General features: G+C 42.2%; 2 long non-coding RNA genes across 3 annotated transcripts; one reads left to right on the top strand and one right to left on the bottom strand.

Annotated features, from left to right (window-relative positions):
* Nucleotides 1–32,688: 32,688 nt before the first annotated feature.
* On the bottom strand, nucleotides 32,689–56,277 carry LOC142831303 (uncharacterized). Its single transcript, XR_012907026.2, has 4 exons — nucleotides 56,147–56,277; nucleotides 49,240–49,395; nucleotides 34,554–34,672; nucleotides 32,689–34,053 (listed from the first exon to the last, which is right to left on the bottom strand). It is a non-coding gene; the product is annotated as an uncharacterized LOC142831303 (long non-coding RNA).
* A 32,141-nt stretch (nucleotides 56,278–88,418) lies between these two features.
* On the top strand, nucleotides 88,419–140,600 carry LOC112546101 (uncharacterized). 2 transcript variants are annotated; one of them, XR_012907028.2, is made up of 3 exons: nucleotides 88,419–88,579; nucleotides 137,766–137,910; nucleotides 139,782–140,600. It is a non-coding gene; the product is annotated as an uncharacterized LOC112546101 (long non-coding RNA). The 2 variants fall into 2 exon arrangements; XR_003089732.3 differs by lacking the exon at nucleotides 88,419–88,579 and adding an exon at nucleotides 132,965–133,051.
* Nucleotides 140,601–144,179: the final 3,579 nt, after the last annotated feature.

The raw sequence follows: 144,179 nt of genomic DNA, 5'->3' as shown, positions 1-144,179 counted from the left end.
CTTATTTGCTTAAAATATCTCTTTTCTCATGACACAAACATAATCTACCAGCAAGCATCTCTCTCTCATGACACAAACAAAATTTATATTCTCCACCAATAGGCTGTTAATCCAAATTAATGTATTTCCAGCTATTAATAACTGCCCAGTTACATCAACACATCTATTATCAAGAACAAAAATGTTTTCCTTCATGATGTAGGACCCTATGTACCACTGGCACAAACAGATCCAGCAGGATATTTAATAATTAACCAAAAAACCGAGAAGAGTGTTTGGCACATTGTGCAGTCAATGATTGCCCAGAATAATTACATAAAATAAGTTTAGTAGTCACAGCCCATGTAACATAGGCCCATATCACAAAAACTCAGTGGCCCAAATCCAGCAAAGAATTTGAAAACATACTTAACTTTAAACATGTCAATGAAGTCAAGTTGGCTACTCGCATGATTAAAGCCAAGAATGGGCTTAATTACTTGCTGGATCAGGGCCTAATTGCAACACTGTCGGAGGCACCGATAATAGAGGTTGTGTCTCTTGTTCTGAAATAACACACACTGAAAAGCTATCATGGGCAAATTTGCTATTCATGTCTCATGGATGAGACACGGTCCTCAAAGATGTCAACACAGCACATTACAAAAGCTCTGAATTCACAGAGGAAAGGAAAGAAAAAAACAAATTAGCTAATAGATTTCTTATAAATCTGGTGAGTCAATTAACACGGACCACAATAATAATCTGCCAATTAGTGTAAGATAAAAATAAAATGAATTTTCCCATTCAATAACAACTTAGGAAGGTCCTAATGCTCAGATGGAACTGAATTCTAAATTATGCTTGATCCATTATTCAAGTCTCAGTACATTTTTCAGAAAGAGAGAAAAAAAGTGAGAGAGAAGAAAACAAAGGAGAAAACTATATATATGATTCTGAATTTGTGAGATGGAAGTAACAAAAACAACTGTCTGAAGCCTGAGGGGCTGCCGTCATACCAAAGAAAAATCTAATTGAAAATGCAAATGTTAGTATTCTCCTCCTCACAGGGCAGATGGACAGTTTTAAACAATATCAGCACCTGGAAGATACAAGTATTAGTCCACAGATAGAAAGTGAGGGAATCGCCAAATTGTGACTGTGGCGTATTACAAATTGACAGACACATCATGGATAATTGCCCTATTTATGCCCATCTTGGAGGTGTCACAGCCATGCACGAAGCTACTTCCTCTGCTCTGGATGGGATAAGAGACTTTATCTCTTTACCAATCAGCTGTTTGGCAGCACAGCGGGGCAGTCTGGATGCTCTGTGGTCAACAACGGAAGCCTCTGTCGACCGCTCCGGTAAACCTCATTTCACGAGGCATAACGGAGCGGTCGACAAAGGCTTCTGTTGCCGACTGCAGACCGTCCAGACTGCCCCGCTGTGCCACCAAACAACTGATCGGCACAGCGCGGCAGCCATTTTGATGTAAATTGCCACTTTATTTTCCTATGTCTACTAAACTCATCTACATGGCTCTGTCGACGGAGCCATGTAGTCTAGACATACCCTTAGCGACTAAATAAATAGAATCATGAGCTTTTATGGGCAAAACCCACTTCATCAGATGAATTGTAGTGGAAATAAGGGAAACATATATATATAAATACAAAACAACAGACGTTCCTGTCAATTATAGCACCCGTGTTAATGAGGCTAATTAAATAAGCTGAATGTGTCCCATTCATAGCTTTGATGTGGAACTGCAGATGATAATAGCAGGAGAAATTAGCTTTGCAATGAGGCAACCAGTTAATGTCTTTGTTTAGGCCCAGGGTAACAGTGTCAAATCTGTAGATAAATTCCAGTTCTGCAGACTCTCCCTGTAACTAGGGAGTGAAATTCCTTTGTAGGAGAATGGATGCTTTCAAATCTATGATGGAATGACCCGTGTTAACATGTTATTTTAAACTGTATTTGTTTAGAAAAAAGTTTGTTTGCTCCCCGCAAGTTAGGTTAATTCACATGGTGTTATTTAGATAGTATAGAGGCCCATATGTGCATCCATAATGCTTTGGTTCATTCCAGGATGAGATGCCTGTGAGGGACATATGTCTGACAATATCTAGCCATGATGTTTTTGTTCTTCTAGGGGTGGCAGGGACTTTTTCTTCCTGCTTTTATGGAGTCAAATTTGAAAATTGTTCTCTCAGGGGATTTGGCAGGCATTCAGAGAAGCTGAGCACACCATCTTAAAGAGCCTGGAGCTATCTTAGAGAACAGGATCTGTTCAGTTAGGAAGTGGCTCTCTTCACTTGACTTGAATTCTTATATTTTTAATTAGACATGTTTCATCTGAATGGTGTCAGTCTTCTTCCCCCAGGACATCAAAAACACAAAGGAATATTTCTGTGCGCTGGTGAGTTGACAAACTGTTCAGGAAGTGGAGAGTAAGCCCTGCAGGTAAGAAGATGAACTATTTTCCTCTTGGTTGGTTCCTCTCCAGTTACTATGTCTCACGCCACACTCATTGAAATCAGCCCCCATCCTATGCACCCTTACATTCCTTTTCACTGTCTTGGAATGCCTGGTTTCCACCACACTCCACTCCCTATCACAGCTGTAATTATGACACCTGGACCTACACAGGGTTGTGAGACTTTACCCTACCCCTACTAACCAGTTGCTCTGGCCCCAGGTGTAGGCTATCACATCCCTGATCTTAATGGCAGGCCTTATTATTTGCCCCGCTCTAGTCATCAGAGAGACATGAATTCAGATCTTCTGAAGCACAGGCCTTTAACTAACTGAGCTAATAGAGTGACTCCATGAGGCAGCAGCAGCAGTACATTGTCAGCCTTAGGGAACGAGACACTAGAGAGAAGCAGAGAATACACTTTGTAAGGGAGGTACACGTTCACATTTAATATACATAAGACATGGAGGAAAAGGATACAGGGGAAATATCTCCATGGCTGGGTGCTGTGGGAGGCCTATATAGCTTCTGGGACAGAATACATGGTAAATGTGGCTTCTAGTTTCTATAAATAAGATGCTACATGGATAATATTTATCTCCTATTAGTATAATAGAAATATATAAACATTTGTAGTCATAATCAACACAAGGAGTGTGAATTCAGCTGGTTGGAAAAGGCTGTTATTAAATTGTCATTTAAACTAAATAATTTACTACATTATACTGAATACACTTGAGCAGAAAACATTCATAACTTTAATGAATCACATAATTAAATGCATAGTGCTGTTTAGAAATAAAATCACGGTTACAGACGCATGAGAATGAAAACTAAAATAAAGTTGTCAGACTTGCAGGGAAACATCTCTGGGTCTTCATTGGTAAAATCATCTCTCTTAATTTTTCCCCCATGTTGTCCTCAAACATAAGTCATTAAAAATAATGAAACCAGACTTGAGTGCTTTGCTGCCCTGCTGTCATTTGCTGGGTGAAAATATATATTTCTAAAAGTCCAGGCAAGCTCCTGTAGAAGCTGAGGTGCAATAACCAATGAAAATAGGAACTGTGGAAAACTGGGAAATATTTGTACGATTTCTTATTACTATCAGATGCTCCTCAGTGCGCTATTACCTTGTCTGGAGGCATAGAGTTAGATCTGAAGACTTGTTAAATCAGGCTGGAAGTGTAAAACAAGGATCTAGATAATGGAGGACCCCAACCCTGTTGATAAGGCTATTTGCAAAGCTGAGATACTGGAAATCAAAAGACCCTGATTGTTAAAAACTCTCCCCATGCAAGGAAGGAGAGAGGAAGTTGTTAGAGACTGCCTGGTGCCAGGAGAATATCTTGTAGGCTGTCTGACACTGATTAAAAGACTGAGATCTATAGCAAAGACGTTTTAAGTTGGAAAGAAGGGAGAATGGAGGAGCGTCATAGCTAAATCAGGCCTATCCTCAAGGAGACTGAGAGGACTGCCAAGAACAGGTGAGACAATATGCATATAGGTCTCTGTTGTTTTAAATCCACGTCTACACACACAGTGTACATTTTGCCAAACTAAATCAGACTTTATTGTGAAGAATCTGCTTCCATGTCACGGCATATTACTAACAACCAACTCCAAAAAAGTGAAACTCTGGCACAGACAAAGCCCAATGAGATAATGAGGTATTCAAGCCCTTTTCTACACTAGGGGGTTACTTTGAAATAACTTCCCTTATTTCAAAATAACAAGCAGAGTGTCCACACTATCAAGTCTGTTATTTCAAAATAACGGGCTGGTTATTTTGAAATAGTAACACTTGCTTTCCATGAGGAATAACGCTTATTTTGAAACAGTTATTTTAAAATAGCCGTAGTGTGGTTGCTCCACTGCTGCTATTTCAAAATAACTACTTCCCAGAATCATTCAAAACAATTACTCCCCAGTGCTTCCTGGGGCTCTAAGTCAAGGTAGTGCTCCCATAGTAAGGGAGCCTGCCTCGGATTAATTTTGTGGCTTCCCCACAGTGCGGACACACCATTTTGAAATTATTATTTTGGGAGCTGTTATTTCAAAATACTTACCTACTGTAGACATGCCCAGAAGTGGTAACCTACCCCAGGATCCTAAGAAGGATATCACATAAAATAACCTGCTAGCCAGTTCTCACAAAAAAAGAAAAAAAATCACCCACAGTTATAATTTCCAATTGTGCAAAGAATTGTTTCAATAACCCATGGAGGATTCTGAAAATGAAACAATGAGATGAAAAATACTTTCAACTGTGTTCCAAATCCAAACTTTTCCTCTATTTTTCTATAAACAATGTAATTCTATCACTCAAAATATACACCAAAACAGAATAGATACAAACCCCTGAACATAAAATAGGTTCCAGAGAAACCCAACAAAAAATCTAAATCAGATAGTCTCACACCTAATTTCCTCAAGAAAACAGCCTGTTTGCTATCATTACAGAAGAGTTTTTCCTACTTTCCATACTGTTGCTCCTTTGGCTCAGGTTCACACAGAATCAAGTAGCCGCGTGTACCCGCTATAATATTCAAAGAGTTAATCAACAGCGTAGACTTATTTCCTACCTATCCTTAGTTGAGAAGGGGTTACCTCAGGTCAATTGGTCAATGTTAGGAGGAACATGGTGCTCTTTTCTCTATGGGGGAAATAACTGAAGCTGAGGCCTGTTCAGAGGAATCACTGATACCTTAGGGCCAACAAGAGAGCATTCCCTTAGCAAAGGGATAGGGGAAAGTACCCTCCTCAGTTTTGTATTTGTAAATTGGTTTATTTTTGTTTGCAGGACGAGCACTCTTTGTGTCTTCCCCGAGGCCTACCTTGAAAATAAATGCAGAGGGGGAAGACCAACAATGATCAGCAGGGAACTGATGTGCTCCATGCCCCACCACTCCCAGAAGAGGAAGTAAGGAGGAATCTTGCGGTGTTCCAAATGTCTTCCATTTTGCATATGTCCAGAACCATCGTGTTTCTCAGATTGGTCAGTTTGTCGGGCATCCTATGCTATGCAGATGTGTCATTAACTTTTAGCTCCACCATCTGCCATGTTGAGCAGAGATCTAAGAAATGTGTGTTATGTACAAAAAAAATTGAATTTGCATTTTTACAGAAAATGCTTAGTTTTTACATTGTGAAAAAAACCATTCTCATTATTCCAGGAGTGTCTGACCTTATTACACAGGAAGGCTACATAAAATTCAGCACAACTTTGCGTAGGCCAAGTAGATATCACGTGTTCATAACATTTCAGCTGACAGCCCAAATCCTGTTGCCTGGAGCTGACAGGGGGGGGGGGGGGAGAGGAGGAGGGAGAGGAGGTGCATCTACACTGTACGAGTCAATTTTGAAATAGTTTATTTCGAGATTTGGTGCTGTCTAGACTTATTTTGAAAGAAATTGCTATTCCAAAATATCCCTTTCTCCTCATGGAATGATGTTTACTGAGATATCAGAATAGCAAGCCTGTTATATTTCAAAATAATGGGCACGCTCAAAAGACACGGAATAGCTATTTCGGGATACCTCCAGTATCCACGGTATCCTAATTTAGTGCTGCAGTGAAGACGTAGTCTAGGAGTTTTATATTTTGTGCATTTAAAAAAATTCTGCAAATGCAGCATACAGACCTAGAAGGATTTGGTATGGAAGAAATACAAATTGCAATTCTCTAAATTTTGCTGTATTATAATGATGGTACTGGTAGGCTCCAAACTTGCTTAAAAATTGTAGATATATCTATTAAAACATTGTGTTCAAGGGAGGCATATATATAGGTAGTTATGTGTGTAGATGTTGCTATGATAGCTAAAGTTCAGCATTTCATTTTAACTGTAGAAAAACACAGATTTTTGTTTGTTTTTAATTGGAGCATGTGGAGGGGGATATCACAGAAAGCTAGGATTCCTGAGGGGCAGTAGTCACTTCACATAAGGGGCATGAATGTTTCTCTGTAACATTCCTAGTGTTTCCACAGGACTTTGATTTTGAACATGGTGCTAGATGTCCACATTTCCCTTATAGCTATGTGGAGGTAGAGAAAGCAAATTAAACAAACAAACAAACAACATTTATCCAGAAATCAGTGGATCCACATAAAACACGATTAAAAAAATGGAATTTGCATTTTTACAGAAAATGCTTAGTTTTTACATTGTGAAAAAAACCCTAAATTGTACTGAAAGTACCATTCTCATTATTCCAGGAGTGTCTGACCTTATTACACAGGAAGGCTACATAAAATTCAGCACAACTTTGCGTGGGCCATGTATTTGCATTTTAGTTATTTCATATAGAACTTCTCTTTGAACTTTGGCAGAAAACCCAATGTGTTAGCTTCAGGCAACTCCAATAGAACTTCTCTGGAGGAATCAGTTCCTCATCAGTATTTGCCAGGGGGAAAAAAAAATCTGGAACCTACAGGTACTACCTGAGGAAGTAAGCACCGCCTTAGAAAACTCCACCCAAAAATTCAAGAGATGTGAAAACCTGATCTGACACCCTCAAAGAACAGGGTTCAGGACTAACATCCTGGCATTGATGAGGAAACACAGTAAATACTTTAAAGGTATTTTCAGGTTATTTTGAAAGTGTTTGTGTACCTATACTATATATTTAAGTTTGTCTTTGTGTTTGTTTGTTCAAAAACTCCTCCTAAATGGGAAGAGCTAGGACTACCAAATTCAGTATGCAGCTTCCTCTGATCATAACTTAAAGCAATGTAAGGGTTTGGTTGTGCCAGGAAAATGTGATGTACTTGGAATGGGATTGTTTCTCATAAAACCATACAAAAAAGAGACACAATAACCCGGCAGGTGAATCGGGCTGGCTGGGGGCACCCCCCACAATCCAGTACCTCCAAGGTGCCCTCTAGGGACGATGTGGGGGAGTTTATGACACCCCCCTCCCCCTGATTCATATGGGGACAATGCTGGCTGCAGGGAACAACAGGAAAGTGCAGTTTGCTGCATTCCTCACTCTGGCTGAGGTGCACAGGGAGCAAAGGAACCTGGACCTGTCCCAGCAGGGAGGCATGCACCCTTCCCCCAGAGATGCATGCTGGAGTTGCAGCAGCCATGGAGAGGTACTTCTCACCTGGTCCCAAGCTGCTGTGGTGAGAGAGGCGTGTAGTTGTCCTCTCTCCCCAGGGCAGCTTGCGTACTGAATTTCTCATCCCGTCCCACGCCAGAGAAATGATTCAAATGAACACGTACATTTTCATTTTATTTTCAAAATCCAAAAATTAATTGAGTTAAGGACCTGAGCAGGGTAAATATTCTAATTAGTTTATAATTAAACTTTAATATGATAAAGAAATGCTAAGGTACGGTGGTTATAGAGCTCCAGTACTCCAGGTATCCGAGAAGACTAGGATGTATGGCAGCGGGGAGCTTAATAAAATGGAGGAGTTTCATGGTCATGGATTTCTCCAAATGCTGCTTAAAGCCTGGCTCTTTGTGTTTATCTCCTCCCATTACCAACACTATTCAGCTGTCAGGGCTACCACAGAGATTGCAGTAGCAGTAGGGTTGTCAGATGGTCTAACCAAAAATACTGACCCTCCCCCAAAAAACAGGAAAAAAATTCTGTTGAGAAGGGGGAGACCAAAAAAAAAAGACCCCTGACAGCAGTTATTAAGCAAAAAAATTAAAAAATTAAAAATCAGCATGGCCCCTTTAAGAAGAGGCATTTTTTTCTGGCAGCCATTTTGTTTTTCTTTCCAGCCTCAAGACAAGCCCCTGTGGAACCAGGTAAGGGGGGAGCATCGGGGGGCCTGGCAGATGGAGTGGGGGGGGGGGCGGTTGCTGAGTATGCCATAGGGTTGCCAGGTGTCCATTTTAGATGCCCGCTCTTTTCTGAATTTTTTTATGGACAAGAGGCAAAAATATCAGACTGTCCAGGTCGATACCGGACACCTGGAAACCGTAAGTAGCAGCAGCAGTGGCTGGAATTCCACCCCTTTAAATTGCTGCTGGAGCACTAAGTGCTCTAGTTATAGCTATAGGAAGAGGATGACTTAAAGTGACACTTCTCTGTAATCATGGAGACTCTTGTACCTCCAACGTACTTCTAAAAAATTCACCATGTGATAAATCTTCGACAATGTCCCCGAGAAACAAACTCTCACTCCCTAAAAATATTAGGAGCAGACAGAGATTTATCTTCACATTCAATATTCAACAGGAAAAATGTGAAGAAAAATGTGTATCTGCTGTTCTTTTGTCACTGGTTATAATGACTCATCCAAACACAGTTTTATGGGGAAAAAAAGTTGTAAGGATTAAAACTATTGCCAGTATTTTTTTGATATTCTGCAGAGAAATTGAATTTTGGTACCATTCTGTGTTGCAGGGGAAAATCTGCATTTCTTAATCCATGTACAGCACCTGGGCTCATTCATAATTAACCCCAAATAAATTTTTATTTTGCTTGCCTGGACTGTATTTCATTTTTACTACAATCTCTCTCTCATTTGACTGTATCTCTAAGGTTTATGAGCTTCTACAGCACTATCAGTGATCATTCCAGTAAATGTGGTTTTTTTTAAACTTTCATTCCACTAATTGAAGTGAAACAGAAAGTTTGAATTAAAATCTGACAAGTGAGTTGTAATGCAATTGTTCACAGTCAAAGTCTGAACATTCACAGCCACTCTGCACTGTGTCTGAAGCACAATTTATAAGGCTTTTGGCATCATTTAATTCTTCTCTCTTTGCTTTGGCTATACCTGCGGATTGCTACTATTTCTAAGATGACTATAATTAGACAGTTATTGAGACAGAACAGACTTCTCCACTGATATGTTCAGCAGCTGAATAATTTTTTTAAATGCATCTCAGCTGACAAAAAGTATTTTCACAAAATATAACTCTTATGCCTAAAGATAAATAGGACTAGCAAAAGCATCCAAAAGAGTGCTATTCACTAGCTCTCAAAGTATGGCAATGCCGCCTAAAATGTCACCTACATCTGTGTTCAAATCAGCAAGATTGGACCCATAGTTAATACCCATGTATTATGAGCCAATTTTCCTAGGAGGCATTGGAATTTCTTTGGCCCTACATGTCTCTTATGCTTACGTACTGTAGTCAGAGTGTATTAATATCAAGGAATCTGTTCAATGAGTTTCTCCTTCAGAAGGGCCACAGAAAAACTCAGCTGAACAGAGCCTCTATCAAAGCAAATGTATGCTGCATAAACAAGATGCTGGAAAGATTTGTTAACATGCACCTAAAGTCTTCAAAATGAAACAGTCTGTGAATTCACATTAATAAAATATCAAGCCTGTGTAATATATATGAAATTAAGCATCCACTTCAAAAATAGTGGAATCTTTAACAAATCTGGCAATAATTCTTACAAGAGACAAATTATTGCAATTCACGCAAGTGCTGACTATTGTGCTCAGTTCCGGGTCCAATCATGCTGCTGTGAACATAGACAGAAGTAGGTTGCATTTTAGGAGGTATTACAGTATTTTGAGAGTGAGTGAGTATGGGGAAGAAGGTAAAGGTGGCTCTCAGTCACCTTTCTGCCTAACTCCTTCGGGCTGAACCAGCCTCTGGAAAAAATTAAAGCAACCGCAGATCAGAGAGTTAATACTGAAAAGTTAATACACCTAATGCGGCTCCTAATGGGACCAAGTGACAGTTTTGTCATTAATATTTCAAAGTAAGCAGGACGGAGCCCAGTAGTTAACATATATATTTGTATTTTATGAAATACATAAAAATATGATGCCAGCAGGGTTGTTTTTTTGGTCTTGCATTGATTTAGTAAGCAGGACAGATTCCATATCAAGAATACATAAACCCTTGGATTCAGGGCTCTATTGTACTTAATTGGCATATGACATTGCTATTTTAATAAACTATTTTTAGAATGGTATGTGTATTTCCCTTCTCAAAGTTAATTTAATTGCCATGGGAATTACTGAAATGCTTCAAGGCTGCATTCAGGTCACGTTTTCAAACTTTCTCTACAACCAGTCATGATGAACACCTTCTACACACACAGACTCTCTCTCTTTCTTTCTTTCTCTCTCTTAACGAAAGATGACATTCCCACATAAACACACCCACACAATCAAATATGGTGAGAGTTACCAATCCTGAATTATTCTGATAGAAATTGGACCTCAAGTCCTCGTCCTGTGGTGATCATATCCCAACTCTACTAAAGTGCATGAGGTTTCCAAAGATTTCATTGTACCTTCTGATCAATTTCAGTCAGACATGAGGAGAATTATATTAGACATTGGTCACATGCTCTAAAGCTGTGGCTTTTAAAACTACGGGTCATGACCCAGTACTGGGTTGGGGACTGTCAGACACTGGGTCTCGTTGCTTCAGGGGGATCAGGTGATCAGTGGAGGTGCTGTCTGTCCTGGCACCTCAGACTACGCTGTGCCCTTGAAGTGTCCGACAAGAGGCCTAGCTCCTGGAGTGGGGGAGTGGGAGTGCACAGGGCTGCACCCACTGCCCCTGCCTGCACTAGCGCCGCACTCCAACTGGCTGGAAACCAGCTACTTCTGGGGCGCAGCATAGTCTGAGGCACCAGGACAGACAGCACCCCCACTGATCACCTGAGAGGCAGAAAGCTGTCTTAGCACCCCCCTTGCACTGCTGACTGGGAGCTGCTCAGAGTAAGCTCCTTCTGCCCCAGCCCTGACATCCCCAAAGCTGGAACCCCCTTCTGAACTCCAAAGCTCTCATCCTCAGCCCAACCCCAAGCCCGTACTCCAATCAAAATTATGTTGGGTCGCGGGTATCAACAATTCTTTTTCAACGGGGTCATGCGAAATAAAGTTTGAAAGCCACTGCACTAAAGGTTCCCAAGGATGACTTGGATTTGGTTTGCCAACGCTTAAGAACACCTCATTCCCTCTCCAACGTTCAGTGAACATTGGCATATTGCCTACCACAGATAGGGCCACAGTCTTTGCAGTGCTACATACATAACCCTCCAATAGGAAGCAAGTCTTTGGACAGCTCTGATAGTAACCTACCAGATGACACTTATTTATTACGGCTGAAGCATTTTAGGCTTTTCTTGTATTCAAGATGCACATCTTTAAGTGTGATCGTGGGACTGTATGGACCTCTCTTCAGGAGAGGGCCTGGTTAAACTCTAGGATCTGACGTGCACTTCAAAGGACTCTTTGAAATGAGGTGCTAGACCAGGCATTCTCATACTTCATTGCACTGTGACTCCCTGCTGACAACAAAAATGAGTCTGTGACCCCAGGAGGAGGGACTGAAGCCTGAGTCTGTCTGAGCCCCAGGGCCCAAGGAAGGGAGGGCTAAAGCCAAAACTCCCCGGCATTGGGGTCCAAAACTAAAACCCAAGGGTGACAGCCCCAGGCACAGGGCCTTGGAATTGGGCTCCACCACCCAGGAGTGAAGCAAGTACTGGGGTTTCTACTATCAGGTCTCCAGGGACATAGCTGGCCTGCCCACAAGCCTGCATTGGCTATGTGGAGCTGGGGAGGACAAACACTAAAGTAAACAACAATAAAAAAATATCAAATTTCCTAATATTCACACACGACAATGTATTCAAATCTATTAAGTTTTCATTCACTGCTTTTGGATTGTTTTAAATTGCATGGTTATTAATGTTTACTGTCTCCTGAAATGGAGCAACTACAGAAGCATGTCTATAAATTATTTACTTTCTAATTATCAGAGGCTTATTAACATTTGCCTGAAAGAATAAGCTGGATCTTCACTCTGAGGCTGTTAGACTTTTGGGGGCTGAATCTCCTCTCACTTTGTTGGCATTATTTCCAGTTTAGAAAGATGCAAATGAGATGAGCCACTCTGGCCTCAACCAAGAACACTTCTCTCCCTCTCCCATTCCTAGAGCCCTTAAAGGGGTAGACTCTGGCCACAGTGCCTGTACCAGCTCCAAGCCTGCCAGCCCAGAGCCAGCAGACACTGCCCTTGACACAGTGGCCCCAAAACATGAGCCAGCAAGCAACTGACAGCCAGCCCTCCACTGCTCCCCAGGAGCAGTCTGCCAGCTCCGAGTAGCCTGCCAGGTCCCAGAGAAAGTAGGCACCCTCTCGGTCCAGGGCGGAGATCATGGACCTAATTCAGGTTTGTGGGGATGCCTCCAATGTCCATGATCTCCACACTAGATGGAGGAACGTGGCCATCTATGGCAGGATAGCTGCCAGCCTGGCCACATGTGAACCCAAGAGCAGGTTCTCATGAAAATCAAGGAGCTGCGGCAGGCGTATGCCAGGGCCATAGGGGGCAGCTCCCAACCAGGGGCAGACTCCTGCCCTGATTTTGACACCCTGGACCGCATCCTGGGGGGCAGGATTGTCCATGCTCCCCAGGTGGTCATCAATCCTGGGGCAGAGGGCCCTGACCACAGCATGGAGGAGGAGGACGAGGAGGAGGAGGAGGAGAGCCAGAAGCCGCAGGAGAGCCAGAAGCCGCAGGAGAGCGGAGGGACCATGCCGTGCACCCAGGACCACCGAGCTGTCCCAGCAGGCCTGTTGCCGGTGTCGTCCGAGGCCGGAGAGGCATCAACATGTGAGTGCCATCACTGTCCCCTTATGCGGGGGGAAGTGGGTAATGGGACGGAAACCAGGGACTGCATATGTGGGCCTTGCTGTCCACGGATCACGCAGCAACCCTTGCACGTGTAAGCTCTGATGGTGCAGGGCACGGTCATCCTCGTCTTGCAGAGGGGGCTGGGCTTCACCCACTGTGTCTCCAGGGATAACTGAGCCGCAGGAGAGCAGAGGGACCATGCTGTGCACCCAGGACCACTGAGCTGTCCCAGCAGGCCTGAGGTTTCACGAGGCATAAGGGATCGGTCGGCTGGGGAAGGGTCTAGACTGTGCCACATCAGCTGATCGTTGGCACAGCATGGCAGCTATGTTTATTTTAACGAAGCGGGGATTATTTAAATTCCCTGCTTCTTTGCCTGTGCTGGGTAAACTAGTTTACATGGCTCCATCGATGGAGCCATGTAGTCTAGACATACCCAGAATGAGTACGAAGAGAGATGCATTAGCACAGGAGAGATGGAGAAAAATCAGCCATATTTTTCATACTGAAAGAGGATTTGGTCATGTCCTCATGTGGTTAACTTGGGTTTCCTTCCCACCCCCCAGATATAAGTATTGCAATAAGTAGTGACTATGGGACCAATTCTAAGCTCTGTGAAATCAGTGGATATCTTTCCATTGACTTCAATGACTCCTGGATAGAGTGCATGTTAACATTGTAGGTGGGGCACAATCCCTCACATTAATTGTAGGTATCTTTTAAATGTCACTCAAGGCTCTGTTGTGCCTGCTGAATCCGTTCAGTTCAGCGCTGTTACTATTATTTTGGTGTCCCTGCACTTGCACTACAATGTATGAGGCAATAGAGTCGCAGCTCTGGCATGACTCTTTTCACTTAGAAGAGCTCTTTTGGTAAGTTAACCTCAGGAGGGTGGAAAAAGGGATGTGTCCTGAAAGGAAATTTGTTATGCTCTGATTTGATTTTCTAATTCTTCTCATACAGGGCAGAGGTCCAGGTGCCTCAAAGAACTGCTACTTGTTTTAGGAATTATTTCTGGCTATGGTCTAATGAAGACAACAGGCATATTCTCCAAGAAGGAAAAAGGAGGATGAAAAGAATTCAGGGTCAACCATGACAATCGTTTCTCTTCTTGAAAACGGTATAAAGGTCTGGATTAGAGTACTGGAGTCAATCAGGCCTACAATCAGTTTTCTGCTCAGAAGAATTTCAGTATCAAAAATATTCAGTAGTAGGCAGTTAGCATTCCCAGAAGCAGAGAGAGTCAAAAGAGGCAGATGGAAGGAGAGGCATGTGCATCAGAGACCAATCAAGGAAAATGCAGAAATATGTCCTCTGAGTCTGAAAAGCTGAAACTGACCATGAGGGAGTTCCCACTGAAAAATGTTAAGGGCTAAACCTAGGGCATTAAAAGAGAGAGGGAGAGAAAGAGAGAGAGAGAGAGAGAGAGACAATGTGAAGATGACATTCATGAAGAGATAATGAGAGAGGGAAGGTTCAAACCAGAAAAAGAAAGTGCAAGGGATACTTGCTCCTGCTGAAGGTGCTTAAATAATACAGCAATCAGTGTTAATGAGGGTACGGCTACACTGTGGTGTTTTTTTCAGAGAAGGTATGCAAATTGCACTCGTATTTGCATACTTTTTTTCCGTTTTTTTCCCCCGGAAGAGGATTTTCCAATATTTGGCTCGTCTACTCGGGTCCAAATGTCAGAAAAAAACCCTCTTTCGGAAGCCCCCTGTACATCTCGTTTAGCATCATAGTACAGGTTGAACCTTTCTAGTCTTTAGTCTGGCACTTTCTGGTCTGCAACATCTGTGATCCAGCATGATTTTAATTAGCTGGATGTCCACTTACCATGGGTATGGCCAAGTTTCCCATGATCCCATAAAGTTTGTTTATAGCCACCAATCCTGGCTCTCAGTGCTCTGTAATTTAGCTCTAATTTACCCCTAACTATCTTCTAACAGCCCCTCAAGCAGTGGAAATGTTGGTGATGCTGCTAGACAATATTGACCTCCTATGGTCCAAAAAATTTTATGGTTCAGCACTGGTCAGGCCTTGAGAATGCTGGACTAGAGAGGTTCAACCTGTAAATGCAACTTAAAAAAAACGATTACAATATTCCTGTATTGTACCAAAAACTCCGGGGCAAGCACAACAAATATATGATCCAATGCTGTGTATTTATGCTTTTCAGGGCTTTTGTTTAAAAAGAAAGAGGGGAAGAAAAGAGGGGAAGAGACACTATTTATACATTGTAAGACTTTAAAAGGAAAGTCATTAGCGATAATAATTTATGTAGCACCCCTATGGCATGGATAGTTAAATAGTGCTGATATCTCTGGGTATGTCTACACTACCCTCCTAGTTCGAACTAGGAGGGTAATGTATGCATACCGCACTTGCTAATGAAGCCCGGGATTTGAATTTCCCGGGCTTCATTAGCATAAGCGGGGAGCCGCCATTTTTAAATCCCCGCTGCTTCGAACCCCGTGTAGCGCGGCTACACGGGGCTCGAACTAGGTAGTTCGGACTAGGGTGCCTATTCCGAACTACCGGTACACCTCGTTTCACGAGGAGTACCGGTAGTTCGGAATAGGACCCTAGTCCGAACTACCTAGTTCGAGCCCCGTGTAGCCGCGCTACACGGGGTTCGAAGCAGCGGGGATTTAAAAATGGCGGCTCCCCGCTTATGCTAATGAAGCCCGGGAAATTCAAATCCCGGGCTTCATTAGCAAGTGCGGTATGCATACATTACCCCGCTAGTTCGAACTAGCGGGGTAGTGTAGACATACCCTCTGTGGTGGTAGAAGCTATCAGTAATTCTGAATCCATTGCCCCATTACTTTTAATAATGCTGACAATAGCTTTTAAAAATGATTCTTAACGTGTAATTAAATACAATCAAAATAGTTCTCACAGTCTGTCATTTTAAAATATGCTGTTTTTGTTAGAGGGCCTAGTTCAGCAAGGTACTTCAGCATGTGCTTAATGTTAATCTGTACCAGTGAGAGCCAGTAGCATGATATGAAGCATTAAGCAGTACCACTGAAGTCAATGAGACTTTTGGCATGCTTCAAATTGGCATGTGCATCAGTGTGTTCTTGGTTCAGGGCCCTAGACTGGAAGGTCTTTGGAGCATGGTCTGCGTTTACATTACATATTTACAGTGCTTAGTACAATGGGTCCTGGTCTCTACCCATTACAATAAAAGTGCAATAAAATAAACAAGATAATAAGGATAAGGTTTTCTTTGGGGAGCAGGAAATCATATTTCAGACCAATGAATAGTCAATCTCTTTAATTTCAACGCAATTAAAGCAAATCATAGAATAATTTATTACACAATATTCATCATTTCTACAGCTTTCACAAGACAGTTATTCATGGTGGGCATACTGAGAAATGTCATATAGGCAAATCCAGCTCATAAGAATCAATTATTATGGTAATACAAATCTAATAAGTCTGGAGAATTCTCACTTGACATGTCTTTTGATAGAGGTGGAGATACAGTGGAGCAGCCAAAAAACAAATTTATGATTATGATACTAGAAGTTTAATTAAACACTAGAAGGTAACTTCAATTTTAAAGTATCATTTTTTATTATTGGCATATAAGAAATAATATATCATAAGGAACAGACATCATTTCTATGTTCCTATTATTCACCAAGGATAATTCTTATATTGGCAAGGTTTCTACTGGTTAAGGAAGGGCACTGCCAGTTTCCTGGGATCTATTACCTGCTCTACCACTAGGCATCCACACAATCTGAGGAAAGTAATTTAGGAATTATTCAAAACTCATTGAAGTCAATCAAAAGAGTCCCAGTTGGTTTGGGATGGTGCACTTAATATCGCAATGTCTCAGTTAACCATACTGTAAAATGTCTGTAATAATCTAATCTTAATTAGTTAATATTACAGTGGTGTTCCAAAAACTAATTAATTAGTGTTCTTAATATGCTTTGAGATTTTCAAATGAATATTATTATGTAATTGAAAAATACATTTAGTATTATAGTAGACTCAGAGAATGTCCACTGTTGGTAAAATTACCATATTATAAACATTAAGTTCCAACAATGATCCTGTGAAGATTTATAAAAGTGCATCACTTTAAATGCGAGTGGTTCCCATTGAGTTCAGTGGTGTTACTCACATGCTTAATTTTAAGCATATGTGCAAGCATTTGCAAGACTTCTGCCAGTATGTATAATTCTGCCAACAGAGGAATCTTAAAAAAAGGGTATGCACATGGAATGGGAGAGAAGAGTCAGATGCAGGGTGGTTCAGAGGAAGAGAAACAGTAGGAAGGAGTGGGTGGGGTTTGAAGTGGCAGGAATGGGAGAAGACATAATGTAACTGCAGTCTAATCCTGAGCAAGAGAAAGAGAGGCTTCTGTAAGAGAGCAGATTCAGAGGCAGCATCAGCTGAAGGGGTCCAGGTCTCTTTGAGAGCCCTGATATAAAGAGGTTGTGGCTGGCTGTGAGTTTTCCTAGGGTGCGTTTACACTGCACCGTTATTTCAAGATAACTACTATTATTTTGAAATCACAATGTGAGCATCTACCCAGCCATTCCGTTATTGAGAAAAAATTCAAAATAACAGATGGCTTATTCTGCAATCTGTAAACCTCATTCTGCAAGGAATAACGCCTATTCCAAAATAGCTATTTCAAAATAAGGCACTTGTAGATGCTCCACTGATGCTATTTTGAAATAGAATGGCCCTGATGAGGGACTAAGTTATTCCTCTCCAGTGCCTCCTGGGGCTTTAAATCAAGATAACACATCTACATTAGGGAAGCCTGCCTCAGACTAATTTTGAGGCTTCCCTGCAGTGTAGACATGCTATTTCAAAACAAGTTATTTTGGAATAACTATTCTGGAATAGCTTATTTCGAAATAAGCATGCAGTGTAGACGTATCCTTAGGGTGTGTGTAGACTACAGGGGTTTTTTTTGTTTTTTTTTTTTTTTAAAAAGTGGCCTTTTTTCGAAAAAACTTCCCCTGCATCTAGACTGCTCCCGCGTTCTTTCAAAAGTAAATCGAAAGAACACAGTAGTTTTTTCAACCACAGAAAACCTCATTTTACGGGGAAGAACACCTTTTTTCCGAAAGTGCTCTTTCCAAAAAAGGCTCTAGGTAATGCAAACTGTGCTTTTTCGAAAGAGAGCATCCAGACTGCCTGGGTGCTCTCTTTCGAAAAAGCGGCTTGCTTTTTCGAAAGTACTAGTTGCAGTCTAGATGCTCTTTTTCGAAAGAGACTTTTTTGAAAGTATCTTTTGAAAACGCCTCTTTCGAAAGAGGCTTGCAGTCTAGACGTAGCCTTAGAGACTGACATTCCAAAGACAGCAAGAGAAGGGGGAGGGAGGAAAAGGGTGATAGGCATGAGGTTATGACTGATGTTATGACAGGGACTGAGGTGATAATGGGTTGAGTGTGAGAGGAGAAGAGAGTAGGGATGATGGGAGGGCCAGGGTTGGGGCAAACAACACCAGAGATGAGAGGAAGTTCAGGGGAAGGTATGTATGTGGGATCTGGATTTATGCTGGTGGGAGGAATGAGGAGACCACGGTGCAGAAGGAAGAGGAATATGGAGAGCTAATGGGGACTGTAGAGGGGTGCCATGAAAATAAAAGTGGAAATGGAGCTGATAAGGAGAAAGAAGAAGGATGCTACAAAAGTGTGTGGTCAGAGTCATGGGGGAGCAGTGAATGGACAAGTTTCCAAAAAGGAGCAGTTCGTGAAAAATACTATGAAGGTAACAGTTCAGCAGAACCTCTGCTAAGGTGTAGAGCCGGAGTGGGCAATTATTTTTAATGGGAGGGCCACTCCAAGATTTTGGCAAGTGGTCAAGGGCTGCATTTCTACTGAGGGGGGTTGAGGTATGGGACAGAGGTTGGGTGCAGAAGGGAGCTTGGGATAGGAGACTGGGGTACAGGAGGGGGTGTGGAGTCTGAAAGGGAGATTGGGTGAAGGAGGGGGATGTGATCTGGGGCAGAGGCTTGGGCTGCAGGGTCCAAGAGGAAGTATGGGTGCAGGAGAGGATTCTAGCCTGAGGGAGGGTCTCTAGGAGGGGGTGCAGGGTCTGGGAGGGAGTTGTGACCTAGGGGAAAGAGGTACAGAGAGTTTGGGTGGTGGTGGTCTGGGGCAGGTAGTTGGAGGGGGGAGAGGGTGAGGTGACAGAAGCAGGCTCTGGCTGGGAGGCGTTTACCTAGGCAGCTCCCAGTCAGCAGCCTTTGCAAGCTACTCTACATGGCTCTGCTCCGGCCAAGATGAAGAAATGGAGGGTGGGGGGGGGGGAGGAGAGAGGAGGATTCATTGGCTATCCCTGCTGCCAGCAAAACATCTCAGCTCCTATTGGTTGGAAACTAGCCAATGAGAGCTGAGACATTTTGCTGAGGAGCGGGACAGAACACAGAGTCTCCCTTCTCACTCCCAGAATAGAGCATCCGCTTTTAAAGTGGCTGCCACTACCACTGCGCTGTGCGTAAGGGTCCCAGTGAGGCAGCCGCAGGCCAGATCCAGAGGCTTAGTGGGCCGAATCTGGCCCGCTGAGAACCTTTTGCCCACCCCGGGTGTAGAGTGTTCTTCCCTAAAGGGTGGGGGAGAGGATTCTTAGAATACTAGGACTGGGAGGGACCTCCATAGGTCACCCCTGCCCTCATGGCAGGACCCAGTACCATCTAGACCATCCCTGATAGACATTTATCTAACCTGCTCTTGAATATCTCCAGAGATGAGGATTCCACAACCTCCCTAGGCAACTTATTTCAGTGTTTCCTGACAGGAACTTTTTCCAATGTCCAACCTAAACCTCCCTTGCTGCAGTTTAAGCCCAGTGCTTCTTGTTCTATCCTCAGAAACCAGGAAGAACAAATTTTCTCCCTCTTCCTCCTCTCCCTTTTAGTTACCTGAAGGTGGCTGGATCTATCACTAAGAGTGTACGGGTGAGGAGCCAATGGCAGAGCTTAGAGCAGAACCCCAGCTAGGCAGCTCCAGCATATTGCTCCATTTCTTGACAGCTTTTATTTTTTCCCATTTCACGATTGTACAGTAGTTGTCTGAAACAATTGCCCCCCTCCCCATTGCATCAAATACTGTTACACTCACAGCAAGCTCACTGAGCAACAGATTGTCCGAGGCGAGTACAGCACAAGCATGCTAATGTAATAAATATGACACAAAGCAGCCTCATCGTCTCCTTCCACAGAGGGGACAGTAATTTTCTGCTAAAAAAAAAATATTTTACTCCTCTACAGTCAGGAGACAATAGCCATTCAGGAAGAATGCAGAAATAAAATGTTTAGCAATCAGTAGCTTATGGCCCTTGATGCATGTCACATATGGAAAGCACTGGTGGTGATTTATAGTAAAGAGACACAACTGTTGGGATTTTGTGGTTCCCAGAGAGTCAGGTGCTGGGCATAATCAAGGGTCTTCGATACTTCAATTCAATTCAACAAGACTTTATTCAATGTGCACAAAGGGAGAGCCCCTGGTACTAAAAGCAGCCAGAGCCCCTCAAGCAAGGAGCCCCTCCCCTTGCTGTTTTATAGCACATGGCAGTTACATAACAGGTTACATAACACAAACTTCTAAACCAATCAGATTCAACCTTTCCATATATGGCTTTGTTTGTCACATTGCTTTTACTTCTCCACTCCACATGTTGAGTTCGCCCTCCCCCCCCCCCCTTGGCCTTTTCTAGGCTGTTCCTAGGGTGGTGAGCCACAGCATGCTTCTTTATGCATACCTACTTTCCAAACCACATTTTGTTTAAAATGAACACATGCATACCCTTCACAACAAAAGAGAAGATTCAAGATGACAGTGAAGACTGGCCGTGCTACTGGACATTCTCATTGTGACTAAATTTGTTTTTGTTTTCAACAATGCAATGGAAGGTTGAACTGCAGAAAACCCTTGCTTTCCTGCCCTATTGTTCTGGCTGGCCAAGCTCTCTCAAAAGAATGGGTTCAATGCAGATCCAATCAGCTCTATTAAAAAAAAAACCCACTATTTTTTGTGTGGCCTTTCTGGAATGGTGAGCTGGATTTGTTCATGTGATTTCAATAACATTAGTGAAAGGCTGACAGGGGAGTATCTGGCACCATTATTTCTGTGGCTGCACAAACAAGGATGAGTCATCAAAATAGGACAAGTAGGCTGGTTAAAAATTAATAGGGAAAAGATGGCCAGATGAAGAGCTTGCCCTCAGCTGTGCTTTGGATTGAGAGGCGAGTGAGAACGGCAAAGTTTCCCAAGGCTTGCATTTCCAGGCAAGCAGCACAGTTCTTAGTGCGTCAGGAAAGAGAGTTGTCTATGGCACTTATATAGTCCCCAACAACAGCACTGCATCGGAGCACCTCACACTCTTTCATATGAGTAGTCCTGTGGAACCTTAGGCACTAACAATTATATAGATCATGAGCTTTTGTGGGTAAAACCCACTTCATCAGGTGAGCTGGAGTGAAAATGACAGACTACAAGGAATATATTCTATTACACACACACACACACACACACACACACACACACACACACACACTATACCTTGGATTCTGTTATTTCCACTCCAACTCACTTGATGAAGTGGGTTTTACCCACAAAAGCTCATGATTCTATTTGTTAATTTCTAAGGAGCCACAGGACTACTTGTTTTTAAAGTTACAGACTAACATGGCTCTCGCTCTGAATCTTTAATATATCTGTAGCAGTTCCATTATCCCCATTTCACAGGTGGGGAACTGAGGAACTGGGAGAGATCCATTGACTTGCCTAAGGTTACAATAGAAGCTTGTGATGGGCTTGGTTCTTCAGCTGATGTTATGCCAATATTTAAAAGGGGGAAAATGGGATGACCCAGCATTTTATAGATGGGTAAGTCTGACATCAGTGCTAGGGAAAATTCCTGAGTAGCTGATACAGTACTTAATTAATGAAGAATTAATGGAGGATAATTGTATGAATTCCAATCAATATGGGGTTTATAGCAAATAGATCCCATGGGACTAATTTGATATCTTTTCTCTGACGAGATTATAAATGTAGGTATTAATTTTGATGTAATATACTCAGATTTCTTTTAGGCAGCTGATATTTTAATTAAACTTGAACTGTATAATATTAATATGGCACACTTTAAATGGATTAAATGCTAGCTGGTAGGTGTCAAAATGCAATGATAAATAAAGAATTGCTGAGTAAGCATGTTTCTTGTGGGAGCCAGGTCTTGGCACTATACCTTTTAATGTTGTTTTTTATCCGTGACCCTCAAAAAAGCAGTAAAATTGTTATGGATAAAGTTTGCAGATGATACAAAAATTGGCAGTGGTAAAATTCAGAGAATAAGCACTTTGACTTTTACATCTCATCTCCTTTTCCTGAGTCCACCTTCCATTTGGCTATTTAGGAGGGGCTGCTGGGACTCTAAGTCTAAAATTGCTATTCAGAAGTGAATACATCACATAGCAAAAGTGCAAACATCCATCAAACACTACTGAGCAGATACAGATCAGTGAAACATACAGTATGACATGCAATGAGAAACAAATGTGCTACTATTGCAAAAATTCCTCCATCATGTAATTCTTAACAAAATACCCACTGGAGTTTTTCTGCACATTCAGGACCAGACTCTGAACTATTTATAGTAAGTATCATATATTAATATATCAGTGGTTACATCAAACCCATGGGATGAAACTTGTTATTCTGCAATGCACTTAAGCATGAGATTAACTTTAAGCATTCTCTTCTCACTGTATTTTATAGTACTTTGTGACTGGGCTCTGATTCACTGAAGCACTCACTTAAGCACACATTTTGCTGAATTTTGAACTTAGAGTCTGATCAAAAGCCTCTCCATGGACTTCGGTGTATTTTAGATCAGGATCTAGGGGCAGCGAGATCTTCAGACAAGGTAAAGACATCAGAATTAGACCCTTGTTTTTTGCCCATTTGGGTGAAAGGCAGTCCTGCCCTTCAGCTGAAATTTCTGGGGTCTCAAGGTAAAACAAAATAAATTGTGGTTTTTATGTATATCCGTTTCTAAGGTTAGTCCAGTAATAGTTTAGGCACTAAAATATTTCACTGAGTCTTGACCTTTATAATGTTTAAATAAAGAGGAAAACTAAAGTCACCTTAAACTTTCTTGGTGAACTCTGTGTGGCGCGTTAGTCTATTTTTCCGTTACTGAAACTGCTTTTTTGTCTCACCAAGGCAGGAGGGTCCCTTGTCTTCATGGAGAGACTCTATGTGAGAGTTCCAATACTGGTAAATTGTTTCACATCTCTGTTCATGCTGCAGTAAGCCAGGCTGCCTTTTGTTATTTAGACATGGCCAGTTCTGTGATTTGGCACATAGGAAGCCAGTATCTCACATTCCTGGGGTCACAGGGAGCTAATTACCTCCCCCCGGCTCAGAGAGTTACTTCATTAAGCCTAAGGCCTGATTTAAAATACGCCACCTGCAGCAGTCCAAGCATGATCTCCTCATACAGCTCACCCCAGCCTTTCTGCACATCCCCCATCCCTTGTGCTGGCTTGATGATTGCTGAAGACTGTGAAGATATGGCCCTCTGTCATTTAATGCATTTTGTCAGTTAACAGATTGTATAGAACATGTTTCCTATTCTTGCAATTCACACCCCACATGGTTGGCAACTTCATCATTGTTCCTATTCCGAAAACATCCTACCTATCAACTACCATGATTCCACTCTGATTACCACAAACATACGCAATCTCAGACGTGTTCTATTACCCCACTTCCCTCCATCTGTTGACCAAACCCCATGTTCTGTAGAGAACCCACCTTGATTGTGAACCAATCCACCCCAACAACAATCCCCTGCCACGTATACACATAATTTTTGTTCTTTCCAGTAAGCAGCTCCCTCAGCAAATATACAGTCTGTTCCATCTTTTAAAAAATGGTTTTCATTGCTATTCTGGGGGGAGCGGAAGCTAGATATGACTGGGCTCCATTTAAACTTCTGTGTCACAGATTCTTGGCTCTTCATTGAACGGAATGATTGCACACATTTGTCATCCAACTCCCAGAAGCGGATTTAATTGCCTAAGACGACACATTGCAGGGCTTTCTAAATGTCAGAACCTCTCTATTGTCAGTAACTCTATTCACTATCCCACCCCACAAACACCTTATCCTCACCTTCTCTAACTGCAGGCTCAGTCAATAAAAAAAATTGTTCTTCAAGACAATGGGCCAAACGCCTCCCAAGTTAATCTGAGATGAGTGGGTTTACACCATTGCTGAACTCATACCTATAGATGTTTGGTGAATAGTAGAATACCAAACACTGGCAGATCATTGATTAATTCTTCCAATGATCATCATATTTAGAGACCTGTTGTACAATACCAGGAAGAAAGTCAACACCTATTTTATTTAAAGCATCTTCAAGTGTACGCTACCGGATTCACCGTTTTTCCTTATTTTTCGCTCAAAGACTGAGCTAGTGTCCTTGCATTCATACAGTGGCAAGAAAATTTTAGATTCTAACTAGGACAAAATGAAAGATCAGGCCGCTGGCTCTCTGCAGCTTATGTTGGTCAGAGGAATTGTCTTTCGAAGAAACATTTAATAAAGTCCAGGAACAATGCCTTCTAGGACATTTCAGCAGCAGGATCCACTGAAGTGATGGCTGCCAAAGGAAACCACTTATTGAAATCTTAACTGAGGAAGGGTAGTCATTGAAACAGACAATAGAGAGCAATACTCAGAGGCTGTGTCTACACTGGGCCACTTATTCCGGAAAATCAGCCGCTTTTCCGGAATAAGCTGCGAGCTGTCTACACTGGCCCTTGAATTTCCAGAAAAGCAACGATGCTCTACTGTACAAAATGAGCCGCTATTCCGGAAAAACTATTTTGCTCCTGCTTGGGCATAAGTCCTTATTCCAGAACACTGTTCTGGAAAAGGGCCAGTGTAGACAGCCCAGTAGTCTTTTCCGGAAAAAAGCCCCGATCGCGAAAATGGCCACAGACGCTTTTCCAGAAAAAGGGCTTTTCCAGAAAAGCAGCCTGCCAATGTAGACGCTCCTTTTCCAGAAAAACTGAAAACAGAATAGTATTCCGTTTTAAGCATTTACGGAAATTCATGCCAGTGTAGACACAGCCAGAGGGTGGCAGAGTCTCAGAAATATTGGTGGAGTTGACGTCTGTAAAAAGACAAAAACTAGAAATTCAAATTAAATTACAGCGCCTCAATGGTAAAACGACATCATCTGATCATAAGTTCCTTGGGGGAAAGCCTTGTCTCTCTTATGTGTCTCAATATGATTTGTACCAAAGAGCTGGTCAGAGACTGATTGTAAGGGATGGTAGGCAGAACCAAGAAGTCCATGCCAACCCGGCCAGAAGCAGAGCAATAGGACAGGAACCCTAACTATAAAAGGCAGGTTCTGCAGCTCAGTGGGCTGTTGTTTCTGAGGGAGAGAAATGCTTCTACCCGCTGTTGGAGAAGGAGACTGCAGAAGATGTCTTCTGTCCTGAGAATTCACCAGAGCTGCCAAGTATGCTCAATGCTGAGGAGTTGCTAAGACTGCCACTGGTGGTGTATCCTGGGGAAATGGAAGATGACACCAGGTCCAGGTACACATGGAAAAGAGGGGAGGGAAGTAGCCCAGGGACAGCTGACTTTAGTGTGTCTGCTTCCTGAATCCAGGTAAGCGTGTTGTATTCAGTGCGTGAATCAGTATTCCCGACTGATTTAGGGGTGGAACACTCCACCACAGGTAAGGCCCTAGATTGGCACTTTTTGGTGTGAGGTGTGGCTGGGATCCTAGACCCTGACACTCCACCCTTTTGGGTGGCAACCTCCCTAGTTTAGAGAGGTAGGTCTATGCTTGTCTACTATCTGTGAGAGCTAGGCAGAGAAGTCCTCCAAGTGGCTTAGAGTGATTGCAAGGAAGCAATCAGAGAGGCTAATGGAATGGCCAGTCAGATGCCAGGAGGGCAATATGAAAGGAGCTGTAGAAGAACGTACTAGTCAGTTGCTGCTTGGAGCTGGAGAAGAAAAGATTCTGTGCATGGCTGGAAGAACAGCAGGGCTATAAACAGTTTGCTAGCAAAGACCAGGAGAGCACTGAAGGAGCTCCTGGCTGGTTGTGGGGACAGAGTCCATGGAGGGTTACAGGAAGACCGAGTCTCCAGGAAGAAAGCCCTGGGGATATGGCCCCATATCTGTGATGGGAATACTTAGAGACTAAGTTCAGGGAGAGCTAAAGAGACACGACCAGAAAGCCATTGACATAGGTCCTAGTGGACTGTATACCCTGGGATGATTATCTTTGATAGTGTGTGTGACTCAACCAGAAGGCTAAGTTGCTGAACAATTATCCTGAGAACCACTGAGAGGGGACACAAGAACTGAAAGAACACAGATGCACGCAACCAGAGAGGACGCTCTTGGGAAGTGGATGCTGACCCCACTTCAAGAGATAATAAAGTATTAATAGATGTTACCAACCAGTATGAATAGTGTCTGCTAGAAATAGTTATAAGCAAAGCTATTATAAATAATTATAAACAAGCCCAGGACCTGCTGGATTGCAATATAATCCATCTGTTAAAACCTATATTAAATATTTACTAATCTTTATTAACTGTTTATTAGTGATTGTATCATTGTGGTCTGCTGCTTCATTGGCCTAGAGACTTGATTCCTATAATGGATGATGAGATATTTTGATGTGGTCTCTGAGAAAATGCTGTAGGCTAACAAATGGACCAGCCCTCTGCTCACTTCCCTTGGAGAAGGCAGATTGGCCGACAAGTGACAAATTAGCTGATCTGACTGGGGACAGGTGAAAAAATTAGCCATCCAACGTGACCATAAAAGACAAGGGCAGGAAGAGGATTGTGTTACCTGAGCCCAGTATGCTTTGAGCTCCCAGGGGAGAGCAATCTCTATTCTTCTCTGGCTCAGTGGAAAAGGGCAAGAAACCACTGCAAATACTTAGCGGTGCAGGACTATAGTGGACATGTCAGTGAGGATATAAATACAGAACATCTAGATGCCACTCACTTAGGAGTCTGAGATGTTTCTAGGTAGCAGACGGTATGGTGCATGCTCCAGTATAGGAATTTTCTCCATCTCTTGTGTGCATGCCTTTCCACTTTAAATATGAAGCAAGCAGAGAAAAGAGTATCAATATATAGTCCAAAGATTGGGCATTCAACTGGGGAAGTGGGAGCCTTGTTCAAGTACCTTCCTAACACGTGGAGAGGAAAACTCAACTGGATCTCCCATATTCTGGGTGAGTACCCTAAAGGTGATTTTGAGGGGGTGTCTTTTTTGCTCCTTGTGCCTTTTTGTGTAGAGTCAGGTTTGGGTGTTTGAGCATCTCTACCAGACTGGGACTGGTGGGAAAAATAGGCAGAAGAACACCCAGCTTCCCTGGTTTGAGGATTCACTGGGCTTTAAATGTGAGATTGGTGTGCAGGGCCTAGAGTGATGCAGCAATGTGCATGCCCAGAAGCAGAATGTTAGTAAAAGCTTCGGTTGTAAATGAGTTCAGCACCTATAGGAGTAGGCATCAGTCACGCAGCAATTTGGGGGATTGCAGTGATATCAAATATAGGGATTGTGGCACTTACATTTTAGGGTTTACAAGCCTAACTTCCTTCAGGCATCTAGCCCAAGATATCTCCAGGGGGGTTAACATTACTCTTGAAGATTTTAATTGTAATGTATAATAAGGATAATACTATGAACTTTAGGCCAAAATTCAATATTATAATTTTGGTTCTAAACTAAACTGGTCCTAAACGAAACTGGATCAACTGATATGTGTAAATAACTTCCATGGAATGGGATCTCCTTCAAATGAAGTAACTAACACAATCTCGGGGTGCATCTACAGAGCAGGGATTAAATCAAAATAAGCTACACAAATTGAGCTACATCAGTTGTGTAGCTTATTTCAAAATTGGAAGCATCCACACAGTACTTATTTTGAATTAGAGTACTCTTCCTCCGATTTCCTTTACTCCTCATACAATGAGGGTTACAAGAGTCGGAGTAAGAAGTCCTCCAGCTTGACAGTATTCCAACATTATTTTGAAATAACTGCCTGCTGTGTAGATGCGGACAAAGTTATTTTGAAATAATGTTGCTGTGTAGACGTACCCTCAAGGGCTACGTCTACACTGCAGGCTTCTTGCGCAAGATGTTTTTTGTGGAAGAGATCTTCCACAAAAACTTCTTGCTCAAGAGTGCATCCACACTGCAAAAGTGCATCGGAAATAGGGTTGCCAGATACTTTTACAAAAAATACTGAACATGGCGGGAAAAAAGTTGGTCGAGCAAGATAACCAAAAAAACAAAACAACTGCACAAAAAAAGTCACTGCTCCTATAAATCCCTAACTCCCCGCTCCCTTCGCCCCCACCAGATGCAGCATTGGAGGAATGCCCCAAGCAGCCTTCCGCCTAAGAAAAACAGAATATTTCTGTGTTTTTTACCGGACTGCGGCTGCAAATACCGGACTGTCCGGGCCAATACCAGACACCTGGCAACCCTAATCAGAACAGCGATAGGCTGTTTTTGCACAAAAAAATCCTGCCCATCCACGCACACCTTTTTGCATAATAACTCTTGTGCAAGAAGGAGTTATTCCTTGTAGAAAGAGGAATACCTATACCGCAAAAACCCCTCGGTTCTGTCAATTCACTGTACATTTTCTTACGCAAAAAGCACACTTGAAGTGTAGATGTCCCACAAGCTTTTGTGCAAAGATGACTGGTTTTGTGCAAAAACTCTGCAGTGTAAAAGTAGCATCAGGGAAAAATGCAGGGTACAGAAATAATCGGACAATCACACTAACGGGCAATGTGCACACAATGAAAATGGTCATTCTCCTCACAACTGCTTTGTGGCATGCCGAGCATGCCATCTGTTGCACACAGCCTGTCCCTCACACAAGCAAATTCTATAATTAAACTCATTGGGACTGGAAAAATTCCAATAAAAGTTGGCTGCTATCACCCTTCCATATGAACAGGGAGGCCCAGGAACTCTGCTATACAAAAGTAGTATTGAATTGAATTTCACTGTTTGTTTGTAAGTGAATGATAGGAATCTGAGTTACACACACACCCATACATCTCCTCCTTCCCAGGCACTATATTAGGATGGTATAAGCCACATAACAAACGATGTCATGTATTATAATAGACCAAAGACTTTGCAATTGTTAGTGAACACCTCTACTCCTTGATGATAGAGCCTGCAAAATTAAATTCTAAAAGAGTTATAATACATGTGCTGAATTTGGGGGCTACCTTGAAGGGTAATTCATGATCCTAAATGGTTATATAAAGTACAGTAATAATGCAAAACAATAAATATCCTTTTTGTATGTGGAGAGTCACCTAACCCTGTGCAAGTGAAATATAACGAGAAGCCAAGAAGTACTAGTTAGGATAGTGGTAGAAATGTAGCCGTGTTAGTCTGGTGCAGCTGAAACAAAATACAGGACTATGTAGCACTTTAAAGACTAACAAGATGGTTTAATAGGTGATGAGCTTTCGTAGGCCAGACCCACTTCCTCAGATCAAATAGTGGAAGAAAATTGTCACAGCCATATATACCAAAGGATACATTTAAAAAAATGAACACATATGAAAAGGACAAATCAAATTTCAGAACAGAAGGGGGATGGATGGGAGGGGGAAGGGGGGAGTAAATGTCTGTGAGCTAATGATATTAGAGGTGGTAATTGGGGAAACTATCTTTGTAATGGGTAAGATAATTAGCGTCTTTATTCAAGTTTGCCTGTTTTTTGTACTAGTTAGGGGCATTCTACAAACCTGCTGCTTTCCCCAAAACCGTGCCTGTTCTAAAAATAGAATTTTTACTTTTGCTATGTCCAACATGGGCTCCTCTAGCTAGTCTGAGCTCACTAACTTCCAGAAAAGGATCACCTGGCTTATCCCAGGATATGAGCTTCAGAAATTCATACACTGAGATGCTGGTCCAATTTTTGAAAGGCCATAATGAATGCAACACAATTCTTAAGAATAGAACATAATAAAATTCCAAATAAGACACAGAGGAAGTCAGAAACCTTTTATTCCTCTTAGTCCTAGAGTTTTAACATATAATTATATCAATTTATCATATAGCTAGAAGACTTACCCAGCATTGCCCGGATCCTTCAGGGCAGGTTTGAATGGGGGGAGGGGAGCAGGAGCCAAGGCAGGAACCTTGGGGGCATGGAGAGCTCAGGGCAGAAGGCTGAAGGCGTAGGAGTTAGAATGGGAGTGTGAGGAGGCGCTTGGGGCTGGGGATGTGATGGAGTGTAAGAGTGAGGGCAATTCAGGGCAGAAGTTGGAGGTGCAGGAATTAGGGCAGGGGATTGGGAGGAAGGGTAGCTTGGGGGAAGGAGGCTCAGAACAGGGGATGGGGGTAGCTACCAACTTCTCCCCGGGAGTGGTCCAAAGCATAAGACGGGGGCTCCCTGCCCACTGGCTGGTCCCTGGTATGGGGGCAAAGGCTGCACACCCCACCCTCTTGTTTCTCCCTGGGCCAGCCAGGGACAGGGGCCTATGCACTGTCCCCGGGGTGGGATGAGCTGCACACTCTGACCTCCAGCTTTTCCCCAGGCTGGCTAAGGGTGGGAGGACATGCACAATGCTCACTGGCTTGTCGCTGGGGGGCTGGGCTGGGGGAGGACTGAGGCACACAGGGAGCCACGTAGGCTAGTCCTATTGGTGCTCCCCCATCCTGGCCTGGGGGAGCAAAGGAGAGAGTCTTGCCAGAAGCACCACCAGGGTCAGCCTGCATCGGTTAGGGGCAGGCACACTGTGCAGCCCAGTTGTACTGAGAGCAGGCTGTGACGCCTCTGATATGGTGGGGCTTTCTGCCCGCCCAATCCAGCAGAGCCTACTCAACCCCATCCAGTGTGGCCTACTCATCCCCTTCCAGTCAGTTTCTCTCTCCTTCCCCATACTGCAAGTTCCTCCCCCGCAACGCAGTCTGGCAGGGCTTTCTCCTCTCCCCCACCCCCATCTGGCGGGGGCATTTTCTCTCATCCCCATTCCAGTGATGTGGAATGGGCCACAGGTGGGGTGGTCACTTACTCATTCTGGTGGCTGGCAAGATGTGGCTGTCCCTAGTGGCACTCTGCAGGACAGTGTCCCTCCCAACAGACCATTCCCTTTCTATGTTATGGAAAACAAGTCGATTCCAGGCACTTCCCATTTTCCTGGCAAACCAAACTCTGACCGTTCTTTACGTTAGGTGACGAGGAAGTCGCATACCAAATTTGGCAGCCCTAGCTCTTACTGTTTAGGAGGAGTTCTTGAACAAACAGACTCACAGATGGACAGACAAAGAGATGTACATTTCTAAGATAGATAAATAGATATATAAAGTCTGTGGTATATATAAAACTAATTAATTTATATAACTTATAGTTTCATTTTTAAACGTGGGTTTGCAGACAATTTAGAAAAGAACTTGAATAAAAAAATGAATACCTTTTAAAAATGTATCAACAGACAACCAATTTTCATAGAGTCATAGAATCCTAGAACATTAGGACTGGAAGGGACCTCGAGAGATCATTGAGTCCAGTCCCCTGCCCTCATGGCAGGACCAAATACTGTCTAGACCATCCATGATAGACATTTATCTAACCTACTCTTAAATATCTCCAGAGATGGGGATTCCACAACCTCCCTGCAATTTATTCCAGTGTTTGACCACCCTGACAGTTAAGAACTTTTTCCTAATGTCCAACCTAAACCTCCCTTGCTGCAGTTTAAGCCCATTGCTTTTTGTTCTATCCTCAGAGGCCAAGATGAACAAGTTTTCTCCCTCCTCCTTATGACACCCTTTTAGATACCTGAAAACTGCTATCATGTCCCCCCCCCCAATCTTCTCTTTTCTAAACTAAACAAACCCAATTCTTTCAGCCTTCCTTCATAGGTCATGTTCTCTAGACCTTTAATCATTCTTGTTGCTCTTCTCTGGACCCTCTCCAATTTCTCCACATCTTCCTTGAAATGTGGTGCCCAGAACTGGACACAATACTCCAACTGAGGCCTAACCAGTGCAGAGTAGAGTGGAAGAATGACTTCTCGTGTCTTGATCACAACACACCTGTCAATGCATCCCAGAATCACATTTGCTTTTTTTGCAACAGTATCACACTGCTGACTCTCATTCAGCTTGTGGTCCACTATAACCCCTAGATCCCTTTCTGCCGTACTCCTTCCTAGATCCTTTCTGCCGTACTCCTTCCTTTACTGCAAACAATGTAATGGTATAATTTAAGGACTACTGGTAATGTTAACATAAAATCTGAATGATTATACATTTCTACACCTCTCAGTGGATCTATAGTACTCAAGATATTTAATATTGCATGTTTTGGCTTTCCAAGAATACCCCATCTTTCACTTAAAATTCCAAAGGTCCTGCACCTTATGTCACTATTTACCCTGGTGCAAACGGAATATAAAATGGTGTAAAACACTGACATTGTTATTTAGTGTTTTACATTTACCTGTTGTGAGTGGCTATTCATGATTCAGGGAGCAGAAAAATTAGATATAGTGAAGAAATTAATTAAATACATAAGAAATAGCAATGCATTGTTGTTGTTATTGTTTCATTTCTTTCCCACTTCTTAAGAACTCCAATTCAAAATGCCAATATTTGTAACATTTGGCCTTAAACATCATCTGTGACCCATAGGAACTCATCAAGGATAAAAGTCTGCTGAAGACATATGGTGGCTTGAAGAAATGTGTATTCACCGTTTTTATTAATGGGATTAAAATGGCATCTGTACCACAGCTTCAAAATGGTGCCTGGGGCTCTACTGTCCCTATCTATGCTGAGTCAGTCTTTACACTTGTTCTATGTTATTAAACACCATAAATTTCATTAATGAAAGGTGTTAAAGACTGAAGTTATGTCTTGCAGAAGTATGGAAGGGTCAGTCAGAACCTTGAAGTATTTTCAGTTTCTTAAACCTTTGTGTTTAATGTACTAGAAGCTTAAAGAATAGATTTTTAAAAAATTAATGGGGGAACATGGGGATTGCTTCAGTTTTTGTCACATTAGAGTCAATTTGTTAATGGATAGAACATCTGATCCATATTCCTGTATCATTCCAAATGTCAAACATTCTGCCATGCTCAGTTTGGCACAGTATGAATTAAAAGAATAGATTATATATTTTAAAGAGCATCCAGAGTCTTATATCACTACACAGCATGAATATGAGAAGAGATGTTCAAAAACATGAATGGAACTCAGGCTGTTTGATCGGATAGATCCCTGTTATTAGGCAGAGACACAGAGATTAATATGATGCTGTCAGGAGAATTGTAATCTGGCCCATTAGAGTCATTACAAAATGATTCCACTTAATAGGGACTTTCATGGTGACGCTCTATCAGTCATTAATGTGTTGCTATTCACACGCTACTAGCAATAAAATACATCTCTCAGTCTCAGAAGTATTGAAAAGCTTTGGTTTATCTGCATCCTAATCTTTAATATTATTAAAACTTTGGGCTTTGTTCAAGTTACTGCGGTCAAAGTTCCAGGACCCTACATTTACACTCACACTGGGTTTTAGCAGCAACAGTATGAAGTGTGTGATTTTGTGAAATACATTTCTAGGCTATTAACAAAGATTTGAAAATACATTGGTACACACGGGAGTCACCTAACACTCCCTAGTAATCCCTCTCTGTTGCCAATGGAGATGGTCTCTCAGCTACTTTATCTCAGAGAAGATATTTATAAGACACTGTCCGGTTCAGGGCCTTGTCCTTGGCTTTTGTAATTTTGCAGCATAGAAGCAAAGCTATTAATGATGGCAAAAGGCATTAAAAAGGCAATGGTCTGGATATCTTGGAATGTCACCTGATGTGCTAAAGATACCACTGAGTCCACCTTTTCTGTCAGCATGGCCCTTCTTTAGCTGGTCTTGCTGAGCGCGGCTCACCTGCCTCTTCCAGCCATACCCAACTGCAGAATGACACAACCATGGAGATCAGCTCTGGGAAGACTTGCCCAAGCATCCACCTCCCTTGGAGTAAAACCAGAAAATTATATTGAACTTCACCTCCTCCCTCACTGCAGTGGAAGGTATGCATGACTTCCACCTTCCCTCAGTTAGAAGTTAGTGTGACAGAACCAGTCCTGCTGATTGGCACACACTCATGGAAGGAAGGTATGCTGGGAAAAAGAGGCTGCATGGAGGGTGACAGTGAGCCTCAGAGGCAAAACACGATCTGTCAGAAGTGCAGGGCACTTGGGGCACCCGAGAGCTTTGCCACAGTACATCAACTGGGTTATATTATAAACAAGGAATGCATTTTTAAACTACCAAAAGGTGAATTTTAAGTGGTTAAAGGATTAACAAACAGGAAAAAAACCAAACAAACAGATTACTAAGAAAATAATACAAAGCATGCAAACCTAGCTCAATTTACTAAGGAAACTAGTTACAAATAATAATTACTTACCCTGGATATTGCTTTGAGTAGAGTTCTTCACAGGCCAGGTATCTTTTTAGCTTGGGTCCACAAGTTCTTCCCATCTCCTTCCATTCCAGTCCCTTGTTTTCAGGTGTTTTCAAGTATTTCTATGGATGGTGAAGCAGAGGAGAAACAAACTAAAGCACCTTCTTATATAGAATTTCCATAAGGCTTGATTCTCCCCCCTACCAGTGGAACAGTTCAGCAGTCCAAGATGCAGGTTAGTACCATGTGATCAGATCACCTGACTCTGTAGTATCACTGCCTCAATGTGTCAATAACCACATGGAATGTCTTAAAGGAAGGCCAAGCCTTTTCACAGTCCATTCTCCTGGCTGATGGGCCATCAGCCCCTGTCTGGCTTTTCCACTGTAGTGTCTGAAGAGTTAATGATGGGTATCACCCACAATAACAAAGTTGGAATACAAATACACGTTCAGTAGTTCTAGCTTCAGATAAAAAATGATACATGGCACAAATTGGAATAATCACATCCAGTAAATCATAACCTTTCCAATGATATGTTACATGAGCCTTCTCTCTCAGTTATGCCATATTCCTGTCATAAGCATGCTTTCATAAATAATATGGAACGTCATGTTACAGAACTATTCCTGACGTCTTGAGAAGTATGCTACTTTTACAGTTGCCCAAATCCAGTATCCTCAGAGCATCTATATTGTAGACTGAGCGCTTGCCCCACATATCACTCCCCAATATCTGATTCTGCTACTAATTATTATTTAAATTATGGTTGCTCTTACATGTTCCTGTACAGACAGAATACAGAAAGATTGCCTGTGCCCCAAGGAGCTTACAAGCTAAGTCAAGTCAGAGGGCAGGCTCTGTCCGTTAGAGTGTCACAACTGGCCACAGTCCAAACTGAGACTGATTTAAAGAGTGAGGTGTAATAGGGAAACAATTCATGAAGGGGCATTTAAACCCAGACATGCTTCGGATAAATATCACTCTAGCTGAGCAAAGCTCTTAGGTTACACCATGTGATAGTATCTATAGCATGGCCAGGAAAGTCACCAGCCATGTCTGTTTAGAGAGAGAATCCTGAAATCCCTGACTGACGGCAGACTGGCTGGTGGGCTGCTCCAGACCAGAGACTCTGGGAGACCATGACTAGTTATTATTATAGCCTGAGTGAGACCCTGACTACTGATAGTCAAGGCTGCTGCTGAACTATGAGCCTCTGAGCCATGGCTTTCAGAACTGCCAAACACGCAGCTCCCCATGAACCCGCCTAGTGAGCTGTTGAAGAGCCATACCAACAGAATCCAGATTACTGTCAGAAACAGTTCCTTGTAGAAATTTCCTCAAAACTGACAGTCCCACGGAATGTTCCCATTTCAATGAATGGACACAATTCTGATGAAAAGCTGATTTGTCGGATTTGTTCTGAGCAGCTATATCAGTATGTTTGGGACAATTTAGTACTGAAGTTCCTTAGAGGTCCAGATTTTAAAATGCTCATGCTACTGCTACTGGTTTTAAGTGGAAGACACTCAGATAGTATAGTGATATGTGGCAGTAAAAAACCATTGCATAGATAGCATTGCTCACAGCTAAGATATTAACTTGATCGCTCTCATGCAGAGCTACTCAATTTTTTCTCAGGGGCACTTATGACACTTTTTAAGTTCAGCGCATTGGTTCACTGCATAATGATTTTTGCAAGGTTCAACACTTTAAAATGACTGTGACAGAACATTTTATATGGCAGAATTAACTACCACAAGTAACCTTAGATAAGCTTCAGCACAGATGAACATTAACTGCTCCATCTTGCTCACTTAGGTTTTCCTATGCTAAGAGGCCATTTTAATGTTATATATAATCTTATGCTTTAGATCATAAGCAAAGTTAATACTTGGACTTAAAAATCATTTGCACTAGCCCTCTGAGGATTACATGTCAATGATGTATTATTTAATGCTTAAAATTGAGGCTTCAGAAATGAAACAAATTCTATTATCAAGACAAGCACTCGAGCGTCATGTAGATACTGATGAAAAGTCATTACTCAACTTAATGAAGCATGATAAAAGTCTTACATCAACGTGCTGAAACACAGAACAGCAAACTTAAACAAAACCTTTTGTGTAGTGCTTACATCTGAATAACAATTTGAAGATATATCCTTAAGCAAAATCTACTTTAAACTACTAGAGTGCTTGAAGAAAATTAGATATTAGCTGCTGTGCAATTCCCCTGTGTTATTACAGGGTCACTCCATAAACCCTGTAAGAGGAATAGCAATAACAATGATGATTAACGTGCCAAAATGAAGGGGTACATTTGGACTGTGCTTGTGGCATTATTATTAGAGTTGTAAGAATGGTGGTTTCAGTAAAATAAGCTCATGGATTTAAGGAGGTTACAGCCACTCACTAACCATGCTGACAGCCATATTTTAATCGTGTTAGGGATTGGTGGTGGTTCTTACCATAAGAAAGATCACTGTAAAGTATTGCACATGTGCTCTGGTTTTGTGTCCTAAATTCAAATTATCATCAAAAGACAGGAGGTCAAGGATACTGATTTCTCTAACCATCAAGTCGATACATCGGAGAGCAAGTGACAAGGTAGAGACATTAAAAGTTATATATAATGACATTTTTAAGGCAAAATGGACTGAAGTCTTCGCTGAGGTCAGCTAGTCCTTTAATAATCTAAAAGGTATTCGAACAGTCTAATGTCTGGGTCAATGTAATTGAACTGAGAGAGATGAAAGGGGATATGTGCATTAAGAAACACTATATAAATTATACAGGTTTCTTTATCATCCTCCAATTGAAGTCCACAGCAAAATTCCCATTAGCTTCAGTTGGACTGGTGATAGACCCTAAATCATCCCTGAGTTGAATAATGCCTGCAGTTTCAGCCTTTTATGCCACCAGTTTTATGAATGGTAACCTGGCAGACAGTAGTGAACTGATTTAACATACCTTTCTTAAGAATGAATCTAGGAAAAATACACTTCCTTTTATTGCTTATCCTCACAGAATAGAGCTAAAGCCACATTACTCTTATTACTTTATCATTCTCCATGGCATTGGCATAAAGTAGATATGCAAAGCAAACATTTTTAGTGACCAGTGCTGTCTCCCATAAATCCATGGGCAACTCCCATTGACTTCAATGCAAAATAAGCACAGCCATCCTGGGTCAGACCAAAGGTCTATCTAGCCCAGTATCCTGTCTTCCAACAGTGGCCAATGACAAGTGCCCCAGTGGTAAAAATCAAGTTATCCAAATGCTTCTCATCCATGTGGGCACTAATAATACTGCAAGGTGTGACTTGGAGCAGATAAGGAGTAATGACAGGGCTCTGGGAGTATGGGTGAAGGAGTCTGAAGCTTAGGTGGTCCTCTCTTCAGTCCTTTCTATCAAAGGTAGGGGCCCAGGCAGAGACAGGTGCATCCTGGATGTGAATGCCTGGCTGTGAAGATGGTGTCGCCAGGAGGACTTTGACTTCCTCAACCATAGGATGCTATTCCAAGAAGGACTGCTAAGTAGGGACAAGGTTCACCTTTTGAGGAAGGAGAACACCATATTTGGATTCACACTGGCTAATCTAGTGAAAGGGACTTTAAACTTGGTGCAATGGGGGCAGGTGACCAAAGCCCACAGTTAAGTGAAAAGCATGGAGACCTGGGAGATGGGTCAGAAATGGGAAGGAGAGAAGGCTATAATACCAGAAATAAAGGTGGGGCAAGGCAGAATTTGGGGGGAGGGGCAAAATCAAATCAATATCTTAGATGCCTATATACAAAAGTAAGGAGTAGGGGAAATAAGCAGGAAGAACTTGAAGTACTAATAAACAAACACAGCTATGACATAGTTGGTATACACTTGGACTGAGGTGGAGATGGACATAGGAGACAGACTTGTTGAGAGTCTCTCAGTTAGGTTAAAAGGGGTTAAAAACAAAGATGACATCATGCTAGGGGTCTATTATAGATCACCTACCCAGGCACAGGAGGTGGAGGAGGCTTTTTTTAAACAAACAACAACATTATCCACAGCACAGGATTTGGTGGTGATGAGGGACTTCGGTTATCCAGACATATGTTGGGAAACTAAAACAGCAGGGCACAGATTATTCAATACATTCTTCGACTGCATTAGAGACAATGTTTTATTTCAAAAGGTTGAGAAAGCTACTAGCAGGAAGCTGTTCTTGATTTAATTTTAACAAATAGGGTGGAACTGGTTGAAAATTTGGAAGTGGAAGGCAGCTTGGATGAAAGTGATCATGAAATCATAGAGTTTATGATTCTAAGGAAGGGTAGAAAGGAGAACAGAAAAATAGTGACAATGGATTTCAGGAAGGCAGATTTTAGTAAATTTGGAGGGCTGGTATGTAAGGTCCCATGGGAAGAAAGTCTAAAGGGAAAAAAAAAACAGAAGATAGTTGGCAGTTTTTCAAAGGGAGATTATTAAAAGCCCAAAAACAAACTATTCCACTGCATAGGAAAGACAGAAAGTATGATGAAACCATTTTGGCTTAACCAGGGGATCTAAAATGATCTAAAAGTCAAAAAGGAGTTGTACAAAAAGTGGAAACTAGGTCAGATTACAAAGGAAGAATCTAAGCAAACACCACAAGCATGCAGGGGCAAGATTAGAAAGGCAAAAGCACAACACAAGCTCAATCTAGCTAGAGACATAAAGGGTAACAAGAAAACATTCTACAAGTCTATTAGGAGCAAGAAGATGACCAAGGACAGGGTAGGCTTAGTGAAGAGGGAGAAACAAAAACAGGGAAACTTGGAATAGCTTAATAACTTCTTTGTTTCAGTTTTTGTCAAGAAGATTGATAGTGAAGGGATGCCTAACATAGTTAATGCTAGTGGAAATGGGGTAGGTTTAGAAGTTAAAATAAAAACAGAAAAAGTTAAAAATTACTTAGAAAAGTTAAATATCTTCAAGTCACCAGGGCTTGATTAAATGCATCCTAGAATACTCGAGGAGCTGATAGAGGGATGCCGAAAGAACACATCTGCTTTTTTGGAAACCATTTTTTGGAAACTTTTTTGGACACGTTCCCTGGGTGTTACCCCAGAAAAACTCTGCAGACTAGATATAGCCCAAGTCAACTGGCTGGAGCCAACTGTTGATTTTTCGTTGCTGTGTGGCTATATCCATAATGTCAGGCTCCAGCCCAAGCAAGAATGTCTACACTGCTATTTTTAGCCCCATAGTGTGAAACACCAGCTCTGAGACTGGCTGCTGTGTTGTTGGGGGCTTGGAAGGGGTTGTTCTTGCTTTTTGGCAGAGGCTTCTTTGCAGTGTAGACATACTAGCTATGTCCACACTACAAAGAAAAGTCAGAAAAAGAGGCTTTTCTGAAATTTGGCACATCTACATGGTGCCAAATTTTGGAAAAACCTTCTCTTTCGAGTCATCCCTTCCTCCTTGTGAAATGAAGTTTACAGGGATGGCCGAAAGAACACATCTGCTTTTCCAACTTTGGGGGGGGAGGGAGGGGATGTGTTCCTTGGACGCAGCAGTGTTTTCCTGGACACCTGCAGTATCCTAGAAAAGAACTGCAGTCTAGATGTAGCCACCCTCAGAAAGTATCACTCAGTTATGGGTGACACCATAAAACCCTGATAGAGACAGGGAGATTACTGTGATTTACCATCAAGGACTGATCCTTGGAAGTGTCCTACATCTGCAGAGAACTCCTGGATGGCAATATCTCTCACTAACCTTCAGCAACTAGTAGCAGAGGCCTGTGAAGAGAAGCTGGGTCAGTCTTTGAAAGACTACAGTCGTGATGACCCTCAATCAGAAACATTTAAGTGAGTGCCTGAGGTTTAGATACCCAGTCTGTGAGCCATAGCTGCAAACATTTCAGTTTAAAAAATACATATACCTTGGATTTTTTAAGGTTTTGGCTTTCCAAAAATTAATTTGGGTACCAGCCAAAGGTACTGAAAGGCAATACAGCAAAAAGTGACCTTGTTCTCCACAAGAGGGGTGGAGGGAATATGTTTCTTCCTGAGCCACGCTAGATCCAGACTAGCTTTCCCTGTCAGACAAGCAGCTCTAATTCTTGGACAGTATCCGCCTGGCCTCCATTTCCCAGAATTTGAGGCTCCCCTACAGATACATGGTACAACTCTGAGTAAAAGAAAAAAAACCTCACCCAGAGCAACTGCCAGCATTATTGAAGACAAATATTTCCCATTTAATCATCATCATAATCAACAACCATGAACTCAATGCTCGTTGGTGTCTGATACCTCCCATCTTTCCCTGTCCAGTGCAGAGTGGCGTAATTTCTGCAGACTAGCTCCGCACCAATCTACTAGATCATTTACCCATTCTTTGTGGGGTTTGCCTCTCCTATTCGAACCATCCGTTATGCTGAATTCCGGGGTCTTAAATTTTTGCTCATCATTCATTCTGCAGATATGCCCGAATAGCTGTGCGCTATATAATAACTACCTCAGTTGATAACAACTGTAATATGAATAACACAAGTTGCTATTCTATTTTCTTCCTTTACCCAACTTCTTCCTATTTTAGTATCTGTGTCTAGTCTTTTGACATTCAAATCTATTGCTTCCATTGAATGAAACTGTTGTGTATTATACAGAGGGGCAATCGGTTTTCTCATTTAAATGGTATTTTAAAAAAATGTGTGTTGCAATTTGAGTTTATATTATTCTTTCTTCCAAGACAACTCTGTGCAGACACTTCAATGTTCTGCTAAAAAGCAGCCAGTGAAACTGTTCACTCTCCCCTTTCTACTCCATCAAACACCCAGTCAAGCATGCAATCAAATAATGGAAAAGTTACTATCCCAGGTAGTTTCTATACCATGAAAAGTGAGAAAGACCAATGCTACTATAAAATCCACTGTGTTAGAACTGTTTGTAATTTTTTTCCCATCAAAATAGTTTTGTTGTAAGGGTGGCGATAGTGGTAGCTGTTTTAATGAAAAATACTTTTTGACCAGAATGGGGGGAAAAAATCAGAAAGCTTTGGCTTTGGCTGTAATTTTCTTATTTCCAACAAAAAAACCAGGTAAAAAGTTTCAATTTTCTATTTTTAAAAATAATTTTAAAAAAATCAGAGAAGCAGATGCATTTTTTCGGCCTCCCTGTAAACCTTGCTCTACGAGGAAGAAGAGATGTCCTGAAAGAAGCTTTTCTTTCTGACATTTGGCCTAGTGTAGATGAGCCAATTGTCAGAAAAGCCTCTTTCGGAAGAAAAATGGAAAAAGATATTCAAATTGCGTATCTTTTTCCGATAGAACTTTGTAGTCTAGACTCATTCATGGTCTTCCTTTCTTTCTTCTTGCATTTTCTGGCTTCCATTCAAGAATGGTATTTGGTAAACATTTTTTCTCCATTCTCAGCACATGCTGTAGCCTCTGATGTCTTTTGTGGATTATTTCTAAGAGCCTTGTTCCAATAATTTTTCTAACTTCATTTGTCTCCCTACCTCTACATGTTATTCCCAATATTCTTCTCAGACATTTGCAATGAAATACCTCCAGCTTTTGTGTATCTTTCTTGGTAAGTTGTCATGTCTCACTGCTATATGTTATGGAGGTGATAATGTTCGCTTGTGTGTTGAGGGAGATATTTTTGTGTTGACGGATGTTCTTAATTCTTACAAATGCAGCATTTGTCTTCTCAATTCTTCTTCTTATTCCCTGGGAACTGGTACCCTCTTGATTGATGGTACCTCCAAGATATATGAAATAGTCCACCTTCTCCAGTTTCTGTTTTTCAGTTTTGATTTCTATCCCTGTAGTTCCCAATTAACAAGACTTTTATATTTCTTTGCAATGAATCTCAGACCTATCTTCTCATCACTTTTTTTTAACTTCACTTGTGCATTTTTGTAATCCAGAGGCATCTTCATTGATATGAGTAATGCTGTAGGTAAAGTGTAGATCAAATAGCTATGAGCTATTCCATTTTAGGCCACGCATATCATTGTCATATTTCTTTAATCCATAGTCGATGACCAGAATGTACAGAAAAGGAGACAGAACACATCCCTGTCTTATACCTGTTGTGATGCTGACAGGTGTTCTTAATCCATTTTCCATTTTAATGCAGCATTTGGAGTGGACATGGAATTCCTTGATAATGTTAATTAATTTTGTTTGAATTCCAGATTGTTGCACAATTTTTCATATTGTTGCTCTGTTTACACTATCAAATGCCTTTTGAGATTCCTCAAAATTAATGACAAGACTGCCTTGGAATTCAATTGTGTTCTCAATTATCCACCAGTAATTATCCAACCCCAAATCAAAAAGGAGGCAAGTTGGTCAACGATGTGGCTTCCCATCAACCTAAAAAAAAAGAAATCCTAGTTGCAGAAGCTACTCTCACAAACACATATCATGGCCCAAGGATGATGGAAAGCATTCAGAAGTGCACGTGATAGTGGGTGATAAAATCCATTGGAAAGTCACCCATTTGATGACGCACATTCTGATGGCCAAAAAAAAAAATACATCCATAGCTGCCTCCAACCTACCCCAACATTAATCCTAGTCCAGGAAATCCAAACATACCAGGCCCAGACCCCATCAAGACCATCCACAATTCTACATGACCCCAATCCTAACTTGAGTTTAGTCCCCAAAATGCTCTCCAACTATTATGTTACCCTGTGAACGTCAATCCTGTGCCAACCCTGAGACTCTCATTTGAGCAGTAGCATAACCCTAGCCCAGGACTCACATGAACCCAGTCATAACTCTAGCCCTGCAACCTCCACCAACCCCCCTCTCTAATTCTAGCATGGGACCCACAATCATCCAAAACCTAAATCCCAGCTCAGGGTGCAAAAGCAGTTTGAATCCAAACTACCCTGAATCTTCTAATTGGTCCTAACATTAAATATAGCCATGGGCTCTCAAACAGACACAAATCTAACCCTAGTCTCAGATCCTAATGTGGTTCTAATCTCAATCTTGTTCTGTGGCCTGGATCCCCCATCTATAACCTAATCCTAGCATTAAGACATTAATATTTTGGGGGTCAGAAAATGCCAATTAGTCAAAACCAAAACTTTAGGGAAAGGTTGATTTCAATGAATAGCTCAACTCAAATTTTGAAAAAAATATTTTGAAAAATGTTTAGAGATTTTAAAATGAAAAAAATCCAGTGTTCTGGTTCCAAATGACTTCATTTCTAAAGTTAAGCTCATTATAATAAAAGAGTAATAATGGTCAAATATAAATGTGTTTAAATTATCTAGTGAATTGACAAGAACAATTGCATTTTTGTTTGCTCGTATAGCTATACATACGTAGACCTCGTGAAGGGCATGTCTTCACTAGGAAATTATTTCAAAATAACTAAATTAAAAAAATAAAAACGCTCAAAACAAAAAAATAGAAATAGCATGTGCCTACTATGGGGAAGCCTCAAAATTAGTTTAAGGCAGGCTCCATTATTGTGAACTCTAGCTAGGGCTCATCCACTGACCTTGATATTAACTTATCCCATAGAATAGCTCTATTTTTCCTCCAGGTCCCCTAGCCTTAAGCAATAAGCCTTTCAAAACGTTTTGCAAATCCCCAGTTTAGCAACAAATTGTGAACTCTTATTCACACTGGCAAGTAGCTTCTTACATGGTTTGTCCCACCAATTTTAATAGTCCTTTTCACATGATTAAATGCTTGTCATTATGTGTAAGGGATTCCCAATCTGGCCCTAAACCTCTAGTTTACAATTCACTGTATCTGACAATAGTGCCAAATTAAAGCATGAATTAAAGGATGGTGACTAAACAACCAGACAACTTCCAATTGATTGAAAGTGACTTCCTACAGCAGCCCTGAAGGCTTAAAATTCCACCTGCCCAGTGGCTGGTTATCTGGTTTATGGAGCTGCATAACTGATGAGCAGAAGGGGTCTAATTACTTGGTTTAGAGGTTTGGGGAGGGGGGGAAGTGGCCATGTAATTTTCAGACAGGAAATATATAACTTTTCCTCAAGTTTTCCCAGAAATTCCTCATGCAGGCTATTTTCCCTTCATTTCATATAATACAGATATCGCCACTATTTATATATAAGAAACCTGAATTTTGCTGCTTTTAAATATTTAGAAGGCTTAATTGTATTCATATTATACTTCCAGTATTGTAGCCCAAATATGTGGTCAGTTCTGGGTATGACCTTTGGAGAGATTCCAGTCTTATCTAGTTCCAAGCCATCTTACTGTCAGTATCATTTTTTTCTGGTTGATGATATTCACCACAAACAATGACATAATGCAGACCCACCTATCATTCAACTTGTCCTTCTTTTATGGTTTGTTTCTATTCATCAGCATCCACTGTTCATACTCAGCTCAAATCTTTACCTCAGGGTAATCACCTGCCCCATTAAACTGGTGTCCGATAATGGTAATCTTCTTTACACACACAAAATCCACACGCTTGTCAACAAGCCCCAAATATTTTAAATGATTAGCGTGTCCCAGTTTTCATGGCATCACTTTTATTTGGGGATTTCCCCAGTGAGGCAACTTAGGTCAAAACATTGTCAGAGCATATAGGGGTGATAACAGCTGAAAGATATTCCACTGCCATGCTGAATCCTGGTGGGGAGAATTGTGTACTCACTACCACAACAGAACCCGATCGCAGATAAAGTCTGTTGCTGTTGGCATGGTGTGGAACAGAGAATTTGATTTTAGGATTTACAAATATCCCTCAGCCTGAGGCAGATCTTTCACCGATGTCAAATAGGGGCTCCTATATCATTGAGAGAGAGCAGTTATGACTGTAGCGTAGAGCTGTGGGCAAGGTCAGACTATCAGTGAGCTTGCAGGACCAATGCTATCACAAACATTTTCATTAGAACAATTTCAGACTTGCTTGTATTTTACAGTTCTCTTTAAATACTCCTTTGAGGATAATCCAAAGAACTAAAAAATTAAACACACTGGGCCAAATGAATTCCGTTGGATTTCAATGGAGTTATACGTACTTACACCAGGGCTGATGTTGTTTCACTAGGTCTGACTATCTTACTGCACTACTAAGATTTACAAAGTTTTTCATTGCTATTTATATACTCAGGAACCTCTATAAGTGCTGGGCAATACATTAAGTCAGAGCCGGCCTTACGCACATACAGAATACACAACTGCATGGGGCACCTGAAAATTTGGGGTGCCACTGCGTCTTAATGTCCACTCACCTGCCTGTTCCTATCCCTGTTCCATGACTCTGCTTCCTCTGAAGAGGATCTAGTTAACTTAAAAGTGAAAAGAGCTATTAGCAGAACACTGAACCTGTGAACGCCATTCATATGATAATAAGGCCATTTAACAGCCATTTCCTAACCCCAGGTATATGCTGTCAGTTTCTGAATTTGCTGTGTTAGGGCTTGTCTACACTGGCAAGTTTTATCATCACAAAACCCTTTTTGGTGACAAAACCCAGACATCATTCAAATTGCAACCTGACAAATTGCAACAAATGCCTAGTTTTGGTGACAAAAAACTTCCACCTCCACTTTTGTCTCTCCCCCTCCCTTTGCTGTCAACAGTCATGCAGTGTATACTACAGTAGGCTGTTTTTAAAAGTTTACTGAACTCCAGAATGATTCCCATAATGCCCGATTAACCACTCTGGTCAGTGCTTTGAACTCTGCTGCTCTGCACCCTACATGCTCCAGGAATTTTAAAATCCATTTCCTGCTGGCTGGCTCAGCGTGTTGTGCTCCTCATAACATCTTCTCAGGGAAACAGAGGTGGCTATTGCTCAAGATGCTCTCCTCCTAGGAGCACCCCAGAGCTTTTTGATCCTATCACGGTGGGGAGGTGGTGAATATACAGTACATCGCTCAGTCTCAGACATATGAACCATGTGTGGTTTATTTGCACCCAAATCTATTGCAACTCTGTGACAGCTCTATGCAATGCCACTTCATTGGTGTCCATGTCCCTCAGTGTCATCCGCATGTGCGTATTCCTCTGATACTAAGTTCATAAATGGGTCTGCTACAATTTGCAGTGTTCTAAGCACATCGAACACAGCATAGAAGAGACATCTGTGACCCACGATTTCTCACGGGTCACAGATTTCTCATGGGTCATCCAGCAGATGGTGGAGTGCACAGCAAGGATTGTCACAGTTTGAAATGGCGCGAAAGTCAGTCAGATGCTCCAGGAAGGCCGTGAGGCAAAGAGGTGGCTCTTGAGACTTTTTATGTTCCCAAAATGCCTGGCACAACATTGGCATTCCCACAATGCCTCGTGAAGGAGATGCCAGCACTGTTGGAAGCATACCCACATTGTTTTACTCTCTCTCTCGATGGGGGAGCTATTAATGTAGCTATGCTATACCGACAGAAAGGAAGTGTAAATATGACCTAGCAACTTTCTTTTTGGTGGCTCTTGTGTGTTGACAGTACTTTCATCACCCAAGCTATACAATATAGACATGGCCGTAGCCTATAGGACCTGGGTTTAAAATTTGCTTTAAAAGTATCTCATCAGTGTGTTGCTGAAGATCATAAAATCACACCTCTAAAAACTGGTCCCTCCCCCCAGCTGCCATTGGGCCCTACAAGACCTAAGGACAGGCCCATACTAGGTGTAAAATTATGGCCTCACTGAATTTGGCCACTGATTTCAATGTGACCAGGATATCACCTCATGTTACTAACATGCTTATAATTAAATAAACTCATCTTTCCCCTTCATACCCTGTTACTCTTTCTAGCTTTGTACTGTATTTACTTCTACTCTTTTCTACTTGTCTTGCTTCTCTGTTATCTACGTATCGTTAAAATCTTGCTTTGTATCAACTCAGGACAATTTCTTGCTTTATATAAAATTGAAGTAGAGGTTTAAATGGATACAATTCCACAGCTTTTGTTATCTTGGTGGTCAGACTGCACAATCTAATAACCCCATCAGCTTTGAAATCTATGAAACTCTAAATGCTTCATTTAGACTGATCTGTCTTCAGCCATTTCTATTCCTGTTCCTACCCCACTCTGCCTTGCCATGTGGTGATCTCCCCTCCCTCCGCCCAATACACAGGGAAACTCGTTAAGAGCCATACTGTGGCACATCTACTCAGGATGATTGTACTTTACTTTGTATTTTGTAATTAATACCAATGATTCTTTCCCCACTCCTCTCCTGCGTAATTACTTCAACTATTATAATAGGGTACGTCTAGACTACATGCCTCTGTCGCCAGAGGCATGTATATTAGGCTACCAGACATAGGAAAATGAAGCGGCGATTTAAATAATCGCCGCTTCATTTAAATTTACATGGCTGCCGCGCTGAGTCGACAAACAGCTGATCAGCTGTTTGTCGGCTCAGCACGATAGTGTGGACGCGCGGGTGTCGACATCAAAGGTATGTGTCGACCACCCAGGTATGCCTCCTGGGATGAGGTTTACCTGGGTGGTCGACACATACCTTTGATGTCGACACCCGCGCGTCCAGACTATCGCGCTGAGCCAACAAACAGCTGATCAGCTGTTTGTCGGCTCAGCGCAGCAGCCATGTAAATTTAAATGAAGCGGCGATTGTTTAAATCGCTGCTTCATTTTCCTATGTCTGGTAGCCTAATCTACATGCCTCTGGCGACAGAGGCATGTAGTCTAGACGTACCCTATAGAGAGTAGAGATCTCTTTCTGGTAGGCACCACATGGAAAGATGGGAGAACACAGTATGGCTGGAAAAGATGGTGCAGATTATTAAAGTTTGATCCTCCAAATGATTATGCACCTGTCATTCCCAAGGACACCAACAGCAATCTTATACATGCAGTTGTAGAAATCAGGCTTCTGAATGTTTAAGTGACAAAGACTTGTGTGCAGCAGTGTGGTCTAGCAGACAGAGAACTGCAGAGTAGGAATTGTGGATTCTATTCTCAGCTCTTCCACAGGTTAGCTTGATGAACTTTGGATAAGTCATTTCACTCAGTTTCCCCATCTAAGGATGAAAAGCCCTAGGTATGAACAAAGTATTATTAGAATAGGAAAAGGAAGAAAAAAGGAAATTTGTCAGAGGCAGAGATTTCTTCTCTAATAAAGTAGTCATGGAGCTGGAGTTGTGTTTGTTTGTTGTTTTTGTTGGTGGTGGTTTCATTATATATAATTACATGAATAGTAGAAAAGCTTCAGGAGGGTAGCTGAGTTAGTCTGTAACACGAAAAACATAAGTTTTTCATGAATAGTAGAGAAGATCAGGTAAAACGATAATATTAATTAAGTCAGTGTTCCTGAAATTGCTTTTGAATAAGATCCGTTTAATCAAAATTCCAAGAATAAAATTACTGAGCTTAAAGATTAAAGGTCAGGATGAATTTCTAGAGACAGTAGTTGGAGGAGCACAAAGAAAACAGGAGCCAAGCATCAAAGTTCAAAAATTGCCTCAGGAGATGATGGCCATGATGACACAGTGGTTATGCTATATGGCACTAAATTGCACTGGCATTTTTGAGGGACTGAATGAGAGCACAGATTTTTTAAAAATTATCTAGACACACAATTGGTGAAATGTTCGATATTACCACACTGATATGCCACTTACTTGTGTGTTTCAATTGAGTGAATTATGCTCTGAAGTATTAATGTTAAGTATTCAATTCCAGAAGAAATTGTACAGCAAAACTGTATTTTTAACCCAGAAATGGTTGCATACCTCATTCATAGTTTCTGCACATCCACATATTTCTTGTCCTTATTTTCATTCTGGGCTTTTAACTGCTGCTTTGTAAAGCTGGGCCAACATAGGTATCAGAACTGTGATGTGAGAAAATGTTACTGTTGAGAAGCTCAATCCAATTGAAACTGGGATCTAATAATCAACAAGAACAATCATAAATAAGCAATTACTAGTAAAGGGAAAAAATATTCTACACACAAATACAGAGTGTGGACAGCTAAATTCAATGCATTGATGCATTTTCATTTAAAAAAATTAAAAAGGATATATGAGGACACATGAGCTAAAGTCACTTCAAGCAAGTCTTGAAATGTGTACTGTCCCATAGTTTAGATCGCATGTTCCCACAGGACTATAAAAGACTGTAAAACCACAGCCACCATCTTGAATGTTTGCTCTTGAGAAGCAATTACTTTTGGTTTAAAGCTCCACAAGATTGATTCTTGCTAAAAACACCCATATTTGTTGTGCTTTGCTCTTCTAAAAGTGTATTTAGTCACCTCACCTCTTTCCAGTCTGTCAAAATTGCTCATATCTAAATAATCCCTTTTGCTTCTCACTTTGGCTATGCTGCTCCCAGTTGTATCACTTTGCTAGATCTCCCTTGTGCCATGCAACAAATGAAAGTTTCTTGTCCTTGCTTACAAGACGATGCATTGCACCACTTCGGCCTACATCAGAGAATAACTTGATTTACTTTCACATTACCCCAGTGACACACATACTCAGTCAAGGATACCACTCTTTCATCTCTTTCTTTCATGGATGTCCTTTCCCCTTCAGTGTGGAATACCCTCAGGCTACATCTACACTGAGGGTTTTTTTGCGGAAGAGGAAATGCAAATGGAGTGCTCATTTGCATATCTTCTTCTGATCCTTTTTGCGGAAAAGGTTTTAGCGATAAAAAGCCCTGTGTAGACAGGGCCATTTGTTGGAAAAAAACCTTTTTGCACAAGATCCCTTATTCCTCAAAAAATGAGGTTTACAGGCTCTTGCACAAAAAGGTTTTTTTTCCCCGACAAATGGCCCTGTCTACACAGGGCTTTTTGTCACAAAAACCTCTTCCGCAAAAAGGATCGGAATGAGATATACAAATGAGAGCGCGAGATATGCTAATGAGAGCTCCATTTTCATTTCCTCTTCTGCAAAATACCAGGAGTATAGACGTAGCCTCACTGAACCTCCTGATCATATTGTTTTTCTGCATGCAAACCCCTCCTACTAACTCACCTCTGCCATAAAGCCTACAAGATGTAAAGAGGAACATAAGTAACCAGTTTAAAACAAAGGAACAAGCCAAGATGCGCTTATGTGGAGGCCTTGCCGAGGAAACACATCACTATTCTTCCCTCCTCCCTGATCCATCTTGTTATGAGCCTTACTTGTAAAGATGACATCAAAGCAGAAATTATATCAAACCAAGATGGTGTGTTCTGTGGGGCAGGTGTTACGTCATGATGTTTTTGTGTCCTCTAATTATGAAAATATTTGGGAAAACTGTGTTAAAGACTAGGGATTCAGCTCTTCAACAATTAGCTCAGAAAATTCCTGCACTCGAGCAGGAGCCTGGGATAGTCAGCCCAAGAAGAAATCACTTCTCTGGGCTGCTAAAACTAGGACACAAATGTGAAAAGGATGAAAACATTTAAGACAAAAGCACAAGGTGAATCCAAAGATGCAGGGCAATGGGCACTGTGATGGTCAGAAAAGGCAGTTAGGAAAGCTTGTTTGCTCTTTACAAGTCTCCCACTTTGTGGCATATATATTTTATCTAATCTAATATGAGCTGGAGTTGAGTGAGCCAGAATCTGATGTCACTATAGACACAAAACGTGAAAATGATGATAGAGCCCTGCACAAATATAAAATGAATATGTGCCTCTGCAAAGATGATCTGCTTATATCCCCATCCATATCTGCAGATGCAGATATGATATAAAGCAGATAGCCACAAATTTGCAGGGTTCTAGATACAACATTTGTCTGCGCATCTGCATCCATATCTGTATCAGCAAAAATGAGCCATGGATAGCCATGGATTTGCAGGGCTTTAATGATAGGTCACAGAAATTTGTGTATTGTCAGCCATCAAGTAGTAAATCATTCTATGTTTCTGGGGAGAAAAACTGAAAACCCTCACAACACTGCAGATGTTCAAAAGCAGTGTCCCTAACACTCATTTATCTTTAAGAATAAAGAGATATGAAAGTAAGACAGGAAGCATAAAAGGTAAACCAGTAAGGTATTAAGAACAAGAGAGTCTTATCAGTGTCTATATGAAAAAAGAAAAGCACCAAGTACATTTTTGTCTTAGGAAGGTCATACATACATATAAGAGAGCTGTTTGAGAGACAATAACCATGAGGAGTGTGAGGATTTTCTACTGGGAAATGAAACTTGATTGATTATAAGATGGTTATTTAAATACTGTTCGTTAAACTTGAGTTCACCTTGGCCATTAATGATTTTGAATAAATACCACTGGTATTTCAATATGTGGAGTGGTTAAAGTCAAATGGATACATTCAAACTCTGCAAAAGCGACGAGGAGTCCTGTGGCACCTTATAGACTAACTGAAGTGTAGGAGCATAAGCTTTCGTGGGCAAAGACCCACTTCGTCAGATGCATGTCAAACTCTGATAACTCTAATAATATTGCTGGGTTTAATTGTGATTTCTTACCTATTTAGGCACAAATAATAGATATGGTCATTTTTTTTGCAAACTAATTTTGTGAAAATGGCTGTGTCAAAAATTTGAATTTTCACAGAAAAAAATAGAACAGGGAACCAAAACACAAATTGTTTGGGAAACATGGTTTTTCAGCACTGATTTTTAGCTTAAAAATCAAAGATGATAACTAACAAAATTGCCAACAATATTTTTCAAAACCCAACAGGGCTAGTGGCAGATAGCTTTTCAACCTTCAGTTTTGTTTCTGAATAATTTTATTTTCTTTTAATTGTGGGACATTTTTTTCCTGTGCAAAAATGACATTTTTAAACTAGTTGAAAAATAATTGGAAATGATGTATGCATTTGTTAGAAATAAATACTCAAAACTAACAGCTGACCATTGTTGAGACCTCACCAAAGAGCATTTTATTTCCATGCCCAATCCAACTCAACATTTAAACATTGACAACTCCCCTTGAAATTGAACACCTATCTGCAGGAAATTAACTAAAATAGATTATCTCTGAAATGCCATGTTTTAATTCATACTTTTCTCGATTTAAATGCTTTGGTGCTCATCACCTTCAACATACATTGATTTCAAAAGCACATGAAGAAACATAGTAACTCATAAATGATGCTCAGCGGATTGTAGGACCGAGCTCTTCTTGGGTTTCTTCAATTTGCCTCCCTTAAAAGCTACCTAATCCGTTCATAAAAATATTTTCTGTTGCAAATGTAGCCTCCTTTCTCTAATTCTTTTAAATTTAGCTATCCTTTGCCTTTGTCAAGAAATAAGATGGAAAGCAACAACGGGGGGGGGGGGGGGGCGGAAAACAGACCTAAAAGCAGGTCCAGCTAGAGCCTGTTGAAAAGCCGTGGACAATTTATTTGAGAAAAACTGCAGTTTGTGCTGACCCGAGCTATTCCTGATTTTACCACAAATAGTTATAAAACAGACAGAGAAGACAGGAGTGCTGCTGATACTGTTGCCTGCCCCAACTCCACTTTATAACATTTAGTCCAATGGTTAATGCATTCACATGGGATGTGGGACTCAGGTTCAAATTTCCATTCTTGAACAGATCTGAAATGGCCTTTTTAAATTCACCAAAAATTCTGAAAAACTGCAGAGTCAGCTTGACCAATACTGATATTTTCCCCATTTTTTCAGAAGTCACATCATCCTTTCCTTCTCAGGGCTAATTCCTTTCATTACATAACTAAATGAAATGCTCTTCTATAGTCCTTCTCCTTCATCTCCCAGTCACCACCTGAAAGCAACTCCAGCTCTATTCTGGCTCAGGGAAGGCTAAGGGTCAGGAAGCCCTGGTCTACACTAGGGAGTTATTTTGGAATAAATCCCCTTATTACAAAATAACAAGCAGAGCGTCCACACTACCTTGTTTTTTCAAAATCTGGACTCACACTTTTCTTGGGGAATAATGCTTATTTCGAAATTGCTATTTAGAAATAGTATTAGATCTTCCAAAAAAACTTCTTCCGAAAAAGAGCATCCACACACAAAAGCACATTGAAAAAGTGATCTGCTTTTTCGAAAGAGCATCCACAATGAATGGACACTATCTTGAATTTAAACTGTGATTACTGAGGATGGAGTGGCCACCAGGGCACCTGTGCTTTTCCCTCTTTCCTCTTCTTTTGAAAGAACTTCCTCTGACCCATCCACACATGCCTTTTTCCAAAAGAGCTCTTTTGGAAAAAGGCTTCTTCCTCGTAGAAAGAGGATTACCAATTCCAGAAAAAACTCTGTTCCTTCGATTGACTTTCAGAAGAACACAATCGCAGTGTGGACATAACTCAAGTTTTGTTGGAAAAATAGCCATTTTTCCAACAAAACTCTGTAGTGTAGACCTACCCTTGTGTGGACAAACCGGTGCTGCTAATTCAAAATAATTGTCCTCCAGAGGCCTCTCATGGCTGCACTTGTGACTGCTCTTTCCACACCGGCCACTTATAAATGCTGTGGCACCCACAATGGCGACCACAGTGCACTGTGTTTGTTTGGCATCCCGTGAGGGAGGAGGTAGTAGAGGAGTGGCGTGTGAGACATAGCCATACAGAGGCTTCCGGGGGCTATAATTCTGCGGCAGGCTCCAATAAGTGTGGACGCGCCATTTTGAAACAATTCTGAGTAATTTCAATGCCCCTAGTGACTAAGACCTCCAGCCAGATTCAATGGGCGCTGTATTGGGGAAGGGAAAAGGGCACTATTCATCTGGGCTGCAGAGAGCAATAGAGAGCCCTCCCTCCCCCCAAAAGAAAAAGGGTATGTGGCATTATCAGTCACTGAAAGTTTTTTCTTGTAAAAATTGAAACATTAACATTATTGCTGGACTTCCTGCACTTCATACTGATGCAGGAGGACTCTTGGTACGTGAGCAAAATAAAGGAGGGGAACTGGGGATAAATTCCATGAGGAATGGACTGTGGTTTACTTCATGTAAAGCACTACATCTGCAAGACTCTATAACAAAGCACCCAATATTCTCCTGAAAGATCAATTTCAAAAATTCTACTACAGCTTTAACTGAGACAATTTCATTCAAGTAGCTAAGCAAAATGAATTTTTGGACCAAGCAAGAAAATGCTTCTTGTGAGGTAACAACATTATGTTCTAAATTAATTTATATCTTTGCGGAAGGGAACAAATATATGAAAGAAGGCAACAGATAATAGTGTTACGGGTGACAATGTTACCTGACTTGACATTAAAAAGCAATATGCTTTAGCTTGCATAAATGTTATCAGTAGTGATGCTTGATGAGGAAGGCTTACTCATATGTCAGTGACATCAGTAGTTCTGATTATCAGTCTTGCATGAAATGGATTCTTCACATAAGCAGCATTTAAATGGCTTGGATAATGGTGTGTTTCCCCTTTTTGTCCTGCCAATAACCTTTGGTAGTGGTCATAAACTTTCAAACATACATTTGAAATGACGGAAATGTTTCTGCTTATCTGATCTTTATCTTCCAGGTATTTATTAAATGTGAAACTTCATTGTCAGTTGTTGGCCAAATACAGCTTTCCTCACATAAGCAAATCTACTGAAATCAAATGGGATTACTCACGTACGGAAGACAAGTAGCATTGGCCATCTGTCTGTGTAGTAACATTTAAAAGTTCCCATTGACTTCAGTGGGGGCAGAATTTCAGCTCATAAGTGGAGTTCAAGATGAAACTGAAATGCTAGAGAACTCCTTTGTGTCAGGTTATTGTAGCACGATACTGGGGCAGGCTGAAAATTTTCTGTTGAATCTTTTTTGATGGAAAAAATGGCCATGTCGATTTAGTGAAGATTTTCTCTGACAGCATTGGCTTTCCTCAAAAAACAAATATTTTTCTTTAAAAAAAAAAAAATTGAAAACAAACACACTTTCTCCTCCAAAAAGTAGGGGTGGGGGGAGAATCTATTTTCAGACCAGCTCTAGACAGTCTGCATAACTCATTTTAGCGTGCTATATAGGCCTGATCCCAAAGTCATTGAAGTCAATGGACCTTGGATCTGGCCCAGTTTTTTGTCAGATCAGCATTCTTAAGAATAATGGGATGAATTCTGAGCAATGTTTTAATCATGAGTATAAAAGAAATGTCCCTTCAAATGACTTAACTTAAGGCAGTGGATTAGTTATGGGACACAGAGCCTTTAGTCTCTAGGACCAGGGGCAGATATAGGGCAGGGTGAGCAGGGCGGCCACCCAGGGCCCCATGCTTCAAGAAGCCCCGCACATGCACGATGGCAAAGGGGGGCCCCCGCGAAATTGTGCTGCCCTGGGCCCCACAAAATGGTCATCTGCCCCTGGCTAGGACAGTGGTTCAGATCTCTCCCACATTGTTAATGAAGGATGATTTAGATTGAGAAGTGTTCAGCAGCGGATGTAAAATTTGTTGCCCCAACTCAAGTTCGCAGTGGGCAGCTGCTCAGAAGTTTAAAACAGCAGCCCTCCCCTAAAAAGACAAGGGAAGAATTGTATTAGCACAAGAACAAAATTGCCCTTCACCCTCCAGCTCACTGTGAAGGCATATTCTTGAAGCTGTGCTGGGGGGGCTGTGTCAGGGTGCAGGCCCCCCCCACCGTGCCTCAGTGCTCCCTGACTGTCCTCATCTAGCCCTTCCAGGGCAAGTTACAGTCTATACGGGTTGCTCATCATTGGCATTGGGGTTCTCTCTACTGCCCCACTTACCTAGGCTGCATTGTGATCCGCTTCTGAACCCAGGGCATTGCCTCCAGCCCCTAGCCAGGGGGAGTCTTGGCTGGCCCTCTCCCAGCCCTAGCTGGCTATCCCCAGCTGGTCTCCCTCCTGGGCGCTCCTGCTTCCTCTGCAGTCAGCCCTTCACTGCCTTCTCCTCAGCGAACTGTGCTTCTCTATATAGCTGCTGGGTGGGCCCTCACTCGCCCTAACGGCTTCAGCTGGCCTCTCCAAGCCAACTGTGCTGCACTACATAGCTGCCAGCTGGGCTCTCACTAGCCCTAACAGATTCAGCTGGCCTCTGTTCCCAGCCCCGGCTCAGGGCCTGAATCCTGGTCTTAAAGGGCCAGTGCAGGGCAGGCGCCCTGTCACAGGCTGGAACAAATTGGGGATGCTGAGAGCCAAAGAAACAAACTGTACACCCTGCATAGGATGGAAACCACTTAAAACCAGGGGGTGCAGCAGTACCCCAGAATCCCTAATTCTAGCACCAAGACATTACTGCTGCTGGGAGAAGGATTTTAGCCAATGTGACCCCTTTCATGAGCTATACTGTACGTATTCTCTCTAAAACTTGGCCTTGCATCCCACTATCATTTGCTGGAAATGCTCAGTGAAATGGCCAACATTCATCTTCTTTAAAATAAACTTAAATCAAACCAAATGTCAGCCAGGTGTGTCTGCCAAAGACACGAAGAGGATGGCACTGCTAAGGACATGCAAGCAGGCTGCAGCAGTGATGCTAGACTGGTCCTAACGAGCTTTGCAGCGGTAAAGATGTGTCGATAAGAAAAAAAGAGCCCAAGAGTATGTTCAGAACGCCACTCTCAAGGTCACAGGTGTCAGTGACCAGGACGTTTGCCAGACACAGACCCAGTGGCCTAAGAAAGGAGTTAGGAACCAGGATTCAGATCCCAGAGTCAGACGCAGGTTAGCTAGAGCAAGACAAGGGAAAAGTAAGGCTGGATCCAGTGCTGGAACTAGCAGACGTTATCAGAACCACAGTGAGGCAAATGTTTTGAGCAATCATTGAACTTCTGCTGCTTGGATCAAGAGCCTGACGGTTGACTTTTCCAGCCCATCAGGTGGTATAGCCACTTAGGCAGCCTACTACAGGCCAGATGCACCGATGGGATTGCTCTGTTGCACTCCCCACTTCCTGACAACAGGTATCAGACTCATGGAGGGTAGAAACTGAGGACTATAGTCTTCCCTCTGGATTTTCTACTCTACAGAAAATCAGAATTCTTAGCTCAATGTGTTTCATACCTACTGGGTATGTATCACTACAATGATTAGAGACTAAATACGTCAGATACACAAAGAGGTACCAGTATTGGGTTCTAACCCTGAGCCTTTAACTACATTAACAGAACAAAAGGAGTCCACACCACTGAATCATTGCATCAGGCTCTCTCCAGGCTCACGCAGACAATCTGACATTTTACACTCAGTAAGTAACCTATCTAACATTTTTTTCCCCAATAAAAGCTTAAAATTATGTGGCATTTAATTAGGTTATGCAGGCCACAGGGCTATGTCATGAAGGCCGTATGCTTGATGTCTCATCTCTATTTATTTGCAATATTTTTCAGAATATTGATTTTTAAAATAGGCAATAAAATCATTTCCCCAAAGTCACCATGGATCACCTTGAGAGTATTTTTATAGAATGCTTGACTAGTAAAATAAATGCATTATAACGCCGATAATGTGATTTATGTAAAGAACTCATATGAACTGCTATCCCAGCAAGACAACCCCAACACATACATTCTTCGTATTCCGACAGCTGCAGATATGAATTCCTGTTATTATGATAGATAGCCATTACATGCAATAAACAAGCAGCAAGCATGATTAACTTTTCAACCTGCCTCATGCAGACCATGGAAAGTTGCAGCTAACTCTGTTGGCTAGTGAGCAGGTCCATTTCCTTTTGCAATTGGAGCCTGTGATGGATGTCTGTGTCTTGAGAAATAACAAGGCCAGGAAGCTGGATGCACAGCTCCCCAACTGAGGCAGTTTATTATTTGGCTCCGACACGAAGGGAAATGCAGACTAAACAACAACAACAAATAAACAGAAAGCTAATAATGAAATCTGTGCATTTACCCAGAACGTGTTTCAGTCCTTGAAACAAGGTTTGCATAGGCATTAGCTTTTCTCTCTGGTCTGCACACACACAAAAAACGGTATTCCCCTTGTGCCATCAAGAACCATTCCTTATGCAGCTCGTGTCTTGGGTTTTGAGTCTTGAGAAACTGGAACTGCTCTGCAGTTTTCTCCCAGGGAAATGCCTTTAAGCTTTTGTTTTGCTTCTCTCTTTCCATCCTTGGCTATGACTGTGCCCTTCCTAAAAGCTGCTTGATCCTTTGGAATGCTGTCATATGTACCTCATCTCTCTCCTCCCCAGAATTGACGCACTCCTACCAGTGTTTCCTGCTCATGTTTCCCCTAAGATGTACACCTAATGAATTAGCTCTTTTTAACTGAACCTTTCCCATTGCATGGTGCATGTGACCCTGCCTAATCTGTAGTTACTTTGTCATGAACTTGTCTAGGGAAGCATATTGTGAATGCCTACCGATGTAATAGGTAAATTTTCCAAAGCTATACAGAAAAAGGGAAAAAGATGTCAGCAAGAAAGAAGATTAGTTGCATAGCACATTCCCTCCGCTCCTGCCCTGCTCTCATCTACCTGGCTATAGGATTGGTCAATATGTTTTGAATCATTTTTTTAACTGAAAAATGGCCTTTTGCAAAAACAGTTATTTTGCTAGACATTTTCAATATTTTTTTATATAATTTTCAGGATTTTATGTTTTTTCCTAAATGTTTTGGATTTTTTTAACATCAAACACATTACCAAAATGGTTCTCCAGATGTTAAGAACTGGGGCCACAGAAGCATGGCAGCCTGGCAGAGGAGCAAGGGTCCCAGCAGCCCATCAGGGGACCCAGTGGTCAAAGCAGCTGTAGTCCCCTTACTACAGGCTGCCCCCGACTTGCAACGTGATCGGTTCCTGAAATAGCATCACAAGTCGGGGAGCATCATAATTCGAGCCTGCATTTACGACAGGCATCATACACCATTGTAAATATGGGGCCAAGGATGTAAGTTGGGGGATTTTGGCCCCTTCTGCACTTACGGAAAAGTTCGTAAGTGCCGGGGAGTCGCAAATCAGGCAATCAGAAAGCAGGGGCCTCCTGTATAGGAGCCTCTGACTTTTACTGGGAGGGTCCTTTGTGCTGCAATCTAGCCCCAGAGACTATAACTCCCATAAGCCCTTGGGAAAAAGGAGGGGAAAACTCTTGCTCTCTTATAGGCAGAGAGAGAGAAGGGGGAGGGAACATCTCCATTTTAGGGAGAGTTGCCAGATTGCTGGTGTGGAGCCCTTTCCAGTCCAGGAGTTGCTGCAGGAAGCTAGAGCCTGTTACTAAGAACCTGCTGGGGCTTGGATCTAGCAGGCTGCTTCAGAGGCTGTTGGTGATTGTTCCCGGAGGGGAGAGATGTTGGCTATGCCTATGGCTGAGAAGGGCCTGCAGAAACCTTCATAGAAGGTAACCTTGTGTAACTGCAACTGTGTGGAAAAGTGCTGCCTGGGACAGGGCACAGAAGGCAGAATGATCTGCCCAGTGAACCAGAGCTGTTGGACTGCCTTGCCTGGACTGGCTGCTTAGCTTGGACTGACACACACAGAACCTGCACAGTGCTATCTCCTTTCCATCTGCAGACCTTCAAGTGCACCCATGCAAGCAAGTGTCTGGGACTCTGAATCCAGAGGAGGGCACGCTCTTAGATGGGATAAATGGTGGCAGGGTAAATGCCAGATAGATAAGTTTCCTTTCCTTCAGTGTACTTTGTTAATTAATTGTATTCACTTTTAGTCTGTTGAACCCAATGCTGGCCCACAACATTTTGGCACCTGAGACAGGGAACTCAAATGATGCCCCCATACCTCCTCGCTTGGGCCAAAACTTTGAAAGGTCTCAATTCTCTGGGTCATAGTATTCTTTGCAGCTGCCTCAGTTCACCTGATGGTAAGGCCAGACCTGATTAAACCCTGTTTCTTTAAATTGTTAAGTAAAGGTGTGTTATACACCTAATTGATTAAATTAGAATGATTATTTATAATTGTTGTTTTGGAGTCAGATCCAGATTATTACTGGAATAATTGTATTTCTGGAGACTCCTAAAGCACACCACTGAGGCTACGTCTACACTGCAAAGTTTTTGCACAAAACCAGCTGTTTTTGCACAAAAACACAGGGAGCATCCACACAAGTGCCTTTTTGCGCAAGAAAATGTACAGTAGTTCGTCAGAAGATAGGAGTTTTTGTTCAAGAGTTATTCCTCTTTCTATCAGGAATAAGCCTTTTATGCAAGATCTCTTGTGCAAAAAGGCACGTGTGGACAGACAATAGGAAAAAGCAGAGGTGCTCTGGATGGCCATTCTGTGAATGGCCATCAGAGCTTTCTTGCGCAAGAACGTCCATGGCAGTGAGGACATGTTCTTGCTCAAGAAGCCTGCTGTGTAGACGTAGCCTGAGCATGAACAGGGCCAGCGAGGTGGAGGCACCACCATCGTATAATCCTTTAGAAGTAAGGTATTGCAGCAAGGGGGTGGATAGGGAATCCCTAGCTATACAATATCACCACTGGGGTACTCAGTATCTCTTTTTATGTTAAAAACATCAGGCGCCCAGTAACCCAGGGAAGAAAGAGGTAGTTACGTAGCTAAAACTGTTAAAGGCTGAAGGGGAGTTTTAAAAGTAAAGCACATTATAGATAATTATGAATTTCATTTAAAAGGCAACTGGCTTTGTAAAGCTACTTTTTTGAGAGGGTTTCATTGTGAGTTACAATTTATCTTTGAATGAAATGCAATGCATCTGTTACTACTTGGACCTGATTGATTCACTGCATGAGCTAAGACAATAGTTCTCAATCAATGTACCTTGGAAGGATGCAAAGGTGTTCCAGGCAGTACTTCAACTCATCAAGATGTTTGTCGAGTTTTACAAGAGGTTATATGAAAACCACTAGCAAAATCAGTACAAAGTAAAATTTCATATAATGACTTTTTCATATTGTTCTGTACACTATAAACTGAAGTTAAGTTCAATATTTATATTCCAATTGATTCATTTTTTCATGCTATGGTAAAAATGAGAAAGCAAGCAATTTTTCAGTACTAGTGCACTGTGACACTTTTGCATTATTATGTCTCATTTTGTAAGCAAGTTGGTTTTAAATGAGGTGAAACTTGAGGGTATACAAAACAGATAAGATTCCTGAAAGCGATACCATAGTCTGGAAAGGCTGAGAGCCACTGAGCTAAAGTGTTTAAAATATCCCCTGGTAGTTTTATTCTGAGACCTGCTGTGCTGGTGTCTCTTTGTATTTTAGTTATTTTAAATCTACAGGCAGTCCCCGAGTTATGTGGATCCGACTTACGTCAGATCCGCAGTTACGAACAGGGATTCTCTCGCCCCGGAGGACTGGAGCGGCTGAATCTGGATGCCAGCGGCTGAATCTGGATGCCAGTTCCAACTTACCTACAGATTCAACTTAAGAACAAACCTACAGTCCCTATCTTGTACGTAACCCAGGGACTGCCTGTATAGAGTTTTCTTCTGTTTCCCCAAGCCTTGTTGATTAGGGTACAGGCAATGCATCTATTTGTTATTGTTTCTCAAACTTTTGAGAGCAATTAATAGTTCAGATACTAAATAGCTAATCTATGTTTATCTAGCTACTTTGCCCTATGCTTTTCTGAACAACCTCAAATACATCAATTTCCATATGGATATCCCTCATATCTGTAGTTTATGACTTGTGTTGCACTGAAAATAACATTGCATAACAAAGGCAAAGTCCTTGTATAAACAAGGCTCCATTCACAAAGGCCTTAGTGAGGAAAATCTTCCCGATTCACTCAAATGGGTGTGTGCTCCCTAGTTGGACTATTTTATGAATCAGGCCCTGAACTAGCAGAGCTTGTATGAATATGAATGTGCTTTACTTTGAATGTAGTGGACCTACTCATCTATTGAAAAGAAAGCTCATGCTTAAATGCTTTATTGAATCACACCCTAAATAGGTAGATAAAGAAGCAACCCCTTCCCCCCCCCCAAAAAAAAGAAAGAAAGAAAAGAGCAGACATTTCACGGTAGGCTCAAGTATGGATGAAGGTGCTCCATAGTATCTTGGCAAATGTCGGGCAGCATATTGTATGGAAACATTCATCTCACACATCCTTGTCATTACACACAACCAGCTATCCTGAGCCATCTCTGCAACTTCTCCCACAGCTCCCCTCACACGCCCTTCTCCACAGTTGCATCACTCATTAAAGTCCATGGCAGGGTCAGGTGCATAAAGGGCTGAAGATCCAAATCCAGGACAGCTAATGAGCATGATGGGGGGAAAGGAGACAACTGCCCGGGGCCTGGCAATTCAAAGAGGCCTAGGGTTCCTGGTCACCACTGCTGCTACTGGGCAGCTCTTGGGGTTGCCTGGGGAGTCAGAAGTGCCGTGCCATGTGCTTCAGGTGGCTTTGAAGGCCGGAGGGGAGCGTGCTGCTGTCTGGACATTGCTGAGGACTGACTGGTGGGCTTTTGGGCTCACAGAGCTGGGTCTCCAGACACACCTTCCCCGGGGGCCCATGGAGACTCCCCTGATCAAATCCTGGAATGCCGGTTCCCTGTGCAAAAGCCCAAGTGAAATGTGTTCTGCCAGAGACTTCAAAACAGGGACTGAAGAAACTAACTCCTCCCCTCCACTGATTGGCTGAACAGAACCTACCTGACTGGGGTTACTAGGAAAATGGCCTGATGCAATCCCTGCACAGGATTCATGACCAATATATTAAAGTTAGTCAGGGGCTCACTTTGGGTACGTCTACGCTATACGGCTATTTTGAAATAAGCTAATCCGGAATAGTTATTCCAGAATAGCTTTTTTTGAAATAGCACGTTTACACTGCAGAAAAGCCTCAAAATTAGTCTGAGGCAGACTTCCCTAATGTAGCTGTGCTATCTCAATTTAGAGCCCCAGGAGGCATTGAGGAGGAATACATTAGAATGGTCCTGGTGAGGGGCTATTTCGAAAGAGCAGCAGTGGAGCGTCTATACGCGCCTTATTTAGAAATAGTTATTTCGGAATAGGCTTCATTCCTTGTGGAATGAGGTTTACAGATTTCAGAATAAGCCATTGGCTATTTTGAAATTATTTTGAAATAATGGAATGGCTTTGTAGACGGTCACATTGTTATTTCAAAATAACACTAGTAATCTCGAAATAATGGTGCAGTGTAGACGCACCGTATTTTCCCAGCACCCCACCTACCACCACCACCCCCATCTTCCTGTTCCCCTGAAGAGAGACACTGAAAACTTCTGGCCTTTAGGCCTGAAATATTTTACCCTAAGGCAGCAGAGAAACATAGTCACCTCTTAAAGAAACAACCGTGTACAATGGTACTGTACATACTATTGTGTCACATTTTTCCTACCAGCTAAGAATGAGCTCTAGATCACATGCTGCTTACGTCTGTATTTCTTTCCTTTGTTTTGGCTTTGCTTTGCTTTGCCATACCCTTCTGAGGTCTTTTGACATATGAAAGGATTTTACTAATGTCAAAATAAAGAGGTTTGATCGGGCACTTTTAATCTTGATTTAAGCTTTCACTCGGAGTTACCTACTTTAATCTCATGTGTCATTTTAGATTAATTTGTTATGCTAAATACTTGCCAAATAAATAACGAGCTTTCAAATTAGTCCATATGTAATAAGGCAAGGATTCAATTATTCTTTACACTATGAACATTTTTCAACATATCAAGGCCACTTTGAGAATATGATAGACATGTTTAGGAGTCTAGAAAGTCTCAGTATATCAGTTGTGAAATGTCATCATTTTCAACCACATTATTGACATAGCTGTATAGCAGTCTAAGATTATGAAGACTAAGGTTCAATTCTTCACAGGAATCCATGCAAGCAGATCTTTCAAATGTTCTTAATTTCCAGAGCTAATGTCTACTTTATTTCCACATTTAGCTATGCTTTGCATTTTGCCTGGGAAAAAGTCATTTATCTTCTATATATTTTAGAGCATTTAAAATGCTCACCCTCCACCTTCCTCTCTCTCTCTCTCTCTCTCTCACACACGGTCATGTTTACCCTCCATATCATATCTCTGCAGAACGGGGGAGAGGGTGAGACAACAAAGCAGGACAGCTTTCCCTGTCTTAAAGGGACAGTGTGTGGCTTCCCTCAGAAACTCACCTAGCAATAAGCAGAGCACACACTGCCACACACTCAGTCTATTCTACACTGCCTGTACTATGCACACATTGCCACACACACTCTCCCAGTTTGTGCCACAAACACTCAAACTAACAGATGTATTGGAGCATAAACTTTTGTGGGCAAAGACCCACTTCATCAGATGTATCTGACAAAGTAGGTCTTTGCCCATGAAAGCTTATTCTTCAATACATCTATTAGTCTATAAGGTGCTACAGGACTCCTTGTCACTTTTGCAGATCCAGACTAACACGGCTACCCCTCTGATATGTGACACACTCAAACTGTATCACAAAATCTGTCTCACACACTCTTTCACACTTACACACTCTTTCTCTCTCTCTCTCTGTAGCCCTTGCACCTAACTCCCCCCTCCCCCCACACACACACACCGGAAGGAGTGGGGGAGGCGAGCAGGCCCATGACCATGTACCAAAATTTTTGAAGTTGCCCACCCTGTGAAAATTATTGCCCGCCCCTGTTTTAGAGAGTTTCTCTGTCTATTTGATCAGACTATTTGAACAGTAAGAGCTAGGGCTACCAAATTTGGTATATAAATTCCTCTTATCATAACTTAAAGCTACAGAAGGCTTTGGTTGTGCCAAGAAAATGGGAGGTGCCTGGAATGTGATTGCTTCTCATAAAACCAAACAGAAATGAAACAGAAGCGCCAAAACACATACATAATTGCCATAACTGAATGAACATTGAAAGACACTGAACCAAGATTGGCTAGACAAAATACGATGCACCTGGAATTATTTCTCAATAATCCTTACAGAAAAGAAATAAATTAGAGAAATTTGGAGTAGTGCTCTCTTTTGGCACAGCTACAGCAGTGCTGAAGATTTGAAAACTAGAAGAAAATATTATTGGAAACCAAATTGACTATAGCCCTTTTTGGTTAAAGCATAATGAATGGTAATAGTTTCAGAGGGATAAAGAAACAAAATACTCTTGATGGAATTCCCAGATCGCGGATCAAGCATTGCTAGATAAATCTGCTAGTATCAGAAATAAAGGCACATGCACCTGAGTTTATGAAAGGAGACCTTCCTATAAAGGAATGACTCTCCATTCATTTCAAGTTTCCCACATGATGACAGTGTATAGTGTCTGATCAATTTTGCGTGATAATTATTTCCATTTCAGCAGCAACTACCGGCTTCAAATGAGACTGGAGCCCCAGTGTGACAGGCATTTGTGCACATAGATAAAGACAGCCACTGCCCCCAAAGAGTTTCATATTTGAACAGTCAAGAGAGAGAATGGTTGGGAGAGAAAATGGGGACACAGAAAGGTGAAATCACTTACCCAAGGTCTCACTGTTAGTCACAGACACTGCTGGGAAGAGAAACCAGGCCTCCCGGACCCAGTCCGGAGCCCTGTCCATTTGACAAGCTGCCTCTGTCATATAATGGACCTCGGCGTGTGGGCCTTGACAGTTTGAGAGGTATGCATATTCGAGTTCCACAGGTAACTTCATGGCAAGGTCATAGCCCAAGAAAGCCCAGTCATCTGGGTGAGCACATGCAAATAATTCATAAACCCCCCACAGAGAAACACACCAAGGCCACTCACAAGAATGTTGAAAAAATATTTTTAAGAACAGAAGCCACCGGAAATATATTGTTCCTAGCAGTTCTCCACAGGTTTTATGTTGCTTTTAGGCTGATAGAGTGAAAAAATGGTGTTTGAGGGCACAAGATTAAATAGCAAGTCTGTCATTTGCTTATACTTCCAACTATTCATAGATTTCCTGGAGCTTACGGCCACGTGAAACTACTAGATCAGTCTGTGCTCATAGGCCATTTCACTCACTTACCAATTACTTACTCATTTAGTCCTAGGAGACTAGACTGTTGTGTGCAACATGCAGAGAACAAGGATATCGAGTTTCCTAGAATGACAAGGAATTGCCTAGATGAAATATGCCCAGATGATCTCAGCAATCCATGCTGCAGAAGAAGTCGACACTCTCTTCCCTGAAGACATTACCAATCTGACCCACCAGGGAAAATTCTTTCCTAACACCAAAAAGAGTGACTAAGCACCTGAGCATGACTCACCAGGCAGACTTCTAAGGAAAATGATTCTCTGTACAACCTCAGAGAACTGGTCCACACTGTCTGATGTCCCATTTCCAGCTGTGGTTCTCATGCTACCGAAGATTGCAAGGAGACAGAAAGAGGAATTGTAAGTAAGCCTTCAGCACTTAACCTTATTCTGCTAATTCAGACACTTTTTGTCCCTCGTCTTCATAGTAGCAGATCACCTTATTAATATATATCTACTCTTCAAGATTCAATATAATGGAAACTGAAAACCCAAGTGAAATGTCTTAGGTCGGGGTAGCCAACCCATTTAACAAAGAGACCTGAAACAGCAGCAGAAAAAATGCGAAGAGCTGCACCAGAATTGTCAAGAAAGAAAGCCCCACCCCCCCACAGACTTGTAAAGCAAAAAAAAAAAAAAAAAAAAAAAAAGGCTGCTTAAGAAAGAAGCTTAGACTTTTTGGCTATTTCAGGCTCCCCTCTTGGGTGCCATTTTGAATCGCCACCCGGTGAGCACAGGGAAGCCAGAAGGGAGCCGGGGTAGGAGGGGGAGCGGGGGGACAGGAGAGGCTTTGCGAGCTGTACTTTTGGGGGAGAACTCATGAGCCATGGGTGTCAGCCGACGGTCAGGGCAGTGTGTGTGTGTATGTTTCCGAGAAAAGGTTTAACGTCCGTGTCTTTACTGCTAGGACCGGGGTCCCGTCACAGAGGGTGGCCAGCAGGCCAACAGACGCCCCTTTATATAGGAAGAGCTTATTACACCTTAGATTTTAGCTGCTAGAACACAGGGTTCCTTTGCATCGGGCAGCCTGGGAAAGGCTGAAAGGTGCCCCAACGGATCTGTCACCTGGGAGTGACACAGATCCAAACGCCCAAGCTCTTCCTATGCCTGTCCCTTTATGACCGGCTGAAGTTCTTTTAAATTGTGCTTGGTTCTATTACAGCAACTGAAGGAGTCAGGTTAAAGCTTAAACAGTTACAGGTTTATTAAAAGACTTATAAAAGCATATGGTTACAATGGCTATTGCTCTCTTTCTTAACTGTTAACAAATAGAGATTTTAAAAATGGTTACAAAGAAAATAAAGATAGAAAATAGAAATAAAGATAGAAAATAGAAATAATGATACCAAGTGACAGCTTCATCTTTAAAGAGCTCTAAGTTTGTGTGTACACTTAAGACAAAGGACCACATCCAGGTACAATTTTTACCCCTTTCTGTGCCTCTCGACTCCAGCGTGTCAGGCCAGGGCCGGTCTCTCAGTTCCTAGGAAAGACGAATACGAGGTGGGCATCCCCTCTGGAACCTCGGAAGATCAAACACCTAACCCGGCCAGCAGATAGATGGTAGATTGACACTCAAAGTAAATGTACTGCTGGACCCATCTTTATACCCCTGGGGGCCTGTATCCTCTTTCTTATCTAAGAGGCCAAATTGTACTGGTCCGTTTTGTGGCGCCAGTTCTTACAAGCAAGTTTCAAGTTAATTTACACTTGCAAGAGAGGAAAATAGCTAAATTAGGAGTACCGGATATTCTTTTACTGGGCGAGAGATTCCTCCCCCCGCGGACGGCTGTGTGTTCGTATCAATATGGGTTAAGTCAGGGACACTCCTTGGCAGCCTCTTGGTCAGCAATTGGCGTGTCTCTGTTTACAGCCATTCACAGTCACACAGCCTGGACCTTCTGCTCTGTGTGCCCTGCATGCTCCAGGCAAGCAAAAATGGATGTTACAAGGGGGGTTCCTGTCTGGCTACAATGGGTTGGCCATGTTTACACTCCTGGGAAGATTGATGCTGACACAATCAATCTTCTGGAGTTCAGTTTAGCAGGTCTAGTTAACACCTGTTCAATCAAACTCAGAAGATGTCCCTGCTCCTGTGAGGAGTAAGGGAAGCTAATGGGCAAATTTGCTCCCAATAGTCTCCCATTGTGAGTATGGTGGAGACACTAGAATTCATGTACGTCAGCTCCAGCTATGTAACGAATGTAGCAGGAGTTGCGTATCTTGATTTGACCTTCCTCTTTAATGTAGGCTTGTCCTTAGACCCCAACATTAAAACTATGACAGTGTGGTCACTTCCCTGATACAAAGCCCAATTTGTTCCAATTGAGTAGTGGACTCCTGTGACTTGGTTGACCAGGAGTAGGGCTATCTATTGACTGCATCACTGCAAAATCCAGCTCCCAATTACATCATGTACAGACCTAAAGTTTGCAATTATTCAGAACTAGCTTGGCATCCTCCACTCCCCTTGCACTTTATTTTCTATTAAAAATGGTTTTAATTTGGAGAGAAAGAAGATCCTTTAGCTCAAGAGAAGCCCGTGCATTAGATTTAGAACCCTGGCCTTAAAATTGTACATATACTGCATTTTTAGTCGACTTGCTCTCTGCCTTCTCCATTTCTTTTCACCAACAGTATTGCTGTTTATTTATTGATTTTTTTCAGTGGGTTTAAAGGTGGAGAGAGTGCAGATTCCTACCCATCCATGGCTTCCCACACGCAGCCTCACCAGAACATAGCCCCTGACATTAGCAATCTGCTATCATGGGAATGAACATTGCCTGCTATTTCTATCTGCATGGCAAAAAGAGCAAATGGGGGAAATCTAAGTTCAGGGCAGTCATCTGAGGGGAAAGACTGAAATGCACTGAAATCTACATTTTAGCTCCAGGCACAAAACAAACAGCATTGCTTGCTTCATTTCAAATGTGAAAGTTTGATTTTTGCTGCAAAGCTTAAAAAAATGAGTGGATCAGAATCTTTTTTTTAATAAACATAATTTTCAAGTATAATGATGCTTAATTCAGTATTTTTCTTTTATTAGCAATATGGTGTCACTGAAATTATATCTAAGCAAGCTGCATGTGTGTTGGCAAATGAGGATTTATTTTGCAGGAGGTTTGTAGTTTAAAAAAATGGATTTGGGAGAAGCTGGCAATAATAAAAAAATATTGATTGCACTTGGAAATGTTACAAGGAATAAACTAATTACAAGAGTCTAAGTGGATCTGTCCAAGAAAGAGTAACCAGTCTGTGAATCAATCATAGAATAATAGAACTGGAAGGGATTTAGAGGGATCATCAAGTCCAGTCCTCTACCCTCATGGCAGGACCAAGCACAGACGATATCATTCCTGATAGATGTGTATCTAACCTGCTCTTGAATATGAATGAACAGATAAAATAAAAACCACAGGAAGAGCCCAGATGTATAGAAGTGGGAGATTTTCATTACATAGACACAGACTGGAATATATTACAGGAAAGATATGTGGCTTTGGTACAAAGTTGCTTTGAAACTCAATAGACTATGTGTGAGCAACAGCCAGTAAAGACGGAAGCACTATTATTATGTTTGGTAATAAGTCAATCAGGGAAATATCAAAGGAATGAGAAATATGAATAAAAGGTATTTCAATCCTTTTGTTAGGCAAAACTCTCTTCTCCCAAACTGACTTAGGGAGTTTTGCCTGTGCTGAGATGTAAAACTGAGGAACAATTTCTGGACTTGGCCTTCCATTTCTTACATAGTCTGGCTAAAATATCATGCATCACCACAGGAACAGATAGCCAGATGGGAACAGTTTGTCCTGAAAATGGTCCAGGTCCTGTTGCATTTTCTTCTATGCTGCAAAAGACAAGCTTGCTATTCAAACTCCTGACTTGCAGAAATGTCAGTGGTAGAAACTTTTCCATCACACTAAGAAATGTGGTGGCAAAAATCCCTAAAAGGATGAAAAATGCATGGAATTCTCTTACTTGGCTCCTTTATCAAGTAGCCTGTCTTGAAAACTCTTGGTACGCCTCCAATCTTGGCAGCAGGAATTTGGGGAAAAAACAGCAGAAGAATTAGTTATGAATCAGGGAAAAAAGATCCCTAAACTATTAATTCTATTTTTAGAAAGTGGTGACTGCCACATCAATGGATAAAGCACATCCCTGCAAGGGGATGAACTAGATCATCTAAAAAGTATTATCTGTATCTAGCTTTTATCATTCTATTTAAAACAAAAACACTTGGGGGAAGTTGTGGCACAGGGAACTGTAAGTAGTAATCCTGCAGATGCCCTGTGGGTATGCTTGGCATGAAGAGGAGCCAATGAGCTAGTGCAATAAATTAGTATATCCACATAGAATACAAGATGAAAGCAAAGTTCTGGAGAACCCTCAGCACCTCGTTTGAGGTAAATACAGAACCCCTCCTTCAGAATCCTCAACACTGTCAGCGGGGCTGCCCAGATGGAATATCTCAAGAGGATTAAATTACATATTACACTCTAGAACAATTTACCAAGAGTCGCGGGGATTCTCCATCTCTGGCCATTTTAAGTTGACTGGATTTTTTCCATAACAGATCTGCTCTGGGGAATGATATGGGGATGTTCTGTGGCCTGTGTTATGCACAAGGTCAGACTAGAGGATCACAATGGTCCTTTTGGCTTTGGAATCTACCAAGCCTCTTCCCTGAATCGTAAAATGGAGCTCCCAGAGAAGATAAAGGAGAACTAAGTGCAGGATGGTCCTGAAAAAGCTAGCTCCTACTACTGTGAATCTTAGAAACAGGGATGTGGGTACTTTCCTATCTCAACAACAGAGTTCTCTAGCACTTCCAGGGGCTCAAAAAATGCCAGCAGTGCTCAGTAAATGCTCAAAGGTTTAGCAAAAAGTGTCATATTAGAATAATCTCAGGGGATATGTGAATTTATAACCTCACCTATCTGGTTGGAGGAATGCAGCATTACAGCTGTCCATTAAGATGAGCAGGGAAACTTATCTACCAGCTTATGCTTGTATTCCTTTTTAGTTTTATCTTGTCTTTCCAGAGTGAAGTGATTTGTGTCCCCTACTTGTTAGAGAAAACTAAGGTCCTTATCTTGCCAACAGTTATACGTATCAATAGAAATACAGTGAAGCATGTGCATACATGTCTACAGGTTTGGGGCATCGCTGTGCACAATGGTTAAAATGAAGAACACACTAAGTTACCTCCCTCATCCGGTAAGGGCCCTGTACTCTCTCTGATCACCCTTTTATTGCTAACATGCCTGTAGAAACCTTTCTTGTTACCCTTCACATTGCCAGCCGCAATTCCAGTTGTGCTTTTGGCTGCCTGATAGCTCCCCAGTATTCTCAAACAATGTATTTATACTCCTCCCTAGTCATCTGTCCAAGTTTCCACTGCTTATAAGCTTCCTTTTTGTGTTTAAGCTCACAAGGATTTCCCTGGTAAGCCAAGCCAGTCATCTTCCATATCTGCCTTTCTTATTGTGCATCAGGTTAGTTTCTTTCTGTGCCTTCAATAAGGCTTCTTTAAAATACTGCCAGCTCTCCTGGACTCCTTTCTCCTTCATGTTAGCATCCCAGGAGATCCTGCCCATCAGTTCTCTGAGGGAGTCAAAGTCTGCTTTTCTGAAGACCAGAGTGTCTATTCTGCTACTCTCCTTTCTTCCTTTGGTCAGGATCCTGAAATCTACCATCTCATGATCACCTTTAAATTTAACCCAGACACTCTCAACAGGCTTTTCTCCCCCTATACAATGGAGCTCTGAGCAATCATACTGGTCTCTTACATACAGTTCAACTCCTCCTCCTTTTCTCCCCGCCTGTTCTTTCTGAACAGTTTGTACCCTTCCACAACAGTGCACCAGTCACATGAGTCATCCCACCAAGTCTCCGTTATTCCAATCAAACCATAGTTCATTGACTGTGCCAGAGCTTCTAATTCTTCCTGTTTGTTTCCGAGGCTTCTTGCATTCATTTACAAAGACCTCAAATAACTAGCTGATTGCCCTAGCTTCTCCATTCGAATCAGCATCTACACAGCAATTCTGTTATTTCCAAATAAATACAAAATAACGGATGGCTTATTCTGACTTCTGTAAACCTCATTCCACAAGGAATAATGCCTATTCCAAAATAGCTATTTTGAAATAGCAGTAGTGTGGATGCTCCACTGCTGCTATTTTGAAATAGGTCCTCACCAGGGTCATTAATAATTAATAATTACTCCCCAGTGCCTTCTGGGGCTCTAAATCAATGTAGCATGTTCACATTAGGGAAGCCTGCCTCAGACTAATTTTGAGGCTTCCCTGTAGTGTAGACATGCTATTTCATAATGAGCTATTTCAGAGTATTTCTTCCAGAATAGCTTATTTCAAAATAAGTGTGCAATGTAGATGTGCCCTAGTTGGCCTACTGATCTCATGCTTTTTTTTTCCCTTCACTGAGCCCAGATATTGTATAATCTACACTTCAAGAATAAGATGTCAAAGCTATACCACTGAAATAAATAAATGATGCAAAACTGGTGTAATTAGGGAGATTAGGCCATTGAATTCTTTGTATATGGACAGGTTACCCACTCCTAGCACGTGAAAAATAAGAAGCTGAAAGGACAAAGTCAAACGTCAGTACACTTCAAAGTCAGAAGTTAATATTCAATGAAAAAAAACAACCAAATGAGACAGAGTGGGTGGCATGAGAGAGGAAATTTGTATTTAATACATCATATCCTAGGTGTCTAGGGTTTCTCTCTTATGAGAAGCAGCTTGGTTTTTTTTAAAACCATCTTGATGGCAAACAAATTGGGTGACAATTGAGACCAACATTTATAAAAGGCGGCATGCTACTTTTAATTAATTTAGCCTGATTTGATAGACTAAATTCCCTGCACCATATAATGGACTGGTTGTTTCTTAATAAATTAACCTTACAGGTCGCTTACATTTGGGGATTTTCTTCTGTCATTATAGATCCATAAAACTTAATAGCCAGAGCTATTTGCCTAAGTTCAACTAAGAAGAATAAAATAAAGTGTTAATTATTGTTCACTATCATGAGAGTTTATGGAGAGCAGGTGTAGGGAAATATAAGCAGCCCTAAATGAAACATTGTTGAAAAACTTACAGTGTTCCCTCTTTGACCACAGGCCACAACATCAATATTTTGATTCATTATTATTTTGTTAATTTCAAAGAATATATGGACTGATTCTGAATTCAATAGCACTTGATGAATACTTTTTCATTGAAGTCAAGGAGTCTATTTTGGGGCTAAACATTTACTCAATTGAAGTAAATGTATCAGCATCTATCTAGGGTACTCATATGGCCACATAGAGTCTGCGTATCTGACAATCTTTAATATATTTATACTCACAACACCCTAGGGAAGTACGGAAATGCTATTACCCCATTTCACGTAGGAGAGCTAAAGTGCAGCTCTAGGCTTCTGAAAGGGGCAAGGGAGAGTTTAGAATAACAGTTAATCCCATTTCCTCTGCCCTCCCCACTTGCCAGAGAACTGAGGCAGGTGGAGAGAAGAATGCATGTTCCAGCTTTAGTGGGGTGGCATAGATCTTGGTCTATGTCATTGAGATGCTATTATGAAGGGGTACTGTAAACAGGATTTCCATTGATTTATTTATTCTGAGATTTTTCTATTTTACTAATACCTGCCTTTCCTCAAGACAACCTGGGATATTACTGACCAATAGAAGCAGTGACGGGCATCTCAGAGGTAGACTGAATTCTGATTGAAGAGAAAGCAGAATGAGAAGTAGATACCTGCTAGCATATGAAGTCATCAAGGCAAATCAGGTTAGGATAAAAGAGAGACAAAGGGCCAGTATGGGCACAGGGAAGCTCAGTGGTATTGAAATTGGCTCCCATTGATGTCAATGGGCTTTGGATCAGCATCCCCCAGCTGTGATTATTTTGTCACTTTAGGGTTTATTCATGACATACATTGGGATAACTAAGTGCAGACAATTAATACGGCTAAATAATGTCATTCCTTAGACCTCTTTTCTAAGACTGTCATTTCTGTTATTTTTCAGTCAGTCCAAAATTACAGAAGAAAAAAAAGAGAGACATAATATCAATGAGATAATACACATTAAAAGAGACTTCAATAGAGATTAAAAAGGAAAAAAAATCAGAGACCATTAATATATAATTTTCTCCTTAACTTTTTTTTTTAAATTAGGTTTCCTATTGGAAAGTGTTTAGAAATTACCTGAGGAATTAGAAAATCAGATACAATTTTACGACAGAGAAAAAGAGGGTTGGAATATATTAGCAACCTAATTATGAACTAACCATTAAAAGGTGCTCAGTGCTAATGGGCCACAGAGGTCTATGTCCTGATGATTAATAATCTGTGGGGTAGGGGTGGGGTGAGACAAGCTTTTGACCTTACACAGCGCTCTTTTTCAACACTGCATACATGAGTAAGAATGAAAGGCTGATAGGAGGCAGCCTTGTTCAGGGAAGGTAAGAATCGGGATTCCTGTGCACTGATGGCATTTTCATCATGGAAATGACTTTTTTGGTGAACACAATAAGTAGATCCACTTAGTATTAAGGCAGAAATAGGCTTCTAGTGATCATCTTCTACAATGCCACTGGTATAAATAGAAAGCTGTGCTTGGCCTCTCTCACGCTGAGACTGAGACAAAGCAGCTACCAAGAACAGGAATGTGAAAAGAATAGACGGGGGGCCATTAATTTATTTTAAAAAAAGAATAAGTTTGCACAGTAGGATGTGTCTGACTATTGCCGGCAGTTGAGAAATTAGACCAATCCTGCAAAATGCTCAGTTGCTTCAAAGGCCACTGAATGAATAGGATTTGGAGATGGTTAGCAACTGGATAGGGTATTCAGCATTTCAGAGTTTGGAACCTCATGAGATGGTGCGCTAATTGTAAAGGGTTCAGTCCTCTATCTTCAGCCAGCATTATGGATCCTTCATGAACCACAAGATTCTCCCTTTGTTGTGTGGAGGATGACCAAAAAATGTCAGAGCTAATCTTGGGGAAAGAAAGAAAGAAAGTCCTCAGTCCTCTGTTTTGTAGTTATGCATATCAATGAAAATGTCCATTGAAATAAAGGTAATATTTGTCACTGGATTATCCTCAAGATAACTTTCTGGCTATTCATGGTCTCACCTATAGCTTCCTGGAATGGATTGTGGATACTAGGATAACCACAGTCACAAGCACCTTGATTTTGGGCAGGTTCCAGGATCTGGTCCCATCTGAATAGGGCATTGCTGCCCTGAAAGAATTGTGGATGCCTCAGTCTCCCTCTAAGGGTATGTCTACACTGCAATGCTATTTCAAAATAACTTAGGAAAGACGTTGTTGAGCAAAAATAACAAACAAAAAAATAAAACTAAAAAAGTGCTGCCCTCCCTTTCAGAGCCACGTGTGGCCCAAACAGGCTTCCGTCGGCTGCACCGTCAAATCTCGCTGTGCCAAGCAGTGCCCTGCCCAGACAAGGAAAAAAGGTCAGAGCAGGGGACCATGGGAAGAGCTGCGGGTGCAGGAGCTGTAATTTGTCCTTTGAAGACTCGCATGTGGCTCGTGAGCCATGGATTGGCCACCCCTGGTCTAGTGGCACAATTGTGGGACTGAGACCTCGAAACTGCTAAACTCTAATCTAGGCTCTGACACTTAATCTTTCTGTATCAGCTGGAGAATGGTGATAATAATGTTTATCCACTGCACTGAGGTAATGATTACAAAACAGTTTATACAACAAGGAGTCCTGTGGCATCTTAAAGACTGACAGATTTATTTGGGCATAAGTTTTTATGGGAAAAAACACTTAGTCAGATGCAGGGAGTGGAAATCTGTTAGTTTTTCAGGTGCCACTGGACTCCTCGTTTTGCAGATACAGATTAACACAGCTACCCCTTTGAAACTAATTTATGTTAGTAAAGCGCTGTTTAAACATTAAAGTCCATTGTGATGTACAGAATCCCCTTTGACATCTTGGTTCACAATAGCTCTGGATCATGACTAAGCCCTAGTCTACACTTATCTGGAAATAATAAGCAGAGCATCCACACTACCAAGCCGTTATTTTGAAAGAAATAATAACTCTTGCTTTCCTGGGGGAATAAGCTTATTTTGAAATAGTTATTTGGGGAGGTATTATTTAAAAATAACTTATTTTGAAATAAAATGCAGGACAATGTAGCACTTTAAAGACTAACAAGATGGTTTATTAGATGATGAGCTTTCGTGGGCCAGACCCACTTCCCCAGATTTGATCTGAGGAAGTGGGTCTGGCCCACGAAAGCTCTTCATCTAATAAACCATCTTGTTAGTCTTTAAAGTGCTACATTGTCCTGCATTTTGCTTCAGCTACCCCAGACTAATACGGCTACATCTCTATCATTATTTTGAAATAATTTCGTAATGTAGACATGTCCAAAGGTTGCCTGTACATACACATTAGGATAATTATATGATCACTTACTATTTTGGGGGCTGTTTCATTTGTTGCAGAAATTGGAAGGTGAATCAAACTGAGGATCAAAGGAAGAGAAAGAAGGGTGCCCAGTCAATAAAGCTGAATGCTACCCAGGAGAACTTGATTCTCTCCATGCCTCCGCCAGCAAGCTCCTGGGAGGCCAGGCTCAGCACTGAACCTAACATTTTCATAGTTTGCCACTGTGTGTTTCTCAGTTTCTAGGTGCTCATCCTGTGGCTGGATTACCACAAGTGTAACTGAAGTCAAGTGGAGCTCTGCTTTGACCATATAAAGTGGTATAACATTGTTATATGCAGTACAGGGTCCAGAGGGTGTCGGTTAGATAGAGTCAGTGCCTTCCAGATGACTGTTGGCTAAGTGCACTGGAGGTAATAAAATCTAAAGCAGTCCAGAGGACATGATACTTAGGCAGATGGTATCCATGGGAATGAAATAAAAGTGGGGAAGGAGTTTGGGCGGAAAGAGATCTCTGAAACGCTCAGAAAATCAAAATCAGTTAAAGCATCCGTGGTTATCAGTAAACAGCATCAACATGCAAATATATTTGCAAAGGCATTAGAGACAGAAGTGCGGGAAGGATGCGGGGGTAGCAGAAGAAAGAAAAGAGATCATTTCTGCTGTTGGTAAAATACGTATTTATTTTACTAGCAACAAGGAAACAAAATCTAGAACCTCTGCACATTACGCCAGTTTTAGGCTGATGATGGTTGTGGTGGAGTTACTGTAGCATAAAACTGTTGTAATGGAGGGGAGACCCTGAATCCCACAGTTTCTGAGAGAAAAAGAAAGGGGGAAAGAATTCAAAGCCAATGCAGTGCTAATACACAGGTGACTTCTCTTTATATAATCAGTGTACTGTAAAGTGTCCATTTTATAGCTGAATGCTGCATAGTTCCCATAATTAAGAAATAATAGTCTGAGATGCAGAATGGGATTTTCCTTGATTATTTTGTTTGCACATCAGCTTTCTCATCATGAACCAATGTGGAATTACACACGACAGGCCATGTGCTGTTTGTGAGAGAACCGTCTGCTCAATTCCCTGCGAGGATTGTGATGCCACTTATGCAGGGGAGGCAGGAAAGGAATTACACAGTCAGAACAAAAACACAATGAGCTTTTGAAGAAGAGTAGTAACCTCAGCACTAGGAATTGCTGCTTTCTCTATTAGGAGCTGGAATAAAATATTGCACAACAGAAACAATTTGAAGTGTACACAAGTTTGACTGGGTCTAGAAAACCCAGGTAGCTGTGTTACATAGTCTTCTGTGCCACCTACTCATGTTTTATCTATTAACTATTTTGTGTATTTTCTGACATTTTCACATTTCTTATAATTGTAATTGCCAAGCACAGGATCGTGCTGTGGAGATTCCAACTTGGGCTGATATACGCTTAGCACTGCATGAGGCTGACATTTACTCTTCCACCTGTGAAGTCCCATTCAAGACCTGTACAATCTTTATGCTGCTTAAACTGTCCGGCTGTGTCTACACTGGCATGAATTTTCGGAAATGCTTAAAACAGAATAGTTTTCATTATAAGTATTTCCGGAAAAAGATTGTCTACATTGGCAGGCTGCTTTTCCGGAAAAGCCCTTTTTCTGGAAAAGCATCTGTAGCCAATGTATACGCGCTTTTCTGGAAAAGAGCCCCGATCGCGAAAATGACGATCGGGGCTCTTTTCCGGAAAAGACTACTGGGCTGTCTACACTGGCCCCTTTCCAGAACAGTGTGCTGGAATAAGGATTTATGCCCGAGTGGGAGCAGCATAGCTTTTCCGGAATAGCGGCTGATTTTGTACAGTAGAGATTCGTTGCTTTTCCGGAAATTCAAGGGCCAGTGTAGACAGCTCGCAGCTTATTCCTGAAAAGCGGCTGATTTTCCGGAATAAGTGGCCCAGTGTAGACACAGCCTCCATGTATACACGTTTGTGTGAAGTCCTGGAATTAAGACAAATATCATTTTGGCACTTGACGTGGAAAGAAATGTGCATTTTGGTATAATGCTTTACTATTATTTATTTGTATTGTAGTAGAACGTATGTGTCCCATTCAGGGGCCAAGATCTGGTTGTACTAAGCAATGCACAAACACACCCAAATCTGATAATTCTCTGATAAACTCTGCTACGTCATTTTTTGTTTTACTTTATAACTTGGTAAAACTGAAAGGTTTGTTTGTTTTTCTAATGTCAGGCAGAGATTGTGAATATTTAAAAAATACCTAAGATTTTGAAATATCCTACTGCATTCATAGCCAGCAAACTTTCAAACTGTGGCTCTTAATTTCATGTTATGTAGCTAGAGAACTGCAGACGGGTTGTATCTTCTAGTTTTTTATTAGCAGGCAATGACACCAATTTGAATTTTTACCTATGTAAGTTTTCATATTCTTTGCTGGGGGAAACAGTCTGCTAAATGTGCACAATAACCTCAGTGGTGTAATTGCAGAATTACGTGTCATTATTTGTAAAACTGAATGCTGGTGATTTTTGTCTGTGGTGAAATATTAAAGATGTTGTAAACAAGAACAGGATACTTCGAATGAATTAGTGCTTGGATGCGAGAGTCAGAAACTATATTTAAATTATATGCAGGTTGCTACTCAGACCTAAAATACGAATGGCAATCTAGAGTTAATAATTGAACTTTCACTGATCTCTAATGAGTGACCCCATTATTGAGGGGGTACCACAGAATAAGGTGTGGAGATAAGTATTTATTGTTAACAAATTGTACATGTTTGAAAGAAGTGGAAGGAACAATTGTCCTGAATGGTGTCCAGACACAGCTGTCATCTGTCACAGGGCGTGCTGTCCCTTTAGTGGTAGGTCTGGGTTCAGCATACTTACAGGACAGGCTTGCTGGGAATTCTGCTTCCCCAGGGACCATTAGGTATCAGGCTAGAAGCCAGGCCTAAGTGGAAACAAAGCAGGATTTGGCTTGATTTTCCCCACTGCAAGTGGGTAGTGGTAGAATGAAGTGCTTAAGGGGTGAAGTCACTGGTAGTGATGCTCTCAGGGGAAGCCCAGTGCTGAAATATTATTAGAAGAGAAGGAAAAACCAAGAAGTGGGGTAAGAAAACAGTTGGTGACAGGGCTGGCCTTACCATGAGGCAAACTGAGGCAGCCGCCTCAGGTGCCAGATTGTAGAGGGGAGGGGAGCGCCACTAGGGCCCAGAGTGTAGAAAATTGTATCAGCTGCTGGTGCATCTGTATTCTCTCTGCTCTAGATGCACAGAGATGGGGGAGTGCTGTGCTGGAGGAAGGAGGGCACAAGAGACATAACGGGCAGGCAGGAGAAAAGGTGGCATGGGGGCATCATTTGAGGTTCCCCGCCTCAGGTGCCAAAATGTTGTGGGCCGGCCCTGGTTGGTGAGACTGTTTGTAAGACCTGGACTAAGAGAAGGAAAAAAGCAGGCTAAGGGAGGTGCGGGGGGACAAGGGTAACAGTTTGGGCTTGGGGCTCAACATGAACATGTGCTCTTGTTCAGGGCTGCAAGCCGAGACTGCCAGCAGAAAGCCTCTTTGGCATTTGAGTGGGGGAAGAGACAGTCTGTTTTAATGTGCAGCGAGGCTCTCTGGCCTAGGCAGGGCAAAGTGTCTGTGAGGAGAAGGGCTTAGCCTGGTGACGACAATGCATTGTTTCGAAGAGGAAGAGCCTCTTGTTTGGGAAGAGGGTCAAATCCCTAAGTCAGTGAAGTAGCTGACTGCCTGAGGAGAAGGCCCAGCTGCACCTGATATGGAAGCATGGTAACACACTCAGGGTATGTCTACACTACCACCCTAGTTCCAACTAGAGTGGTTAATGTAGGCAACCGGAGTTGCAAATGAAGCCCGGAATTTGAATTTCCCGGGCTTCATTTGCATCTTGCTGGGCGCCGCCATTTTTAAATCCCCGCTAGTTCGGACTCTGTGCCGGCGGCTACACACGGCACGGAGTAGGTAGTTCGGACTAGGCTCTCTATTCCGAACTACCGTTACTCCTCGTGGACCCTACTGTTCTGCCCTGCCCCTCCCCAACAAAATGCCAGGGGGTTTAAAAATGGCGGCGCCCGGCAAGATGCAAATGAAGCCTGGGAAATTCAAATCCCAGACTTCATTTGCAACTTCGGTTGCCTACATTAACCACCCTAGTTCAAACTAGGGTGGTAGTGTAGACATACCCTCACTGTCCATGTGCCCACCTGACTGCCAAGTGTTGGGAAAGAGAAGTCAGGGACCTGTTGCTCCCCACAACCTCTTCAGCAGATACAGAGGGAGCAGGCTGCACCCTACCGTTCTGTCCTGCCCCTCCCCAACAAAATGCCAGGGGCACAGTCTGGTTCTAACAGAAGTTCCCATCCCTCAAGAGTTTAAAGGGATCTATTAAGCATCTAATTCTTTAAAGAGCTTTTCTTATCTATGCTGTGAGTAGTACCACTGGGGAGCTGCTCTGAGCATACCACTGTTCTTTGGAACAGTGCTTTGGAGTAGGGATGCAATAGTATAGTCAATTAACCGATAAGCAAAAGCTTATAAGTTAATGCTATAGACTACACGCATTTCCCCCCCACAGCCCTTGCCAGTTAATTTTTAGCAGGCTGGACAGCAGCCCAGCTCAGTCCCAGCTTGCACTGGGTCCTGGACCTACCCCCGCTGCAGCTCTGCATTTAAAGTGTATTAGGAGCCAGGTGGGCAGGCAGCCCGGCTCAGTTCCGGCTTGTGCCGTGTCGGGGAGCTCAGACCTGCCCCCCGGACAGGGGCTGCCCAGGGACTATAGAACAGTTGACTAACCAATAAGAATTCATGAGGTTAATCCGCTATTCAATTAACTAATAGTTAACATCCCTACTCTGGAGGTCTCTGTTAAGAACCAAAGCAGGTTCTCGTCCCATCAGTGACTCTTCACCTTTTCAGCCTACCAGGGTACCGCCTTCAGGAGTCTGTTTTGCCTTCTGTACCCATGTTTCACTTCATTTAAAAACTACTTGCTTACAAAATCAGACATCAAAATATGAAAGTATCACACCCACTATGACTGAAAAATGGCAACTTTCTCATTTTTACCCATATCATTGTGACATCATTATGGAAGCTGGAATATAAACATTGTGCTTGCATTTTACTTGTCAGCCTCGTCTAAAGCCCAGTCTCCACAACCCAGGGCTGAAGGCGTACCTTAACTTTGCTTGGCCCCTTCTTGTGGAGGCCTCAGGCAATTGCTTGGCTTCACATCCCTAATGTCAGCCCTGTACTTGTGAGCCCCCAAAGCTATCCTGCATCCCCCCAGGGGTTGCAATCCTCAGGTTGAGAAATACTGATCTAGAGGAGTTCTGAACCCCCTGAAAACCCTTGCATAACCCTAGAAGTCTGCCAGGCTGACAGCCTTTCCGGACCCCTGGGCAAGGCTGGGGTGGGGGGCTGTTTCGCATCCCTGGAAGAGGTGGGGCCTTGAGCAGAAGGGGTGAGGCTGAGGTAACCAGCCCCCAGCATCTCCCGGACCATGGTGTGCCCCCCCATTCCTTAATGCTTCCCAGAGCATGCTGAGTGGTGCTCTGCAAGTGGTTTAAAGGGCCGGAGACTCTATCCACCACCGCTGCCACACTAGTGGTAGCCGGAAGCTCTGCACCGTTTTGTATCATCCAGACCTGGAGCAGTTGTCTGTCTCCTTTGCTCCCACCCTCCCTCCTTCTGTCAGAAGGCCTGGCCAGAGTACCCGTATCCCTGGCTGAGAGCCACTGTCCTATACTACAAGAGCAGGTCGTTGGATGCAGAGCTGGGAGGGAGGATTGCTTTATTGTCCTTGAAAACAGGCTCAAGTATAGCAACTCTGGCCATGCTGGACAGTAAACAGCATCAACGGAACTCAATGGATCAGCTCTGTGTATTTGCACATCTATGAAAATTACTGGATTAATTGGCAGGTTATTCTCCTTACTGAGGATCCAGCCCCGACAAAGCTTCTTTCTTGAGACTTTAATAGAATATTTTGGTACTTTTTATTATGTTTTATTCCAAGGTTATTGCTGCTCTGAGTGCACAACAATGCCCTTTTTTCCTTGCATACAAACAATACAGCCATCTGTGTTTATACTCACGGCTTTTTTCTTCTATGCTTTTTGCTATTATGTATCGCTCTTCTTCTGTGTGCATTTGTTTGGGATAAAATAAGCAATTATTTTAAAAAGTTATGCAATGTGCATTGTTCCCTGGGTAGGATGTGATTGTATTACCTTGAACGGACAACTTCTTCTGAAACTTTATACGTGTTTGAAATGGCAAGTTACCGACTGCTAAAACCATTTCTATATGTATTGTGATCCTGATGCTGACGCAGAGGGAACAGCCAACAATGCCAATAAGCGTGGAAGCATGTAAATTGGGGAAGAAGCTAGGCTCCAGTCTGAAAATAAATCTGGTAACTTCCAGTCATAAATCTTTAAGCTCCTCAATACAACACTGCGCTATCAAAGACTTCATACAGTGCTTTGTCATATACAAAGTAGATCAAGGTTAAAGAGGCACAGCCTTCAGAGATAATCTGTGCTCACGCTGTTCCCTAAAGGGAGTTCAGTCTTCTCTTTACCTTTGCTCTGTGGTATGGAGTGGAGACAGGTTTGGGCCCTCACTCTATAGGAACACTGCGCACAGGTGAGGACAATGAGTTGGCTCCGAAATCCCCAGGGTATGTCTACACTGGCGGCTTCTTGCGCAAGAACATCTTGCGGAAGGGTTCTTGTGCAAGAAGTCTTGCACAAGAAAATGTCCACACTGCCATGTGCGAGCTGTGCTTTTGCGCAAGAGTTCCCATGGCAGTGTGGATGCTCTCTTGCGCAAGAAAACTCTGGTGGCCATTTTAGCCATAGGGCTTTCTTGAGCAAGACATCCCTGCCGAGCATTCACTCTGCCCTCTTGTGCAAGAGCTCCTGCGTAAGAGGGTTTACACCTGATAAAAAAAGAGAGTGTAACTCTTGCACAAGGAGCCCTCTCTTACCACGCTGTACTGTAAATTTCCTTGCGCAAGAGCAGGCAGGCAGTGTAGACGGTCTGTAGATTCTTGCGCAAGAACGGCCGTACTTGCGCAAGAAGCCGCGAGTATAGACAAAGCCCCAGAGTACAAAGATAGTATGAAGGGTTTATGAACAGCTACGCTAGCTAAAGATGCTCCTCTCTCATTTCTCTGCCTGTAAGCCACCTTGTGGGGTCTGCTTAGACCCCCCACCACCAGAGACTTTCCAAAGCTTTCCAGAGTGTTGTCCTTATTTTACAGATGAACCAAGCCTAAATGAGGTCCAGCTAAAGTTAGTTGTGAAAACCAACCAACCAACCAACCCTTGGTCTCCTCATTACTGTTCCTGTGTAGCACTAGAAAACATTTTCTTTACCATTAAAAACACACACACACACACATATCTCTGAATGAAGGTGCTCATGGAAAATCTTCCTTCTTTACGTTGAAAAATCTACCAAAGGCTTATTGGTGACAGAAGCAGCAAGCGGATCTCCACATTGCCAATGAGAACTACTTTTAAACTTCAGAGGCAGCAGCTTCCTCTGCGAACCATCAAACCTCTCTGTTTTCTTCCATGAGCATCATTCCTCTGTCTGCTACTTCCCCTCATCCTCCTAAATTTGCTGGCTACCTAACCCGACCCATGCCTTCCTATGCAGTTTTAAAGCATATTTTCATGATGATTCTTGTTCTTGCCTGCTCCTCCTTGCTGAAGCACAGTAACTGGTGCTTGCCTTTGGCATCTATGCACACCTATACCCACAAGCAACGATAACTTCCAAGGCCCCTGAGCAAGGCATGGGGGGACAAGTGGCTCTGCGTTCCTGGAAGGGGTGAGGCCTGGAGAAGCTAGCCATGAGTGCTGCCTGGAGTGCCCCATGGCATCCCTTAATCCTGCCCAGAGCATGGTGCACCTCCCCAGCCCTTAGCAGGGCCTGGAGCACACCATGCCACATTTAAAGGGTCCAGGGCTCTGGCTGCAGCGGCTGCCTCCATAGCTACAGTGGCTGCCATAGTAACAGCGGAGGCTGGGAGCCCAGGCCCTTTTGAATCTCCAGGCCCCAAGGAAACTGCCCTCTTCCCCTTCCCACCCCATCAGTAGGCCTGCCTACACTATGGTCCTTTGTGTGGTTAGGCAGCTCTTCTGAAACAAGGCTGTAGCTGGCCCTGAGTACTTCTGTGCCCTCCCCACAAGTGCAACAACTAGAATTGAAAAGACGACACTCCAAGTAGTAATGGGTAAACATCAGGGCTACGTCTACACTGGCCCCTTTTCCGGAAGGGGCATGTAAATTTCATGAGTCGTCGTAGGGAAATGCGCGGGGGATTTAAATATCCCCCGCGGCATTTAAATAAAAATGTCCGCCGCTTTTTTCCGGCTTTTAAAAAAGCCGGAAAAGAGCGTCTACACTGGCCCCGATTCTCCGGAAAAAGCGCCCTTTTCTGGAGGCTTTGAAGTAGGAATAAGAGCCTCCGGAAAAGGGCGCTTTTTCCAGAGAATCGGGGCCAGTGTAGACGCTCTTTTCCGGCTTTTTTAAAAGCCGGAAAAAAGCGGCGGACATTTTTATTTAAATGCTGCGGGGGATATTTAAATCCCCTGCCCATTTCCCTACTACGACTCATGAAATTTACATGCCCCTTCCGGAAAAGGGGCCAGTGTAGACGTAGCCCAGGTGATGTGGATGCCTGGTCATGTCCTACCTGTGTTGTCTGAATCACCTGAGGATGCAAACTTAGGCTACTTGGATATTTCTACCTCCCATCTCTGACTTGAACCCCTGACTACAAAGATGACTAGAAAGGAAAAATACTGTTTCGATGAGTTATTATCTGAACTGACTTGAATATCCATACTTTTCAGGAGAACTCAGAATGGACTATTTCTGTGATGATTGACATCCTGGCTAATAACAGGGTCCAAACTGATAACCTACACACTTCCACTCCTTGAACTTCAGACTACACTCATTAAGAAGGGCTGTAACAGACTTGAATCCTCTCTAGAGCCATCAGAAGGGAATGCTTAGTGCATAGTGACCAGTAGGTTACACTTCCAAGGCAGAAACAGATTTTTTCTACTCACATATCTGTTACAATGGTCACTGAACAGGGGGGCTATGTCTACATTGGCAGGTTGTTGTGCCAGAAATATGCAAATGAGGTTAAGCAGGAAATATCCTCATTTGCATACCTAATGAGCTACCATTTTTACAGAAGAGGCTCTTGCACCAGAAAGAGCATCTACACTGCCCCTTCTTGCACAAGAAAAACCCTTTTGCACAATGCCCATATTCCTGAAAATAATCAGGAGTAAGTGAACTTTGCCATTAATCTGACCCTATGTGGTGTTTGAGAATGTAATGGTCTTCACCGTGGGTCTGGTTGGAAAGCATGGTCCCAGCTGTAACCCATGCCTGAGAAAGGAGTTGTAGGAAGGGAGCCCAGGTCCTCCTGTTCCACCAGGCTCCAACTCAGGGCCCTTTGGGCTACTAGTAGCCTGGCAACTAAGTCTGCTTTAGTCCATTCTTCTTAGAGGCCCCTTCTCCTCACAGTTGGTTTAGTCAAAGGCCTTCACAGAGTGGGGAAATCCAAACCAAAGGAAGTAAAAGGGAATTATTAAGGGCCAGAGGTTCCATCCCTCTCTGGTTGCCTCAGGAAAACCCCCTTCTTCAGTCGTGTCAAAGCTTTCAGGATTCCCTCTGCCCTGCTGGCACTCTGGGCTACAAGTCTATTCCCCTACTGCTCTGCCACGCTACACCACCACCCCAGGCATGGGCCAATTACCTGCTTTTTAATTCCTTCAGCAGATGGCCCATAAGCTGCAGGTGTGGTAGGGCTGTCTGAGCCCAAAATAATCCCTTAACTCCTTGCTCCCCAGTGTGGAGTTTGTACACTCCATACCACACAGCCTGTACAGTGCATATAGGGCTACTAGGGGCAGGGTGTGAACAAAATGGCCCCTGGTGGGTAGGAATGCAGAAGGAGGGGGAAAGGACTGGGGGGAGCAGGGGCTGGGTTGTTAAGTGTAGGCTCTGGCCAGGAGATGCTTACCTAGGCAGCTCTCAGCCAGCAGGTCCCTCAGTCATGCACCCTGCCTGCCATTCACAGTAACCAGCTGAGGGGGCCAGATGCCTCTCTGAGCAGCAGAACCAGGGGCAGGCTTTGTGCACTACCCCACCCCCAGCCCAGTCTTAAAGCTCCCATTGGGTGGCTTCTGAACAATAGGAGCTGCCTGTTTACAGGGCAGGCAGCACGTGAAGTTCCTGGGCCCTAGGGCTTATGTGGCTCAGAGCAGCACAAGGTCCCCCTAAGGTAGCCACTTTAAATGGCATGTGAGAGGACTGGGCAGGCAGGGAGCCTAACTGAGGGACAGGATTGGCTGCTGGCTGGGAGCTACATAGGTAAGCTCTTCCTAGCCTGAGGCATCCCAGCCTGTCCCCCTTCTCCTGTCCCTATAGCCCCATGTAATCCAAACTCCTCTGAACCCCTGCAGCCATACCCTACATAATCCAAACCCTCTGAACCCTGGCTTCTGGTCTCCACATCCCCTCAAGTCACAACCCTTCTTGCCCTATGTCACAGCTCAAACATGTGCACCTCCTCCTGTACCCGTGCCCCAAGTCACAACCCCCTTCCAGACCCAGCAGAGGCTCTTGTGCATTTCAAAGACTGAATGCCACGTAATCCCCTCCAAATTCCCTGCTGGCCCTAGGCTCCATGCAGCGCTTCCGCTTTGAAATGTACAAGAGCCCCAAACTGCCTCCCCCCAAAAGTCCCTCCGCTTCTCCCCCTACCTCTACTTGCTGTCTCTTTCTAATCGAGGCAGCAACATGGGGGGGAAGCGACTAGTTGGCTAGTGTGTCGACTATCCAATAAACTTTGGCTTCTCAGATAGTTGACTAATTGATTAGTCACTTACATCCCTAATCCCTAGCTCTAACTGGGGAACAGCCTCAGTTGAGAGCGAGAACCCTGCATGGTTTCGGTGTCACAAAAGCAGACTCTGAGCTGCTTACCAGGGACAGAAAACATTGGAAACAAAGGGGCAGGATTGAAGCAACATTCTGATTATTGAGGAAGATTGGGGATAGGGATCAGGACCAGGAAGGTAGAAAGCCAGCACACTGCAAGAAAAACACAAGTCAGTATCAAATGGCTTTGAAGTCAGATAGTTGAGTCTCACTTAGGTCAGCTTTGTAGTGATGAGGGAAGGGAGGGGCAAAGATTAGACATGGCACAGAATCTTGCTCTGAACAATCAGGTTTCTTTGGCAAGTGTGCAATCATGCAATTGATCATTTAGCCATATAACAAATGCAATTGATCAGGGTGGGAGTGAAAGAGAAGATGGAGGAATTTAGGATGTTCAAGGTTGCAGCAGCAGGTAAAAAAATGCAATTTTCCCTACCTCTAGGGCTGTGGATGCCAGGGAGAGATGACCCTTCCCAGCCTCGGTTCTGTGACTGCTTTTGTAACCCATGTACCTAATAGGGATATATCTCCTTAAGAGACCTACTTTCCCCTATGGGGGAAAGTAGTAGTAAGTTGTGCCTGGGTCACTGTTGCTAGGTGGATTTAGCACGCCACACCCAGAAACTTCTGGAGTTGGGTGTGGTAATTGTGTGGTCAGCTCCAATAGGTTCTGTGCCTAGTGCTGGGATCAGACACCATTAGCAAGCAGGCAGAGCAGCTGCTTTGCTAAGGGCCACGTGTCCTGTGTGAGCTGGGAGAAGCTGAGCTCAGGGGCAGAAAGCAGGCTGCTGTTCCTCACCCTGAAGCAGGTTAGTGATGTTGTTAACCCTTTACCATGGAACACGGGAAGTGTTAGTTACAGCAAAAGGAAACTGGGAAGGAAAATGACTTCTGAGTTAGTTCTATGCTTTGAACATTGTTCAGAATTTAGTCAAACTGTTCTAATTCACTTTCTCAGCTGGTGTGATTCTTCTGTTTTCTTTAAATGTAGACGGGGAAAGAGTCGTTTCCATGTTGTTTATATGGAACAGCTTTTATATTGTAACTAGGCTTTCTTTAGGGCTGCATTCTTGTGACCTATCTGAGTGGTTAATTGGTGAGCTGGCTGTTTAGCAGTGCTCCACAGCGGAGGAAATGCTGCATGGATTCCTACTGAGGATTTCTACCAGCCAGTGGAGAGATGATTCAGACTCGGCATAGTGTGTGGATTTGGTGATCAAAGACACTCCTGAAGAAGTGCAGGGTTCAGAGTGTGAGAGAGGGCTGTGGACTGGAACAGGGATCGGACTGCAGGAGGGTGAGGGCTCCACTGGGGGGGGGGGTGCACTCCGGGGTGGAGACTGGGATGAGGGATTTGGGATCCATGATATGGCTCCAGGCTGGAACCAAGGGGTCCAGAATCCAGGCAAGGTTTCAAGACATGGGCAGGAGATGGGGATGCAGCAGGTGGTGCAGGCTCCGGGAATTGGGTGTGGAAGTAGTTTGAGGCCTGGGGCAGGAAGTTGGGGTCAATGTTCCCTCTAATTTTTTCTATCTGTGTGCAAAGGGGGGAGGGATAGTTCAGTGGTTTGAGCATTGGCTTGCTAAACCCAGGGTTGTGAGTTCAATCCTTGAGGAGGCCATTTAGGGATCTGGGGCAAAATCTGTCAGGGATGGTACTTGGTCCTGCTGTGAAGGCAGGGGACTGGACTCAATGACCTTTCAAGGTCCCTTCCAGTTTTAGGAGATAGGCATCTCCATTCATTTAGAATACATTTTATGTGCACTGAGGCATGTGTGGATGTGTACCACCAGTGGAAACATATGCTGCCAGCTGTGGGCTCTGTGGGTGCTCTGCTAATCAGCTGGGTGGCAAGTAGATTTCAGCTGGTTGCCCCATTCAGCAGCAGTGCACACATGTGCAATGCGGGACTTGTGCCTGCACAATGCAGGTCTTGCACATGCGTGGTGCGGGGCTGGCAAGTAGGTTTCGCCGCCATTTGTCAAGCCCTGATCATCACCATCAGGAGGGTATGTATGATATTCTTGGTACTTTAGTTCTCTTGGGAATTGTATATCTCCTTGTAAACCCAGAGGAGAGAGTGAATTCAGCTATAGAGGGAAAATAATGTTATAAGAATACATTAGAACTCATTCCTGACATAATTTGGGGTGCTGGTATCATAAGAGTTCTAAAGATAATATTGAAGGATTGCCTGGCAAATATCTCTGTTCCTCCAATTGGTATAATCCTAGAGAATCATAGAATACTAGAACTGGAGGGATCTTGCCCTCATGGCAAGACCAAGCACTGTCAGATCATCTTTGATAGATGTCTATCCAACCTGCTCTTATATATCTTCAGTGGTGGAGATTACACAACCTCCCTAGGCAATTTATTCCAATGTTTAACTACTCTGACGATTAGGAAGTATTTCTTAATGTCCAATATAAATCTCCCTTGCTGCAGTTTAAGCCCACTGCTTCTTGTCCTATCATCGGAGGCCAAGGAGAACAATTTCTCTCCCTACTCCTTGTGACACCCTTTTAGATACCAGAAAACTGCTATCATGTCCTCTCTCAGTCTGTTCTTTTATAAACTAAACAAGCCCAATTATTTCAGTCTTCCCTCATAAGTCATGTTTTCTAGATCTTTAATAATTTCTGTTCCTCTTCTCTGGACCTTCTCCAATTTTTCCACATCTTTCTTGAAATATGATGCCCAGAACTGGACACACTACTCCAGTTGAGGCCTAATCAGCATAGCGAAAAGCAGAAGAATGACTTCTCATGTCTTGCTCACAACAGTCCTGTTAATGCATCCTAGAATCATGTTTACTTTTTTTGCAACGGTGTCACACTGTTGACTCAAATTTAGCTTGTGGGTCCACTACGAGCACCAGATTCCTTTCTGCAATACTCCTTCTTAGAAAGTTGCTTCCCATTCTGTATGTGTGAAACTGATTGTTCCTTCCTAAGTGGAGTACTTTCCATTTGTCCTCATTAAACTTCATCCTATGTACCTCAGACCATTTCTGTGGTTTGTCCAGATCATTTTGAACTTTGACCCTATCTTCCAAAGAATGTGCAACCTCTCCCATCTTGGTATCCTCTGTAAACTTAAGAAGCATACTCTCTGCCAATATCTAAATCATTGATGAAGATATTGAACAGATATCTGAGCTTTTAGTTATCTTTTTTGAAAAGTCAGTTACCTCCTCTATCAAATCCTTGAGTATTCCAGGGTGCATTTCATCAGGCCCTGGTGACTTGAAGACATCTAACTTGATTTTTAATTTGTTCTTTTTTTATTTTAATTTCAAAATCTACCCCATTTGCATTAGCATTCATTGTGTCGGGCATCCCATCACTCTCAATCTTCTTGAGAACAAACTGAAACAAAGAAGTCATTAAGCACCTCTGCCATTTCCAAATTTCCTGTAGTTGTTTCTCCCTCTCCACTGAGCAATGGGCCTATTTTGTCCTTGATCTTCCTCTTGCTTCGAATATATTTGTAGAATGTCATCTTGTTATCCTTTGTCTCTAGCTAATTTGAGCTCATTTTGTGCCTTTACCTTTCTAATCTTACCCCCTGCATATTTGCATTATTTGCTTATATTCATTCTTTGTAAATTGACCTAGTTTCTACTTTTCATATGACTCCTTTTTTTTAATTTTTAGATCATGTAAGGTCTCCTGTTTAAGCCAAGGTGGTCTCTTCCCATACTTTCTATGCTTCTTATGCAATGGAATAGTTTGCTTTTGGACCCTTAATAATATCCCTTTGAAAAAAATTGCCAGCTCTCTTAGGTTGTTTTTCCTTAGTCTTGCTTCCCATGGGACCTTACCTAATAGCTCTCTGAGGGCACGTCTACATCACAGGGCTAAAGCTGAAATAAGCTATGCAACTTGAGCTAAGTTAGTTGCGTAGCTTAAGTTGACTAGCTTATTTCAACAGTTGGTGCTGTCTACACCGCAGGAAGTCGAAGGAAGAAAACTTTTCCTTCAATGTCCCTTACTCCTCGAGGAATGAGGGCTACAGGAGTCAGACATTATTTCAAAATAATGGCTTGCAGTGTATACATGCTCTTTGTTATTTTGGAATAACATCAGTCATTCCAAAATAACACTGCTATATAGACATAGCCTGAGTTTACTAAAAACTGGCTTCCTGAAATCCATTGTCTGTATCTTGCTGTTCTCCTTTCTGCCATTCCTTAGAATCACGAACTCTATGATCACTTTCACCCAAGCTACCTTCCGCTTTCAAATTTTCAATCCGTTCCTCCCTATTTGTTAAAGTCAGTTCTAGAACAGCTTCTCTCCTAGTAGTTTTCTCAATTTTCTGAAATAAAACATTATCTTGAATGCAGTTCAAAAAATTATTAACTAATCTGTGCCCTGCTATGTTAGTTTCCCAACATTATGTCTGGATAGCTGAAGTCCCCCATCACCACCAAATCCTGGGTTTGTATGACTTTGTAAGTTTTAAAAAAAAGCCTCATCCACCTCTTTTTGCCTGGGCAGGTGGTATGTAGTAGACCCTTAGTATGACATCAGCCTTGTTTTTTACCCCTTTAACCTAATTGAGAGACTCTCAACACGTCTGTCTCCTATGTCCATGTCCATCGCCACCTCAGACCAAGTGTATACATTTTTAATATATAAGGAAACACCTCCTCCTTTTCCCCCTGACTATCCTTCCCAAGCAACCTGTACCCATCTATACCAATATTCCAGTCATGTGTATTATCCCACCAAGTCTGATACAACTATATTATAGTTGTTTATTTATTAACACTTCAAGTTCTTCCTGCTTATTTCCCCAACTCCTTTCATTTGTTTACAGACATCTAAGATACTGATTTGATTGTTGCTCCCCTTCCCCAGTTCTTCCTTCTCCCTCCTTTTTTTTTATCTCTGCTATTATAGCCCATGCTCCCTCCCATTTCCGACCCATCTCCCAGGTCTCTGTGTTTTTCACTTACCTGTGGACTTTGGTCACCTGCTCCTGTTGAACCTAGTTTAAAGCCCCCCTCACTGGGTCAGCCAGTCTGTGTCCAAATAATTTCTTCCTCTTCCTTGATAGGTTAACCCCATCCCTACTTAGCAGTCCTCCTTGGTACAGCATCCTGTAGTCAAGGAAGACAAAGCCCTCCTGGTGACACCATCTTCACAACCAGGCATCCACATAGACTGCCGGTCACCCATGCAAAAGTAGCTCTAGAAATCAAAGATTGTCTCTTGAGTTCCCACCCTGATCCCACCACACATCACTGGAACCTACCGTAGTTTACATTGTGCTTCACCCCCCTCTATCAGCAGTTACCATTTGCCTCTGCTGGAAGGTAAAATACAGCATTCGTTTGGATGAACGCTTTCTGTGATCTGTGTGGGTGATACGTGTTATGGTACCATTTCTACAGCAATGACATACATCTTGTTCTGTTGCACCAGAACTCATCAGGAGCACATTTTTCTTTTATGAAAAGCCAACTGAGCTGCTTAGTCCTGACAATACAACATAGAAACCTGAGCCTCCAAAATGTGAAATGAAACCAGCACACTATTTGGTTTTCATTCCTCACTGTGATATCTCTTATTTTCTATAAACTCTTCCCCTTCAGGTGTCTGTTTGCAGAAAGTGAGGTAGAGCACTGTGGACATGCTGAATCTTTATCAGCTGTACAGTGTTGGTGCCTTGTTCAATATTGTAGTTCTCTTGATCTTTGTCTTCACTTTCCATTACTTTTTGTGACTGTTGGTCTCTCTTCTCAGTCATCTTGATTGACACTTTTTAGGTAATCTGTATCTGACTTTAGTAGCAAATCAGATGTTTTGAAAGCAAGCAAACAGCAGGTGCTCTTGTGTGAGAAAAGAGGTTGATACCATTAGTGACTGGGGAGTTTATTGCATAGCTTCCTTTGTTGTAGAAGCTAAGCCTCAGACAAAAAGGCCCTTAACACACAAATATTAAGCCAGATTCTTACCTCTTTCTAATAATGAAGAGTACCATGCAGCATGACTGAGCCCCCTGAATTCAATAGGGATACTCTTAAAGGAAGACACAGTAGTAAAAGAACTTTCATCTGTTGCATTGATATGTTAATTTTGTTGCTCCACACCTCTTAACCTCTGAAAAAATCAAACTTCTGCCATCTTGCTTCAGACACCTTCTGCAAGGCAATTGCAAATTTAACACAATCAGATTAGGATTGAATAAAGACTTAGAATGGTTATCTCACTACAAATGTGATTTTTCCCTCTCTTGGTATCCACACCTCCACATCAGCTGCTTGGTATGAACCACATTCACTCTGATTTGGCCTTGTTAACATTGGTCCTACATTCAATACATAAATTCTTGCTTTTGATATACTAGTACATATATCTCCCTACTTCTGTGATTGCTACTCCATGAATCTGATAGTGTTTTTTACCCATGAAAGACTGTCTAAATAAATCTGTTAGTCTTTATGGTGCCAAAGTGCTCCCCGTTGTTTGTTGTTTTCAGACACTCTATCTGTTTTCATATGAAATGAATGAGAGGACTATGCAGCACTTTAAAGACTGGTATCTATTCTTTAGGCTGTTTACAGTTCCAATTGAGTTAAAAAAACTTTTGTCAGTCACAGGTGCTCAACTCCACCCCCATCCCCCAATAACAAAAGTTTTTCCCTGGTAAGTGAAGTGTGACTGCTGCTTTCTTGGCAAGAGCATTCTCCTGCAGACAAAGCAAAACCCACTTGTTGAGGGATAGCACTTTTGCTGACAAAATTCTTCTGACAAACAGCATTTGCATGTGTGGACTTTTAGCAACAGGGCTTTGTCGATACAGTCTTGTCACTAAAAGCTGTGTAGTACAGACCAGTGGTTCCCAACCTGTGGTCTGCGGTCCCTTGTGGTCTGTGATGGTATTGCGAGGGGATCTGTGGAAAGTTTAAATATAAGGACTGGGCCCACCGTGGTTGAGTTCGATCCTTACTTTTTCTTGTTCTTCTTTCCTTTTTCCTTTTCTTCCCCGGGGATGACTGTCTGTGAAATTGTAATTGATTGAAAAGGGCTCTGTATGCTCAAAAAGGTTGGCAACCATTGGTATAGACAATTCCTAAAAATTGAAACAATTGTCTTATTGTGTCCTCCATGTGGCAAGTAGAATTGTTCCTTAAATTATAGGAATTGCATTGCAAACTTCATGTAATCATTCTGAATGCACTTAATTTCAGCGCAAGTAAAAAAAAAAATCATCACTTTTAGGGGGAATAGGAATAGCTAATCACTGCAGAATGGGGACTTTAATCCCTTTCCTGTATAGTTCGGGATAAATACAAACAATGACATTCTTACTGTAACTGATGTTCAAAAGCTACTATGCCTCTAATAGCCTAGCAAAACCTTTTAGGAATTGGGTTATTGATTTTTATTTATTTATTTATTTTTTATTAATCCAACCAATATTTCTCTGGAGTGACTGAGAGAAAACATGGATAGGTCGTAGATTAGTATACTAAATCCTTCTGAATCTTAGCACTCTGCTAGGGCCTGCTCCAATGGAGTCATTCCCTGGACTTGAATTGAGTTTTTGGATCAGGACCTTGCACCATGTAGAATGACACCACACTTATGCAATGCTTTGGAATTGACTGTTTGATTTCTCTCTCCTTCCTCCCCCCCCCCCCCCCCCCACACTGAGCTATTAAAATAAACTAGAATAAACATATATATTTAGAAATGCTTCACAAAACCTAATATATTTTCATTATTGCAATACTGCAGATACAACTTTGTAGCTCTCCTCTGAGAATACTTTTCAAATAGCTTTACTAGTCCTTACATTGCCCCTAGAAATCCTTTGGAGAATCAGTATGGGATTGTCAGTAATATCTTAGCAGTACTTATCTGTGGTATAGCACACGATAAAAATCCGCAAACACTGTCATAAAGCCTAATTCGTTAAAAAGGGGGGTGGGTGGAGAAGGCTGATTTTTTTCCTAAGGTTTCACTGTAGGTACTGCAATGCAGTAATCTGCGCTCAGCATAAATTATTCTCCAGCTACTGTTTCTCTCCCTTTGCGAGTGGTCACTTCTCCCTGATACATCATGAGAATGCACAGTGCCAGCAAGCGAACATCCGTGCTTGTAAAGCTGTGATTTGGCTAAGAAACCTGGAGGAAGAGCACTCCGCTTCTCTCTCACTTTTTCTGTCTCCACTCGTGTGTTAAGGTCATCAGTTACATGAAAGGCACAGAAATGTCAAGTTATTAACATGGACATCACTGCTCTTGAACGTTAAAGACATTCTGTGTTTCCCATCAGGGGCTGCATTTTTGTTTGTTTGAAAAAAAGGTATTGGACTTTAAAGGCAATATGTGGGGATGTGACTAGTACGCATACAAAAGCACTTCCCAGACTGCCTTGTTACATTATGCTTGGGGAAAGCCCTGGGAGGGGGTTACAATACTTCAAGACTTTCTCATTCACCATGTCCTGTCTTACTTTCTGTAAATGACAGGGGCTAAGGACTAGTTATGAGGCATCCACTCACATAAAATATTCTGGTACAGAAGAGCAAGATATATTCAAGGAGGATAGGTCCATTAATATTTAATAGCCAGGATGGGTAGTAATAGTGTCCCTACCCTCTGTTTCAGAGGCTGGAAATGGATCCTGAGAGGGATCACTTGATGTTTACCTATTCCATTCACTCCCTCTGGGGTATCTGACATTGGCCACCATTGGAAGACAGGATATTGAGCTAGATGGATCTTTGGTCTGACTCAGTATGGCCTTTTATGTTCTTAACTTCTAGTCCATAAACAATTACTCACTTCTACAGAGTTTATAACTAGGAGTCCCAAACTCCTGGCTCTTTCCTTCAATAGAATCCTTGAAATGATAAAATACCTGACTAGGCTATGAGTATATTTATAACCAGAAGAACCACAGCAATCAATAACAGACATTTGTATTTGTCTCCTGTCAATTTTTCTTGGCTATACACTAGACATGAATGATGAGACTTGGATAAGAACCCTGACAATTGATGGCTATGAAGACTTCTGTTTTCTTCCCAAAGGAGCTCTTCTCTGGTCTTTCTCAAAACTCACCATCATCACGAACTCTCCCTGTGTTACGCTTATAAGAAGCACACGGGATCTTAGAGGAAAAGGCAATAGGCCACATTTATTAAGAAAAGAAATAGTAAAGCAGCTAGCATATTCATTCTCTCTCTCTCTCTGGGTACAGCTAGACTACATCTGTTTGTTGGAAAAAGCAATGCAAAATGCACTCTGCAAACAATATAGCTGTTTTCAAACATTCCATGACTTGATAACATGAACTATTATACATTTCAATGATTATCTAAATAAATATAGCAGTACTGAGAGTTAACATAGGGTGTCCACATTGAAATGTAACAACGTTGAGGTGACATGTATTGAATAATGCAAACAGAAGAATATGTACACAACTCGTAGGTAATATGCTTGTTAGATTTGGCATATAGGTACACATTTAACATGTGCATCAGCTGTAGCACAGATTGTCACACCCGATCCTCATTTTTCCCTCCACACATTGTCTGGTTGGTGTGTGAGGCATGCACAGAATACAAGACTTTCCCACCACTTCCTGATAGTCCAGGGAATGGGATGAAAAGCAAGATGTGTCCTGGAGTTCATGGCTGCTGTCCCCCACCTCCCCCCACACACACTCTCCTGAAATTTCTCCCTTGAAGACCGCTCCTGCCCTGGCATTCTGCCTTTGGCTGGGCATGGAGCCCTGGTGGAGTTTAACAAAAAAGGGGGGGGGGGGAGAAAAGTGAATCCGATCCTTGCTTTTAAACTTTCTGGACCCCCTACAGTACCATCGCAGACCACCAGGATATGTGGACCAAAGGTTGGGAACCACTGAGATGTTGTATCAATAACAACTCGTTCTGATGCTGGCTTCTTCTCCATTGTGTCCTGAACAGCCACTTGTTATCATTTTTAAGATCCTTCCGGACTAAGGCTTGCTTGACACTAGAAACTTGTGTTGGAATAACTTCATTGCTTATGGAAGTTTTGCTTATGGAAATTTTTTTAGACTCTTGAGTGATGGACTTAGATCAGCATAACTCCCAGTGTAGAAAATGCTATGTTGATGGGAGGGATTTTCCTGTCAACATAGTTACCACTTTTCACCTGGTTACCTTCTTTAATGGCAATCTGCTGACAGGTTTTGATGTACAGGTCTTGGTTCTTCTGGATCCTGTCACTCACTCAACTTTATTTTTTCCAATGGATTTATTTGGCGGTGCCTCCACCCCCCTCACTCCTTCCTGGCAGGGTCACCAGGGCAGCTTGGGAGGAAAATTCTAACCCAGGGGAATCCCCACGTACTTGCCAGATAGTTGGAGACTCCCAGAAAATAACACAAACACATACACAATTATATTAAACAGGAGACAAATAACAGGGTAAAACACTATTTTTAGGATCACCGGTGTCCAGCAACTGTGAGATTAGTATCCTGTTGGTACGCGTAGTTTGTTGGGGCCCTTGATGACTTATGACCACAAAATTCTTCTCTGCAGTGGTTTAGCAGTGGGGCTGACTGACTCCAGTACAGCCCAAAGGCCTCACAAGTGGGAGAAGGTGGTAAATCCTTCCATAGGTTTAATATGCAGCAGGTTATAAACTTCCCAAACAAATTCCCTGACAGACTAATTTTTAAAAGATGGTGCACTTACACCTCCATGAATGAGCCTCAGGTTGAGAGATGACTCAGTTACTGAAGAGGGGCTGGTCTCTTCTGGCAAGGATCCTCTTCAGGCAGGAATCAGGCTGCTTCGGTTCCAGAATTTCCCCTCACCACAAAGGGGTGCAAGGTTCAAGGTGCAGGCCACACAACTGCACCAAAATTCAAACTAACCTCCTACCCCAGCATTCAGAGAGACACACAGCAGGCAGCAGCTCCGAACCAGCAGGCAGAGCAGAGCTGACTACGTGGTGACTGGATTCACCCAGGTTGCTGGAGAGCCAACTCAGCCTGGCTGGGGAAGCCTCCCAGCAAACTCCACAAACTGGGAATCAGTAGTGGAGAAATAAAACCCAGCCGAGGGATCCTGCCTTCAGGTCCCTAGAGGCTAGTTCTCAGGGGGAAACCCCGCACGCAGGCCTGGGGCTTACTACCTCCCACACAGCCAGTCCTCCCCTTGTCCTGGCTGACTCCAGACCCCTCAAACAATGGCTTCTCCTCCCCCTTCTGAACTCCCTGGGAGGGGCATCTCACTCCTTATGGGTTGCCAGCAGACTCTGTCTCTGGTAGGGAGGGGGAGCCAAGGCAAACTCAGTGCACCTCTCCCTGAGCTGCCAGCAGACAGAGCCCCAGGACTCTAGGTAAATCTCCTTGGGGGTTACACTTATGTATGGGGGAAAAGCTTCCTATAACAATCCAGAAAGCCATCCCGTCATTCTCCTTCTGACAAATCAGGATTTTAATGCCTCCAAACCCCTCAATATGTGGGTGGTTGATGTGCTCTGGTGTTTGTTACACTCTTCTCCATGTCAGCTTGTACTTATCCACATGGATATTATATCAACTGCCAAACACTCACCATACTTGGATTCAAAGCTTTCTGTAGGCGCAAACAGCCTAGGCTTATCTCAGTTACAGGTACAGTGCCTAGAACAATAAGGACCAGTCTCTGAAACCTTCTATCTGCTCATGCTAGTCACGTGCCCAATGCCTCCACAGTTAGTCTCAGAAGCATAGTTTGTATTTTTTTTCCAGAAATGTTTAGTAAGCAAACACATGGATTCTGGCCATGGACAAAGGACAAGCACACTTTGGCAATAATAGTGCACATGACAAACGCTTATGCCAATCTATGTTAACTGAAGAGCCAAGGGCCCCATACAGAATTCATTAGCACAACATGGAAGAGAGTTCTGATGGTGGTGATAATGCCGAGTAACCGAAAGGTGCAGGAATCTATATTTCTACCATGCATCTATTTTAGCACCAGGTGTTAATCTACAGTCATAGCACAGAACAATAAGGGTGGGAGTGAATTTGGAAGTGAAGAATGTGGGTTTTCTTGTGCATGACACTATCCTAGTCTAGAACTCTTTGAGACAATACACAGAATAGGAACAAACCATGTATCCATCCGCCCCCCCCCTCCCCCATGGAAACTGGAGAGGTTTGGGTATGCACAGTGATGTGTATCCATATACGCAGAAGCCCTGGAGTAAAAATAATTCTGTAAACTTGGAAGCAAGACCTAATGGCGTAGATATCCTGGAATTCACATGCACGACGACTTCATTCTACCTTTGTGTACACTCACAACCTACTTTTCCATAAAAACAAGTTATCAAATGACCTTATTCATTTAAAATTGTTCACTGGATTCCAGGTGCTAAGATTGAATCTTCTATTTGAAGGCATAGAGCAGGATTACTCAACTATGGAAGCCCTGGGGGCCACAATTATACTCTCAGCGTATGCCAAGGGTGCAACTTAAGTGTGAGTTGCATATACATGCAAATATTTTATTTCATGCTGATAGGCATGAATACAAAGATTAAGGCAAGACTACACAACACGCAGGCCCCATTTAAGTCCATTCTTCTGATATTCATAAAATGCAATATTTACCCGATTTCCATCCATATGACAGAATTTTTAATGAGCAATGGCAGTCCAGGAATTTAACTAATAAAAAGCATTTCAACAGAAGACCATTATATTGATTCCTCGTTGTGGAGCATGTTAGTGGAGGCAGTGTTCAAAGGATTCCACCTGTGGGCCACATGTTGAGCCATGTGTAAACCCAAACCGTACCGTGGTCTGTGGGCCACGTATTGAGTAGCCCTGGCATAGTTTCATATTTAGACATCATAAGGATGAAACATTACTGAGCTAAACAGTCATTGTCTAAGAAAATAGTTCCAAATTTGTTAAATAGCTTAATATTATTGGCTATTGGAAAGGGGTGAACTGTTGAAAGTGTGTAAATATACTGATAACCAGTGAAAGTCATATGGAATCATTTGTGCAAGGGTTGGAGTGAACGCTCTCCATCGCTCTCCTAGGACACTAGATGGAGTTGTGTGGTAGAATATACTATCTATTCTGATGGCTGTGTGCAGCAATAACTTAGTTTAAAATAAATTGGTCAAAACTAGTGCATACTTTTTTACCTTCCAAAGGTATGCGGGCTCTGTGGATCTTGAGGTTTTTCCAGTCAGCAGCTGAAACATTATAGTACCATCCTCTCAGATCTTTCATTCAGCTTAATTGCTAGACATCTAAATTACTAACGTGCCCTGTTTTAGTGGCTGAACAGTAGATCACATTTAGAAATTCAAATACACAGGAGAAATCTGGAAAGGGGTGAAAAATGCTTACTGCTACACTTGCTCCAGAAAGCTTCAAAATTAAAACTACGTTGAGAAGACTACAGGAAGCTCACATTTCCTGAATTATTGTTTCAAGCTGTCTGCAGACTTGGCAGACCTTGATAGCACAGGCTGGCATTTGAGCTGCATTTCAAATGTTGACTTCATCATTCTAATTCGATGGTGTTTATAAATGAGATTCTGGAATTCAAGATGGCAATCTTTAGGCAAAATCACCTCATTTTACTCTTTGAAATGTACTTTATTTATGAATGTAGGTCACAAGATTCCCAGGTCTCTGACTTGCGCAATCAGGACATCTTAGTGGCCATATCTGCAATTGCATTATTGACCTTGAAACGACTTGAATCTATGAATAGAAAGGCTTAGATAAGATTGGCATTTGGCCTCAAAAGGGATTTCCAATATTTGATTTCTGGTTGACTTAGTTTCAAGGGATATTTTTTAAAGTAGGCATAAGTAATAATTATTGAAACTTCTATTAGTTTCAAGTTAGTTTAAAAAAATGTTTCAGAAGGCTAGCTGATTTAGTCTGTAACAGGCAAAACTTAAAAAACAACAAATAGTCTGATAGCACTTTAAAGACTAACAAAACATATAGCTGGTATTATGAGCTTTCATGGGCACAGTTCTGGACTTCCAACACTCTGGTCACCTGAAGAAGTGGGCTGTGCCCACGAAAGCTCATGATACCATCTACATGTTTTATTAGTCTTTAAAGTGCTACCAAACTATTTGTTGTTTTTTAAGTTTTTAAAAAAGTGTATCTAGTAAAGAATCAAGAGGAGATTCTGAGTTTAAAGGGAACTAAGTTTATCACTATAAATGGTAAATTAGGACTTGATCCTACTCTTTTCTGTGTCAGAGGGAGTGTTAATATTGACTTTTAAAGTGAGATGAAAAGATCCCTTAATGTAACATCTGCTCTAGAAACCCACCATGCTGGACAAGAGTTCCATCTAACAGGAAGGTGCAGTCTTCTCTACTTACATTGTGTGAAGACCATGACTGACTGTGGATACCACATAAGTGGAATTCTTGTAAGACTGGGATGCTGAATTCATGACTAGCACCAAATCCAAACTGACATGAGGGGTATGGACAATTTATTTCACAATCATTCACTACCTAGTTGGGATGCCTCACCACAGCAATGTATTACTGGTCAGCCAGGCAGGTGATATTGTGGAAGATTCTGGAATTATCGGAACCAAATCAGCTGTTAATATTTTTCAGTTATGATTTTTACATATGTATTGAAGGCATGCTTTCAACTGGTTTGGTTTAATTTTTGAATCTATATTAATTAGGGAAATTAGCTTAAAACTGCTTCAATAAAGGGATGCATGCCAGGCTTTCCCAGTTAGGTTATCCTAGTCTCTGTGAAAAGCTGGTGAACACTAATTAGATTCAAATGCATGAGATTTCTGGGCTAAATGGGCTAAAAATTCACCTGAGAACCCAGCAGTACCTGGAGCATATTAAGGGCTTCCAACACTCAGTGGCTTCATTACATTTATATTAGTAATAGTTTACGAAAATTTATATTCTAACTGGTAAACTGGAGAGGGGATTCAAGAAACTGGTAAGGACTGCAGTTACGATAGAACTTGCTTTTATAATATTCCATAATGATGCATGCATGTGTTTGTAGTCTATTTCTATGTTAATGTTTTGGCTTTATGTAGGACATGAAAGGAAGAGTTTTATGATGGCATTTCCACGCTCTTCATTCAGTTCCTGTTGATTCTTATTGATAAATGAAGACTTGTCTTGATCCATGTAACATTACATGTAAATCTACAGAGCCAATGCCCACTATGAACTAACTGGCTATGTGGATACTATTCCTGGGTGCTAAATATTCCCTAGTGCATTTTGCTCTACTTCTGTTTTGAGATTTAGACCTTAGCATACTACAAACTTACTCTCCATCTGGTTAAGCCCTGAGAGGAGTTGTAGATCATATGCCTGTGTTGTATATCATGTATTGATCTGATGATAAATACTTACCTTTGATTTCTTTAACTTTGGCATTTTCCTTCTTTCCTTAAACAATTCCTAACTAATTCTCCTTTCTAGTGTTTTCAAAGCTTACAATATAGTGCCAAAGGAATGAGAAGGAGTTATGTCAACACAGGAAAAGGGGCTCCCTTCTTGATTCTGTTTTGGAGTAAAAATGATCTTGAAAATTAGTATGTTTAGCCACTTTCTTGTAACATGCAGTGGATCCTGTTCTGAATTCAGCACAATACAAACATGACCATCATGTGTGGGAGAAAATAGCATTTGGAAAACTTGAGTATTTAATGCATCCTGGCTAAGATTATTAATCATGTTGTTCTTGTAAATTTATTGGTCTTTGTACATTTTGATGATTGTACTTCTGTACCTTGTCTCAGATCTCTTTATGAATGGTACATCTTGTTTCTATAACTCCCCACCATAGTTAATTTACAGCAAACTACAATGTTCTATATTTGATAGGAGACTACAACATTCGATACCTCACTAAAAACATCTCGCTAAAATTCAGCCCACTATCAATAATAATGATGAGTACTGTGCTGAGCATATAAATCATTTAGAAACTCTTAAAGGCTAAAATCATTCTACCCGGCTAAGAATATTGGTCAAAGTCACTTGTGGGTGTGGTTTAGGCATGCTTTGTGCAGGGTGCTGTACAATTGTAGTCCCTACAAATATGGTGGCTGCTATCTTGACCAACACAGCTGTAGATTGAACCTGGGATCTCCATACATAAAAGCAGAAGTCTTGGTAGAGGGACCTACAGATCCAGACTTTCTAATGAAGAACTTTTAATAGCCTCATGTCCTCTTTCTGAGGCACAAAGGCAGACATCATGCACACTGCAGAATTATATATTTGAGCAGTCCCATTACATTAATGGAATATATGGTCCTTGCCGTGAAGAGTTCACAATCTGAGTATCGTATTAGCAATTCATATGAATTTTCCTTTCCTTTACTATTTACAGTTTAAATGATGAAAAGGAAACTGACAGGTGGTAAGGATTCACTGCATGAAAAGATTTACAAATCTAAAGCTAATACTAGAGGGGTTTTTTAATGTATTAACTCAGAGCCCCTTTTTACTCTGTATCCTAGAGCACATCACAGTAAATATTTGACTTTTATTACCTTTTAGTGAAATTAAACAATGGTGCCCAGTTCTAAGAAACTCTGTGCCTTTGCAAAGATTGAATTTGCAGCTTGAAATTTCAAGCCAATACCTCCAAACTCTCTTTTTTAAAGCCCTTTTATAAAACTCCAGCAATGTAGCAGCTCAGAGTAAAAAAAGGCTTTCGTAGCTCATTGTGTTATGAAGAAAGGAAACCAGTACTGCCTAAGTAATAAGTCTTACTGGTCCATGGAGTAGAATTTCTTTCACGCATGGAGGATTGAATTCATCTGCTCTCCAAAGAACTCCATTGTTCTGAACCAACGATGAGTTTGAATTGTTAAAGGGGAGGCCATTTTTGTTGTTGTTTTGCTTAAACTCCTGTGACCTACCCATGGTTAACTTTACCCTTTGGTGGTGGTATACCTACCACATTTTCACTAGAAACTGTTTTTTTTTTTTCAGAATGACTAGTGAGGGAACGTGATGTGATGTGATATGGCACAAAATACATGGTCGAGGAGATGAGAACCCCCTGATCCATGCACAAGTATAAATGCATGCAATCCCAGAATGATAGAGCTAAAAGTAATCTATTCTACCCCTTGCCAAGATGTGAAATAGAACACTCACTTGAAAAATAACATATCTTAGGACCTATATTGAACCTACATTGAAATCAATATTGGCAAAGACAGATATGAAGATGATGTATAGAAATGGTTATTGTTCCTTTATTCTCAAACCTGAGATACTCTAGACCCATCCACAGTTTGAGCCTAGGGGCTGCTTTAACTCACTCCTGGCTCTAGTTCCTAACTCCGAGTCTACATTTATTTAATTCGATTAAGTTTGAATTAAAATACACAACTTCAGCTATGTTAAATTGTGTAGCTTAGGTTGTGTATCTTAACACGAATTTTGGCACCATCCACACTGCAGGAAATCAAAGGGAGCACACTCTCCCTTCGGCTTCCCTTACTCCTCGTAGAAGCAGGAGTAACGGTGCTGATGGGGATGCCCTCTCATTTCGAATTAGCATGTCTTCACTAGACTCGCTACTTCGAACCCTGGAAGATTGACTGCCGCAGCTTCGATCTTATCTGTAGTGTAGACAAGGCCTAAGGGACTATCTCCACTGGCTGAGAATTAGCCAAGCTGTGGTGGATGGGCTAAGGGAGAAAAACAGGCTAAGCCTTTTGCTCCATCCTCCCAAGCAGCGTATTTGCTGGCCAGCACAGTCTGTTGTCTTTGGAGAAAGTTACTTCCACTCTCCCCAGAGAGAAAAAAACGGTCATTCCTTTTGGAGCTGCAAGTGGAGTGGTGCAATTTGTCCCACCCAGGGCTGGGTTAATGGGGGGGGGCCGCTAGGCAGTTGCCCGGGGTGCCAATCTATGGGGGGCGCCTGATTGAAGTGGTAAGGGGCGCCACGTGCCCGGAGGCAGGGCCACGCAGGCGCTGCATGTCTGGGGGGCGGGGCCACGCATGCCCTGCATGCCCGCTGCCCAGGGCGCACGTATGGCTCGGTCTGGCACTGGTCCCACTCCTTTCTCAAGACTATGCCCAAATGCACAATCTAGCTCTGAACCTGATGTGGCACATTGATACTGCCCCTGTGGTTGTAGTGATGCTTCTCCATCCCCCCCAAAAAGCCTGAATAGTTAACAGAGAGGCCAGGGGATCTTATTTGTGAGCATTAGAACCAGGTATTTAGCATCATCCCTCTTTTAAAACTTGAACAGGACAAACCACTAACATCCATCCCTCTTAGACTGTTCAGGCAGGTGTACACATAACACTTCTGCTAATACAATAATGTTGGTTAGGGTGTGGGGGGGTGTGTGTGTGTTTTGGATGATAATTTCTATCTAGGCAAAAGCCCTAGTATAAGCAATTATTCAAGCCAAAAACCTGTTTTCAGAGGGCTTTGAAATCAAATGGCATTCTGCAGCATTCGCTTGTCTCATGATACCATGAGCCTGGACTTATTGGGTCAGACCAAAGGTCCATCTAGCCCAGTGGCCAATGTCAGGTACCTTGGGGAATAACAGAACAGGAAATCCTCGAGTAATTATTCCCTTGTCTCCCATTTTCTGGCAAGCAGACTCTAGGGATATCATATCTGTCCACCCTGGCAAATAGTCACTGATGGACCTGTTTTCCATGAACTTATCTAGTTCTTTTTTTAAACCATGTTACAGTCTTGGCCTTCACAACATCCTTTGGTAAAGAGTTCCATAGGCTGACTGTATGTTCTGTGGAAAACATACTCCCTTTTTTGTTTCTTTTAAACATGCTGCCTATTAATTTCATTTGATGATCTCTAGTCCTTGTGTTGTAAGAAGGAGTAAATAATGCTTTATTTCTTTTCTTCACAACAGTCATGATTTTATAGACCTCAATCATTTTACTGAAAGTTGCTTAAAAAAAAGGTGACTTCTCCCTTGAGATGTAATTAAAAATAAATAAAAAAGCAAAGCCCTGAGCTATCTGAATTCTCACAACTCTGCACACATCTGCTGTTATCACATAGATGTCCATCAGGGAGAATCTGCATCTATTCCCTCAACAATCCTCTCAAATATTCCTTCGCTTGCCCCTTCTTTATTATATGACAGTTACAGACTTGTATTATTTATTCAGCCATACCTTCTCCCCTCCCCCCCCCAATAGAATTTAATTCATTCTAAACAGTTGGTCTCTTCATCAATTCTCCTTCCCAACAGTGTAATTGTATCTTTGGGTGTTTTAGTTAGCATGGAAAAACTTAAAACAACAAATAGTCTAGCAGCACCTTAAAGACGAACACAGCATGTAGATGGTATCATGAGCTTTTGTGGGTACAACCCACTTCTTCAGATGACTGGAGCATTAGAAGTCCAGATCCAATAATAAATAAGGAAAGGTCAGAGAGGGGGAAAAAGAGGGGAAAGGAAAAAAAGAGAGAAAGAATAGTGAATTGTATTGTTCAAGTTACAAGAGGCTGATAAGAACAATTTTCACCTCTATAAGTACCCATTGTTTGTTTGGTTAAATCATTAGGACTTGGAAAGTAATGGGTAAGCCCTCTGAGATCTTTATTCATTCCTCTTTGATAAGAATCAAACTTGTAAATGAAGTAAAGTTCCAACCCTTGCCTGTGTATTTGTCTTGTGGAATTGGCCTGAAACAACACTGTGACTTTGAGATCCATTAATGAGTACCCCGGGGCAGATTTAAAGTGTTCTCCAACAGGGTTTCTATGTGTTGCCTTTTCAGATATCTGACTTAATTCTTTCCTATAGAGACTGTCCAGTTTGGCCAATATATGTGGCATCGAGGCCTTGCTGGCATTTGACGGCATAGATCACATTCGTGGATGTACAGTTAAATGAGCTCCTGATGTAGTGGCTGATGTGGTTGGGTCTAGTGATGAAATTGCTTGTGTAGATGTGTAGACAGAGTTGGCACCAGGGATGGTTTCAGGGGTGGGTTCCTGGATGATTATGATGTAGGTGTGTTGCTTGGTTACTGGAAAGAATTTGATTGAGGTTAGGGGGTTGTCTGTAGGTGAGGATTGGCCTCCACCCCCTACTCCCCAGAAACCTGTTGGAGAACACTTTAATCTATCTGGCCACTCAATGGATCTCAGTCACAGTGTTGTTTCAGGCCAATTCCACAAGCCAAATACATGGGGAAGGGTTGGAACTTCATTTACAAGTTTCATTCTTATCAGAGAGGAATGAATAAAGATATCAGCTGGCTTACACACTACCTTCCACATCCTAATGACTCAACCAACCAATGGATACTTATAGAAGTGCAGATTGTTCTTATCAGCCTCTTGTAACTTGAACAATCCAATTCACAATTTTTTCTCCTACCCTCCCCCACTCCCCTCCCCTGATCTTCCCTTATTTATTCTTGGATCTGGACTTCTAATACTCCAGTCATCTGAAGAAGTGAGTTGCACCCACAAAAGCTCATGGTACCATCTACATGTTTTGTTAGTCTTTAAGGTGCTGCTAGACTATAAGTTTTTTTTTTTCTAGTTACAGACTAACTCGACTACCCCTCTGAAGCTTTTTAGTTAACGTGGAAAGCCAAATTCAACTTATGATCATGAAACAATTACAATCCAACCCTCTGTAGGTCAAGATAATTCATGCAGTTAGATCATAGCTTAGAGAGAGAGATTTATTCTTCTGGAAGCCAGTGGGCTCAGTTTGGATGGCTTCCAGTTCCATCTGATGTGTATTCTAAGTTAGATTTATTGATGGCAGTCACTTTTTGTCTTTTAAACCATTGCCTTTCTTTATTTTGGGAGTAGGAAGGAAGGAAGTGGGAGACAAATCAGATGATGGTGCCAAAGCTGCTATTCCATTCTGTCTGATATTCTTGCAGTTTTCTGAGCCTCTTAACTTTGGTTGTAGGCATGTGCATGCTCATTAGCCAATAGTACCCTCTGGTAATGACTGTCCCTGGATGAGGAAAGAAGATATCCGAATTCTTTGAATCTACAGCTTCCTTCGTTACTACCAAGAGTAAAGTGATGTTTCATCTGGTTCCCCAGACAGGCATGGAAGTTGTTTTGAGGAGGCTTTATGTTTCACCAAGAGACCTCTGAGAATTGTATCCAATGGTTGCTTCTTTGTCCTAGCTTGTTCTGACACTCACTCAAAGCCTCATCATGGAGGTACTGAGTTACTGCAGGTTGTAAGGTAGCTGCATATGCAGTGCCCTCAATACACGGACACTTTGGATGTAAATCTTCATGGGTACATCTACACTGCAGCATTTTTCTGGGAAAATGGCCATTTTTCGGGGAAAACCAATACTTGTGTACACACTGCCATTGAGTTCTTTCAACAGAAAGTCAAAAGAACAGTATGGTTTTTCTGATGGCAGTAAACCTCATTCTACGAGGAAGAAGCCTATTTCTGAAAAAGCTTTTTCAGAAAAAGGCGTGTGTAGACGCAGAAGAGGGAGTTGTTTTGAAAGAAGAGGCCCCCAGGAAATTACCCTGGTGGCCACTCCTTCAAGACTAATCACATCTTAAATGAGAGATAATATCCAATCGATGTGGACGCTCTCTTTTGAAAAAGTACATCGCTTTTTCATTGCTCTTTTGCTGTGTGGACGCTCTCTGTCGAAATAAACTTTTCCAGAAGATCTCTTCTGGAAAAGCTTCTTCTGAAAGAAGCTTGCAGTCTAGATGTAGCCCATGGCATTGCACACACCTGGTGCCCAGTGATTCTTGCCTGGATGACTTGCATATCTGAGGTTTGGCCTAGATAAGACATTGAGTGGTGATGGGCTGTGTGAAGTAACCTGAGAAGGAAATCAAACCAAGGAAACATGACCTATTTATTTAGGAGGCTTTTTTTGCTTCTGAATTACACAGGGTAAATGACTTCTGCATCTCTAGAAAACTATAGGTTTTGTTATGTCTGGAAACTTCCCTTTGCTTTCCAATGTGAACCAATGTGCCTTCTGTCATCTATAATCTACTCCCATGCAAGAGTGCCTATGAAAAGTCAAAGCTTGTCAAAAGTCAATGCACCACGATATGTAATACCGTTATTATTGCCGCATTTTCCCCATGTATGAAGCAAACTTGCAGCACTTTTCCACCACAATATGGTAACTTTGTTAGCAAATTATTAGTCTTGAAAATTGAGCTTTTCATATCACTCAGAGTTACACAAAAATAGTCATCTATCATGACCCAAGTCACACACTGAATGTCCCTATGGCGGGGTGTATCTACTGTGCACTTGCCCATCTAGGATTAACTGTGGATTGAAGAGGCCAGTCCCCTTCACTCACGCTTGTCATGCTCCAACTGGAGGCAGGGTGAAATAAGGAGCAGATCATCTCAGTCTGGGCTCACTCGGGAAGAGAGTAGATATATGCTATGGACTTGTGCCTTAAACTGCAGACAGAGTCATGGGTTAGAGTCCCACCTCCCCCGGGTTGGGATGGGACGGGTCGGGGGAACGTCTGCAAACTACCTCATATCTGCGAACTACCAGTCCACCACTGAGCCTAGCAGAGAGAAACCACAGAAGACGGGGGAGTGCTGCCATTGGAAAGGAGACTAGAAAGTAGGCCAGGGAGCAGGACTGCATCAGCAAAAGTGAGTCTGAACACAGGACTACCACTTCCTCAAGGCATTTGGTCAGAAGCTGGGAAATCTGGGCAGACCTGGGTCCCCCTAATTCACACTGCACCCACCACCACGTGTCATCAACACCAAAAGGACTAGGTCTTACTGCTGAAGGATAGCTGTGCTGATTCTGGCACAGAGCCCCACTGCCCCGCATCCAGGAGCAGCAGCATGTATTCTAGGACACACAGCCTCAATGTCGGACAGCTACACTGACTTGGGAGCCTAAACCCCCTTTCCATGAGGTCAAGGAACATCTCAGGGGAAGCCTTGCTGCTTCATCCAAACCACTAAATTTTCTCCTCTCAGCCCAACCCCTCTGACGGTGTAGCTAACTTGAAACAGGGCCGAAATGCAGATTCCTACTGCGGTTTGCCACTTGTCTTTTCAGAAACCTCGTAATGTCTCCAAGGGCACACAGGAAGCCTGTAATTGAGCAAGGAATTGAACTTAAATAGAGTCCCAGGTTATGGACGGTCCTTTAATAGACTTCAATGGGATGATCAACTATAGGACCAGCAATACCGAAGCATAAGGAATAACTACCGTAAATTAGCATATCTAACCCATGGGTTATACATGTTTTTACAAACCCTGCCCCCCTCCCACAGGGTATACATGTCCACAGTGTATACACATTTATTTTTACTCACGGGGCCTGAGGGCGCTCTATTCCTCCACCCAGAGGAGAGTGGGTTGTGCCTTCCTGCAGCTGCGTGGGACCTGGGGGTGAGTGTAGCTCCCCTCCCGCAGGTTGGCCAGTGTGCCTGCACTGCACTCTCTGCTCCCCCGCCTGGAGGAGGGTGGGTTGTGCCAGGCTGTGGCTGTGCAGGGCCTGGGCGTGAGTGCGGTGAGTGGATGAATGCAGGACTTGTGGGCTATACACATCCGCAGGTAATCTAAGGGTTCTTGTACACAAAAAAGAGAAACCGCGGGTTATACATGGGTGCGCATTATATTAGATAAACTGTGGGTAATTGTTGTTTCCAAAATGCTGTGAGCTCTAAGCCTCTCAGTGGAGTCCATTGTGTGACGTACTGCCTGCTATGAAACAGAAACTCTTGATTTCCCCATTAAGACCAATCCAAGAGAAAAGAAGCACTGTGCCATTCTGTAGTTCTCTATTGAGCATGCCACAGGAGAGCTTTCTTTACACAGGATCATGGCAGAGAATAAAATATTGCTTTGAGCCTCTCAATTCTCCCAGTAATACACTGCTGTCAGATCAAAAGCTTAACACCTAGCCTGCAACATTTTTTGTTGTTGTTGCCAACAACACATAATAAAGGTAAATGTCTAAAACATCTAGATAGCTTTATAGGCAGTTGCAGCGTTAACATTGCTTTCTTTCTTATCAGGTACCTCTTATACCTTTAATTAAAATAGTCTATCACTGCTTTGACAGTAATGGTCGCTTTTGATATAGCGTTTGCCTTCAAAATACACAACATCTCATTTGTCAATCAGGAATAACTAAAGATATCCTCGATGGAAAATACAATGAACCGCACATCACCCCAATCTGTAGATTCAACGTTCAATCAAATGCTACCTGCCCACTCTTCTGCCCCTCTCTTCTCCTCCCCCCACAAAAAAAGCAGGTGTTCTGTGTCAAAACCTTAGTCTCGATAAAGTCTTAGTGTTTGAGAGTTTAGGATTATGGATTTTTTTTTTAACATACCAGCCTTCTAACGTAATGTGTATGTGGGAACACGTTGGGTGGTGTAAATGACAATGCTTCAGCAGAGGATGATGTGACCCACAATTTGCAGATTAGTTTTAGTGGACTCGCACCATGACAGTGAAACTGCGCTTTTGCATGTATGTTTTAGAATTTTATTGTTAACACCGATTCCTTAAAACCAAATGAGAAATTCCTTGTTGTAAGGTTACAGTATGCACATGACTACAAGCATGTCATAACCTGTGGTCCACCTGCCAAGGAATGCTTTGTAGACAGGAAATATGCTTATAGAAAAACAAACAAACCCCGACTTTACTTTTGTGGCCTCTTTTAACCATAAAACTTACTTTTAACCATATTCCTGTCCATTTACAAGTACTGGAGTTAACAGAAAGAATAACACCGGAGGCCAAGATACTGTATATCCTGTACCATTAACTTGTGCACACAAAGAGTTGAAAGGAAAGAATGAAACTGAATGTGAGGGAAATTGAAAATTAAGGCCATGATTCAGGAAAACATTTAGATATGTGTTCCATGTAAGCAATTATCATCAATGTGGGTCTACTCCTGTTTATGTATTAGCCTGAATTCAAGTCTATGATGGAGTATATAAATATTGTGTCCTGTAGCCCCCTTCAGGGCAGGTTATACTAGTCCTGGGCCTCAGGCCACTCTGTCATACTCTAGGCCCAGGGTCAGGGCGGGGCAGCACACAATTCGTGAATAGTGTATGAGAGTAGGCCCTAGTTCAGGGTTGGGCAACAAACAAACATTTAATAGTGTATAGGTCTAGGCCCTGGTTCAAGGTGGAGCAAACAAACAATGAAAGGCAGTTTAGGGGGCTTGGGCCTATGCTCCAGCCAAGCAACAATCATCAGGCCATTCAGGGCAGGGCTACAAACACACATGCGCACACAGTTCAATTTGGGGCAAACAATCAGGTCTCCTTGTTCTAGCAGAGGTCTGACAAGCACAGGCGGTTGGCCTGGAGCAGTTTGAGGGAGACTGCCACCCATGGATTGTGGTGGCAGGGGTGATACAGGTCCACCCTCTCCGCTGCGTCCCAGCCCAGGGCTCTCATAGCAGCAGATCAGTCTGCTGCTAGGTTACAGGAATCCTGATCTGTAGCCCTCCAAGTTAGTGGGCAGCTACTCTGCCTCATTACATGCTCACTTGGAGAAGATTAAATAGTAGCTCTTGGCTCATTTTAATACTGCCCTGCTATGTCCAACAGTTGAAGGAGAGCAGACAGACTCCGGTTTGGGAAAAGAACCCTGTCTTGGACAAGGACTTAGGAATGTGGCCTGTTGGAGCCTTTGGGAGGAGGGCAGGTCTCTTCTCTCTGATGAGAGAAGAACCACCGAGATGTTCTTAAGCAGTGTGGATTATAAACTTCTGTAGCTGGGGCTCCACCAATGAGGAAGGAAGATGAAGACTGGACTGAGGATTCTTTTGCTTGATTCAGTTCTTGAACATGGAGCAAGTGACTGTTAAAATGGAAGAGGTTGAATGCTGTGGCTTGGCTGGAAAGGCCAGGTCATCCTGTGGCTGGGGTAGGCTGAAGAGTTTTGAAACAAGGTTCCGCGAATCAAGGGGTATCTGCTACAAAGGGGTACTCAGACAACAAAACCTCCACAAAACCTACGTATGTGTGGTGTTGGCATTTATGCACAACTTCTGATGCATCTAGCAATGGCCACTACGAGACAGGACACTCTACTAGTTAGACTGAGAGTCAATGCAGCATGACCAAATTCTTTTTCTGTGAAATTTCTTTAAAACTATAAAGGGAAAATTATGGACCATTACCTATAAAATTTACCAAACGTGTGTGAATTTGCTAATGACAAAGTATTACAAAGATCAGTGCATTCAGAAACACACTTCAGGAGGAAATAAATGTCTTTAAGAAGGAGTATGGGTATATATTTATCATCTGATGAAAGACACTTTTAAAAGGAGGTACAGAATTCTTGGTTTGGGAGGAATTCTAGACCTACAGCTGAACTGGCTGTCTGCATAAATAACCTGCTTTGATTCTGGTGGGCTGCTTCTGCCAAAGTGGAAAACCTTTGTATAGATTTCAAAGGTTTTAACAAGTCCTGGAAACCTCCCAGATCCATCATTTTTGATGGATCTATGATATAGCAAATTACAGGCCCTAGGCCTGGAGAATTACAATTCACTATTGGATCTTGCCAAAAGTTTCCTGTAATTGATTGATTGCTTAGCTATTTTAGTTTCCTATATTAAAAGAACTGTTTTGCTGGATACTCTGAGTTGCAAGGGAAGAAGCACAGTTTTCACTGCCAAAAGTTAAAGATCTCTCAAATATGGTATCATTTTAATGGTCAGATATTTCAAAGTGCATTTCACTCAGGACTGGTGGAAGGCTTTTTCTGTGCTACTTCAGCCCCACATAGTAGCCATTCAGGGAGTTCACTCATTGGCCACACTCATGTCAAGATTGTCCTGTGCAACATTGAGAAAGGTATGTGTGCCAGCTCTGTGTACATAGGCATGGAAGGGTAAATTGGGACTGGTGATGGGGTAAGATGAGCAGTATTGATGTTGAGCTAGTGCTGAGTTTACCCTGTGTATGCCTGGCACAGGCATAGAGGTGTTGGCCTGTTATTTCTGCTCTCAGAATGGCAGCTATAGAAGGCATTATCACAGCAGCCCCCAGCATCGCCCTGCATCAGCAAGTGCATTTCATGGCCCCCAATTCCTCTGCTCTCCATGCAGATAGAACAGGAATACATGCACTCAATCCACACGGAGGATGCAATTCACTCCAGCACAATTCCTCCCTCCCCCATTCCCTTGGAGCTAGCAAGGGATCCTACCAGCTAGTTACAGAACTTCATGATACAAAGAGAGGAAAAAATATCCCTACCCTGACTCTTTCTGCACATATAGATATAAGACTTTCCTAAGGAACAAACCACGCAGCATTATAATGCATGATTTTTAAATTAGAATTTTAAAAGTAAATACAGTATCATTTAAAGAGCTATTGTGACCTAGTTAATTTTGCATTATGTAAAGTACAAAGCTACTTTTTTTTTTTGGCCTGCAATGTTTTCTCTCCTAATCTGGAGCAGGAGAGGTTTTGTACTCATTTCTATTGTCCAACTAGAATTCCACCATCAAATGTGTTTACGTAAACTGAAGCGTGTTTGCTAATACTGATGCTTTGGGTATGATCCAGATGCCACCAAACTCCATGGGAATCTTTCCATGGACATCAGTGGCCATTAGAGGAGGCACCTTCAGCCTCATTTGCCACACAACTGAAATCCCCAAACCAGTAATGCTTCTAGCATGTGGCTCTCAGGGCATAGATTCTATTGCATATACACATGAGCCATATTTTGTGTGTGTGTGTGTGCGCGCGCGCGAGCGCACGCGCAGTATTCGTGACATTGTGCCTCAGAGTCTCACAGTCTAAATCAGACGCAAGTACAGATGTTGAAGGTCCATTATCAGACTGATGGGGGTACGTATGACACTGTGCCTGGATGAGCCAAACTGAGGATGCTATACTCAGGGCAGACTTCAAAGAATAGGGCTGATGTTCCCCCATACTGCTGCTCCTATTTTTCCTTAAATTTACCAAGTAACAAAACCATTTCAGTAATATCACTCTGGTTGCTAAAAAGGTGAATAGAATTCCCGTTAAGCATCCCAGCCCTTGATAGATGACTAGATGGCAAAGTCTAACATAATGAGTAGATACTGAAAACCAGGTTGGCACAGAAGGACAGGGAAGGAATCCAAAGGAGGAGGTGTATCAAAGCATTACCAAAAATGGGAAGAGAAGGCCTGGCAGCCAGCAGTTTGCAGCCCAGCACCGGTCCACGGATTGGTGGTTGGGAACCACTGTACTACCGTACCTCTTTAAAAATCACTGTGGCAGAATGCAATGCCTCCATTGCTGCATCAATCTTCCTTCTGTGTAGAACGTGAAAGATGGCATCTGTATGTCCATAAAACTACATGTCGCAGTCTGAATATAAGTGTACAGGGAATGTTGGCTTAGGCCCTCTTTGATAGATTGGCCATTACTCTCTCTCACGTTGCCTCACTTACTACTCCCTCCTCTTCAGGACAAAGGGGAGATTTTTCCCATTTAATGCCAGAGTTGAGCGTCTGATGTTCTGTTTTTTCAATTAGCTACCCAGCCCAGTGAAACTTCCTTTCTTGTGTGTTCAAGAGATGTTTTACCACAAAACCATAGAAAGAGTTCTGTGTCAATGCACGGGCCATTGCTCATTTGAATGAAGTGGATGAGAGAGACCTATTAAGGGCCACCAGTGTAAATCAATGAAAGCACAAAAAGAAGATGAGGAGCTATCATTTGGCATATGTAACTGGATGCAAACATAAATACCCTCACCTATAAGCGATTTATTTCCAGTTGGTTCATTACTTTGGGGAAATACATAACTGTATGTTATGGGTGTACTTGAAAGACGAAACAAAAATGTTGACCCACCCCCAGGAGATATAATACGGGAAGAAAATGTTAAAGAGGGGTTTTTTTTTTAAGTATTTGCCCCTTTTTTTAATCATAATAATGAAATAGAAGACACATACTAATGCAGTGTTTTTTAAACTTGGGTTGTGGGGCTGCCAGAGTAAGCCGCTGGCAGGCCAACACACTTAACGTGTCCATAGTCATAGAGCCTCACAGCTCCCATTGGCTGCAGTTTGCCGTTTCCAGGAAAGGGGAGCTGTGAGGCTCGATGGCTATGGACATGTTAAGTAAACAAAGTGGCATGGTCCTGCCAGTAGCTTATCCTGGCGGCCCTGTGGCCCAAGTTTAAAAATCACTGTGCTAATGTATCCATAGCCCTATCTATTAAGGACCCTTCTGCACTTACTGACTGGACTTACAGTGTTATGTGAGAAGTCTCTGAAGGGTAGCCGTGTTAGTTTCTAACTTTAAAACAATGAGCAATCTTGTGGCACCGTAGAGATTAACAAATATATTGTATCATGAGCTTTTGTGGGTAAAGCCCACTTCATCAGATGAGTTTCTATGCCATCTCATCTGATGAAGTGGGTTTTGCCCATAAAAGCTGCTGATATATTATATTTGTTAGTCTCTAAGTTGTTTTTAGTGTTATGTGAAGGCAAAGTAATGTAGACTTAGTAATTATTAGGTTAATGAACTTAACTGTATCACATATATTAAACTCATAATAGCTCTGCTTTATGTTGCTATTGCTAAGTTAACACATGGAAAACTACTGCCATATGTTTTACACTGACCATTGGTCATGTATGGTTAAAAACTGAAAGTTGTTTCAAAGTGTTGTTCCAAGTTTGAATTGGATCTAATTCTCAGTTGACAGGTGCTAAATGACAAACAAGAGCACAACTGGTAAAACTTAAAGAATGAATAGTCTTGCAGCACCTTAGGGTATGTCTACACTACCCTCCTAGTTCGAATTAGGAGGGTAATGTAGGCATACCGCTCTTGCAAATGAAGCCCGGGATTTGAATTTCTCGGGCTTCATTTGCATAAGCGGGGAGCCACCATTTTTAAAACCCCGCTGGTTCGAACCCCGTGCAGCACGGCTACACGGGGCTCGAACTAGGTAGTTCGGACGTGGAACGAGGTGTATCGGTAGTTTGGAATAGGAAGCCTAGACCGAACTACCTAGTTCGAGCCCCGTGTAGCCGCGCTGCACGGGGTTCGAACCAGCGGGGTTTTAAAAACGGTGGCTCCCCGCTTATGCAAATGAAGCCCGGGAAATTCAAATCCCTGGCTCCATTTGCAAGTGCGGTATGCCTACATTACCCCGCTAGTTCGAACTAGCGGGGTAGTGTAGACATACCCTTAGAGACTAACAAAACATGTAGATGGTATCGTGAGCTTTCATGGGCACAACCCACTTTGGATAAATGGAGTTATTAAAGGTCCCATTTCTAAATAAATAGGGTAGGGGTGAGCAGGAGAAGGAATAAAGTGTGTGTGTGTGTGGGGGGGGAATAGTCAATTAGAGTGTCCATGCTACATGAAACTGATAGAGAAGGTACTAATTGTTCTTAAGTACCCATTGTTTTTTATATGATTAGGATGTGGAATGTAGCAGGCCATTCAGCCAATGTCTTTATTCATACCTCCATGATCAAAATCAATGAAATTAAGTTCTAAGACTTCCCTGTGGAGTTGGCTTGTGGAATTGGCCTGAAATAATACTGTGACTTTTAGATCCATTAACGAGTGCCTGGGTAAGTTAAAATGTTTCCCAACGGGTTTCTGTGCGTTGCCTTTTCGGATATCTGATTTGTGTCCATTAATTCTTTCTCATAGAGACTGTCCAGTTTGGCCAATATACATAGCAGTGGGACATTGCTGGCATTTGATGATATAGATCACATTAGTGGATGTGCAGTTAAATGAGCCTCTTATATGGTGGTTTATGTGGTTAGGTCCTGTGATTATATCGCAGGGGTGGGTTCCTGGATGAGTGTGATGGAGTGCTGTGTGGTTTCTTTAAACAATTTTTGTTTGAGGTTAGGGGGCTGTCTGTAGGTGAGTAGCAGTTATCTGTAGGTTGTCTTTTTCCCCCAAGCACTGTGAGAGTGAGGGGTCATTTTCCAGTATAGGTTGTAAATAGTTGATAATGCATTGTAGGGGTTTAAGTTGAGGGCTGCAGGTTATAAATGGTGTCCTGTTTTCTTTTCTGGGCCTGTCTTGAAGTAGCTAATGTCTGGGTACTCTTCTGGCTCTGGTGATCAGTTTTTTCATTTTTCTGGGTAGGTATTTCAGTTTTAAGAATGCCCTATGTAGATCCTGTAGATGTTAATCTCTGTGGGATTGAAGCAAATCCAGTTGTATCTTAGGGTTTGGCTGTAAACAATAGACTGAGAAATGTGTCCTGGATGGTAGCTAGAGGCATGAAGGTAAGTGCAACGGTGTAGCCAGACATGAACCACCCCTGTAACATCCATCTTTGCTTGCCTGGAAGCATACAGGGAACAAAGAGCAGTAAAACAGCACAGTCTTTGAAAGCCTTGAACAGGAAGCCCAGATATGCTAGCTCACCCGGTGACCCTGGACAACTGTAAGCAGAGATAAGAGGGTGGTCGAACTAATCGCTGACCAAGAGGCTGCCGAGGAGTGCCCTTGACTGAAACCCATATTGATACGATCACACACTCGTCCGGGGGAAAGGGGGGAGGGAAGGAATCTCCCGCCCAGCAAAGAATGTCCAGTACTCCTAATTTAGTTATCTCTCCCTTACAAGTGTAAATTATTTGAAACTCCCTTGTAAGAACTGGCACCACAAAAACGGACCAGTACAATTTGGCATCTTAGATAAGAAAGAGGATACGAGCCCCCAGGGGTATAAAGGTGGTTCCAGCAGCACACTCACTCTGAGCGTCACTCTGCCATCTACCTGCTGGCCAGGTTAGGTGTTTGATCTCCCGAGGTTCCATGGGGACACCCACCTCGTATTCGTCTTTCCGAGGAATTGAGGGACCGACCCTAGCCTGACCTGCTGGAGTCGAGATGCACAGAAGGGGGTAAAAATTGTACCTGTATGTGTCCTTTGTTTAAGTATATACATAATGTTAGAGCTCTTTAAAGATTAAGCTGTCATTTGGAACCATTATTTTCTATCCTGCTCTTTCCTTTATAACCGTTTTAAGATCTATATTTGCTAGCAGTTAATAAGTAGAGCAATAGCCATTGTAACCACATGCTTTATAAGCCTTCTTAATAAACCTGTAACTGGTTAAATTTTAACCTGACTCCTTCAGTTGCTGTAACAGAACCACACACAATTTAAAAGAACTCCAGCCGGTCATAAGGGACAGGTATAGGGAGAGCTTAGGCATTTGGATTGTGTCGCTTCCAGAGGACAGATCCATGGGTCATTTCTCAGTCTTCTCTAGGCTGCCCGCTGCGAAGGGATCATGTATCCTAGCAGTCAAAATGTAATGAGATGTAATAAGCTCTTCCTGTAAACTTTGGGGCATCTGTCAGCCTGTTGGCTGCCCGCTGCGATGGGACCCCGGTCCTAGCGGTCAAAGACACAGACATTAAACTTCTTGGGGCGCCCGTCAGCCTCCCCGGCTGCGACGGGACCTTGCGTCCCAGCAGTTGAAGACTCGGGTGTAACACACACACGTGCGCATACACTGCCCTGACCATCGGCTGACAAACGGTCAGTAGGTTTCCGGTATAAGATGGTGGAAATGTGTCCGTTATGTAATTGTACTGTAGTATCAAGGAAGTGGATCTCTTGTGTGGACTGGTTCAGGCTGAGGCTGACAGTGGGGTGGAAGTTGTTGAAATCTCTGTAAAATTCTTCAAGTGTCTCTTTCCTGAGAGTCCACATGATGATGTGATCAATGTAGCATAAGTAGAGTAAGGGAGCTAGAGGGTGAGAGCTGAGGAAACGTTGTTCAAGGTCAGCCGTAAAGATGTTGGCATATTATGGGGCCATGCAGCTGCCCATGTCTGTGCTGCTGACTTGAAGATCTAAATTGTTTCCAAATCAGAAATAGTTGTGGGTGAGGACAAAGTGGCAGAGTTCTGTAACAAGGCGTGCAGTGGTGTCATCCAGGGATCTGAAGAACTAGTCGCTCCCACCCTCCCCCTCTTGCTGGCTCTATCAGCTGGCCCCTAAGTTAGCTGCTGTCCCTGGGCTCCATGCAGCACTGGCCCTTTGAAATGCTGCAGGGAACCTGGTGCCAGGCTCCGTGCAGCATTTCAAAGTGGCAGTGCCACATGGAGCCCAGGATCAGTGGGGGACTGATGCTCTTTGGCCCCATGCTCCTTGTAGCGCTTTTGCATTTGAAGTGTAGCAACAGCCCTGGGGCTGCTGCTACACTTCAAAGGTGGAGATGCCTTTATCGACTAATCAAATAGTTGATGCAAATTGCATCGACTATTTGATTAGCCAATTAATCTAAATTTAACATTCCTAGTGTCATCAGGGATGGTATTCCTGCTCACTTAATGAGCACAACTGACAGTCCTGTGCTGGCCTTACTGTGACTACATATATAAGCTTAGATGATAAAGGATAATTCAGGATCTATACAGGCCCATATACAAGGGAGGTGTAAAGGGTGCAAATGCACCCCCCCCCCCGAAGTCCTGTACTGTAGATCCATGATCCCCCTCCTCAAGTGTGAAGGTGGGGTCAGCCGCTCCCCTATGCTGCTGTAGCGACAGAAACAACAACGCGTCAGAATTCGTTATTAGGGTGTACTGAGTCTGGGGCTCTATTTCCTACAGTGTAAAAGTTTTGAGAAATACTTTTCAAGTCATCTGAAATACTGTTTTGTTCTTAAAATGTGTTTTATAAAAGAATCTTTTAAAACAAAGTCAAACCATTCCAACTCGAAACTGAGGTTTTGATCTTACCAATATACTTTTCAAGTTGGATGCAATTTCCTTTTAAAATGGGCATTCCTGCAGAAAGTTTTGGCTACAGCAAAATGAACCCAAGAGTCCTTACTTTCACTATTCTTCTGCGGTCAGGAAATCTGTGATGCCCACTAGAAAAATGTCCCAATGTCCCCTCCCACCCCTGTGCTGCTCCACATAGGAGATGACAACCTACTTTTGCTACCAATTGCTCCCTTGGAGTGGCAGAGTCCTGTTCAGTGGGTCTAAAGGCTTCAGTCTAGCTGATGTGTGTGTTGTGAATATGCTGCCACATGATGGAATTTCCAATGGTTTAAAATTGAGCACTTCTAAATTAGGAAATTCCAGAAATAAGGCTGCTAGTTCATGCTGTGGGGTGTATTCATTAGGACACTGTCTTTTGTTGTGCAATCACATCATCTTCCTTCCAGGACCCTGGCTTCATTTGGTGCAAAGAAAGGATGGTTCTCGCTTAAGGAGCAAGCTGTTCAATGTTTTGTTTTCTGGGACCACATGCTGAACAAGGAGGCCTTTTTTAGTGTATATATTCAAGACCTGCTGTGTAGACAGAATTGGTGATTGTTCTACGTGGGCTTGTAGCATCAGAGCTTCAGCAGGGTGAAGTACATAACAACCCTGTGAGGTAGGAAGGTGCTATTTACAAGATCAGAACGGAGGCTCAGAGATTAAGCTGAAAAATTACCACCAATTTTATTTGTTGTCCAGGACCTGAATTTTCCAAGTACTCTGCATTATAGATGTTCATATGATCCAAGCACAGCTCCTAGTGACATCAGTTGCCACTGTGAGTGTTCAACAGTTCTGAAAGTTAAGCTTGAAGAAGAGATCTGTGTAAACTAGTCTTTCACCAACAGAAGTTGGCCCAATAGAAGGTATTACCTTAATTGCCTTATGTCTCTCAATTCCTCTTAGCGCCTCTTCCCTTTGTTTTGGATTTATTAATGTGGATTTTTTGTTTGTTTTTGTGTTAAACAGTTTCACAGAATGCTGATTTATTTGTATCATCTTTGTTTCTTTGAGAGTTAATTGTCTCATCAGAGCCCTCAAAGGAGATGATAAAGTAAATGAAAGCACCTTTTTTTCCACTGGGGATGGGGTGGGAGGGGAGCGGCATTGCATCAGACTTCAAAGGTGTGAGCGAGTTGTGGACTCTTTGTAAATTGCTTACTTCCTCACTGTGTGAGTCTCTGTCTCTCTCTCTCTCTCTCCCTCCATAATTGCAATATCAATATGTAGTGTAGCATCCTGTTTTAAAGCCTCTGTCACTCACAATAGCATTTATGGCTTGTTTTATTTTCCTCCCAAATTAACAATTTGCTTGACCCAAATATAGCTCAGCTAACAAGCAGCATTTGAATTTTTTTCTTCTTAGTAAGACCTTCTTCTCTTTGCATAATTTGTACAAGCGGACTAACACAGAGATGAAGTCATGCAGTCATGTCAGTAGCTAACAAAGGGTCATTAATGCTACCATAGTTCTCATGATGACCTCATAGTTTTGTCATCGAAACTGCCACATTTGTAAAATGGTATTATTTTTTAAAATAGGAAATCAGATCAAGTGTGCAAAAAGAATTACTTTGCACCAGGGGGACTGAAAAACTTGCCGGACCTTTGGGCAATATGGTCTCCATGGAAACTGCTCAGCCAAGAAGGGCAACGTACTCCCAGAAGGGGTGGAGACTGAGGGAGAGAGATGTGGGTGGTGGCAGCCAGTCCTCAGCTGTGCTCGGCACAGGCCAGGCCCTCCCTAGGCAGTCCTCAGAGCTGTCTGGAGCATACCATGCGGCGTTCCAGTAACAATCCAACAGCCCGGGGTATTGGTTGCCACCACTGTCACAGTAACATTGGTGGTGGACTGAAGCCCTGCACTCTTTTCAATTGTCAGGCCCCAGAGCACCTCCTCCTTTGTCTCTCCTATGGGCGTGCTTTACACTTTCTTTATCAAGTAGTGCAGCTGCCTCAGGTGTCTAGTTTTCATTTAGACTACTGGTCCCTCAATGGAACTTCAAATTTATTTTATATAGTGGTATGTGGCTATGATGTACAAATCACTCTTCAATAGAATTAGCTTATTGCAGCGAACTTGGATCCAGGGGATTTCAGTGTAGAGTTTCAAACACTCAAGCAACCATTTAATATAACCCTTTACTACAAATGGAAGTCATATAAGGTTCTCCATTCTTTAATATCAGAGCATGTGCAAGATTGAATTTGGTTACAAGGAAAGATGAGTTATTTGGCAATTTTTATTCCTTAGGAATTCAGCTAGCTGTCATACCTTGACAATAAACAGAGGCATTTTTATATATTTAATGTATAATCTGCATTAATAATCACAGAATACTGATCCAAACAAGCAATATTTAATGTAAAGTTCTATTGATAAACAAGCATCACATGAGTAAGATTAGTTTAAAACAGTCAAAATTCAATAGGCTTATACAATGGAATATGTATTTTTTACGATGAGCTAACTGACTAATAATTGGTGCATTTTATAGTGAAATTAGTGATTTTTTTTTTTTTTTTTTTTTTTTTTTTTTAGAATTGTTCTCAGGAGTCACATTGAAGTTCTTTTTTAAGGACAGCAGTGTCAACAATGATGGGCTACAATGAGTTTCAATTTAATGCATTCCTTTGCTTAATTCCCATGGTACTTTCCACTTGAACAGATATGACAGATCTTCTGGCAACATTTATGTGAATATAAGATATATTAAATAATATGTAACACTTCAAACCTTCTTTGCTGAGTAGTTTCCATGGAGACCAAAAGCATCCACTGGAAAAAATTTTAAAAAATAAATAAACCAGAGGATCTCTTCTTATGGGATGGAAATATGTGAAACTGGAATTTGAAATGTAGTTTCAGGACTCGAAAATCCCTCTGCTTTGTTAATTACAATAATATTTTCTGTATGAATTTGCCAAGGGTTCAAAAGCTAGAATAAGTAATTTTTTTTATGAAGCTGTTCTTTAAAGCAAAGTGTTGGAAACTTCAAATTCATCCCTCACTGTGCAAGGACCAAGTATGCAGGGATCTTCATGGGAAATTGTGGGGGATAAAATCTATTCTTCCCACCAGTACACAAGCAAGCTACTACTACTTTGGTGTGGTTACTCCTTCCTGTAGGGTAGAATAATGGCTACAACTACTGCTGATGCCTTCCTGCTGGTTCTGCATCAAACTTGTGCACATGAGACCTGGGATCCTGGTGTTTCAGGTTGGGAATAGCAGGCAGCAAAGTATTTCAGCAATAAATGCCTCTTTATCCAGTCGTCATCCCTCTTCCCACCACACTGGCCTTATGACACCTGACACAGAGAACCTTTTGGCAACATAGCAAATTGCATCTGATCCACCTACACCTAGCCCTAATTTAGGTTTGACTTATGGCATGGGCCATGCCTCCATGCTTGGGTGAATTTCACTTAAAATAAACCAGGCTTAACAAAAGGAAACTATAGCATTTGTACTGCTTCATTCACATAAAAGAGCACTCTGAGTAAGGGATGTACGAGACTAATCGACTAGCCGATAAGCAAAAGCTTATTGGATAGTCGACACACTAGTCGACTAGCCGCTTCTCCTCCTCCCCGCTGCCTCTATCAGAAAGAGGCAGCAAGGGGAGGGGAGAAGAAGAGGAGGTGCTGTAGGGAGCTGGCTTAAAAACTGGCTCCCCCCAGCTCCATCTCTGAGGGAGGGGCGCAGGGGTGGCGTTCCACCTTTGAAATATACAAGAGGTCACCTCTGGGGCTTGTGTACATTTCAAAGGCAGAATGCCTCGGGGCTTTTGCTACATTTCAAAGTGGAAGCACCCTGATCGACTAATTGAATAGTCGATGGAAAATCCATCAACTAATCAATTAGTTGATTAATCTAATTTTAACATCCCTACTCTGAGTCTCTGGCCTCTGAGTCTAACTTCATTCCTTAGCCTTGGATATGAACTTGCATGATTATATGGCTATGCACAGAGTTGCCTTAAAGTGGACACATCTCATCTCCTTTCAGGAGCATGCTTTTCATTGGGCTTTTGAAAAATGTGAATTCCTCAATCCAATCCCTGATATTAAATCCTTGTTTCTGTTTGTTGGGTAAGTTGCAGTTAGCACAGTTACTATGCCAGCATTATTAGATGTGTGCATACAGGCTTTTAAAATGCCAGTGAATCCCTTTCAATTTAGCATTTAAACATATCAGAAGAGCCAAGCTATCATGTAAAAGGAGAAAAGAGACATTGGAAGAGACTGTTCTGCTTTGTTTAGGTGCTGCTTTTGGAGGGTGAAGGCAAGTGAGAGGGGAATAGTGTCTAGCCACTAATGATTGGTCCCTGACAACATGCAGTAAAATCAACAGTTTCCTAGTAACATTAGGAAGACAAATGAGGACATACTGATAGAAGTGATATTGATGTAGGTGATCTGATTACCTTTCAGACAACTGTGCAAAGAAAAATGAAATATATAAACAGATGGCCAAGCCTTTCGTAAGTCCCGGGTTCTCACAATGTTGCTCTTTATTCCACTGGAACATACCCTTTTAATTTATTTGTAAGCATTTTTTCCTAAACTATACATGCCTTTATATTCAGAACAAAATGAACTACAGTTTTGGTGGGTTTGGTTTTAATGAAACTAATCAAGCATCCATAGCATTATATGGAAGATCAGATTGTCTCATCTAACTTCCAGCTACTGTAGAAAGACCGCCATAAGTCAGTAAGCCATCATAAAGCAACAAACCATCGCTAAGGCTGACAGTTGGGTGGGCAAATATTTCAGTTTGCAGGTTCTTCTTTACGAACAATATTTGCCAGTGTATGGCCTAAATGCTTGTTCTGTTCCTATCAGCCAAAGTTCAGTTCTTGTCTGGATCCAAAGGCCTTTTATTTCAGGCCATTCCCACATGTCTGCTTCTAGCCTCCTTCCCTGTGAGATGCTGAGAGCTAGGCTGGGAAGCAAGCATTTGGGAGCCAGAATTAAAAGTTGAGGTGCTCAGCCTCTGGTTGTGCTTTCTTTTCTTGTACTCTGGCACTAATGGGGGTTGGAAGGAGGTTGCTCTCATTGAATGGTTCGTTAATTAGTCCCCATATCACAACCAGCTGTCACCCGTGGTGTCAGCAGCTGCTTCCCAGGACACAGCTCCAACTGGCAGGCTAAATTTTTGTCAGAAGATTTGGGGGTGGGAGGAGCCTGTCCCCAACATACGAAGGGTGCTTAGGTGGGGGAGGCAGAGGAGAACTCTTGGTCAGTGGCTGAGAGTAGAAATGCCAGGCTCCTGGAAAAGGTTGGGGGGATACCCACAGGCCCTCCCAGAAGGGGCCTTGGGCAGAAGAGGTGAGCTGGGGGCTAGCTTCCCACTGCCAGCCCTTTGTGCTGCCAGGGGCTCTGGAAATCATGTAAAAGGGCCCAAAACTCCAACTGCTGCAGTGGTTGCGGTAACAGTGACAGCAAACCAGGGCTCACGGACCCTCATAAATGGCCAGGCTCCAGGGCAGTGGCCTGCTTTATCCCCTCAGGATGGTGGCCCTGCACTGCTGTAACATGATGGAATACATCAGGCCTGACAAGGCACAAAAGATGGCAGTGGCTGTCCGTGGCAGCTAACCAAGGTCCTAGTCTTTGTGACCACGCATGCCTCCCATCTTCAAATTCAGCAGCTCCAAGACTTCAACTGCCCCCATCCAATGGTCCTCACTTAAAAGGAAAAAAAACAAACAAACCTCAGACGCAGGTATTCACTTTTATCACTAAGTCCTGCAGTGACAGGCAAGTGATATTGTGACCGTTACTGATCAACACAGACACGCAGCACATGAAGCTTGGGATCCTGGTGTTTTGGGGTTCGAATGGTGGACAGCAGCAATGCTCAGCAACACCTAGATGACTTCTTTGAGGCAGTCCTTCCTAAAATTTTCACTTCTCACCCTGGTGAGGGAAGGGGGGTAGAAATGGTGCCCTAAATGTTGCCTGCATAACTTTAACCTGTTGGTAGTGTTGTAACCATGCTCATCCCAGCCTATGGGAACAAAAGGCTCCTGAACTCGATGAGGCAAACTGGCTTATTAAACTGCAAGCTGCTCAAGAAAGACCACCATGTGGTCTTCAGCTACCCCAGACTAACACAGCTACATTTCTATCACTATTCACCATGTGGAGGCAGGCATGTGGAAAAGCGGGCAAATTTGTCATACGTGTAACTGCTCATGTTGATGAACGTTCAACCACCTTCTGGTTTTGAGTTGCACGGAGAATGTTTTCATGAGTAGGGAAGGGAGTAGAATGTCTGAGCTAAATAACTAACAGTGATCGCTCATTTTTCTCAGTTCATTTCTATGTCAACCTAGGACATACAGATGCTAAAAGAAAAGACCAATCATCGTAGCAAATCTTCAATGGGTACCTCACAGACAACTGCCCCATTCGTACTTACTGTGGTTGTATAAGGGGAGGAGGTCCACCTAGCTATCCCAGAAATATTAGAATAGCATTTGAATGTCAACATTAAGTAATAACCCCAGCCTGTTGTTTTTCAAACAATCATACAAACAAAAAGTGGGAGCCTCTATATTCTTATGAGACATTTAATCACGATGCAGCTCCTTGAAGATCAGATTGTACAGCCACAAGAGAATTGTCATGATGTCATCAGCTGAGATGGATGGTTCTACTGTGAAGGGATCATGACATCCTCCACTTTGCTGGATGTTGATTATGAGTGGTAAGATGGTCTCACAGTGAGTCAGTAGGTTTTTTTTGGATAATGTTTTCTTCAGGCCTCAAATTTTCTTTTTCTGTCCATAACAGATTAGCTTTTCCATGAACAGTTGTACTAATATATGGAGCCACATGCTTATCATCAATCCTAGGTATTAAAATAAAACATAAGTCAGACATGCAAAATCATGTGATGTCCTGTCCCTTTAAATATTATGGGGCCTCTGTTCTCTTCCCCTTCCTCCGTCCAAAGCCTCACTTTCCTGTTAGTTTGAGTTTTGCAGACAGAATAATGCTACTGCAGCAGACAGCTGTTTCCATCAGCTCCCTCTGCATCTGTTTCTCTTCTCTGCTAGCCCCAGAAATAGAACAGTGAGATCAGCTTAAATCTTGAGGGACTTTTACAATGAAGTTCTCTTCATGTCTTCTGGTTCCTGAGCCTTTGATTGGCATTCAAATCTCATTTTGAAGCTCTTTTTTCATAACCATGAGAGAGAGGGCTAGGGAAGGACTTGCTTTGTTTTTTATTTGTCGTCTTTAAAAGCTCAGATTCGGATGCAATTTCTTTCCTTTGCAGAATTTGGGCTCTTAGGAAAAAAAACTACTATTGTGAATCACAATAAAATATGAGCTGGCCACACTGAAACACTGCTTTAAAAATGTATATTAAATTTGAATATACTCAACTTGCAATCTTGTAGCTTTTAGGTTACATGTAAATTTAATTTACAAGTTTTTCTCCACAAATTCAGGGGCTAAGAATTTACTTTTTAAAATTTTATTTTAAAACGAAAGTCGAAAAACCTCGGGGTCATCTGCAAGAGCTGGGGCCTTAAACAAAAACATGTAATATCTTAAGACTTGTGATAAAATTGCTACAGTATCATCACTGCGATTGCGTTTCGGGTGGGGGGGCAGGGTTGGGGATTTGTTAGAGATTACAAGATGGTTACCATCTTTCTCTTTCTAAGACCACTCCCTTTTCTGCTTAATGCAGATATCTACTGGTAGCATAGCATAACTGCAGCTATATAACATGACAAGGAGGATTTTCATTTTGGTGGATGACTGGATATCAAGCCCTATGAAAGTCATAAGATATCAAGCCTTCTCTATCCCAGCAGTGGCTCCTAATACCAATCATCTTCTGCATTTGTAACTTCCTAAAACTTTCATGTGTCCTGCCATATGTTGTGCTATGATGGAGGGATTTTTTGTTTGTTTTTCCTGACAAGAATTTGTCTGCTTTTATTTGACATATATGAAATTTTATAATAAGCATGAAAAACCAATAAAAATAAAGGATTAAGCTTTTATCTTTAGACATCATTTTATGAAGCATGTGTGCTGAGTAATGTACAATCTGAGACAAAGGTGTGGGTGTCTTACTCCTGTCACCGCAGTGGGCTAAATGTGAGTCTAATGGATAAGAACAGAGGTGACAATGTCGTTCTAAAGTTAGTTTGTTTAGAAGCAATATATGAAATTGCAGCACTGATGGAATATTCCCTTTCATATAAAATGAGAGTGGATCTATATGAGACTTACTTTAATTTACTTAGTCCAGGTCCACACTATGGGGGAAGGTTGGCTTACGGTACGCAATTATATCTACATAAAAAACATTGCTGGATTCAATGTACTGCAAGTGGAGCTTTGGCACAACCCTCACAGCAGGAGGTTGATGGGAGAAATGCTCCCGTCAATGGCCCTTGCTCCTCAGGAGGAGTAGGAGTTCCAGCATCGATGGATGCGCCCTCCGCTTTCAATTTAGCAGGTCTGTAGTAGACCCTCTAAATCGAACTCCAGAAGATTGACTGCTGCAGTGTTGATCTTCAGGGAAGTGAAGACATCACTTTAGAAATGCCTTTAAAAGGAGAAATTGCCTGTGTACTCATAAGCCTAAATCACATAAAATGTTACACGAGGGCAAACCTCTGGACCTTCTTGGAACACCTGAACAGAAGCTGGCTGAGATCGAATAAATTACCCAAAGTAGTTTCTCCATGTCCACAAGAAATATATTACATCCTTTTATTTTAAATTCCTAACCATAACTGTATTGGCTATGTCTACACTGGCAGCTTCTTGTGCAAGAACAGGCATTCTTGCACAAAAACTTGCCTGTTGTCTACACTGCACGAGTGTTCTTGCGCAAGTAAATTTACAGTACAGCGTTGTAAAACAGGGCTTCTTTCAGAAGAGTTTTTCCTCTCCCCATGAGGGAATAAGCCCTCTTGCGCAAGAGCTCTTCCAAAAGAGGGCAGTGTAGACAGGCAACATTCATTTCTTGCGCAAGAAGCCCCTATGGTTAAAATGGCCATCAGAGCTTTCTTGCGCAAGACAGCGTCCACACAGCCATGGATGCTCTTGCGCAAAAGCACATTCCAGTGTAGACGCACTTCTGTGGAAGACTTTTTGCGCAAGAACTCTTCCGCAAAACAGTTCTTGTGCAAGAAGCTGCCAATGTAGACGTAGCCTTTGTGTAATGCTGCTCTGGACAACACAGATTTACCATGTAATGTGTAACAGATCATAAGAACTACGAATTAAATTCCAACTTACACCAAGTTAGAGCAGCAGGAAAAGATACATGAAATCCAATTTGGTCCTGTATTTCATTCTAAGACCTATAAAGGAGCATCCTGTTGTCTCACAAAATGATTGGAGATTCCAACAGATACATTGGTGAGTCTAGACTGCTCTACTTCCATTGAGAGCTGAGTGGCCACCCGTGATTTGTTAGAGCTGGTGGAAAACTTTTTTAGCTGAAAAGTTTTTCACCAAAAAATACTTGCGTTGATGACCGTATTTCCCATGAACGTGCTGACTCTGCTAGAAGTCTTTTTAGCGTATTTTATTTTTTGTTTATGCTTTTGCTTTCAAAATTGAGTAATTTTGATGGATCTAACCTTTTTATTAAAAAGGCATTTCTAAACCACAAGAAAAAACTTTGTTCCAATTCAAGAGAAGGTTTCGAAATGTCAAATACCCTATTGGACAAATTGTTTCCCAACCAGTTCTAATCCATTCAAAATACAGGTCAGTTCTGCTTTTACTTTAAAGGGGAACTGTAGCTCTTCACTTTTAAATTAAAAATGAAGGACCCTAGTTTCAAGCTACTTCAATAAGGCCATGTCCTCCTCTTGATGATGAAATTAAATCTGATGATGTTTGGATGAGTTCAGTGTAGGTTTATCACATCTTCTCCACAAAAGAAACTGAGGGAAGAATGACACTAAACAATCTATTCTTATCCAAAGTGCCTGCCCTCTCAATCACAGGGAAGTGAAGCAGTGATTTTTGGCTGTTGTCTCCTTTCCTCCTTCCCCCTCTGCAATTAGGTCTGTAAATCTCTTTTTTGACAGTTGCCTTAGAGACAGACATGAACTCTGGCAAATATTACTCCTCTTAAACATCTGTATGCATCACTTGTCTGTTGTTTAACTTGCACTGCAGCGGGGCCTGAATTCCTCATGCAGGTCAGGCCCCGTGGTGCTAGGCACTGTATGAACACACAGTTAATTATAGCTCCTGCCACAAAAGACAAAAGGTGGCTGAAGCAAACCAGGGGATGTTAAAGAGGCAGACTGTAGCATGTTTTATTACTGGTGAACTGTGTGCAGAGTTTCTAGCCAGGCCTGCCTGGCGGGGGAGAGTTGGTGGGAAGGGAACATCTGCCCCAGGGCCCAGCAATTCAAAAGGGCCCAGCGTTCCTGGCCGCTGCCATCGCTATTCTGGCAGCAGCCACAGTTCTGGGGCCTTTAAATCTCTAGAATTCTCGGAGCTGCTGAAGGGCTGGTGGGGGTGGGAAGAGGCTAGCTACAGCCCTGTCCCTTCCACCTGAGACTCCACCCCTTCCACTTGAGGCTCCACCCCTTCTAGGTGTGTGGAGCCCTCCCCTCCCCCACCCCCCATCTGGCTCAGGGGCCTGTCAGTTCTACCCACACCTTGCTCTTAGCCAATTGTTAGCCACAGTTGCAACTAGCTACGGTAGCAGAGGTCAGTTTTCTGTATGCAGTAGACAGAAGTCAGTTTTGAGGGGTGACTTCACAAATCCATAAGGAGTGCCTTAATGGATTTCAGATGGATATTCCTCATAAGGGATGGCATGAGAGGATGCATGAAGGTAGAAGTGGAAGATGTGGACCAATTGGATGTTGAAGGCTGGCCTTGTTGGCAGGCTGAAGATGAGAAATGACCTTGTGTTACCAAGAGCACAACAAAACTGTGAAGGGCTTTGAAAGTTAGAGAATTTTGTGTTTTGGGACAGCTAGGAGAAACTGTCAGGGTTTAAGATGGAGGTGGTCTAGTAAGTGAGACAAGTCAGGAAGATACTCTTAGTGGCAGTATTTTGAATGGACTTGAAGGGGGAAAGTTTGAGGGTAACAAAGCTAGAGGGAAAGAGATGGTGGAAGCTTGGACAAAAGCTTTTTTGGAGGATTTTAGAGTTTGCAGTACAGGAGAAATGAGCATTAATTTAATAAAGACAAACAGAATATGATAGTAAGTAACCCAAAAAGTGAGACACCACATCCCAGCACATGCTTTGCTAATGAACACGTGCCTTCTCCTTCACTTGTTTTCTTTCAATCTCATGTCAGATTTCCTTCTTTGAAAAACAGTTTCCATAGTAACTGGTGTCAATGGTTTAGGCAACAATGGGTTAGTGGAACAACATGTACAGTAACATTCAGCTCAGTAAATGAATCTTTTAAAAAAAACAAGAAGCTTTGGAACTTGAAGAGCCTAGTGTGACCATGCCCATAAAGGGTAAGAAATACAATAATAGAAATACACTCTGCATGTACAATGGTGTATATATGTCACTTTATATTGTTCTAAGATATCCTAGCTGGTGTTTTTGGTACATTCCAAGGTTTTGCTATAAATGGAGCATCAAAACAAGACTGTGTGAGTAATTCTTACTGCAAACTGTGGAAAATGTCTCTTTATTGTTCAGCGGAAACTCTTGTTAGCACAAATGTTGAGACTGTCCTGTTGGGGTGGGAAGGGCTGTTTGTAACTTGTGTCATGGAGAGCTCAACTCTAAGTCTTTCGCTCTGAACATGACACAAATATTGACTAGGAAAATTTCCAGGAAAATGAACAGCTTTGCCCCTTGCATATTTGCATCAAAGTTGCATAAAAAAAAAAAGAAATTTTAAAAAAAAAAGAAAACCCTTGTTCACAGGCAAAAGTCCTTCTGATAGGGGTAACCACCCAACTGGAGGAAAGGATTCAAAAGTCGTTAATGTGGCCACAGGCCACACCTGGAGGAGGAGTTATGATATGTCTACACTATATTCCTCTTTTGAGAGAGGAATGCAAATGCAGCTGAGCGAAATTGCAAATGACGCGTGGATTTGAATTTCCCATGCTTCATTTGCATAATCGAGTCTGGCTGCTATTTCGAAATACCATAATTCGGGATAAAAAAACACCATGTTGATGCGGTTATTTTGAAAGAAACCTCTTCTTTCGAAATAACTCTTACTCCAATGGTTAAGGGTTATTTTGAAAGAAGGGGTTTCTTTCAAAATAACCACATCTACACGGCGTTTTTTATCTCAAATTAGGGTAGTTCGAAATAGCAGCCGGAAGCGATTATGCAAATGAAGCACGGGAAATTCAAATCCGCGCTTCATTTGCAATTTTGCTCGGCTGCATTTGCATTCCTCTCTCGAAAGAGGACTGCAGTGTAGACATACCATTAGGGAACTAGTTCAGTGTGTCGGAACAGGAGAGGTCTTTATAAAGTACAGGGGTTATAAGCAGTAAAACGAGGGGTTCTGAGAGAGGCTTTAGGTAGTGTTCATGATTGGGAAAGAGGGTTTTAGAGCTGGTGCATCCAGTGAGAGAAAGGGTATTAGGAGGGGTAGGAGGTAATCTAGAGAAGGAGCGGTGGGAATGAGAAAAGGAAAACTCGGAACTGTTGAGCTGGCACCGAGAGTAGAGGGCATGACTGGGTTCCCCTGAGGGACTGGCACTGAGGCGATGGAAGGGATAAACTTCCTAGGACTGCTTGGGAAAGTGGACTTTGCTATCCTGGAAGGGGGGGGACACAAAGTGACCTGGCCGAAGTTCACGAAGAAGATGCTGTGGTACCTGGAGCTAGAGAGGGGATGCAAACCACCGGAGGAAAGGGGAGATGACACACAAACCACTTAAGGGTATGTTGCCCTCTAGTCCTAATCCTCAGAACATCTAGGAAGAGGAGCCAGCACAGTGGTGAGTGATGTGCCTGTGACAGTAATATTTCCCCCATGTCAGAGTATCGCAATCCCCAGAAATTGTCCTGTACATGAAAATACCTCCATTTGCATGGAATTGGATGAGAACATATAAGAGTTTTTGATGTTTTTCACCTATGATATAATTAAAAATCCCAGAATATCTCAAATGTTGCAACTAAAATAATTAGGTTTACAATTTTTTTTGTGCTTCCTTGATCTCTAGTGAATTGTGGAAATGTATGAGGTCTGAATTTGGCAGACTTAATAACTACAGGTAGTCTTACTTTCTTCGTTATGGGTGAAATTCACCTCTGCCCAAAAGGCCTACACAATAATTATACACCACTTAAGTTGCTCCAGGAGACCAACTATAGAAGTTCTGATGGGGATGAAATGGAACTTTGACAGGTCCTATGATGCATGCTTTAGATGTACAAAACCAAAATTACCTCTGTTCCCTGGCTTTTAAAAGATGGAATATTTTTGCATATGTAAAACAGAGAGAGATCCATCTATTTGAATGAATTGAAAACAAGAAAAGTACAAATTCTACCTGGATGTTGGGTTTGGTTTTTGTTTGCTTTATAATTAGGATTTTGTTGTCAGTAAAGATGCAGAAGTCACCGGCTGGAATAATTAAAAATCAATTTTGAATGAGCTCAAGTTACCTGCCTACTTGTTTGCTGATTTTAAATAACTGGGAAAATGAAATCTCTCACCATTTGCAAGTTTCTTCCTATCACTAATCCTTTTTCAAAAACAGGTTTGTTTTATGTGAGGTTTTATACACAATGTACCTATAAATTGCAATAACTTTTTGGAATTATGATAAAGTTATTTGATATCATGTTTTACAGTAGCAGAAACTGTTTTTCCCACTTCTATTTCTGAAACTGAAATGAATACAATCTTTTAAAAACTTTCCTGATTCTGCCCATAACAATGAACAGAGTGGGCCCAATATCACTTCAGCCATTTGAAATAGATGTGAGCTGCTTGTGTGTGACTAGGACTAGAGTTTTGCCCAGTGTTTACTGCTAACAAGCTGGCAGAAAACAGCAATAAAGATCAAAATATTCTGGTCTCAGCTGAGAACAGCTATTTTTGTTTTGTTTTAAACATTGTGAAATAAAAAATGTGTTGAAAACCCAGAGCCTTTCCAGTGATTTTTCCTGATTTAAAATGTCATAGCAAGTCTGTTGCTACCAGATCTCTTCAACACCCTCAGCACGTTCTCTTCTTCTCTTTCAGCTAGTAAGAATAGAATCTAATTTTGGCCATTCCAAGTTTTGTGGCTTAAGATACTAAACCCAGAAGAGAATGAAATTTGCCTCCCTGTAATTAAAATTCACTAGGACACTGCTGCAATCCAATAAGAACATGAGAATGGCCATATTGAGTCAGACCAAAGGTCCATCTAGGCCAGTATCCTGTCTGACTGTGACCTATACTAGATGCCCCAGAGGGAGGGAACATAACAGATAATCACCATGTGATCCCTCTCCTGCCATCCATTTCCAAACAGAGGCTAGGGACAAAATTCCTACCCATCCTGGCTAATAGCCATTGATGGACCTAACCATCATGAATCTAACTAGCTCTTTTTTGAACCCTGTTAAAGTCCTAGTCTTCACAACATCCTCTGGCAAGGAGTTCCAGAGGTTGACTGTTCTGAGTGAAGAAAAACTTCCTTTTGTTTGTTTTTAAACCTGCTGACTATTAATTTCATTTGGTGACCCCTAGTTCTTATATTGTGGGAATAAGTAAATAAGTTTTCCTTATTCACTTTTTTCACACCAGTCATGATTTTATAGACTTCTATCATATCCTCCCCTTAGTCTCCACTTTTCTAAACTGAAAAGTCCAAGTCTTTTTAATCTCTCTTCATATGGGACCCGTTCCAAACCCCTAATCATTTTTGTTGCCGTTTTCTGAACCTTTTCCAATACCAATATCTTTTTTTTTTTTTTTAAGATGAGGCAACCACATCTGTACATGGTTTTCAAGACGTGGGCATATCATGGCTTTATATAGAGGCAATAAAATATCTTATGTCTTATTCATTTTTTTTTAATGACTCCTAACGTTCTATTTGCTTTTTTGACAGCCGCCGCACACTAAATGGATGTTTTCAGAGAATTAGCCACAATCACTCCAAGATCTCTCTCTTGAGTAGTTGTAGCCAAATTATACAATATGATGGGGACTATATAGTCAGGATTATTTTTTTCAATATGCATTAGTTTACATTTATCAACATTACATTTCATTTTGTTACCCAATCATTTAGTTTGGGGAGATCTTTTTGAAGCTCTTCACAGTCTGCTTTGGTCTTAACTAGCTTGAGGGGTTTGGTATCTTCTGCAAGTTTTGCCACCTCACTGTTTATCCCTTTCTCTATATCATTTATAAAAAGTTGAATAGGATGGGTCCCAGGACAGACCCATTCCACTCAGAAAACTTGCCATTTATTCCTACCCTTCATTTCCTGTCTTTTAACCAGTTATCAACACATGAAAGGACCTTCCCTCTTATCCCATGACAACTTACTTTACTTAAGAGCCTTTGAGTGAGGAACCTTGACAAAGGCTTTCTGGAAATCTAAGTATACTATATCCACTGGATCCCCCATGTCCACGTGTCTATTGACCTCCCTCAAAGAACTTTAGCAGATTAGTAAGGCATGATTTCTTTTTATATAAACTATGTTGACTTTCTGCAAACAAATTATTCATCCATGTGTCTGACACTTGAATTTTTTTTTTTTTAATATTTTCAACTAGTTTGCCCAGTACTGACGTTAGACTTACCGGTCTGTAATTGCTAGGGCACACCTCTAGAGCCCTTTTTAAATATTGGCATCACATTAACTATCGTCCAATCATTAGGTACGGAAGCTGATTTAAAGGATAGGTTACAGACCACAGTTCATAGTTCCGCAATTTCCCATTTGAGAATTTTGAAAATTTTCCAATTTTATTTGCTTCTCAGCCATGGGTTATTATCCTACATGGTCACCATCTTATGGAAATCTTTTTTTTTTTTTTCCTTAGTCACAGGCAGACTGTCACTTACTTGCTCCTATCTTTTTTTTTTTTTTTTTTTTTAAGAAGTAGCATAATGCCAAAAAACATCCCCCCCCCCCTTTTTTTTTTTGTGACTACCAACTAGCTGGAAGTAAACATGTCCAGCTCAATGCTCAGCACCTATACTCCCACTGATTTAACTGAGGCCAGAATTTCATTCCCTAGGATTGTTGGGTCACCTCAAAGCTTTGTTGTGTCTGAGGGTGACACATATACTTATTCGGAGGACTTGTGGAAGCAATAGATATCACCAAAGGGATGAATTTACCCTGTGAAAACCAAGTCCCGGAGAAGTGAACACATTGACCAGGTAGAGATGTTTATTAATTTTTACATGCTTATGAGAAAGATAGGTTGAGGATAACTTTAGGACAGTGGTCACCAGCCAGTAGATCGCAATCTACTGGTAGATCTTGGAGCCTCTGACAGATGATCCTGACTGGTTTGGCCACATGGCTATCAAGTGACACCACTTCAGCTCCTCCTCCCACTGCTGCACATCTCTGGCCCTTTGCCTTGAGCTGTTTCCCCAGGAGCCTCCTGTTTGCTATGCAGGGCAGGGAAAAGAGAGGATGGGTGCTGATGTCAAGGTGCTCCCTTATGTAGTCCCCTTAATAAAGGGGCCTCTGTTTTATTCTAAAAAGACCCTGGGTGATACAATCCAGACTACAATTCCCATGAGCCCTTGGAACAAAAGAGGTAGGAGGGACTCTTGTGAGAGAGAGGACTGCTCTCTCCATGTGCTTGAAGAAGAGGCCTAGCAGTCTGGGACTCTGCCTTGCAGTTTGGAGCCAAAGGGGGAGCCAGGTGGCTGCCAAGGACATTGACCCAGTGCAGGGGCTGTTGGATGCAGCTACTAGATGCCTGTTGGAACTGGGAGTTAGCAGGCTGCTTCCTATAGGCACAGCATGAGGCAGTAAGTTTGGGCCTTGCTGGAAGAGTGCTGCCTGGGACAGAGCTGCTGTTTAGCCTGGACCAAACCCTCACTACAGCTGCAACATCAGCGCGCCAACACAAGCAAGTGTCTGGGACTGAGTCTAAGGGTGTGCACACTCTGGGGTGGAGTAACTGTTGTCTAGCTATATAAGCTTCAGTTATTTTTATGTGTTTTGTTAATGCTATTCCTTGCTAATCTGTTAATCCCTGTGTAGTTAAGTAAAGATGGTTTATTTTAAAGTATTCTATTAGATGTATATGATTTGTAGTTGTTCTGGAATTAGATCCAGCTTTATGTTGGAATGAGTATATTCCTGGAGGCTCTCAAGGCACCAGTGTGTGTACAAGGCCAGCCAGGTGGAGGTACCGCCACTTTACATTCATTGCCAGCAAGGGACTGCAGCAAGGGAGTGGATAGGGCTTTCCCCAGCTAAACACCATCACCACTGGGGTACTCAGGATCTCTTTTTTGGGTTAAAACACCAGGCGCCCAGGCACACCTGTGAGTGTGACCTGCTCCCCAGTAACTCGGGGAGGAAAAAGGGGGTTACATTTTGGAGGCACCGCTGGGATCCCCTTTACCACCTCTTAATTTTGCTGCAAGAAAAATTGTCCCTGCTTTCTTCAATAGTGTTGGAGTTATGATTGTTTTCTGAGATCTGCTGGTATTTAAAACCTTGATTTGTGCTCCTAAATCTGTTATCGGGTACATCATGGAACCCCTTAAGTTACTGTCCTGGTGTAGAGGTGTAGGAGTGCCACCCAGCCGAGCGCTTATGCTGGGTAAAGTGCCCATAGATACTGAGGATGCTATTCTCTACCAGGCATTAGAAACTAAAAATCTTTGGGAAAACCACAATCTGTGGTCACCGAGGTGACTCAACACCCAGACTGTGTCAGTACTGGTGAGAGCAGCTGCTGATCTTGACCCACAGTGTGTACCCCCGGAAATTGGTATTGTGGGTGAAGATCAGATGAGTTCAAAAACTAGATAGTGGCAGGGAAAGGAAAGTCCATTATCTGAGTCTGGCAGAAATTTTTCATAGAGGAGCTACTGAGCTTGTTTGTAAATAGAAAACATTCCCCTCAGCCATACTAGGAAGTCAGAGCCAGCCTTAAGGACAGGGGAGCAGGGAGGGGGTACCAACTTCTGGGGACACTAAATCAAGGGGCGGGGATTGCACATAATTCAGGAGTGTGTATGTGTTTGTGGTATAATGGTTTTTTTTGTTGTTGTTCTGCCAGTGTGATTGGAGAGCAAACATTTTTCCACCCTGGACAGCAAAACACTTATGGCCAGCTCCTGCTGACAGTGAAAGCATATTAGCTGAGCTCAACAGCTGCAAGAGGCATAAGAAGGAGAAACTTTCTCAAGGGCCTGGGAACCGATCCATGTAGGTCTTTGAAGATCAATATCAATAAAGTAGAAGTAAATAGAACCAGCATCTACTCTGTGTAGCTGTGGTATAATAGGCTGTCGGGGACTAACATCATCGAGCAAACAAATGTCTGAAGTGAGCTGTGCACTGTTGCAGTTACAAGTAGATTTCGGGAGGCATCATAAAAAGACGAGATACCAAAATACAAAAATCACATAAAGCAGAGAAGGCAGTTAGGAGCACAGAGCCAAATGGTATTGCACCTTTTTACCCAAAAGTCTGGTTTGTGGTTCAAAGTAAAAAGTTAGGTGGTAAGGAGAGGGAAGTATAGATAACCCACTGCCTTCCATTATCCATTAGCTTGAGATCTATTTTATTTTTAGGAGCAGACTAGAAAACTGTAACTGACGAGGTAGGCTGGGGTAGGTAACAGAGTTGCTTCCAGGTACATGTGGGTACATCAATTACATTTATAAAAAGAGCATATGTAGGAAATCCTGGATAATAGAGAGGTTGCAAGGCAGAGCACGCCTATGTCCTTTCTGGGTTTATAAGAAATTTGACCTGGATCCCAATGAACATGAGCATCAGGAGCATCTTGCCCAATTAACAGAATATAGCCCAGATATCATATTACATGTGTTACAGAAAAGACAACAGCTCACGATACTTTGTTTGTAACTGGCTCTAAGTGAATCCCTTGGCAAATAAACCATCATCCTATTGACAAGACATGTTTTGGGAGCCAACCGTGTGCAGTTTCTCTTCCTGCAAAGAGGCTAATAGGTTTCTTTGTGTGGTGTCACGCAGCTGGTTCTGATCGGCAGGCCTAGGATGGCCAGCTCTAAATGCCAGTTCCTCTTCTTGTGAGACTTGTCACATTTCTACAATGCTGGGCAGAAAGAAATGGAAGTCTGAAAGGCAGAAACTGCTCTGGGTAATGGTTAATGGTGTGTGCTCCCATTCCAGTGACAACCTCCATGTCTGTATAGGAATGGTATGGCTCTGGCAGCGACAACTTGTGGCCTAGTCCTACATGGCCACACCAGGACACAAGATCTTCACACTATTCTGTTCTCAGCGCAAGCGGACAGCAGGCTACAGCTCATGGGATTGCCTTCCCGCCCTCTTCTACAGAGAGGTGGGAGCAGATGAGTGAAAGCTTGACTGTTCCTACAGCAACTGAGCAGAGAGGAGGGCAGAAATGATGCTACTCAGAACAAGTAGTGGATCCTTCCCATGTTTCCTGCTCACTTCTAGAGGATAATCATTGTGCTCCTCTGGTTCTAATGCTTCCTCCTGCCATAAATGTGGATGGATTAATGTACCTGGCAAGGCGTTAATCCCTGCGTCTCCCTTGGAGCACTGCAATTGCATGAAAACCTACGACTCCACAGTGCAAGGCACAGGAAAGAGACAATTACAAACACTCCACTCCTTTTTCTGCAAGGACATATCGCTGTTGTCAGAAGCCATCCCTCTGAGCAGCTAGATTTGTTTTTCATTTGCCATTTAAGTATTTCCCAAAGTGCTGTGAAGGTGTGTTTCTTGGCATGAGTCCTTGAGCATAACTTGCTACCTTGCATCATGAAGCTGGAAAATATAATCCCAACTATTCATACAAAATGATGGGGATTAAATTGGTTATTACCACTCGAGAGATCTTGGAGTCACTGTGGATAGTTCTCTGGAAGCAACAACTCAACGTGTAGCAGCAGTTTAAAAAAAACCCAAACAAACAAACAACCCCCCCCCCAAAAAACCAAAACACCCACAATGTTAGGCATGATTATAAAAGGGATATAGAATAAAACACAATATCTTATTGTTTCTATATAAATTCATGGTACACCCACATCTTGAATACTTCATGCAGATGTGGTCATCTCATCTCAAAAGAGATATCTTGGCATTGGAAAAAGTTCAGGAAAAGGCATAAAAAATTATTAGGGGTTGAGAGTGGCCGTGATTTGAGGAAAAATTAATATGATTGGGACTTTTTAGGTTAGAAAAGAGGAGACTAAAGGAGGATATGATATAGGTCTATAAAATCATGACTGGTGTGCAGGAAGTAAAAAAGGAAACATTATTTACTTGATCCTAAATCACAAGGACTAGGAGTCACCAAATGAAATTAATATGCAGCAGGTTTAAAACAAAAGGAAGTATTTCTTCACAGAATTCACAGTCAAGCTGTGGAACTCCTTGCCAGAGGATGTTGTGAAGACCAGGAGTTTAACAGGATTCAAAAAAGAACCTAAATTAGGGCTACTCAACATGAGGCCCACAGGCTGCTTGTTGTGGCCCATGGTGTGGTTTGGGTTTACACGGAGCTCAAAACGCGGCCTGTGGGTGGGAGCCAAACCAAAAAAGTAGTCAATATAATGGTCTTCTGTTATGTTTTAGTAGTTAAATTTCTGGACTGTCATTGCTCATGAAAAGTGCCATCATATGGATGGAAATCGGGTAACTATTGCATTTTATTCATCTCAGCAGAATTGACTTAAATGGGGCCTGTGTGTTGTGTAGTCTTGCCTTAAACTTTGTATTCATGCCCATCAGTATGAAAAGATATTTGCGTATATGGTTGGTAAGTCCATCAATGGCTATTAGGCAGGATAGATAGGAATGGTCTTCCTAACCTCTGGGAAAGGGTGACAGGGAAGGATCACTTGATGGACTAGATGGACTTTTGTGCTGACCCAATATGGCTGTTCTTATGTAAAGTTGATGTGGGAAAGGAGCATGAATTTAGGAAATACCCTTATTGAGAGAGAGAACCCAAATAAAGAAGTAATACTGTAGCAAGACATCCATAAATGGGTTTTCATTCACAAGTTTAATTCTTATGAAAATGGTATGAACTGGGATTGCACATTATCTTCCGCATCTTACTGACTTAACCAACCAACCAAAGAAGGTGCTAATGGTTCTTATCAGCCTAATGGTTCTTATCAGTTCTTGTAACTATTTGATCTATCTACTCAGTCTCTTTTTTTTCCTATTCTCTTTTTTTCCTACCCTACCCCTTCCCTTATTTATTCTTGGATCTGGACTTCTAACACTCATGTCATCTGAAGAAGTGGGTTGTGCCCACAAAAGCTCATTATACCATCTACCTGTTTTGTTAGTCTTTAAGGTGCAACTAGACTATTAGTCTATAACAGGAAAAAACAAACTCTTATAAAATGGGTTGTTAGAAAAGTGAGAGTAAAGTCTGACAATTGACAAAATTTGAAGTATAAGGCATAGAAATAATTTTGCCAATTGTTTGAAATTCTGCCCGAATTTATCAAGGGAAACTACTAATGCCCAAGCTGGTGACTGATGAACTTGAAACCAAGGAATTTCAACTGGTAGAGTTCATTACTAAAGACTTGATAGGTAAAGAGGAAAACAAGTCAGACTTTGAAAGGTGTAGAAACTCGTGTTGCCAGATGGTTTCAACAAAAATACTGGACACACTTGATATTACATTACATCTTATTTAGAAAATACCAGACATTTATATTTTCTCATTTATATTTTCTCAATTTGTTTCCCAAACAGAAAGTTCAAATACTGGACTGTCCGGTTCAAAACTGGACACCTGGCAACCCTAGTAGAAACCATGAATGATAAAGGATTTCAAGATGGTAGACTCTAGTAAACTCACGAGTGGTTAGGTACAATCCCACGGGAAGCAAGTCAAAGTGTAAAAATAGTTTGAGAGAGTTGGCAGTTTTTCAAAGACTCATTATTAAGGACAAGAATGAACTTTCTCTCTGTGTTAGAAAGACAGTATGACTTTATCAGGAGATCTTCAATGATCTAATACTGTAAAAGAGTCCTACAAAAAGTGGAAACTAGGTCAAATTAGAAAGGATGTATATAAATAGAAAGAAACAGGCAAGGCATAAAATAACATTAAATTAGCCAGGGACATAGCTAATAGATACAATTAAAAAAAAAATCTACGAACACATTAGAAGTAAGAGGAAGATGAAGGGCAGGGTAGGCCAGTTACCTAAGGCTGGGAGGTGGTATAGGAACAATACAAAAAAAAGTGGTAATAGCAGAAGTGCTAAATGAACTTTTTTTTTTCAATTTTCACCAAAATGTTTACTAGCAATTGGACATCTGAAGAGTGACTATCACTGAAAATCAATTAACATTTGTAATTAAAGCAGGAAAAAAGAACTTTAGACAAGTTAGATATTTTCAAGCTACTGGGGCTTTATGGAATACATCTTAGAATACATACAGAGCTGACTGGGGAGATTTC

Source organism: Pelodiscus sinensis, chromosome 13 (assembly GCF_052426305.1).
Source record: "Pelodiscus sinensis isolate ZL-2025 chromosome 13, ASM5242630v1, whole genome shotgun sequence".
In the NCBI taxonomy this organism is placed as follows: domain Eukaryota; kingdom Metazoa; phylum Chordata; order Testudines; family Trionychidae; genus Pelodiscus; species Pelodiscus sinensis.
Note: the sequence above shows the minus strand (reverse complement) of the source record. Positions and strands in the feature narration are given on the sequence as shown.